This window comes from Phaethon aethereus, assembly GCF_964289735.1.
Source record: "Phaethon aethereus genome assembly, chromosome: 2".
Lineage (NCBI taxonomy): Eukaryota > Metazoa > Chordata > Aves > Phaethontiformes > Phaethontidae > Phaethon > Phaethon aethereus.
Window position 1 is genome coordinate 96,615,993 of NC_138582.1, and position 143,595 is coordinate 96,759,587.

Here is a 143,595-nt window from a genome sequence, read left to right on the forward strand (position 1 = left end):
AGGTGACTATGGTGCTGTTGCTGCCTTCTAGTACAAAAAAAAAAAAAAAAAAAAAAAAAATTGGCTTTAAACACCTGAGAGCATCCCACTGTCACCAGAGACGGTGGGAGGGAGGAAAGAGCTGCTTGTTAGAGCTCTGTGGGCTGGATATTAGAATACAGATGGAGAAAATGCCAGCAAGCCAAGAAGGGGCGATGCATACATTTGGTTTATGCTACAAAGCATTCTTCCTAAACAGTGCACAGGTACAGCTATTGAAACAGGTGATTATTTCTAAGGATGCGTCTTTGATGAGAAGAAATTATAGTCAATTTAAGGTCTCTCAATCATGCTGATCAACTAGTAGTTGTAGTTTGAATTTACAGTAGTAATATTCTGCTTTTTCACTTAATTAAGAGGATGTTTTGAAGAGTGCTTGAGCAAGCGTGTATGGACTTCCTACAAGCAAAGCTAGAAGGCAACACTCAGCAGTTCTGCTAGACTTGTAGGTTTTCAGATGGTTTTGAGAAACAGTTATCTGGGGATAAAGTATGCATCCCCCAGAAAGACAACCCCAATAGTCAGTTCTTTCATTGCATTTTTGTATTCTTGAAAGGCCTGTGGTACTCAGAACAGTGCCTTATTTTGAAGTGTCTGGGTGGATGGATTGGAAGCATTTTTTCAGCCCTTTCTCTGTGCTGCCTGCCTGGCTACTGATGCAGCTGTTTAGGTGTGGGGGGAGTATAATGAGAAAAAGAAACCAGCACTTTTTTTAATTGGTCATGGATGCTGCTAGTAGAACTTTGCCTCCCCCCGCATCAGGTTTAGTACAGTTCATACGCAGGTTTCAGTAAACATTAACCACTTTTATCAGGACTCGCAGCATGCTGAATGGTTAGCAAAGAGCATGTACTGAGGGAGACAGAGAAAATGAACAAGTCCAAGGTCAAAAGGATGGTAGGTTTTTCTTTATTAAAATAAAGGGTGGAGAAGGTTGAGAACACTTTGTGGAAAAAGTAGGCCCCTGTGAAAAACATGGTTCTTGTCCTTAAGCTTTCATCCAGGTGAGAGTATGATGCAAGGAGGATGTGGATCTTTAATTTTTCTTCTGCTCTAGTGACATGACCAGAACACATCAGACCTCCTCACGCTCTTGCTGACGGACAGCGTGAACTCCTCATGACTCAGGTCAATCCAGAGCAGAGTATGATCTTTGCTATCGCTTGTCGCATCTTTACAGGGGCCTGCTCCTACCCAGCATCCACAAAGCTCCCACCGACTTCAGCAGTGCACAGCCAAGCGCAGGCAGCAAGAGATCACAGTTTCCTCCCCTCCCTGCCTGCATGAAGCAAAGGTACAAGGCCATCTTGGTTAGGAAAGGTGGTTAATGAGCTGTGGTTTAGCAGTTTACCTCACCTTTCTTACTCTTGGGTGACTTGGATGTTTCTTGATTGCTTTTGAGGGGTGCAGTGCTGCTAATTTTGCTGCAAAATTACTTGCTGTAGTAATTAAAAAATAGTTGATCAGCTTAGCAATGAAAACGAAGTAAATTGCAGGTAAATTAATGAAATGATTTTAAGTTGAGGGGTGGAAAAAAAAAAGCATTTTGAAAAGAGTGTGTGACCTGCCCTAATGAAATTTGTTGAAGTATCTGATGCCAGAGTTCAAACTGTAAGTTATTTTTAATTGTGCAAAGCAGTGTATCCTGTCCCTCCTAGCTCCATTCAAATAATGCTTTGCAAAAGAAAGAAGCAGCGGCGTTCACCTGCATGTTTCCTAGAAAACAGCATCATTGAAAGGTTGTACCTCATTGGAAAAACACAGATTTACTTAAGTGATACATCAAACACGGAAGAAATCCAAACCTTCTGTGGCTGATCTGACAGTAGTTTGAGAAACACCCTCTGCTGCATGCCCCTCAAATAAGAAACGTGTGCACACAGTTAAAAATCTCATCTTTGTGGTGACACAGATGATTCAGTGCAGGAAATGAGAGGAATCTCATTCAGCAGTTAAGCATTTGTGGGGCGGGGGTGTGAGGAGGTCACGGTGTTCAACCACCCGGTTAAGAAACCTTTGGGCTCCTTTCCCTACTGCATTTTATACTGATTTAAATCAGGGCTGATACTTGAAGCATCAGTGCGAGAGGCGAATCCCATCCTGTTCTTTCCACCTGGATCAGCTGGGAGATGAGAGAGAGATGAGAAGGGACTTTGTTGTTGGTTTTACATTTTAACTGCAGACATTAGCCATCCAACTCAAAGCCGTCCCTTGTCTTGGGATGTGCAAGGGCTCAGCTCTCAGGTCCCACTGAAGCTGAGCTGTGGCGTGGCCAGGCCGGTGCATGGAGGAGGGCCACCACCCAGGCTGCAGCGGTAGCCTATTTTCCTCCTGCTGTGGCTGCTCGGTCCTGGGGGGTGGCAGGGAGAGAGGAGCTTTAGATGCAGGCTTGCAATTACAGCCTCTTGGAAGATGCTGTAGTTCGTCTAAATATAAAATACGGACTGTGGTTTTGGTCTTAAATATTTGTGGGATTTTACCAAACCACTACAAACAAACAAAGTAAACAGCCGCGAAAAGTGACACGTTTCAGGCAGGATTTATTTTTTATTTTTCTTTTGCAAGGTGATGTGGAGACTTGTATTCTGTGACTCAGTGTTCAAAAGACAGACATTTCTCAAATTGAGAACTTCTTTGTTCGTCTCTTATTCACAAACTTCCCAAAGAACTTTATTTTAAAGTTTTTTCAGGAAGCTGGGATGTAATTTTCTTTTTAACTCTTGTTGATGTTCTTCCACAGCTTCCCAGGTGTTTTTGCCTCCTTCCCCAAATTTAAAACAAATTGAAAAACAAACAAACAATACTTCCTTTCCTAATAAGTCGATAGCATGTTGTATTAGAAGCCTTTGTAAAGTCTAATGGAGGGAAACAAGTTCATATGTGCTACTTGAATTCTAAAATACATTTACTTAGCACTAAGGAGAAGTTTAATGGGAGCATGTACAAAACATTATGTGTATGTGTAAATTTTTGCCTTGCCTGGAAACTGACTGAGGAATAAAGTCAGAAAGACAGTTTTTAGATTGCTTTGATGCCTGTGCAAAAGCATTTGCAGTATTGTATTTGCTGTAGGTCTCCAACTGATAACTGGCACTAATGAAGTGGCTTTACATACAGTTTTATTGAAATTATTTATGCAAACACAGTGCAAACTTTATTGCAATAGCAATCATTTACAGTGCACAGCTGGTAAACAAAAACATTACCATTCATTTTCCAGTGCCTCGATAGCGTCTGCTCGGTTCTCGCCGCTGTAGCCGGCCGTGCGTGCTCCCAGCATTTATTCCTCAATCCCAGCAGACCCACAAGTTTTGTCTGCTTGTAGCACCGAGGTGCAGAAGAGGCTCTCTGTCTTGAAGAACAACTCATCCTGTTTTGACTTTTTTTATTTTTTAAACCTCTGTGGAAAAATACTTGTGCTGTCAGTCGGTGAGACCACACTCCTGTTTCCCTCTGAAATTGTTCTGTAAAAGGTTCTTGGAGGACTGTCAGGTGCACTATGGACAGGGAGAATTACACACGTCTCCTTTTTAGATACCCTTGCAAAGGCTTCAGTGCAAGACTACTCTCTTAAATCTCTAACACATGAAGTCTTTTGATAATATAGTGAAGGGACTCATTCTGTCAACCATTATACAAAATTTTGGTCCTCTCTCCTTCAGCTGGGCTCCCTCTGGCTGGGGAAGACAGTCTTATTACTCCCAAACTGTCGTGATCAGGTTTGGCTCAATAGAAAGTTTTTGTGGGGCAAGATGCGAGAGACCTCTGTGCTGTGTGAGCGCCAGGAGAAAAGAGGGTGGATGCTCCACTGCAGCCTTAGGGCAGCCAGGAGTGGTTGGGGAGACTTGTTTTTTATTTCCTATCAGCATGCAGATGGGCCTCAATTCATTTCTCCTCTTAGGAAACTTTCACTGGCTCTCCCACTGAACTTCAGTTACAGCTGTGGTTTGGGGAGGGGGGATGTTTAATTACTGAGCTCAGTAGACTGGAGCAGGTGACAGATATTCATTAATAAGCCACGCTGCTTAGCTGCCATGTAGGAGTGCTTTTGCATCGACTTGCGGGGATATCTCATGTATCTTAGGGGCAAGCAGGATTCGGTGTCAGCGACGCAGATGCTAGGTGTGTTTGGGGCAGGCAGCGGTGCCCGGCATTTCAGCTTCAGGACGCAGAGCTCCCTAGGCCAAGAGCAGGCTGTACGGCACGCTTCCATCCTGCTGCAGGACCTGGGCATCCACAGACGCATCTGGGCTCCCTGGCGTGGGGTGCTGACCAGATGGACCATCCAGATGGGCTACACGTGGGCCGGTGGCCACGAGCTGAGCATCCTTGGTGCAAGGTGGCAGGGGTCCTGGAGAGGTGGCCTAGCACACGCTGAAGTACTGTCTCCCTCTGCCTGGCTTAAAAGCCTGGCTTGTTTCAGTCTTGCAGCTCTCGTGTAAGGTCTTACATTCAGAGCACTAATGACTTCCTCGTTGGGACCCAGACTCTTTAAATTTTTATTAAAGGGTTTGTCTGTGCTGACATTTAGCTAGCACCAGATGTTGGCTTTTAGTTACCAGTGTGGAGGTGGCATAGCTAATAAAGGCAAGGGTAAGAAACTTGTGAGAAACTGCCTGTCAGATGCGGCTTTGTGTACTGCAGCCTGCGTGATGTCTGTCGCTTCTTCATGGGCCAGCGTTCTACAAGAAAGCTTTTTTATTTCCTCCTCCTCCTTCTTCTATAATCTTGACTAGCCAAGTGTTTTCCAAGCGCATGTCTTTTTCAGGTGGCCTTGCTCTTTTGTTAGAGGCTAGCTAATGCAGGGACAGAGCAAAGGTAACTCAGTGGCCGATGAGAGGTTTTTTCCCTTATATTTTGGGATTCCTTCTGTACATAACTTTCCTGTAGATTGCACTTCTTCCCCTCAATCTCTTTTGGCCATACCCTCCCTCAGAAAATGTCAGCAAGCGATTGTTTCCTTTGCAGAGCTGTGAGCCCCTAGACAGAGGCTTTTCCAGTTTTATGAATGCACCATTTGTTGCTGAGGGCACAACTGTTTGATATAACTGGCTGCATCCCACTCTGCTTGGGACCAGCATGCACTACAGCCAGGCTATGCATAAACCAGATTTTTGTATTAAATGGCACCATTTTGTCCGCAGCAGCAGTCTGTCTGTCTTTTGTGTGTGCGCGTGTGAGACTTGCAGTTTTCAGATGCAAAATATATAAAGAACAGCAGTTTTGCAGAAATACATGTTACTCAGTGAGCATACCATGCTATTTTAAGGTTTATTTTTCTTAGGGAGTTCCTGATGAGTGATATTTCTTCATTATTTTGTGTAGGCGGGCCAAGGCAAAAGCACATTAAAATATTTTATAAAATGGATGCATGGTATAACATTACAAAAATCATGTTTTACTGGGGACATACTCAGTTATAACTTAACTGAAAATACACGTAGCACTTTGAAAGTGTATGTGCTCATTTATGTTTTATTGTATGTCATCAGCCCACTGTATCCCCCCCCTTTTCTGGTTAAGTGCCGCAGGGCTGGAGACTGTATAGATGTAACCGCTTAAAGATGCTCAGTGCTTTACATTTTTAACTACATCTAGGAAATGTCATCTGATGTCGAACCTGGTGCTCTTCCTCACTGCCTGTCCCGCTTACCCCCCTTCACACCGCACAATTCACTGGTTTGGGCCTAAGTAGTGCGCATGCGGTGCTCCTGGCTCCGGGCTGCTGCCCTGGGTCAGGACGCGTTGGCGGGGGGGGTTGGCCCGAGGGACTGCATGGCCATCGAGCGTGGCTCCCGTCCCAGTCGAGATGCAGTCTTCAATACGTCGCAGCATGGCTCTCTACGGCGCGCGCGCACATCTGCCACGCTTGGTTTACACTTGGAATAATGCAACACCGTCCTTCTGGCGGACTGGGGGGTGCGTGGGGAGGGGGCTAGTGGGTACCGCACTGTGCGCACGCCGTTTCTCTGTCGTTTCCCCCTTGGCCCTGAAAAGCAGCTTCTGGAAAACGCTGTCCCCATTCTCACTTACGTGAGTGCAGGCTGTGAAACAGGGAGGTTGGAGGCTCTGGTCCCAGCAGCTGAATCACAGCTTAGGCTTTTAGTCCACGCTGCCTATCTAATTTGTCCCAATGCCAGGAGTTTCTCCTCAGAAGCACAGTGGGCCCTTTTTCCCATCTTTCCTCTCATACCTGTTGAGTCCCCTCCCGCCCCGCAGCAAATAAGAGCACCTCCAAAGCAACTCCACCAGCTTAGATATCGCCCACTCATGCTTCAGTAAAAATACTTTCCGTGCTTCATCATCGTTGTGATTAAGAAATGGGGAAAACTGGAAACACCTCTAATTTTCCCTCTTTAAAGAAGGCGGTACTGAGTGGAGAAGATGAGGATTCCCCACCTCACCCTCTTTTGGGTACCCAAACGAGTCTGAGCATCGGGCAAGCTTGCCTGAAATGTGACCATCCACCAAAAAATAAAGAAAAAGTACAGCTTTGCAGCCTTTCTGTGGAGATTTCCACACACCCCCTCCCCGCCTCACCATGTTCCTTCATATATTCATTGCCCACATAATGTTACCCCGGGGATGAGGGTGGGAGAGGAAAGCTTGTTCTCTTTCATGTGACTGCAGCACAGTTAATAATTGTACCAGACTTCAGGCGCTCGCGTGACCAAGAGGATTGATCAGATTCGTAACCGGACAGAAGTTTTCAGGCACATCTTCATGCCTCAGCATCCCAGCAGACTCGGAGAAGGAGCCAGATCTGCTTTCTCTGTGATTGCTCATTTGTTATGTGCTGGCTAGCATATAGCACGCAGAGACAAAAGCTGCCCTGGCCTGAAAAGCCCCCAAAGAAAAGCAGTATAGTAAATACATCTGTACAACGGTGTTCAAGTTACAGACTGCATGTGTCTCGTGCTCTCACTTGCTCGCGCCATCTCCCCCTCCACCTTGCTGCCTTAAAAAAAGGGATGGCAAAGTAGATTCATAAAATGCATCAAGTGCTAAACTGTTGATATGATTTAAAAAAAAAAAAAGGAGTCTTTGCTTAAGCATATGTTTCCAACACTTTAATCTTTTATGGACTGCATACTTGCTGTGGGAGTGGAAGGGGATGTTGCAGGCTTACTTTCAGTGTACTTAGAAATCTTTCCCACAGCATGAAAACTCCCCAGAAAACATGTGAAACAACTGACTGGAAACCAGGAAGTTTCTGATGCCTAGCACTCAGTGCTCTGAGGGATTTGCTGTGCTCTGGAGGTCATGTAATAATCTTTCTTCTTTGTTGGTTTCTGCAAGTTTATTTTACACACAACGGAGGGGTATGTGTGTGTTGCTGAGCTTTTCGTGGTCCTCGTTTCTGTAGCATGTTTTTGCCCCGGGTTCTTTTGTTACTGCACTCCCGTGATTAATACGTCTGCTGCTTAAAATGGCTACTGAACCACCACCACGTTCTTGCCACTGGTTACCAACTGCTTAACCCCTGTCAAAAACCACCCAGCAGAGTTTTGAGTTGATGCTTTTGTTGCTTAGCAGGTGTATTTCTGGTCTTCAGGGTATGCATTAACCATGTGAATACTGTACGCTCTGAAGACATAAATCGGCTGAGGTGATGAAGGTGCGTCCTTATGCTGTGATCACTGCTGCAGGCCCTGCACCGTGCTCTAGTTAGATTTGCGTGGCGTGCAGTCTTCTGGGTGTGTGGGCTTGGTGGTGGGGGGTGTGTGTTCCTTTTTTTTTCCCCCCCTTGTTTCCCCACCCCCTTACCACTTTGCATAGTTTTGGGGTTTTTTTGAGGAGCTGCAGAACTTGCTAAGGTAGAAAAGCAGCAACAAGGGCGGGAAGTTTGGCATTTGAGGGCTGGTGGTCCTGGTGTGTTGGTAAGAAAGATCCAGTTCCCTAGAGTAAAGAAATTATGCGTCGTGTTTCAGTCTGTGATGAACTCGGGGTTTTGTTTTCTGCCCTCTCCTTTCCGTGTGCCTATGTTTGTACTGGAGTGCAATGGAGCATGAAAGGAGTTGGAGGAGAGAAGGGGCTGCAGCTTGGCTCTGGCTGCCAAAAAAGAAAACCAACCCAAAACTCGACCAAAAGGAGAGTTAACCGGAACATACCACAAAACAGGTTAGGCAGGACGCTGAAGCCAGATACGAACCTTCTCCAGTGCTTTAAGGCATCTTCAGTACACCCTCCTGCCTCTACCCTTTCAGGATTTCCCCCCCGCCTCCCCGTTATGAAATACTCCTATGCTGACCGGGTTTGAACGTGGGGCAGGCGGATGGTTGCAGCGCTTGCTCGCCTGCTGCCAGCTGTTTCTTAAGAAATGGAGGGTGCACTTGTCCGTGCCCGTCATCCCGCCTGAGAGGCAGCGCTCTGCGTGGCGTGCTGCGCCTGTGCCTCCCTCCGTGCCCTCCGCCCGGTTGCCTCGCAAACAGTCCCAGCCAAAAAGTAGCGGGGGAGGAAGAGCAGCAAGAAGATAGGGAATGCTGGTGGGTGGAGTTCGGAGGACTGATTCTCCACAGAGTTAATCATTACTTGCAGCATAACCTGTTCCTGTTTTCTAGAGGTTTCACTGGCACCCGCAGCCAGAAGCGTATGAGGAATATGTGATAATCTGCTTTCTGAGCGAGACGGCTTGCCTTGCAGCAGCAAGCCCAGTGTCCAGTACAAGCCATCATTTCTTCTGTAACATGTTTATGCCTAATCGTTCAGTAAACATACCATATATAGTCCGGTTCGTGCTCGCTATAACACCCTGCTGCAAGGCGGCTTTGCTAGTACCACACAGATTCCTCAGCTCCTGGTAACTGGCTGACAAATAGGATGTTGCCATATGTAACAGAAATATTCCTCACAACTGGGTTTTTTTGCACTCCTGCTCATAGTGCATAAAGCATGTGTTCCTGATTGTGACAGTCTTAAGTCTAGCACTTTGAAAAATGAAGAGAATTATACAAAACAAGGTGCCTTATCAAAGATGGACCGGGTCCCACATGTGCATTTCTGTTGCAGAATGAAGTTAATATTTCTGTTGCGATGAAGTTCATATTTATGAATCAGTGTTTTTGGGGACTTCTGATTTTCTTTCCTTTTTTCTCCCCTCTCCATTGTAAATGCCTGTTGCCTCCTAGGTGATGGGTCCCAAGCCAGAGCTGTAATTCACGGAGAACTTAGTCTTTTCGTTCTAGCACCTTTCATAGAATTTCTCCCCTTCCTCTTTCTCTGTGCCCTCTTTTTCTTTACCACATGCTAGCAGGGTACTGAGCATGGCAGAGGACATGAAGAGCAGCACTGCAGCAGGATTCACAGCTCTCTTAATCAGCTGTTACATATGGTTCAGCATTTTTCTTTTTTCTTCTTACTTTTTATAACATTGTGAAATGACTTCAGTAACATTCTGACTCTTTCTATGCTCGCAGAAATGGTTCAGGAAAAGATGGTGAAGCCTGCCTACCTAGACCGGGGTGGTGTATTTTTGCCTTTTTGTGCCTCCTACTTCTTGACCTGTTCCTTGATGTGTGAGAATACAGTGCAGTGTGGGAACCCCAGATAACCTTGCACAGAGCTTTCTGGCTGTCTGCTTGGTGATGGCTGTTAGCGCCTGGGTCCAGCAGTTCGGCAACTGGCAGCGTCTCCTGTACCTCTGAGACAGTTGCTTAATGAGAGAGGGTGCCGTTTAGGGGCAGATCCATACAGGTGGATTTTCCTCCAGTGACTTGCTCCCTATTTAGGCAACGCTTCCAGAAGGGGAGACTTTGCAGGCGAGAATGTTTGGGTGTTACATAAATGGACAGGACACGCATTTCTCCGACTTGTCTCTGGCCTTGTCAGAGTGAATTATGTCTGACTGCTTGGCAGTTAATTGGACCATCCTTCCCATTTCCTAAGCTGATAAGCCCCTCGCTGTCTGCCTCAATCAGGCTTCTTTGTTTGAGAAGTTACTAATGCTACAGAAGAAGAGAATAACTACTTCCCGATGTACTGTAGACACATGAGGGGCTCCGCTCGATAAGTCTATGAAGGTTCACCACATTTCTTCAGCAAAATCCTTTCACAAGAGTTACTTACACCATAACACCAGTAGCAGTTGACAGGCACTGAAAAGTAGGTATAGCTGGTGTGTTTAATACATACCTTGTCCCTTTTTGAAAGAATTGCATTTGTGTTTAAGTTATCCTGTGAGCAGCTTTATTCTGCCAGATCCTAGTAGCCGTGCGCAGTACCACGGGTGTCTGTAGTAGTCTGTCCATCAGGATTGGGTCTCAGAAATGGCTCCCTTTTACCACAAAGCCTTCAGACAGGGACTGTCTTTCTTGATGTGTCTGGACGGTGCCTAGCTTAAAGTGGGTGTTGCCAGCAGGTGAGTAATAAATTATGATTAATCGTCTCTGAGCTACGGATGAGTTTGTATGAAAAAGCACTTGGCTAAAGGCTGTGCTTCAACAAGCTCATCAAAATTAACCACGCAGGAGTCAGTAGTGTAGCATCCCGAAGGGCTGATTCTTCTGTCTCTTGACTGGTTTTGTTTTGACTTCCGTGGATTTACTACATCTGATTGGTGGAGAAACATGGGTCCGTTTGTCTCCAATGTTAAATGGTATCAGCATTACAGATTGCAAATGGGATGAGTGATACAGAATTGCATGCACTAAAAGTAAACACTCTTTTGTTAGATTGCTCAGTAATCTTTTTAATGCAAAGGTGTGGTTATGAACCTTGCAGGTATGCATCCTGGTGTTTTTACCATTGAGTCTGTGATACGAATGCATAGGAAAGATGCAAAGAAACCAATTCCTGTGTTAATTGTATCTTGAAATTGAAAAGTAATTTTATTCTACAGGAGGCAACTTGTCCTTTGCTGTCAAAACTGTAAATAAATAGAAGTAGAAAACCTAAGGCCATAGTGATTATTAAATAGTTTCCATTCTGAGTTTCCATACTGATTTGAGCAACGCATTGCATCTGTTTGATTGTACATTTTTTTCTAAAACCTTTTGAAAAGTAGGGTTCCTCACAGAAATCTTCCTTCTCTCCCCATCCTTCAACTATTTCTGTCAGCTTTCAGGGCCCTATGCACACAAAGCGAGTATTGGAGGATTTGCTCCTTGCACAAAAATTGGAAGGACAGGGTTTTTTTGTTCTTAAAAAGCTTTCCAAAATGGGGTCTGTCTTGACTTAGTCATAGGGGATGTAAAGTATACAAAGAGAATAAATGCACATTGCATTGTAAGCCTACATTTGTAGGTACACTGCGACCTTGGGAAGTGATGGCTGGTTTATTTTCCATTGTACCTCTGAGTTGGTGGTGTTGAGCCCTAGGGTGTCTGGGGCATCAGCAGAGGATGAAGAGAGTACGTAGACGCTGTTGACTTTAAGTGGCAGTTAGAGGTGTTCAGCCATTATTTGTTTGTTACGTCCGAGAGACATAGGAACTCAGGTGAGCTGAACGCAGTGCCCCGTCAGTAGGGCAGCATCTGGTGGTGGAGAGGATAAGGGAGGCAACCACCAATGGTGGCTGGATTGCCATCCCTTCCTCCCAAGGACTTCGGCAGTGGTCAGACCCCAGACAGCTAGCCGATGACCTCTCATAGTGTGACTTCCTTTATTAGCATTTTTATTGCCTGATATTCAAGGTGATGGGTGGAGAATTTGTATTTGGATTTTAAAGTTTCTCGAAGAGTGTTTGTGCTCTGTATCTTGTCTGAACCTTACCCAAACTGGTTCAAGACCAGCTAGAAGCCACTGATTCAAAGGCCTTGCCATCTACCATAGGATCAGTAAGCTTCAGTCTTTCTGAGTGGAGGTGATGAGGAAAGAGGGGGAGGAGGTGTCCGTGTCTTAAAAAAAAGAGTTGAAAAGGAAAAACTAGGAAACAAGCAACTACTCACTATGAAGTTATTGGAAGGAAAGATGCTGTGTATGTTGTAGTTAATGTGAATTGCAGTCTGCATGCATGATAGCACACTTACGTGGCTTATGGGAGAGCAACTCGGTAGCCTGGAGTGGAGTCTTAGCAACCATGAATGGAGAGGAAGCAGGAAGCAGCCTGGGTTCCCTGAAAGAGCTAGGGGAACATCAGCGATGGAGAAGTTTAGGAAGTGTTTAGCCTCAAAATTAGGACAACTTGAAAATGAATTAACTTCTGGGCCTGTAGTGATCTGTGTGTTCATGTATGTGTAAGACCTTTAAGCACAGAAAGGTTTGGGGTGAGTCTGGAAGGGGTCCATGTGTAAAGAATGTAGTTGTTCTGGCTTCCGAGATAGCTTTTTGTGTAGACAGCATGGAAAACGATTACAAAAACAAGTATTGCAAGACACTTAATGAGATGGGAAACTGGCAGTGCTAAGGCTGTGGCTCTTGGGCTCGAGTGATTGTGAGAGAATTGCAGGTTTTTTCTGCTTTCTTTTTCCAAGCAAACATTTTCTGACTCGTGAACAACCGCAAGTCGAGTTTGTTCTATGGGTTTGAGGTCAGCAACCCCAAATCTGCACTGAAAATCTCTCTTGACTTTTGGGATGAGGGGCTGTGACAGCAACTGGACTCAAGGAAAAAAAGATATTTTTAATGTTTGCTGGCAATTCCACCAGTGTAGTCTGAGACTTCATCTGCTGAGATGTCAAACCATCCGTTTTCACCATTTTGGAGCGGGGGTGACTGGGACTGACCAGACCAGTTTTTGGGGAGCTTAGTCAGCTTCCTAATTTCCAGGTATGCTGAGAGAGTCATCTGTGACAGGAAAGGAGAGAGAATGTCAGTAAGTTCCTCTGCGTGAAAGAAGCTGGGCTGCCAGGAGGATTTTCAATTGGAGATCACCAGGCAGCTTTATTATGGGCCCTGTCTTCTCTTGCATGCAGCTCTACCAAGCTTTAACCATTTGTGCTAAAACGCTGCATGTTGGGTGTTTAGCTTCAGGCCACATTTGTTTGGAGTGAAAGAAAAATAATTAAAAAAAAAAATTCTTCAGCCATTTCTAAGAATGCAGCTAAGGGAAAAGTAACTTTAAGTTTTGAGTTCTTTTTCATGTCCTCTCGTTTGTTATTGGAAAGAAGAAAAAAACACAACAAACCTAGAATCCCTAAAAAGGGGGGAGAAAGTCTGACCTGTTCTTCTAGTCCTCAAAGCTGTAATGCAGGGGCATTGAGATTTGGGAAGGGGGAAGTGGCTGGGAGATTGCAATTATAGCTATCGACTGAATAAGCTAGCTATTGGTTATCGTAGCTGACAGTCATCAGCAATGGCGATTTCTCCAGTGCGTTCTGTTCTTAACGTCTGTTGCAATACGGATGGTAAAAAGGACTGTGCATGACCCACTGGAAGCCAAGCACCCTTGTGTACCTCTTACTGCAGCCCAGAGAAAGTCAGTTCAGCTCTGCGAATACTGAAGTTGGCAACCTAGTCCCGTATCTTGAGTTGGCAATTTAATGATCATGTACCTGTCTGTATTTTTCAGGTGCAAAAAACACGTGGGGAACGCATGACCGTTTCTCTTGCAGTGTGATGTATAGAATTTCTGGTTGAGGGGTTTGTCGGTGTAAGGTGAAAACGTTGTTCTTGTGAACATGCTTTACTTTGTAGGCATTTCTGTGCCATATGGAGTAAGGGTAGCTTGAAGGTTGCCTGACAAGATTTGCACACCTTGGCAAACACCACCAGTCTCCTAAATTAAACAATGGCCCAGATGTTCATCAATACCTGGGCATGTGATGCAAACAAACCCCTGATGCAGGGACCCCAGACCACAGCTTGCACTGGCACCTTTGTAGCTTCTGTTGAAGCTAATGGGTCTCTTCAACAGAAGGGGCCTATTAGTGCCAATTCATTAGCAAGACTGAGACCTTGATTTGTAATGAACCCTTAAGTGTAATTTGCAATAGCCTGCTGACTGTATCTTACTAAGCTGCTGTGGGTGCAAGAGGGAAACAGATTGAGGCTGGAGAACTGTTTACCTTTGCTTCCAGTCAGGAGGAGTATCTAGAGCAAAAAGGAATGTGCCACACCTAGGATCTCTGGAGTTGGATTTTCTGGGAACTTCGGCCACGGAGAATGAAATACCCCTGATGCCATATACGCAGGGCAAAGGCGGTGGCTATCTTTAAAAATAGGCATATGAAAAGAGAACTAGAAGTTACTGCATTTGCAGGTTATCACAGCAAGGAAATTCCAGACCTGAAAGGTTTTACAACAGCGAGCAGCATAGGCTACTCCCTGACGTTTCTCATTTGCTTTGCTGAAGTGTTAAAAGAAACCCTGGTTTCTGTAGTTATGGCTAGCCATTAATAAATTACTTTAGGATTTTGTTTTGTTTTGATTATATATAGTGTGCACGTATAATATGTATTTTAATGTGCATTTGAAAACTGCTTTTTTGCTTGATTATGGAAGGGGAGACCATGGAAAAAGTATTTCAAGTTTGCTTTGACAAGACACTTGATTGAAGTCATTTATTCATGTTAAGCACCCAGAGCAATATTGAATAGCTCTGTCTTCCTCTGTTTTGAGAAACTCCTGAAAATGAAAGAAAAATCCCTTTTTTGTTTGTTTTTCAAGAGAGAAAAAGCTGAATTTCAAAATGGGTTAAACAGTTTAGTGATTCGTATTCCATTCCTTGCAAAGTTCCCCCTCCCCCCAAGCCCAACCACCCTTCCCCTCTGCTCTTGCCCACAGAATTACTATGCAACTAATTTTAGAGGTAGGTTTACATGTTTGTTTTAAAAACGCTGCAGTCTTCATCTCTGGTAATCCACCAGGTGGAAGCAGATGTGTAGAATATCTGTACATGTATTTGTATATCTGAGTTTGAGCAGAGAGGGTTTCTAAGAGGGCAGCGTATATGCAAAGGCAGGGGAACCCTTGGCAGTGTCATACCATCAGTAAAGCAAAAATTTGCAGTTAACCACTAGCTGGATTCGTTGGTGGTTTTTGTTCATGTGGTGGGCCGGGTGACATCGTATTAGCCAATTCTTCTGATGGATGGTTCGAGACCCGTTGCCTGGCTGTTCTGAATTGCAATAGGGAGAAGGCTCTCGGAGAGGGGATGGGGAGAATAAGATAGGAAGTGGTTTCTTAGAGTTGGGTGCTCTTCTTCCCTAACAGAAGTCTTGGTCTGTTAGCCTCGAGTGTGCTTTACTGACCTACGAGCTCGTTCGTAGCTTACTGATGTCTTCTTCCCTTTCGCCTGCCTTCCCATTAACCACCTGGCATCCCTGTCCCTCTCTGCACTTGCCAAAAATGGCATCTTTGATGTTTGGGGGATACCCGTTTTGTATTCAGCCTTCACAATGAATTTGCTTTGAGTGCATCTTTGTCTGGAAATATATACTATAAGTGCTAAAATTTTTATTTTGTTTGGTTAAGGGATGGGTGGGAGGACAGGGGGAGTCCACGTGGTGTCAGGCAGGAAGCTTGAGGTCACTCTAAGTGACCTCCTGAAAGCATCCCTCTGGCCTGAGAATGCTCATGGTCTTCTAAAGACCATTGGTTTAGAAGTTTGGAAAGGGGCTGTGCTACCCAGATTTACACTGCCTGCTATGTTTGATGTAACAGAAGTGCTGTGGCTGTGAACTGCTGCAGGTTTTTGTTCTGTTCTTTTACAATTTTTGTTGTTGTTTCACCACTGACCTCTTGCAGTAAAATTCATGTCACTGCCTGACAAACTGTGCTGTTAATAACTTAAGCTTTACTTACGAGGCAAAGCCTGGACAGTAAGACGTGTTGAATATATATTGGCTTAAATAATTTCCTCACTCACTTGTACTCTTTGAGCTTTGCTTATTTCTGACCATGTTACAGAAACAATCAAATTGCCTAAAAGTAAAGTGTTCCTTTCCATCTATACCAGTGAAGATATTTGCATTTTAAATCCAGAGTTGCAAAACCTAGTCCTCTCCTTGTACTCGCTGCATGTTAGGACAAAAAGAAAATGGAGGAAGAGCTGAAAGAAACCGTTTGCATCACTTGAGGCCCAGTGGGAGCTGAGGGTCAGAATCTCTCCGAGAATTAATCAGTTCACTAGAGAATACGATAATACAAGGAAATGATGGTATTGCAGTAAGGTTTTCTTTTTTTTTTTTTTTATTAGTAGCAGAAACTTTAAAAAGAGAGCGAGAGAAAGCCTGGGAGCAGAAGTGGCCTGAAGGGGAAATGACCAAGACCAGCTTAGAAATGCAGAGAACGGTGTTTCAGGAGTGCTGCTTTGCTGCGTCTGTGTGTGAAACTCCTTTCTGTCTGTGGAGGGAGGAGAGAGGGATCACAGCCTGGTGAAATCTGACTTCTTAATGCTGTTTTGGATAAAATGAAATAGTGCTGGGCCTTACGCTTTTCTTGCAGATTGAGGTTTTTAAACAGGGAGTGCCAGGCCTGCGGAAAAGCGACTGTAATCGCAAATCTGAAAGCAGCGTCCAGCCTTTCTTGTCATTTTTAACAAGCCAAAGCGTCGTGGAAATCTGCCCAGGCAAACTTTTGGTCCTGCTGTGCCCCAGTGCAATAATTATAATGCAGAAACAGCTGATGGGTCACGTCTTCAGCCCTGCACAGCGTTATGACTTGCTACCTACATTCCATGTTTAGCTTTGAGCGATCAGATGGTGCAAGCAACATGAGCTAGCAGCGCCTGAGGACATGCAGCCAGGCAACATGTCCTTTCCCTCTGCAGCTTTGGTTCTCCACTTCTGTCCCATCCCGTCCCCTTAAGGTGATGCATTTTACAATAAATACCACTCTCTGGAGGGGGTCAGTGGCCGTGCGGGAGCATGTGTGCCATTCCCACTGTGCTGTATGTTAAGTCCAAGGGCCCAAGGTTTGTAAATATTGTTTCTAAAGTACCTGAGGACTCCAGGTGAGCTGCTTGCCCTACTTACTGGCAACTCTGGAGCTGTGGTTGGTTGTCAGGCTGTTTCAGCATTGTTACTGCTGTAACTAGTGAAGCATGAGTTGTATTGGAGGGGGTAAATTTTGTCTTTGTGCATGGGAAAGGGTAATTTACAAATGTTTACAAACAAACAAGAAAGTTGAAAGTTATGCTTAATTCAGCTGTGTAAAGACTGAGGGAGGTGGGAAGGGAGTGGGATATTTTGGACTTGTGTTTGTTTTGTGCTTAGCACTGTGCAAAAGGTGCACCTAGCCCTTGATCTAGGAAAAATTGTATGGTTAAGCAGAAAATTACTAACTTATTGCCTGGGACTGCTCTTGCTCTCTTGCTCCCCTCTTCCAGGGATGCCATGGGAGAGGTGTGGTGCAGACATTTTAATTGTGGTAGTTTATTTTACTGTGAACTCATTTTCACTGGGTTTAATTGGAGATCTGAACTTCAGGTAGACTTTTAAATGATCGGAGTGTTCTTTATGGCAGAGGGGTTGCAAGCGAGCTCTGAGCTGGAGCGAAGGGGAGCAGGAGCAGGGAGTCTGGAGATGGACCTGGCTGTGGGTTGGTTCCACTACATCTTTTCATCTTTCCCCGGTACTGCAACACCGCTGGAGTAGAGTTACCAACAACATTCTTGCTCAGGTCTCTCATCCCTCACTCAAATAGAGGGTGTAATTTGACGATGTCTCAGCTCCCCTGTGTGAAGGCTGTTGATGAAACTATATGTGCGTACCTTTTTAAGTGAAAAACAAAAAAAAAGACCAAACAAATGCAAATCCCAAACCATATCAATTCTGGGATCCCAGATCACCGTGTGGTTATTCAAACGCTAGGACTGGCACGAGGCCGGAGGGAGAATGTGTGGCTGGAGCTGCGGGGTGAAGTGAGGACTGGCAGTCTGTCCTTCTGAATGACAGCCATGGCTTACATCAGGTTAAATCAGTCTGTACACTGCAGGCTGAGGCGAAGCAGAATGGATTAAAAACACGTTTTCACTTCTAGCCTTGAGTTTCCTTGCAACTGCACTTCTCTGTCAGCTTGTGGGGAGTATATATATTTCTGCATCTCAGCTGCCGTGGAATAAGAGAGGCATCTTTTTACAGGACACTTCTTGCAAAACTTTAGCATTCACTGAAGTTTTCTGTGTTTGAACTGCTGTGTCCACAACTTTCAAGAATAGATTTTGAATCTGGATTTTTATCTCCTCCTTCCCCATCTGTATCAGCCGTTATCGCCTGCAAACAGGTTAACAGTGAGGCCTGCTGGGCTGCTTAATGGGTGGCCGCCTGGTGCTGCCATTGGGCTGATGCAGATCATTTCTATTGGCCAAGGTTATCTCCCTGCTGACCTTGTAGCCAGAACTCGGCCTCTTGGTGGCATGGTAATTGTGAAAAGGAGGGCTTCTGAACGAATTCATAAAGGCTGGGATAGCCTTTCTGTTTTTGTAGAAGCTGTGTTTTATTTTCACCACTGCTCTGATCGAGGAGACAAAGTGCTTTGATACTAAGTTTGCAAATTCAGAGAAGGTTGTGTTTGAAGATTCTTTTCTTCTAAAATGCACTGTGGGGACTCCCCACATTTAGCATGGCAAGAGGCTGCTGTACCACAGCTTAGCTTAAAAGCCCACTTTTGCTACTGTACTTTCTGAGTTGTTTGCTCACTGAGCATTGATAGCTTGCTGTACGTGACACACAGCATCTGATTTCTTCCTAGCTGTAGCCTTTCATACCAGAATGTCTTTTCCCTTGGTTGTAATTGGTTCAGTTTACTGGACTAAATATGTTTGCATGCTTTTGGGATGAAGAGGGACTTCTGTTAGCTGTGTAACGGAATGAGGCACGGGGATTAATGGGGGAAATGGGGAGAGAAGGAGGAGTTGGGTGGATTTTCTGTTTTTTTCTAGAGGCATCAGGCTCCTCCTGTAGCGAGGGAGAGCATAGTACATCGAACCTAAAGACCTTTAAAGTACATGCTGAAATGGATGCTGGGAAGATACAGTACAGTGCTTGGGCACAACTCCAACGCTCCCAAGGCAAGTAATATTTAAACAAGCTGAACAGCCCCTTTAGGCAAGCAGCAGGAAATCCAGCACTGAGCTTTGTGTTGTTGCATGGTCAGCAGAAGATAAAAGCTCAGGCTATGCAGCTGGGGTTCCCTCCTATCACTGGATGGCAAACTGTTAAGAAAAGATAAAAGGACAGAAAAGAACAGGGGGTCGTCTTACTGAAAAGCATTCCTTCATATTTTAAGCTGTCGAAGTACTTTGAAATACATTGGGCCTGATGTAAGTCAGAAACAGCGTCATCGGCAGCTCTGGTGTGTGTTGGAGCTTCTACATCAGTTGGCAGGCGAGAGGTGAATTTGTCCCTCTGCTTCACCAGAGATAAATGTTTAACATGGGTAGGTTTGTGGTATGCATAGGTGCCTCACCATGAGCTTCACAGCAGCAGGAGCTTCCCAGAACTCTCTTTAGGAGCAGGGTGCGTAATGGTGGGGCTGCTGCTGACTGGGGGTTTCATTCTGAATTGAAACCAGCATTCAGCTGCATATAGTCTTCCCAGGTCCCGCTTTCTGCAGCTGATCCTTGGTTGGGGATTATTTTAACAATGAGGAAGAGAATGTAAATGAATGAGATTGCTATTTCAAGTCGTCTAATCATTATTTACTGTATTCCTCCCCTCCGTCCCTCCTCCTTTTTTCCTGCATCACAGCACTGGTGTCTTGGGAAAGAATATGCTTCAGAGCATTTGTTACCAATTTAGCAGCAAGTACGTGCTCAATTTTGGGATTTCTGAGATCTGTGTGTGCCATATGTAGGCAAAATGTAATATTTGCTAGTTCCAGTAGAAGGGAACAAACACAAATTTGCTGTTCTTCAGATAGTGTTTCTTTAATCTAGTGAGACTTACATTTGTGCAGCCTTTCTGTTTTGGTAAGACGGTTAACTGTCCTCCCCAGGGTGCCTAATTGCTTATCATGAACTAATCAGTCCCCTGGGTATATGAAGGGATGAAACACTGCCAAGATAGGCCTGTGACTTCCCCAAGAGGTGTGATAACCCTCCCAATTACACCACCCTTCGGGGAGCTTGCTTACTGCTATTTTAAAGACCTCGATACTTCAGAAATTATCCACGTTTAGAGATTTTTAGGAAGTTCTAAAGGAGCATATTTGCTGAGGAACCTTTGAACTTGTCAGCTTTCATATTTTTTATGTAAAATCTGTATTGAATAACGTTTCAAGTTTGGTGTGAAATATGCTGAACATGTTGCTGCTGCCACTTCTGTTTATGAAAGCACCTACCTCCATAGCCTCCATGGCGTGCCAGACCCTAGCAGATGAGGAAGGGGCCAGTTTCTGTCTTCAGCTGCCAGTAAGTAGGGATGGAGAAATCTTCTAGCTTCAGAAACCCCGTTTGAAGTTCGGATGAAGGAATGAGTGAAACAAATCTGGTGGTCACTCTCTTCTAATTTTTGGTAGAATAACAGTGGCACATTACCATGTGTGAAATGAGTGGGTAGATTAAGAAAAGTTTTTCACCTTATAGTGAAAAATAGTTTATTTAGCTGGTGGTTTTGCTTGCTTTTTCTTGTTCTAACTCATTCAAATACACACTTGTCTGCTCTACAGCTGAGAAGGCTACCGATTTCCTAAATTCTTCTCTTGTATCTCTTTATATTGAACAGTTGAGTTCCATAAGGTGTATAAAACTTAGTTCAAACCAATAATTTCTGAAGTGGCAGTGGAAAATAGCTCCTGCTGGTTAGTATCTGAGTGAAAGTACGAGTTCTGATGTTGAGGTTTTCTTTGTCTTTTACTTTTGCTCTGACTGAACATCATTTTTATATGAAGTTTGGAGGATGGAATCTGTCAGCTGGGTAGAAATACAGTTGGTTCCTTTAAAGAGTTGTAACCTAATCAAAGAATAAGATCAGATTTATTTTTTTTCCTTTTGTAGCTCTATTAAAACACTTTAGGTCTTGTGCACCTCTGGTCATAGATTCCAAGTGACATCAGCAAGATAATGTAACTATATATATTGCAATAGTATGTACTGGTTTTAAACTGTAAAGCAAGGTGACTTCCTTTTTCGAATTAAAAGAAAGTGGCTGTGTGGGTGTGTATGTATATATGACTGAGAAAATGTTCACGTGGAAACATCACTCCTCAAAATAAGTATGAATTTCAATTTCATAGGTCTGATTATGATACTTCAATGTTGCTTCGCTATGTGGGCAATCTGAAAGTCATTAGTCAAGGTTCCACTGGCAAACTCTTGCTGTCCTATTTCAGAAATTGGGATGAGTGTTAGTGGGTGCACAGGCTACTCGATCAGGTTTTTTGATGTTGTCGTTTTTCTCTATGGTGAACACTTGCAACTACTGCTTTACCCAGAACTGGGTTGAAGCTATCCATAATTCATAACAGTTTGTTTTGGGATAATGTTTTGGTATATTATATGTCAATGGGAGTCAGCAGAAGGAAATGAGTTACCCTTTTCATGTGTGAATTGTGGGAAGAATTGTCTGTATCATCTGCTTGATGGCAATGTGTGAAACACTAGCAGTGCAATTGTTTTTTGGAAAAGGAGGGTGGTTTTGGACAAGCAGCAGACGTTTTTGGCTGGAGGAATAGCAAGTTGAAACTTCACTTACTGAAGAAACCTGTTCACAATTTTGTCTTTTTTTTTTTTTTCCTCAGCGTTCCTGAAATAAACTTCCTGCAATTCTTTGCAGTGTGCAGGTGTCCAGACTCCCCTTTACTTGTGGTCGCCTGTGCAGCCCATCAGGTGACTGAAGGCTGTACCTAAAATTCTGCCGACAGTGTAGTGCACTGCAATGGTCTTGATATAGTTACGGTGGACACCTGGTAACAGCTACAGCCTGTAGCATCCCCTCCTAGTCCGAACAACTGAGTATTGCGTTCCAGGAGTCTACACGTGTGGAGAGCTGCCTGGAATAGAAAAAGGAAAGCTGCAGAGATTGCACGCTGCTGCTTGATCCGTGTGGCTGTTGTGCCGAGGAGCATCAAAACTTTGCTGGATGGATCCGACAGCTCATTGCAGAGTAGAGGGTCAGTCTCGCTGGTTATTTGCAGTTATTAACCTTAGTGGATTTTATTTTCTTGTTTGTTTGCTTTGTTTTCATATTTTTCTCTGTGTGCAAAAGAGGATTGTCGCCTCATAACCAGAATTCTCATGCTCAGGAAACTTAAGGCTGTTCCTACTGAAGGGCTTTGAAGATCAGCAGGCATTTCCTCCGGGGTTTACAGCATTGTCGGAGGAGCCAGTCGCTGCAGAAGTTTTGAGGGCTATCCCCCCGACTTTGGTCATTCCTTACCTCATCAGCACGTGGATTATGCTGTTTGCAGACTGTCTAAGCTCAATGATGACCTCCATGGATTCCTCATGAGCTTTTACAAGGCTGGGCCTGTGTACTTTGTAAAATCCTTTAGAAATGCCTGCTAGGCTTTTAAAGTCCTAGGGCAAAATACTACAAGGAACTTGGAAGGTTAGCAGCTGGATGTGGTTGTGGATGAAGGGGGATTTGTGTGTGTGTGTGCAGTGCTTGTTTTGAAAATGTGTCTTTTTCAAGTCAGATAGAGAGATGTCTTTTCTGAGAAGGCTTCTTGTACATCTGATAAAGCTGAGGGACTTTTGAATTCCATAAGAAATTGTTGAACTGGATCCCTGTGCCCTTTTTTGCACGCGTGTTGCATTCTATGAAAATTAACAGATGCTGTTTCGTTTTGTCACTGTGCAGGAAGCACCTCCCACAGGTTAGTTTCACTGTGTACTTCAAAATAGAAAGAAAACTCATACTGAAGAATACCATTGGCAAGTAGCGCTACTGTTTAAAATTTTCCTAGTGGCTTTCCTGTGAGGATCTCAACTGGAGAGGCTTGCCAGCACCATCTACTGCTATAATTAATGCACCTAACTAAACCCAGAAATAAATGTTGTATTTCAGAATTCAGAGCTCCGCAAACAACCCTGAAGGCTACCTGCCCAGCTGGTATAAGCCAGTGGGTGTGCTCACAAGACTCTGGTAACTTGTTCATCAGTGATGGGAGAGAGATGTTTTTCTCAAGGCTGGGTTCTCCCTTCACCTGGTGGAAGCAATAAACCTCAGTTTGAGTGATTTGTGGTACTTTGGCATCTATGGCAAATATGTATCTGGAATAACCCCAGGTAAAATGAAACAGCTAGCTTGTCTCTTTTAACTCTGCTTCACAACATCAGGAGAATGGCAACCGATGGTCATCTGTGCTTAATGTCACATGGAGACAATGTAGATGGTGTATATCTGTTCCTGGTCAACCTGGAGGTGGTTGACTTGAGACCTGTTTGTGCCTCGTACGGTGCAGGACAGGAGAGCGTCTTTGGCTTGTGAGTCTGCAGGGGGTCTGCCTAGTGTGGCAGGAAGCAGCATTAAAAGGAAGGAGCATAAGAGCTAGGAAGGAGCATTACAGGTTATCTTGCACATGAAAAAGCTGTAGCCGCTTTGGATATTGCAGTTGGAGGCTGACATTACAAATGCCTCGTAGGGTGGATGGGGGAGCAAGGGTTGTACAGCAGACTTCTGAATCCCTTTGCTCCAGCACATCTCTCTTTCCTCCCTGTGGCATGTGGTTTCCCCTCTTAAAATTTCAAGCTAAAACTCTCTAATTAAAAAATCTATTTCAGGGGGTATGTGTGTTTCTGAATGTTTTAAATTGTCTTGATTATAGGTTTTTGTTGTTATTGTTGTTTGGAAAGTGTGACTGGGGGGAACAGTTCCTGTGCTGACCAGAAACAGAAGACAGGAAGATAATGATGTTAACAAGATGGGGGAAAAAAAGAGGTGTTTGTTTAGAAAAAGCCTAGTCACTAAAGCCTGTGGAGCAGAGGAACCCTGCTGATAACACGGATGAAATAGTCTGCCTCTTTCCTAACTTTAGAGGAGTGGAGCTTTGTAATAAATGGCTGCCATGTGGCAGCTGTCTCCCAGCTTCGTGAGCCTGGCAGTAGTTAATCCTGTCAGCAAGTCATGCTCCCTGGAAAAGAGCAGCGAGAAGAGCTGTAAACTCTTGAATCATTCTCTCTGCAAAATATTTCCATGTTGAATCTCTTTCTGCTTAAAATGAATTTGGTAATTTGGTGGAGGTTCTCATCTTTAAGTAGCATTAGAGTGCAGCTGTGTTGGCTTTTAAATAAAACGTTAGAAACGTGCTGAGATGTTGCGATTCTTTTCCCTCTTTAAAAATGAAAAAAACCATTTTAGTTGTGGAAGGTATATGTTCCAGGGTACAAAATGTGCTGTGTAAAGAAGGGACGCTCAGTGTTGCTATCCCTGTGTGTTAAGAAACTACAGGTCAGGCATCTGAGATCATGATTATCCTTCGACGCTTGAGGCTTTAAAATTAATCTGTTCACTTTAGTTTGCTTTTTGTATTTTGCTGAGCATGTAATGTTTCTGTCCTTTCTCCGCAACTTGGAAAACTAGAACTTCGACTTAAAAAAAAACAGTTACCGTATTTTTATGCAGTAATGTAACACCATCAGATTTTTACAGAGCTTGTGATAAAATCATGATGGTTGACAACACTGCCACCAGGAAATGAGTTTTAATCCCTGTAACTTCTACTCTTTCTGTTCTCATGTCATGCATCATTTTACTGCATTATGTTGCGAGACGTAAAGTGCTTTGGCGTGACACCTGGTATGGTGCTCCAAGCAGAGAGTGCACTGGCATCTTCCACAAGGACAGCGGGGTTGGGCTGCAAAGGATGTGTTGGGGGCTCTGTGGTAAGCGAACCGATGCTCCCCTCCTTGGGCTTGCCTGTGCAAGGAAGTTTGCTAGCATGTGGATGCAGTTACAGTGGTGAAACGCCATGTGGGACATAGCTACTGCAAAAGGAGTCTTTTCCTGGTTTAGCTTACCCTATTTCCAGAACTTTTTTTGTAAAATTGCCTGTGCATTCAAGCCCTCTGTGGTGCTCTTTTTAAATCTGTCCTGGAGGAAGAAGATCGCAATCAGGGCACTGCACAAGAAGCAGGGCACTAGCATGGGAGATTTTCTGTATCCTCCTCGGCGTGATTCACCCTGCCCCTCACTACTCCCTGCCAAACTCATCCTGCTGCGCACACACAGCTCTGGCTACGTGTGAAGAGCAAGCATGAGGGGATGAAACGTTTGTTCATTTCTCCCTCCAGAGATTTGCTTTAAACCTTCACCTCAAGTCCTGGGTCCAAAGCTGCCCTTGGCTGAGCTGCTGTCCGTCAGGGCAAGGGATGGCGACAGGGATGGGGACAGGCCTTCCCTCCCTCCCTCCCCAACAGCTGCAGGCGCCAATTGCCAGCGAGCAGCCTGGCCGCATGGTTTCGTGGCTTTTCTTCTTCTCATTATTACTGTTCCTTCTTGTTTCCATGATGCTGTGTGGAGGAACAACCGGACAGATTGTCTGCTCTCGGGATGGGTGCCTGGGCATCTGCATGGCCAGTTGGTACGGCACAGGAGCCCCTGTTTTTTCAGTGACAGCAGGGGCTATTGATGGCAGACTGGGGCTGTGCTGCTGCTGCACGGATGCTTGCTCTTCGCCCACCTTAAAAGGACAAGATATCCCGTGGTTTAGGCTGGCCATATATTGTCGGGGATGTCAACATCTCCGTCAGAGCTACCCAGCCGAACCCAGCGTCCTGCTTCGCCCGCCCCACGTCCCTGCAGCCTCTCCCCAGTCAGAGCCGAGGGGCGTTGTAACTCGGGCTGTTTGGAGGGGAGGTCGCTTTTCTTCTCTGTTGCTCAGAAATGTTTTCCATCTGGCTCTCCCATGTGCAATCCGTCTAGCTCACCCCTCAGGCTCTTGGACAAGTATCTCCTTCCCTCAGCACAGTGCTTGCCTTAGCCATGTAGGTGATGGGACACCAACCTATAGCTTCCCTGCCCTCAGGGTTTCAAATTAACTGAGTTTGGCAGGGCAAAGCAAAAATTAAAAAAAAAAAAAAAAGCAAACCCACAGAGCTATAGTTTAGATTGTTACCTCATTTTGCATTCCTTGTCCCCTCTTGCCTGTCTGAGGCGGCGGCAGCAGCGGCAGACAAGGGTTTGTGTCGGGATCGCTGGGGCTCCCCCAGACAGGCATGCCTCTCCTTCCTCGGCCTGTTCGGCAGGGAGACACACGCGATGGGGGTGCCTGCTGGTCCTCACTTTGGCTTCTTCCTGCTGCTCTGTTCCCTTGCCTTGTCCTCAGCTCCTTCGGGGCCGTGTGGGCAGCGGAGGTTTTGGCAGACAGCGTGACGCTGCTCGCCTGACCCGTTCCCACCTTCATGAGACACCTCCATCCCGCCTGCTGAGGGAAGAGCCTTCAGGGCCTGCTCCCTGGCTCTGCTGCGGGCTCCCACCCTCTCCCACGCCGCGTCCCAAGGCCGTCCCTTTGCCTGGTGGGATGTGAGCCAGCCCTGGCCCAAGGGAGAGACGGGAAGGCCGATCAGCATGGGGAGAGACCCCGGGGCCATGTCCCAAGGAGTGCCACCCCACTGCAGCCGGTGCCAGCCCATGGGGGGGACGCGAAGGGACTTTCTCAGGTCGCCACTTCATCTAAGGCAAATAAACTGGAGTCAAAGCCAAGAAACACATCGACTTCCTGGAACTCTGCGAGCCGTCCGCACAGCTGTCCCTGCTCCCCGAACACATGCAAAGCAGAGCTTATGAGGACAGACAGTATGGCTTTTGTGTCCCTCCTCAGCCAGCGGGGAGGGCGCAGGGGAGGGGATGTGCCGGGTAAGGCCCAAGGCCTGCCCTGTCCAGTGTTTCCCCGGCGTCACCGTGGTTCCCGGTGACTGGGGGGAGCCGGGCCCCCTCCACACTGGCGGCCTGATGGCTGCGCGGGCAGGCCAGCGTGAAGATGGAGGGGTGTTTGCGGTTGTGTGCACGGGAAGGAGTGGAGGGATGTCTGCTTACAGTCACGTGTTCTACTCTGCTGTTGCCCTGACTATTTTTTTGCGTGTCTAAAAGCGTTGCTCGTGGCCCCAGGTTTGTTAAGCTGTCTTCGAATCTCAGTATCCTTTTTGCTTGAGCAAGCACTCGAAGCTGACTGCAGTTTGGTGACAAAGGCTTCCTGGAGGGCCAGGTGCTCACCCACAAGCTGATATGAACAGCGGGGATGAGGAACAGCTCGTAGATACTTCTCTGGTTGGCGGGGAGGAGGGCTAAAGCGTTAGAAAATCTCAAAATTCATCAGCAGCTGCTGAACCTAAATGTGGCCGCAAGTTATTGCAGCTCTTGCGGTGCTGCGCTTTCTGTGTGGCGCTGCCATCCCCGCGAGTGGCAGTGCTGGTCGGGAGCTTGGTGCAGGCTCGACTCAAACTCTCTAAGGTGCCTGCGAGCATGCTGGTGGAGACCTGGGCTCTCCTGTTGGGAGCCTGGGGGCTGTCGGGTTTTGCTTTCGCTCTCAGTGCTGGAGCAGCATCTGCCTCGGTTCTCCTTTCTAGCCTAGCAAGACCACAGGCTCCTGCATGAGGGCTGTTCCCACAGCACACAGCGCTTGCGAAAGGAGTAAATGTGGGTGCCCTGTTCAAGTTAGCAAATTGAGTGCAGGGCCAAGAAGACAACTACGAATGCATTTTATATTAAGGCTGCCTGGTGTTTCTCTGCATTAGGGTAAACCAGTTGGACCTTACAGGTGAATTTCATCCAGGAAACACCTGCTTTGCCGGTACAGCATCTCACTGTTAACATTAGTAGAGCTTCCTTCTTTTCAGTGTATTACATCAATGTAATACCAGAGTATCATGGTGATTCAGAGTTGTTTGCTTAAGGCATTAAATTTAAGTTCAAATTTTGGTATGCTTTATGGAGAGATGCTTTGGGTCATTTAAGCCAAAGTCCTGAGGACGATTTGTGGTCCATAAGTCATCAGAAGGTGATTTTCAAAACCTATGTAAAAATTAAATGCATGCACATATCCCATCATGCATGCAAGCGAATAAAACAGGAGGAGTAAATATGTTTGAATATTTAAAATTTAGCCTGTTAGGTGTTGTAGCAACAGTATACAAAATATGGGAGTCATCTTGTTCTTGTTTGGTGTTTCTTCCCCTGCTCTGCCCCCAAAACAGACAGCGGTCCTTAGCTCAGTTTTAAGGCATGGCCATCAGCATGTGCTTCACTTGGTTATTCTGTGTCTGGGTGTATCTGTCCGCATACATGCTAGGTAAGAAAAGAAATATGGATGTTGTGGATTTGTAGGGTTATTTGAGGAAGCAAAGTATTACACATGTGCTAACATAGGTAAAATAGTTGTATCACTAATAGCTCAGAGAGTTAATAGCAAGATGAGCAGTCTTTTAGTGCTCAGAGAGTACCTTTCAAGAGGTGTTGTTGTCTTTGAGGGTTTGTTTGGTTTGGTTTTCCCTAGAGGAAAACATTAGTTACAGGTACAAGTTCAAAACCTTTGGGGTAACATTCTTAATTTTTACTGAATGCTAGGTGAAAGAACGACCCCCAGATACTCCTGTGCCACTGTCTTTCTTTTTATGCTTGTCTTCCTTTCCCCATAGGCTGCTCTGTACTGGTGCTCCAGCAGCGGTGACAGTGCGGTGACGCTGCCAGTATAATTCTCTGCCACTGCGGTGCCGAGTCAGCACCCACACTTCAGTAGCAAGGGCAGAGGTGGTATTAAAAAGGTCAGTTGGGAAAACTTCTTTCGTTTGGTTTTCCTTTGCCTTGAGGCAGTGGCTTTGAATAGTGTTAACCCTTTTTTCTTCCCACACAACGCCTTTTCACCCTCTTTCCTTCCTGCCAGCTTTGATGCAAAATCACGTTCAAAATGTAGTGCGGGTGATTGTGTGCACCTCTTGGGGTGGGAGTGACCATTTGTGCTTGGGAGTGTCACCGTGTGCTCTGGGAGCAAAATTTGCTCCTCTGTGTAGAAGCTTAGTGGGAGACCAGTGCATCAGAAATGGTTTGGAGCATGGTGTAGCGATTCTTAGGTATTATAATGTCAGGGATAAACAGTAAACTTTGTATATTCAAATGCGGTATCCCTCTTTGAAGTTCTGTTCTCGTCTAAATTTGTATACTAGAAGGTCTGGCCTTCATTTAAATGATCCTTGGTTTTTTTAGAAAAAAAAACAGTGGGAAAGCCTTGAGTAAAGTAAGCTAATAGCGTTGCTAAGATGGAAATGATGAAGAAGGCTCAGGATTCCTGTTTGGGCCTCACGGGAAAAAGTGGTTTGAAATGCACGTGTGTGGGGGTGCACATTCCTAAAACTGTCATTTGTTTCCCCTGTTTCTCCTCCCCCGCCGTGTTCTGTACTATGTACTACGACATGTTTAATGAAACCAATAAAAGTACTTGGCTGAGAGTGTTAATCTTTCCCTGGCCCAATTAGTGCATGGCTTTTACTTTAACGTTAATGTGGATTTTTTTCAGAAGGCAGAACAATGAGCAGCTTTGTGCTACACACCAGGTTTTCCCCCTCTTTGCATGTATTGTGTGTTTTTTCCTATCTATTCCAAAGGGAGAGCTCATGTGCAAAGACAGTGGAGCACACTGGAGCAGAGACTTGTACCAGGTGCCAGGGGCTGGGATGTGCTGCTCCCTGCTTTTGTAGCTGCCCCTCAACAGCAAGTCAAGTGATTGTGACTCTGAAGACTCATCATTTCTTCTTCTTTCTTCTTCCTTCCCCTGTGGCCTGTGTTCTCCTTTTTGCTTCATCCATGATGCTCTTCACCAGAAGGAGAAGCAGCTGTAACTGTTGAGAGTGGTCTTAAAGCAAGAAAATTAAATACAGATAAATACACATAAGCTAAGGGGGGAAGTAACTGTTGATGGGCTCAGCTTTAACATACTGTGGAGTCACACTTTATCCCAAAGGAGGAAATAGGTCTAGCAAGTGTCTTCCTGTACAGACTGCATGGGAAGCAACAAGGCTTTTTTTCTTTTTTTTTTTTAGCTTTCTGCTTTCTCAGTTACTCTCCCATTAGCTGGTTATGTGGGGCATCAGGGGTGGGCCTCTGTCAGAAGCAGGAGCTAAAGGCCCTTCAGATTTCTCTGTGGGATTGAAGTTACCCAAGTTTCATGGTTTCAGCAACATCATCAAGTGGAGGGGACACATTCCCGCAGAAGAGCCAGGTCTGTTGGTGTGGCCGTGCATAGAGGGCTGCTGTGTTGTTTGTTTGGTTGTCTCCGTGTTCTCCCCCCTCTGCCCCCGACATGTTAGCACTCTCGCTCTGTCACTTGCTCTCTGCTTTTCCTCCTTTTCACAAAGGATGATTGTGACACTGGGGGGTTTCTTCAAAGTAGAAGATGTCTTGAATGCTTGTGACCACTTCCCTGTTTCCTAGAGGCTTTGGTCCGATGTTGAATGCAACCTGAGGTGGCACTGTTTTGCCAGCCTATTTCCTGTTTTCCTCCTTCCTGGAGGTCTTTGTTTTCTTTTGGGGAGAGGGAGGAAGAAGACTCCATCAGCACAACCTCCAAGCAGAGACATTTGGCGTGAGCTGAGAAGGCTTGCAGCCCTGAAGGAAGCCCGGCATAGGGCATCCGTGCTGGTCACTGCCTGTGTGGTTCCCTGAGTTTCATAGGTGGTGTGGAAAAAAACCCACCACTTCCCCATCTTCAGTGATGCATTTATTTAAAGAAAAAAAAAGGCAAAAGAAAAAAAGCTGCAAGACAAATGTCTCAGTATGTTCCTGCCTAAAGGCGCTCTGCCATGGGTTTTCCCACAGGAAGGAGTGATTTGGCCCAGTATTCTTATTGTTTCTATATCCTATTGCAAATAGAAAGTCATGTTTCTGAAATCGGTGTGTGCTGCTCATGCAGTTGTCTTTGGTTCAGTGGTGCATTTTTTCTTGATGGGAGAGAGTGGAAAATAAATATGTAAAGAAAAGCATGCAACAATAATACCTATTTTTGCAGAAATTAAGTTGTGAACTTTCAGCTGCTTCCAAAATAGGAAATTTTTAATATACAGAAGATGGTTTTAAAAACAAGATCTGTGACTATACATCTTTGTTTGCGTTAGCAGGAAGATATTTAAATTCAGAAATAAAATAGCTGTTGGTTCATAGAAGTTGTGAAAGGCTGTAATAATAATACATAAGTTTTCCGCCTGAAAGAAGAACAGAGAGCAAGCTGACAGGTGTTTCAAAACCAGGAGGTAGGCTTGTTAATGTGTGCCTCGCCTCGTTGTGATGAACATTTCACATTTTCACTGTTGCTAGAAGCAGCACTAGGAATTCTGACTGTCATTCTCTGGGAAGCTCCTCAGCAATCTCAAAGTTACCTTGGCCAGCACAGGAGTCTTCACAGTTACACAATAGATTGACTTTTTCCAGGTTGAATCAGTGGTGGCATTAATGTTCTAGGTATTGACTGATAGAGGAATGAATAGGTCTACTTTGGAAGGGAGAGTTGTTTTGTTTGGTTGTGTTTTTTTAAGGACTAAGGCATTTATTTGCATTGTTTTAACATAAATCCATTTCAGTAATTTAAACTGGTCCTTATTTTTCGTGGTACTAAGCAAATAGAGCGAGCAACTTGGAAGATTTAGGCCAGTCTCAAAAATAACTCTTTTGTGCTTACTTTATTCAAAATTATGTCAGCTACCACGTAAGAGGTTAAAAGATCGAGAGAGTGAAAAAAAAAGATGACTGTGTTGCTCTTGAATGAGATGGACCTTTTTTAAAAACAAACAAAGTAACAACAAAGTTATAACAGCTAAGGACAAGCAAAATAAAGACTAACAAATAAACAGCTCCCATGATTACCGGAGAAAATATAGAAGGACGGGTGCTTGGCCTCACCTTGGATCAAGAAATACCTGCGTTGCAGGGACCACAAGTGTTTTCTTAGCAGAAACGTACAAAAATTACGACAGGAGTGTTACCTCCAATTGTTCAGGATAGCATAAAAATAGTCTTTTCGTCTGTTTTTGAAGAAGCAAATATAACAGTGTTTGTTAAGAAGTTGATGTTGCCCAGAGCCTTAGACACTGGCCTTTGGTCCTAGGTTTTGTCTGTAGACTACACTGGCTTACTATGTCAAATCATCTGTGTGCTGCTTCTAGGAGGGTCGGCGGTTAAACGTAGGAAGCTTGAATCTGCTGCTTTGTCTGGCATTGCATGAAATGAGGAACTGCTTGACACCAGCCAGGCCCTTTCTCTTTGTCTGCCTTTTTCTTGCGTGCTCTAAAATGTCAGTAGTTGGGATAACATAGTCATTTATTGTTTGCAAATGCTGTTCAAACAGCATTTGAAGATGTGTTACGTGACTGATTTGCATGCCATCCTTGAGAATATGTTTTTTTTAAAAGGAAGAAACTCTGTTGGTTTAACCACGCTTGAGGCCGATGGTCTCTGCTTTCTGAAAAAAGGAAAACCTGTATTAAGTTTGCTGGATGCGATTTGGAAATCTGAGCTGATGAAATGTCCACAGTGTGTTTGTTTCCATAATGAAATAACTATTTTGCTTGTAAGGTTATAAAGGTATATTTCTCCATTAAAAATGTATCAGTAGTTTTCTATATTACAAACAACCTTTTTCAGAGGCTGTTGCCATGGGTGCCGCGGGCAGAGGACTCCTCTCTTTCTCATGTGTCGGTCATTCCCCATCACCTTTAAAAACTATGTTTAACTGCCCTGTCACTCTAGCCAGAACAGGCATCCTTCCTGAAACCCGAACGATAGCATGATAAGTTTGTGGTTTCAGAAAGGGGTGTGGAGAAATTCTGTCAGCACATATGATGGTTGCTTATGTCTTCAACTCATCTGGAAACCTTGGGTAGTGGGTGAGGAATGTGCCAAATGGTCCCACAAACCTCAGTAGTCATTTCACCAGTGCAAGAAAGAAGAAAAAGGTCACCATGAATTCATGTATTGCAGTAAATATTAATCCTCCGAGAAGAGAAGGGGGGAGGAGTGTGTGTATGAAATAGAATTACTTAAATTCTCTAGCTGCAGAATATTCTTCCAACTTCTTACTCAAATATTAAGACCATCAGTGATATGCTAGCTTGCTCTCTTCTTCTCTCCCTCCACCTTTTTTTTGAGGGCCGAACACTGGGGACCAAGCCGGTAAGGGTTTCCTTCCTTTGTTTGCCCAGGTTTTGCCACTGGCAGAGGCAGCAGCATCTCCGAGCCTCACAGCTTTGCTGTGCTGGCACTATTACGTGCTTCTGTCATCAGACCTACATACCAGTCAGGGGAGCCCTCAAACTAAAGGGCTGTAGTCTTTATTTTGTTAAAATGGCTTCCAGAAAAACTTACTCCCTTTCTCTTTTTCCCTTCTCTTTCACATAGTGCTAGAGGGTGCTGCTGAAGAAGAGGCTGAAGAGCCAGACGCTACTATACATACTACACTAAGTGAGACCAGCAACGAAGAAGAGAGCTACAGTCAATCGGGGGATAAAAATGAAGGTAACTGGTTTGACTAGCTCTGTGTGACTCTGTAAATTAGGGCATCGATTAAGGCTTGTAGAAGCATTTCTTACCCATCCATACCCCTTATTTATGTGAAGAGTGTAAGGTACATTGAGTAGAAGCACTTGTGCATACGTTTCTTTCCCCATCTCTAACCCTGTCTGAAAAATGTGAAGTGGGTTGAGAGAAGCATGGGCACATAAATACTCAACTACCACTGCAGCCTTCCAAACTAAGATTTTCTTGGCTCCCAGTAACTTGGCACCACATTACTTTAGCCTCAAAAAACCACCTGGTTATAATGCTCAAACTTATCTTCCAAAGCCAGTATTATGCAGAGATCAAATGTTCACGGACAAACATGTTCCTCCTTGTTCACCCTCACATCCTCTTGTGTTACAGTGACTTTCTCACGGAACACATTAAGATTCTGTGCTCTCACCAGAGGTGACAGAGCAATAGACTTGCAGGGTGTTCCTGCTTGTTTGGGAGACTTCTTTTTGGGGAGAAGATTGTTTAGTTCGAAAGCATTTTCCTTTTCAAACTCATAAAGAGGAAAGTGGAAGACCTTACCTCTGTGTGTGACATGGTACATTGAGAAACCAGAGATGAGATTTTAGGTGTGTTTTGAATTTGGTATCTGAAACAAGAGCATCCCTACTACACACAGAATGTGATGGAGAAGTCCGAATCTGAACAGCTTTAGCTGTGGCGTTAGTCGTGGATGTAGCATATATGCTCCATGGACTAATACAGCTTGGTAGACCAAAAAGAAAAAAAATCCACATAGATGCCAGCTGTGGCAGTAAAGAGGCATTTGGGGGGATTTGGGGGCTTGTTTTGGTTGGATTTTTGCTAATTTAGCTTATTCCATGTACAGAGCTGGCTTAAGCTATGCTAGAAAGAGAACCCAGTACCCTACACTATGTTACTAATGCCTTAATTGTGCAGTTCTGCTCAAAACACGTGCTTGCTTAAATGATTGTGCTTGCCAGAGCGTGCATTCATCAGTACTGCTCTACTAGTTTGTGGTGATCACAAGATACCACGTACAATACCATTTTGCAGCAAGAGTTTAAGGTAAATCACTCTATAAGCCCCATACTGAATTAAGGTTGAAAATGAAGATAACGTGAATGTCCTATGAGAAGAAATGTACACTTTGTCCTATGTGTTCCAATATGGGAAACTTTTCCTGTTACCAGAACTTCAGTTATATATATATCATCCATGATGATCCAGCAGAGTGTGACACAAGTTACAGGCAGCTGAAAATACTGTGGTATTTTATTTTATTTTTTTAGATGGCCTAGCAACTCCTATCTGTGTTTTTGTTATTAATTCCAGAGAAGCAGCTGGAAAGCTTAAACAGCTACAAGGTATCACCAAGTTCACCAAACAGTTTGGACGGAGCAGACTTGTCCTCCATTGATGCCATGATGTCAGCAGTGATGAACGTGGGGAAGATTGCAGAAAATGGCGGGAACTCTCAAAATGTCAAATCCCCCTCAAAGTCTCCTGCACCAAATCGGATTGGCAGGAGGAACCAGGTATGTAAACCCAAATGCAGGGAGGGTGAAGGGGAGACAAGCAGCTGCATGGGAAGTGATAAGACATAATTATGTTTCTTTAATTGTTTTGCCTTTTTTTCCCTCAGCGGGTATTTCTTGCCTCCGCCATTGCTCCTCTGCATATGTTTTCTGGTGGCTCTCCAGAACATAACTTTAATGTTATGGGCATTGAAGGGGTCCGCTTGCTTGGATTCACATGTAAACCATTTGTGCATTAGCTCCGATGTCATGCAGTGGTGAGCTGGTCTAGCAGATGCCATTAGCAGTGGCAAAGTCACCTAAGAATTGCCACTACTTCCTCTCTGCATCCTTTCTCCAGGCTCTTGCATTCTTGTAATCTGTCGGGGCACCAGTTCATTTCATGAAACTAGGAGAAAGGAAATAGCTTAGAGGGGAGCAGAGTGGTGTGGCAGGTGGCTTGGCTCGGCCATCTTGTGGGACCCTTCATGAGGTGTGTGGCTGTCCCCGGGGAAGATCCAAGTGATTTAAGGTTAAAGGTGGTGCTAGAACAAAACATCCATCAGGACGCTCAGTTCACATGTGTGTAGTGTAAGGTGCCCTTTCTTCATTGTTAATAAAACGATGAAGAGCTATTGCAGAATCCTTTGTACAAATCTTGCAGAGCAAATATATGTAGCTTTTATCAGTTTTTTTCCATTTACCAGTTGATGGCACCAGTTGATAGCAGTATTGATCTAAACAAGTGAAAGGAGAGTGTTGTATCAGTTAAAACTGTGATTATTTATATCCATGTTTTTCTTCTGCTGGGCCAGACCCTACCAGTGAAGGTGCTGCAGAACGTTAAAAAATACCCCAAATCCCTGTGTCCATTTAACTTCAGAGCTTGCAGGGAAGCACAGAGAATTTGTAAATGAATCAAGATGTAACAGGGACCAGAAAGGTTGAGAGGCGTGACTCATGTGATGTTCCTATAGTAGTTTATTAATAGCTTGCCCAGTAGCTGCCCGGTTGACAGACTTACGACTTGTCTTGGATTTTTTTGCTTGAAAGGAGTTAAAAGCCATTAACTGTAAATGAACACTCTTAAATGAAGAGTCTGGGCAGTATATGGGCAACTGTGTTTGTAGGATTGTATTGTCTAGCACCTGCCTTTAAGGTTTATTTGCAGTGTTCCCACTTAGGGGCTGCCCTGATTCCTTGATTTCATCATGTGAAGCAAGGCACTGGAGTTCAGGCTAGTCTCAGTGGCAGTGCTATTACACAGCTGCCCGCCGGTACACCATGTGGTTTGGCTTCAGGGAAGTTTATTAGCGTTAGTGACCTTTATTCCACCTGATATTTCGATGGGCATCGAATCAAAGGAAGCTTGAGAGTAAATGTGACAGGATTAAGAGGGATTCTTACAGCATAAAAATAAACAAATAAATTGAAAACATAGTAAATAGCCTGTTTGTTTTTAGGCTGAAAGATAGTTATCTCCAGAGGGGCAAATGGCTACATTACTGAGAAAATAGATGTGAGATTTGAAATATTAAATGGATATCAGTCTGACTAGCAACCTCTAATACAGCGAATTTCCACTTTCAGAATAGCAGAATGAAAGCACTGAATTATTTGTGTGAAGCAGCGCATGGATCTCAGATTCTGGTCAGAATGTGCCCTTTATTATAATTTCAAGAATAATAACAGTTAACTAGTTTTCTGGGTCTGACTGCTCTTTCCCATGAGTTGCCAGCGAAATATTTTGCCCTGAACCTTTGTCCCAAAGTCTATGGTTCTCTTTATAGTGCTGACTTTATCTTGACTCTAGTCTATCCATAGTCTATTAGATGTTCTCATCAACCTGCATCCATTTTAACTTCTCATTTGCTTTGCTCTTGAAGAACATAAAAAGTGTGACAAAGGTGTTTCTTTGAGCTGGAAAAAAACAAATAGACCTAATGCACAACTCCAAATGCATTTGCCATCAGTTGAATGCAGAGCAGTTGTGCCAGGCTGACTTACAAAAGGGAGAGCAGCTAACAATTTAGCTGCTAATTTTATCTTTCAGTTCAGGAAGTGTGTTTTCACCAACCTGGCTCCGGTGGGGTAGCTGAGTGCTATGTTTTAAATTTGTGAGTGGGGGTGCTTTTACAGTAGGGATGCTAATGTTTTTTTGGTCTGGATTGGGTCAGTCAACAGCATTCCTGTTGCAGCTACCCTGGATTTGCTTGAGCTGTGTCACGGTATGTGGCATGTACCCTGTGTGACCACTGGAGAAAGTTTGGGTTTTAGTTAATAATAAACCCCAGATTCAATACTAATCAGCTCTGGCTGAGCTATAGTGTGTTTCTGATCTCTGCTTCAAGGTGAACCAGTAATTACTCTATCTTCTGTTAATTTGCTGATTTGAAGAGCAGGCAGTCTGGAAAGCAGGCTTTGAAACAATCAAATGCATCATGTAGAACTGCAGCACACGTTGCGGAGGGGAGGAGGCAGAAAAAAGCAGTAGGTTGATAATTTCACAGAAATGCCTTGGGGATTAAACACCATCTAAACTGTCAGCACAGCTGCAAGGATTTTCCTCACAGCACAGTGTGTTTGTTCTCTGTCCTGAGCCAACTTTAACAGGGTTGCAGTATAATTGGAGCTGAACGTTACTCCATAGACAGGTTGCATATAGTAAAAATAAAGTTGTATAAGTAGGATGGAATGAGCGGGTACGAATTAAATGTTTGTATATAAAAATGAAGGAAGGCACTGGGGTAATGCTTTCTAATTTTCTTGGGATGTTCAGACTTCATAATGGCAGCATTTCTTGCTTGCTTTCTAATGTTTTGGAAGTAGTAATACGTTAGGCCTTGGCCTGTGTGCGTGGCCTACAGTGATTACCTTTAGGATGGAGAGCCCTGCAATACAGTTAGACAAAGATGTAGGGAGGAGTAGGAGAACCTAATCATTGTGGTCCTGATCCTTTTAGAAGTGAAGTTACAAGTTTTGTTTACTTCAGGCAAAATGGGAAAAATAGCTCTTCATCCATGTCCACAGGTCACTGAAATTAATAGAAAATTATCAATGCCCTATTTTTGAAAACACAGTGTTAGATTTTAATAGGGCACTCTCTAGAATCATTCCCCAGATCATGTGGGAGGGGATATTTCTTCACTGAGACTTAAAAAAACCTTTCTCTAACACTACGTCAGCAACACATGCCAGAGAATTTGTCACAGAGACTTGAGTTAGTCATTCTCCACAAATGCTTGTGTCTGACAATCTGCAAGTGGTTGCTTCTGTATTGATGACTTTTGGGATGGCAATGGGTGAAAAGAGTTGTGTAGAGAGAGGAAATGCACAGATGCAGTCATACACATCAACTCCCTCCCAACTAAAGAGCTACTGAGGGTGGGTTTTCTTTTTTGCTTGTTTTTATGGTTTTGCTAATGATACTTAAAATAGCCAGCAAAGTAGAACACGTCCTTTTGGCATAAATATTGTATTTTCCCATTGGTCATGCAGAGATGGTTTTTGTACTCTGTTGTCACAAGTGTAGGTAATAGGTGGTGGATCTATCTAGCTCGTGAGGATTTGCAGAAATTCTACAGAAAACTGAGGTTTAATTTTCAGTGCCAGACCATCTCCCTTTTAATACACAGGCATTGGTGCAGAAGCCATGCCTGGTCTTCTTAGTGAGGTAGTGAAAACACCCTTTATGTCATGCAGCAGCCATCCTTGCGGACAATTCAGGCAAACGTTTTTGGTTCCCGCAAGAGTGCCATTTCATCCTTGGCTGAAAGAGTGGTGGCTTTGCTCAGTGTCTCAAGGGCATACTTAAATAAGGCTGAGCTCTCCGATCGGCTTCATTGTTTGTAGCTCGTGGTTTGACGGTAGTGACTCCTGATTCTCACCTGGGTGGAGAAAGACCGGGTTCATAATGTGTTCTTTTTGAGTCACGTACACTCCGGCATTGTCACCTCTTTCTCGCTATGATCTCATCAGATCTTGCAAGCTTCAGAAGGGCTGGGCCTGGCCGGTGTGCCTGGATGGGATGCTTCCAGGAGAAACACAGGATGCTAAGGGAAGTGGTGCTGGTGATTCAGTAAACGCCGCTCTTCCTTCTGAGTCAGCCGCGGAGCAGAACATACAGCCCCTAGAAAAGGGCACTGAGCTAGTGCCTTGCCATCAAGACGGGATGGAAAACCTGAAGTCCCAACAACTTGTGCTTATTAAAGATCTTTTGGGAAGATTAGTGGCATGTGCCCAGATAGCCTGGTGGTGTTCCAGGAATTACTTTCTGCTCACCTAAATTCCTCCTGGCAGTTTGAGCTGGTCGCAATAATTGCCTTCACTTCCTGTCCTAAACTGCTACTGCTGAGTATCCGTGTGCTGTTAAAACAGCTGCTGTACTTCTGCGGTAGTTGAAATGGCCCCTATTTATAAATTCAGAAGTTTTTGAAACTTCACTGGGATCTATCAGGATGATAAATGTACACGTGCCAGTTGTTCTGTTAGCAGTGGCCTTTTGTACTTAGTTTTTATTTTTTCCATCCCCAGCAGTAACAGCTTTTGAGTTCTCTTACATCAATATGCCTTCTGATTTTGTTGTTTTCTTTCCTTCACAGGAAACAAAAGAAGAGAAGTCTTCCTATACCTGTCCTCTGTGTGAAAAGATTTGCACTACACAGCACCAGCTAACTATGCACATTCGTCAGGTACGCAGAGTACTTGCTCTTAATTTCTTACTTTTATTAAGAGTGTTTGGTTTGCCGGTGTGCATTTTGCAGTGGTGAAAAACAATTCCATGTGCAAACCAGATACACTTCATTATAACTTTATTCAATTGTTTTGCTTTTATTTTAGACTTCCCCTTACATTTTCTTTAAAACAAAAAACCCCACAAACCCAACCCCAAGGTGGGTAAATTTTCTCCCTTCCTTCCCCAACACTGCCTCCACCAGTGGCTCAAAGAAGGATATATGTCCTGTTCTGCATAGCTTAAGGTATCCCAAGGATCTGGAAAACCACTTCTATCATAAGGCATAAGTCCTGGTTTGTTATCCTGTTTGAGTACAAATCTCTTTACTGGTCGTGCAAATTAAGAAGCAGGAAGACACAATTTTTAAGTCATCTCAGTGTAGAAAAGCCTCCCAGTCCTTCACAGGATATAGCAATTTTGGGAGGCAGAATTAGAAATATACTTTTTAAATGGATGATGCATTTTTTTGTCAGCTACAGGCCGCCTCTTGCTCCTCTTGAAATATGTGCATACTTTATGAGGAGGTTTGGCATTTTCTATGTCAGAAGGTTCTGCTTTGGATGCTAAGGTTGTGGTTCACCACTGTGAGTCCACTGGATACTTCAGTTTTCCCTCCTGCACTGTAACTGCTACTTAATTTTTTTTTTCTTACTCTCCTGGCGTTTTTGTTTTTGGTATGTGAAGAAATCTTCAAGTCTCTGAATGCAAGTAAGAAAGAGCGGTACATATAGCACAGTAGTTAATGGCCGTATTTTGGCCCTGTAATACATTCTTATGGCCATGGAAGTCTGCTTGTGCACTCAGAAGCAGTTTACTTCTGTTTTCTTACTACACAGTCAGCTCGAAATTAATACCTTTAAAGAGTATTTGTTCTTAAGTTTCTTTTCTTCTGCCATGAAGTTTGTAATCACATCCTCTTTCTGTTTTTCCCCTTACCACTCACCCAACCCCAAACCACTGCACAACTTAAAGTATCTCAAGGTACCATTTGTCCGATGGGTTGTTGCTGAGTCCCTTTGTATCCTCTTCTGCTGCACACCCAGCAGAAATGCTGCATGTGGCAGGCATTGCAGGCTGTATGAAACAGCTACTTGTGCTGGTGCATTAAGGAGTTAAAAATGAAGGGTTGGGGGTGGAGTTGAGGGGGGAGGGCTGGGGAGGAGAGGTATATACAGGGCACACCTTAATATAAGGTATTGTGCCGAGTGGCTCTTTAAAGCTGCTTTTGAGTTGTTTATAGTTCTCGCTAATATTTTACTGGCACTTCAGAAGGGGCATTCAATGAAAAAAATCATTGCTTTCTCCAGCATAACACTGACACTGGAGGGACAGACCATTCCTGCAGCATCTGTGGAAAGTCTCTGAGCTCAGCGAGCTCCCTTGATCGCCACATGCTGGTGCACTCAGGTGAAAGGCCTTATAAATGTTCAGTATGTGGACAGTCCTTCACCACCAATGGAAACATGCACAGGTGAGTGTGCTGATCGTGACCCAGGAGTTTCAAAAGGATTACAGGATAGGGGGCTGTTTTCCTTCCTTGGAGAGACTTTCAAGCTGCCTAAGACACTTATTTGGACGGAAAATGTGGACTATCTGTGATCTGCAAGTATGGCATGACACACATACGCACACTACAGCTACTAGGGTGCTTAAGTTGTGGGAGGAAGTCAGAGTTGAGAAGTGTCTTCTAGCTCTCTTCACATATTATCAGGAGTTGTTACAGATATCCAGAAGTATTGCTTTTTTGGTTTGTTATTTATCATCATTGTCATCATCATTATTATATTATTAGTTTGACAAATGGGATGGATTTTTCTCAAAAGACAAAAATATATAGCCAAGCTGTAGAGGAGCTTCTAATTTGTAGTTTCAGAGTCATGGATGCAAATAGTTGTATTGGAGGATCTGTGGTGGTGTTGTAAGTTATGTAGTTAGGTATCCAAGTGCCATCGTGAAGATGGCTCTTCAGAATAATTGACCTTGTTTTTAAATACATACATCAGTACTTGCTTGTACCGTGGACAGCTTACTGCACTTACAGATCCAGAAAATTCTCTGTAAACCAAGTTACTAAATGTATTTCATGTAGCTTCCTTCCTAGGGATGTAGCAGTATGTACAGTTGTCAACTGGGAAAACAAAATGTTAAATCACATGGATTTCCCTTCTCCTCTCTCATCCCCTGGTTCAGTATTCATTTATTTGCATGGGTGGAGCACCTCTGAGCTGATTAAGACTTTGTGAATTCCCACATAGCTTTAGTCCCCATATCAAAGAGTTTACAACCTACAAAGAAACTGCAAGACAGGTGGGGGAAAGGAATAGAGCTTCTAAGCAAAATGACAAGAGTGATGGTTACAGACTGGTTCTGTGTGGGAGGGAAGAGATTTTGTTTCCTTGATTATTACCAATCGTTTTACAAGCAGTGTGCTATAGGTGGAATGAAAGGGGTAATTTTGGTGACAATAGGAAAGATAATGTAATGCCACTCAAAGGAAGCAATAGCTGCTCGCAGCTTTAACTTTTCTGTATCATATTGTCCAGGTTAAGCAGTTGCATGAAAACAGAGGAGAAACAGGAGGGAATGCAGTTTTGTAATTCCGTATTTGTTTAACTTATACTTGATTGGAATTGGGAAGAGTTGGAGAGATAAACATAAAATGGGAAGGGAGAGACACAAAGATGTTCAGAGGAGATACTGGCCTTGGGCATTGAATAAATCACACGTCTGACTCATCTGACCAGAGGTGTTGTGAGCCACATGTTTGCCAGACTGGGTCATTACACTGTCTGCTGTGAGGAAGGCAGGGCAGCCGCTGAGTTGCAGCTGATGCCACTGTCAGCATCCAAGGGTGAATTCCAGTGCTGGGGCTCTAGGGTGGTTGGACACTTGTGTCCAGGTCCTCAGCCTAGGCTGCTTGCTGAAGGGACTCCTTGTGGGGTTTCTTTGGCTTTTTGCTCGCTAGGCATCTCTTCATCCTCTCCCAGAAGCAGGAATGGGAGGCTTCCCCTGAGACTTGACTCCAGGCCTATCAGATATTGATGTAGTCACCTTTGCTTTTGCCAGTTTCCCCATATAGCAACTCTTACTGTGCTTTAGTAGCACATTTGCCAGAATTGCCAGGCTCAGTGACTTGCCCAAAAGAAGTAAGTACAGATCAGAACTTCCTCATGAGAAGATTGTTTGGTTTTACATTTACATTTTTCTCTTAACGAGATGTTGCTTGAAGTTACCAGACTGGAGTGCTGTATTTACTGGCTGCACTAAGAAGGACCTAAGTTTCCTATTAAAAGTTCTTTCCATCCATTGGGTTCCTGTCTGCTCTGTAAAACTCCTTCTTGTGTAGGCCTGCACCACAGCAGCTTGGTGGGACATTGCAGAAACCTGTTACTGAGCTTGGTGGCACTGCAGCAAGTGATCCCAGACCCGTGACAGGCAAGATTCTGAGCACACTGAAACAGGCTGGTTTTGCTGAAGGAGGGTAGTGATTGGCAGCACCGTGCCACCATTTTTTGCAGTGAATAGCCTTTTCTTGTTGCTATAACAGACTATAATAGGGAATCCTGTTGCTGAAGCAGAAGGCATGAATGTGCAAGTAGGCAGATGAGGATAAATGCAAAGTGAAATGAAATTTGTTATCTGGTGCTATGACGCGTTCACAAGGAAGATGTTCATTTTGCCCACTCACTGGCTACCTCCTTCCAAAACAGGTATTTCTAGTCTAAGGTGGTGTGAAGTAAATTCTTTCGTAGGCATCTCAAACTCAGCTATAGGATCAGGTCCAATGGCCTGCCAGTGCTGTGGATGTATGCCTCTCACATCGCATTCAAAACTGCTTCTGCCTCAGGATCCCAGAGCAAGGACCTGCTTGCCAGGTCCTGCCTTGTGTGCAACTCCCGCAGGCCTTGCTTGTGGTGATGCCGTGTCTGTTCTCCTGTGCCAGCTGGGTGATAATACACATCCATTTTTCTTTGCTTGTGCACACCGTTCCTTTATTGTTCTCTATTTTTGTGCTATGGTATCTTAAGTAATGACAGATACATGCCCAAAACAGCAAAGAATAAGGTTTCTAATGAGACCCTGGGTAGCCAGCATGGTGGTATCCCCAGAGCATTGCACGCAGCGTGAGGTCAGAGGGAGAAGTTGTAGGTTTAGCAGAAAGTTGTGAATGTGCTGCTAAAGAATCAATGTAGCTGGTGAAGATCCTGCAGGAGCCTCCCAAGTACTACTGCATTTACACCAAATAGGCTCAAGTGCATGGGAGAGGAGTGAGGAAAAAGTTAGTCTGCCAGTATCTGAACGGGGGGAAAAATGTGTAGGCACATGCTACGTACATCCTCTCTTCTCTTTCTCCCCCTCGGCCTTGTTCTTGCTCTTATTTAACTGTCTATACTATTTTTTTAATCCAGACTTTTAAAAGACCTTTTAGAATAAAAAGTCCAGTGAAATGGTTTTGTCAAGGGAAATATTGTGCCACAGGAGTGCTTATTGCTGTTCTGTCACAGGATGAAATATCTGATCCATTTTCCACCTCAATAGCAGCCAGGTCATTAGACATTCAGCTGAGTGGAGAGAAGGAGACAAGTTTTGGTTGCTTTTTGAGTTAGAAAATATCATTGTTATACTCTCAAGTGCCCATCATTTCCATTGAAAGTAATTTTTCTCTACCCTCACTTTATTAAGGGAGCTCTTATTTGTTGCTCTTTTGCATGATGGCAAAGCTTTTTTGCAATAGGCGGACTGTTTGTGGAGTGAGAATGCTATTTTCTGCCCATCTCTTCTCTGAGTTAGTCTGGCCGTGCTGGGGTGTTGCATGTATGCTTCACCTGTGAAATTGATTCTGCCCTTCCTGACTCCCACAATACATGCAGCACTTCATTTGCAAATGAGTCATAGCCTCTCACATGAAATCCAGTTTCTTTTTGTTGTGTTCCTTGGCTCCTTGTCAACAAGCCAAGCTGAATGGGCACAGCAGACAGGGGTGGAGGGGGAAGGTTCTCTTGTGCAGCACCATTCAGAAAAAGAGGTTAAAACCTGCTTCCTTTTCTGACCACAGTGACTCTTGGCCAGGTTTTTCAACAGAGTATCTCAGAGCCCAGGGCATCTCAGAAAACTCTCTTAGAGCTGCCAGACTACTCAGGAGTGGCCTGAGCCTTTTGTGGGGACAGTCATAGTTGGAAAGAGCAAAGGTCTTTGGAGAGTTCTCAATGTCCAGAGCGAAAAGCCAACTTTGTCATTCTTCTGAGTGCACCATCAAGCTAACTGCCTCCATATCAGTGCTGCTCCTGCTGTTTGGGGAGGGTTGATGCAATCTGCTGTGATATCTGGGAGATCCAACAACGTCTGGTATCAGGAAGAGGAATTGCTCTGGAGGAGGAGTGCTGGAGACGATGCTGAGTTTTTTACAGGGATTTCTTTTTGACCAGTACTGGAAAAAGCAAGTCTTCTTGGAAGTAGCAAGCCTTCTAGCATCAGGGACTGATTTGGGGATTTGGGGTGTTGTTTTCTTGGGGCTTTTTAGGAATTTGGAGGAAGGAGTTAGATCATAGTAATTGTGAGTTCAAAATTCCTGTAACTGGAACTGCACTGCGATGATCAGTACGTAAGAAAATCTGCTATTTAGGATATACTAATCCTCATGCTTTTACGCTGGAGACACTGGCTTTCTCTCAGTCACAGTGAATTAAAGTTGAATATTCTCGTATCTCCAGCAGGAGCATGAACTATATTGGGGGGGGGTGTGTGCGTATACAGAGTCTTCTGTAGCTCTGAAAGAGCTGCGGATTTCCGAAGTAGTGTCTCAAATCAATAGATTGCAATTACTAAAGGCTTTCCAAAGGCTTTCCATCTGTACTATCACAATAGCTCTCTAGAGACTTTATCTATGAACAGTGCCAACTCTGAGGAGCCTTTCTGGGTCTGGAGTGTGCCACCAAATAGGAGGTTGCAAGCCTCTTACTCCATCTCCACTGCTGCATCTCCACAAAATGCAGACAGAGGAGTTAGGTTGCTGCTGTGGGTTTTAGTGGTGGTGGTGGTTTATAAGCTTTAGCAAGAGACCTTGAGGTAAAGACTTTGCTTGATTTACTGTGTTGCGTTCCAGTAGAACATGCATCAGGCTTCAGGGGGAAGGGCGATGCCTCCACCTTCTCCAAAAGGGTTTCCTTTGGGGGTAGGAGACTTTGCCAATGGCTCCTTTGCCATTTCAGTGACTGAGGATGATCTGTGCCTATCACTTTAAAATCACATTTTCCTCCCTGCCAAAGACATGCTCTCCATGCAACTTGAAAATGTTAATAGGATATAAATGCCAGAAGGGAGGCGAGAAATGACCTTCCTGCCAGTTTCCAGTGAGTAGCTATTAAAGGCTCTGTGGCAAGTCTGAAAAGAGTAAAGGGGTGATATATGTATTTCAGCCACAGCTTCCCCAGCTTGGTAAATGAAGCTGCAGTGTCCATGGCTGGTGTTCACCAGGCTGTCCATATGAGTGCGGTAATGCAAACTAACTGAAGTGTTTCATAGGAAACTAAAACGTCACAGGTGTCTACCTTCTTTCTCTTTTTCTGTTCCTTACCCTATACCTAGCAAAATTCTCCATAATGGCTTTTTATTTACGTCCTACTTAGGTACTTGTAGGCTGTTTATGCACCATCTCAGGAACAGGTCTCAAAGTTTGGGGATTTTTTTTTTTTTTGGCACATGCGAAACACCACATGCAACAACCACATGCAGAAGTCTTTGAAACTCAAATTGGAAGATCTGGATCACAGAAGCTATGCTTTGAAGCATGCTTACAAAGGGTCCTATCAAAGAAGGTATTTCTTCATTTAATTAAGAAGGCACTTTCATTCTCAATCTTATTTTCAGTGCTAGATAATTTTCCCAAACTTCTCTTTATAATGCCATGTGGAGAGACAAACAGCTGTTTTTGCTATCAGGGTATAGTACTATCCTGATGTTCAAATTAAGTCTTTTTTAAACAACACTTTATGTGTGTTTTTATGTTTTTTTGAGAAAGATAGAAAACGCGCATGCTGGAGGACAACCTGTGGATTTTGATGTTTTAACCAGTCATCTTCACTGGCAAATGAAGAGTGTACGCTTGTAGAAGATTGTAACGTACTGGTTGGAAGGCGAGTGTTGGATCCTGATAAAGGCCTAGCGGTTGAGATGCGTACGCTTTAATGATTTCCCCACTCTCTTTAACACGGGTCTGTGTTTCATGGGCAGGCATGCGTTCAGGCTGCTTGTGACTTTGCAAATATCCAATAGGCAGAGTGTCCTCAAGATCTGGCTGAATCAATCCTCTCCCTGCGTTCCACCTGTGAATTGCTCCGGTGTTATTTACGGTGTTGGCCTGCTTCCAGTACGTTGTGTGAGCTTTGTAGGGTGCAGTGCAATAACAATGCCCAGACTCTAAGTACAAATAGGATCTCTGCAGTCTAGCACGTGCAGTCTGGCATTTGCTTAAGATGGGAGTTTTGGAGGCAGAGCATAGCCAAATGTGATGATAAGCTTTTTTTTCCAGAAGAGGAGAGGAACTGCCTTATTACAACATGGTTTGGTTTCTGGTGGTTTGCAAGGATGGCCAAGTGGAAATTTGGTGTTAAACATTGGGTAGCTTTGAAAAACTGAACATAGAAGATCTTGAAGCTAAAAATAAATAGCCAAGGAACTTGTGACACTGAAAATGATTGACACTTCACGCATGTGAAAAAGCCTTCTCTTATTGTCTTGCACAATGTCTCTTTGGTCATTTCCTAAGGAGCTTTTATTTCAGTGTAGTAACTGTTAGGCAGCGCTTTTAAATGTGAAGAACCAGGCTGTGTTACAGGCTTTCAAATCCATTCCTTATGCATGGGGGATGATTTAACCACTGTCAGCATGCTAGTGAAAGATAAGCTTCAGCAAATGCAAGTGCCCTAATTCTTGAGCAGGGATAACAAACACAAAGGACTAATTTTGCTTCTAGTAATTGATGACTGTAGTTGTAGGAGACAGGTGAGATGTGATAGCTGTTTTGGTTTTCTTTGCAATTAAAAAATGTTTCTTACATTTTCACTAATACATTTTGTAAATAAAGATGGGGAAACAGGTGGAGGGAAGTTTTTTTGGTCTCTCTCCTGTCAGCAGATACATCCAGAATAAATGTTTGGTAATCTGCTGGTATCCCCATGTTTTGAAGAAGATAAAGGAAGAAAGACAGGAAGACAGGCAGAAAGACATAAAGAAAGAAGTCAGGCTTTTTCAAGAACCCTGTAGCAGTAAGAATCTGTTTTGCTGTGCCTTTGAAAATTAGAAGACTACAATATTTTTAATGGTCCCAGGCAGAAACTTTTGTCTGTTTCACTGTTGCTGGGTAGATTGGTCATCTTTTGTAAAGACTTCATACAAACTTTTCTTTAATTCACACATCGTATAAATCGGGTGCTCAAAAAAACCCCTCCGTAGATATCTTCATCAATAAGAGACTCTGAAGGAGCATTTGTGCTACAGTACCTCTGTGAGCTGTCAGAGCCGAAGGGAGATGCCATGATTTCAGACATATTACACGCTGCTTGTAGCCTTGAACAGTATCCCTCTTCAGTTATCATTAAAGAACAGCAAAGGAAGTGAACACAAAAACACGAATGCTGAGATCTGATTAGAATCAAGCGAAGCAAGGAAGTGCAGAGTTAAGATTTATACGCTGACCTTAATTAGCTCCATTGTTCTTGAGAACCGAAGTGTACACAATGAGGAACATTATACTTGCATCTCCAGAGCTCTTCAGTACCTAAACATAAGAAAGACTTCAGTGTGCTTTTCAGTCCTAGATTTTGTGTGTGTTGCCTTTAAGTAATATCCGAGTCTGATCTTGTGCTTTATAAGGTGGTGGATTTTTATGTTTTGCTTTTCTACAGGCAAAAAAAGGGGGGACACTGCTCTCAATAACTTTAGGTTTCTGGTGCGACTTGTGCCAAGGGGAAGGTGGTCTGACGTAGCAGAGTAATACCACCCTCCTGACAGGCAGTAACATAAATCTCTGTATAACAGAGCGTATTGAGCGTAGCTTAGTGCTGCTTTGTTACCCATGTCACAGTTCAAATGAGCACAAGCCACTTGACAGATTAGACTCTAGTCGCAGGGCACATGGCAGCAAGACCTTGATCTTTCCGCTTAAGTACCCTTTCAGGAACATCACCTCCTCTGAAGGTCCAGTACTCTCAGGGATGTTACTCCCCTTCTCACCTTGAAGAGCTACAAAATAAATACAAGCCTTAACTTAGCAAACACTAGAAAATCCAGGTGATCTTTGCAGGGAATTGAGGTGCTTTCATGCCTTTTTGTGCCTTTGCCATAAGCCTGATGTTAACCTGATTTTTGCAGAGATGGTAGCTTTTCAAGTAATGTGTTGTTTTGTTGCCATTTCAGTTGGTGGTTCATCTTCTAGCTTGTACCTCGGTTGGGTGATTCTGTGTAGAAAATGCTGGTGGTGAGAAAGTTTGCTGGGAGAGTTTGTATGTTAAGGTAATCTTTGCTCAGCCTGTTGTGTGTGCATGTCAGAAATACCTGCATTGCTTCTCTAATGAATGTATGTTCACTCTGTTCCTCTTGTCGTCTGAAAAGATTCCTGGCCAAGTACTGACAAGAATGAGGAAAAAGTCTATCTCAAACTGCGTTTGTGGTTGCTGTCGTTCCACCTTTAATGTACGTCTTCCAGCTTTACCTCTTCTCCCCCCAGTATCTAACCTGCTCAACCTGTTCTAGTTCTGCATGCTGGAACCAGCAAACTGCAGAGTGTACCCCCTCTCAGGGTCAGCAGTTTTTTCCTCTTTCTTTTCTCCCTTCTTTTAAAAATAGGCTGTTTGTTAACAGTAGGTTGTCAGCATTCAGGGAAACTTCTCTAGTTGTAAAAAAAAAAAAAAAAAAGGTGAGGAAAATCTTGGCATTTGGGCTTAGCCAGGGCTTTTCACATGGCTTTTTGACCCTTGATGCTCACCTGCACGATGCACACAGCTTAGGCAAAGGCATGGTCTATAAAGTAGTAGTGCCATTATACAACTGGTAAATAGCATACAATACGCAAATACTGCTTTCTGTTTCTTGAGGGCATCTATAGATATGCTGAGTTCGTCAGGCTGCTCTCTTAGCTAAAGTTTTCTAAACACTCTCAGACATTTTTTGGTAAATCCTCAGAGTCAGCTCTTCAGTGCTTCATGTGGAAAGATGTCTTAAAACAGAGGAGGTGTACAACTTCTGTGTGGCTCATTCTTGACATCAAGCCACCTCAACGTGTCATCTTTCTTGACAGTTTCAAATTGAGGGTAGAGAGAGTAAGGCAATCCATATTGCTCATGGGCTGCACCAAAATTAATTTCACTTGAGGGTGAAAGTTCCCAAACTCCAGTAAAGTAGCACAGGTCATGTAGGGACTTCTGTTTCCAACTACTATGCTTGACTAAACAGACATCTTAACAAGACATGAAACCTTTTCTTAGTGCTTCTCTTCTCGGTGGGGGAATGCTGTGAGATCACCGCTACTGAGGAAGGAGGACCACATGTTCAGGAACAGGAGAGGAAATGGGCCAAGCACGTGAAACCTCTTTTGCTAGGATGCCGTCCTTAGTGCTGGGAAAAGTTTGCACAACTTGTGTGTGTGCAGTGATAACCTCTTACTTCCTTGCCCCTCGAGTTACTTGGTGACTGCTGATATCGGGGTGATCCAGAGACCCTGCTTTAACGAAGATGTCCTTCTCTTATCTAGTGCAGCTTCCTTGCTTGCCTGCATGTGGGTGTGTGTGCAGGGGGGAGGTATTCAGCTCCATCTGCACAGCATCCCCAGCATTGCTGTGGTTGTCTATTTTTTCCTCCTTGTGCTGTGTGCCATCAGGATTGCTCAACAGTTGAGTGTGAAAGGGAAACAACTGCGTGAGGGCTTTGCCTGGTTCTGGGAAGTAGCCGGGGCGTATGTTTGCTTGGTTGTTAAAGGGGGTGCGGTTTTGGGGGGAGGCAGGATGTACCTGGGACTTCTTGAACCATGTTTGCTCTTAAGGATAAAACTTTTCGCCTTCTGACATCCTTTCTCTAGTTTTCTCCCCCCCCTCTTTTTTTTTTCCCTGATGCTAAAATTGAAAACTGCTTTAACTGTCCTTACCATCTAGTAACACTTGTTTTCTTTAAACATTAAGTTTCTTGAAAAATCAGCAATGAAGTCATTGACTAAGGTTATATACCGTGATAACTAAAGGATGTGCCTGAAAACCACAAATTTCCAAAAAGATGAAAAAGCAGTTCAGAATGTCCCAGGCCAGATTTTTGGTACACTTTTAAAAATCTTATTCCTGCTTAATTTTAGTGTAATTAATAAACTTTTGTCTCCAAGCTTAAGGAAGTACAGGGGCCTCAGAAGGCTCTTGTTTAATACTGTCCCTTATGAAAGTGTTTCTTACGGCTTGGAAGTCTTCTTGCAGTATTTGACACTGTTAATTTAGGTCTGCTCTGAATTTAATGCAGACTGCGGGCAGGCAGTTTAGTGTAGTGATACTGGGAAGCTTACGCTGCATTTCCCTCCTCTTTTACCCTCACTTATGCAAGGGTCGATGTGAACTGCAAATGAACGCTTTCTTTTGCTGTCCTTTGGGAAGCTTTGCTTTGGAGGCATGGTTTGAATCAATTCCCTGTCACAGCATCATCAGGCAAGTATTTGTCTCCCTTTTTTCCTTTGAGGTGTTCTGACAGCGCTGCTGGTAGGGAACAGGAGTAATTTTGAGCCAAGCTGGGAATGCAGTTGTATCAATCTCAGCCTGTTTGGACTTGCTGATTCTGCGAGCAAAGTAGTTGCTTAAATGTGAATACAGTATAATTATTCAGAAATGGTACCCCCCTGCTTTGTATTTGTAGATCAGTATCTTTTTTCTTACTCATGTTTACAACTTGCCTTTATTCACAACAAAGCAAAATTTTACTCTAGGATAAAAATATAGAATGCTTTGTGTGCATGTGTGTGTATCGTATATCCTTAGGTATCATGTATTGGCAGCTGCATGGCATTGGTTAACTTTGTAGACTGTCCTGGTAGCACCGAATAGGGACTTCTAATCTGTCATTTGAATGTAATCACAGGTGCCTTTTGCAGCCTTAGTGCACCCAGCTAGTCTTGGTGGATCTAAATAATAACGCTCATGTCATCCTCATGATGCTGTCTGCTGCCCCGCTGTAAGGCTATTTTTGCTTTGCTGGGAGAACCTCATGGCACAGGGAGACAGACAGCGTGGCAGCCCGCACTGAACTTGGAGGGATGCTTACGGCATGTCTGTGCGGCACCTTGGGCTGCAGCAGCTCCTGAGGGGACGCCAAGGGGGCTGTTACACCCACATGTTCCTATGTGGGGAGGCTCCCCGGGGCTGTGTTAGCCCCAATAGGCAGCGCTAGTAAGCGCTGAGGCCTCCATGGGATAATGAGCCATGCCACTGCGCTGGCAAGATTGCAGAGCCTGGTGCCGTAGGGAGTGCTAGCTGGGGGATCTCCTGCTGTGCCTGGTTGCAGACACGCGGCTGAAATGAGTCAGTCCTTCCCAGTCTGATCCTTCCTGGGACCCATTCGCCCCACCCTGCTCTTTCACCACGTGCGTTGCAGTGGCTTTCTTGCTAGCATAGCCATGGAGATTTCTTGCTGTTCAGCATCATTTTGTTTATCCCATGCTAGTGGTCAACACTGGTTACCACTAGAATATTTGGTGGTACTTGAAATTTGCTTTGAGATTGCTCAGCAGTTGTAAGAGGGCGTTTCCCAAATGGTTGCGTTTTTGGTATTCGAATGTCTCTTGACTTGCTGTGAAGCGTGCATGAGTGTCTGAGGGCTTTTTGGGTCATTTTGGGGGTTTTTTGAGGATACAAACAGCAAACAAGCCAAGAAGAGAAGACAAACAGAAATCCATCCAAGTCCAGATCATGTCTGATTTGCAAAATGACCTGCATCTTTCTGGTTCCTGTGATTACAACTGGCAAGGGCTTGAGTGGATTGCTCTCTTAAGTGGGTGATGCTGGTAATTAGCACTGGAAATACATTGTCAATACAGATTCTCTACATGTTTTAACAAACAAACAAACAGACTAAACTCTTTAACCCAAGGGCATAATGTTAGTGCACTTTTGACTTAAGTTCCAGTTGTATTCACGAGACTCTTAAAAGAGAGGGTTAGCAGCAGTATATTAAGTGATTGCTCCTAAAAATGCTGCTGCTTCACTTTCTGTTTGTTTACGATTTATTTCCCATGTATGTCAAATGGCAGATGCTTTGAAGAGGAGTTCCCTGTGTTTTCCTACATGTCTAGACAATTTGTGACAAAGTAATATTTGTTAAGCAGAATAAAATAAAAATGGTGGGAAAGATGACATGACCTAGAAATCACTCAAAAAAGACATTATCAGTATAATTTTGAAGGCTGTCTTTCACTCTGTGGGCCATTTTTCATTCTGTGATACCTGAAGAAGGTCATGGTCCAAATGTCAAGCTGTTTTGGATGCCCCCTGCACTCTTGTTGGTTCTGATACAGTGGCAAAAAGTTGAAGCTTAGACAAAGAAGACTTTTTTTTTGTTTTTTTAAACAGACATATTTCGTCATGTTCTGAATGATAGACACGCTTTTTCTTTACTGTAGATTATTGAAAACATGTGGTTTTGATTCTTTGGAGATTATTTACCGTTATTTGAAGGTAGCAATATAAGTGAAAGATCTCAGGGAAGAAAACAATGAAGAGGTAAAGCAATTGTATCAGCTAAATTTTACCTAGGGCATCTGACCAGCTCAGTCCTTCCCAGAGTAACTTGGTGAACTTGAGTAACTCTTTATGTTGGAGAAAAAAAGTATATTTTGAGAAAGCTGAAGGGTGGAAGGCTCTGGTTTTTGTTCTTAGTCTCTGAATGGTGGGATGTGTGGCTCGCTTGTGTTTAGTTCAGATACATCAGATGTATGAGGATCATACCCTTGATTTTAATATCAAACTGCTCAGAAATCATGAGGGAGATGAGGAACAGCCATCTGCAATACAGTAGAGTATAGGGTACATCTAGTGGTAAAGTGGAGAAACTTAGAATAATATGTGGGATATGAAGCCAGAACCTGAACTTGATACTGTCAGATGATCTCTCTGGACTGATAATGCCCGGATTCATTGGCCTCCCCACTGCGTTTCCACAAGCATGGAGACGTGAGGGAGGAGGAGGGTGTTTATACATGCACTGGATCCTGTGCTCAGGAATTAATCTTGATTTAGATGCTGGGACTTTCCCAACCAGGCCTCAGTGAAATTGCTTGCTGCTCCCCCTCTGGACATGCTGCTCCTTCTAATCAGACCTACCTGACATAAACCTCTCTTGACTGCAAGCCAGCAATGCTTGTACTGCCATAGTTATAAGGGAGAGGCTTAACCCTGGACCCTGTGCAGAGGCTGCAGATACACCCTTTTGTTCCACACCTTCATTTTGCCCAGGCCTCCGAGCCAGGCAAGCCCTTTCTCTTAGGGTCGTGGAGCACATCAGCAGCCGTGGAAACCCGGGGTGCAGCTACAGTGTGGTTTTAATCCCCAGAGTTAAGAGGTGAGGGATTCCCACGCATGCTGAGGAATGCTTCCTCTCCAAGAGCCAAAGTGGCGCTGATCAGGTTATCTGCATGCAAATCAGGAGCTCCTGGTTTTGTTCATAATTCAGTGGGACCCGGAGCTGGGAGCAGCTGCGTCTTGCAGTTGCCTCTTTCAGGATGCTCTGACTCCTTCTTCTAGCCTTGAGCCAGCCAGTCAAAACCTGCCCACGTTCTGGTTTTGGCATTGAAGCTGTAGGCTGCCCTGCTTCAAGACCTCCAGAAAGCTTATATGATCAACATGCAAATCCTCTCAGCATTAAGAAAATACAGCAGCCCTTTTTGGAGATGCAGTAAAAACTGGGATGTGACCAGCAGGGGCTGCATGTCACTTCATTAGGACACATGCCCTTTTTTTTGTTTTTTCCTCCCCCTCCTATGAGTCACCTCCCTTAGGCACTGATCCAGCACCATCCACGAGGAGAAAAAGGAGTAAAGCACTTGAGTTCTGCATTTGTTTATTATTACAAAAGTCGCTTCTTCAATGAAAAGTAGCAAAGTATTCACTTGCTACTGTTTTGATGGAATATTCACCCTTCTGAAATTATACTCTGCATTACAGTGTGGGGCTGAAAACTTTTTCTGCCTTTTTCTTTTGAAAAAGAAAAAAAAAAGGAAAGAAGCTGGCGGAATTCTTGTGCAGTGTCATCTTCGTCATCCTATTCACGTGACCATTAGAGAGAGAGGAAAGTTGTGGCAGAGGAGGGGAAGCGGAAGGTGATTCTCCCAGGGAGGATGGAATGAAAGGCAGTCAAGCACTTGAAAAACGTGATTTTGTCAAGAGGGCTGACTGGCACACAGTCGTAGCACAGTTGGAGCCTCTTGACTCACCTGCAAAATTCCTTGTGTGAGGAGGAGGTAGGAAATTACAAGGAGAGCTTTTTCATGTACAGCTGTGCTGCAAAAAGCGTAGTGTGTAGCAAGTTATCTGCATGTTTTGCATAGCAGTTCTTAAATGTTAAAGAGTTTAGTTCAGAGGTGGATCAGACCTTGTTTGGAAAAGACTTAATTTCCTCTTTCCATTTCAGGATTATTCTTTGCAAATTCTTCTGGCTCGCTGTCTGGTCTCATTTTAAATACAGTTCCACCACTTCCTTTGAGAGGCTAATCAAGGCTACCTAGCACTTAGTGCAAGGGAGTCCTCCCTAGTATTAAGCTCAAATTTTTATATCCTTCCTTTCATCCTGTGTATCATGGTTGCATTTTAGTGTTCCACCCCCAGTACTGTCCAAGTGTATGTGTATTTGAATGCATGCTGTGGAGACTTACAACCACCATATGAAGTGCAGGTTTCAGGGCTCTGTACCTTCCCAAGCTTGTCTGCCGTTCTTGGGTTGCTCTATAGGGTGGCTCAGAGCCACAATTACTGATTTAAATTAGAAAAAGAAGCCAAGTTTCATGTGCTGTGGCTCTGTCTCTGTCTCTCTTCCGAGCTGCAGCAGTGGTCATTTCAGAGCTACTGGCACATGTTACTGTAACCTGCATCTATGTCTGAATACGAGCGTTTCTGTGCATGTCCTTATTTTGCCCTTCTTTTTTTGCACTACATTCTCACTTAAAGTGTTGAGTGTTTATTTTTTGGAACTGATGAATGTCATATCATTTTCCTTTTTCATTGTAAGATGCTGAAAGCCAGGCTGACTTGAGCCTGCCTTTTATATTCAAAGTATGCCAGTGTTGTCAGACCAAAATATGTTGTTACAGTCACAATGGGAAAATAACTTCTAAGCACAGCTTTGTTCCTGTTCTCCTTGTATCTTGGCAGGCTAAACAGTGAGGTTGAGCATTTTCAGACTTTCAGCGTAACGTGTAAGATGTAATCAAGGCAAACTCTTCTGAAGGGATAAGGCAACACAAATACTACCACCCCCCCCCATTATAGTTAGGAAACTTTTTAAGTAAAAGAGGCCTTGGTGAAGGGATTGTTTAACTTTAAAAGAAAGGTTGTGGATGTGGATGTGACTTGGCATCTTCTGCAGTTCAACCCAAGTTGGGTGATAAATGTTTTCTCGAGGCAGAATGACATCCATGTTGCAAAGTAAAAGAGAGAGATGAAGATTGTGTCTATCCTTTGTACTGCTAGGCTTTATCTTCCCGCTTATCTTGGGCTGTAGCTCTAGTAATCTTTTTCCTCTCCACCCTTGACTTGATGTAGTGAAACTTGCTTAACCTGCCAAAGGAACGAACCTGCTGGCTGTAATGTGGACAGGTTGTGACTCCTCTTGAGAGCTCTGGAACCTGCTGCTTTGGTTTCGGATTTTTCTTTTTTCCTTAATGATGGCATGCAGAGAGCTATCACAGCGGCTGTGATATTTGACCTGCACAGTAGAAGTCAAAGGTGCAGTCAGGGTGTCTTCCTGTTTATAGCTCAATAGCTCAGGCTGCTTCCTTTCAAATATGCAAAACTAAAACATGAAGGGATTACCACATTCCTTGCTGTGGGTACGGATTCTGCTCTTGCTTTTAGGGCATGGCAAAAGCACGCACGTTGCAGGAAGGAGAACTGCAAGCTGGGGGCAGCCGATGACTTTGATACCAGACATAGCAAAGCCCCGTCACTGTGGTGCTGAACCCACATTAGCAAGCCCTGCCTTACTAATGTATGTTACGCTGCAAACACAGCTGGACTACTTTTGGGACTTGTAGGAGCCAGTATGTTTACATGCATTAGGTCATGGCAGGCAGAGGTGCCAGGTTGGACTGGCACTAACCTAGAGATCTCAACAGTTCTTCCTGTTGGATGTGCCATCACACCCCTCTCAAGTAGGAGAAGCTCCATCAAAACAGGCAGAGTTCAACAGGTGGACAAACGGACGGAGGAAAGAACTCAGCCCTGAGGAAGCTGTTTTGCATGGGTGGCTACTAAACAGGAGTTCTGCATACGTGTTACAGGCAGAAAGGAGACTTTAAAAGAAAATAGGAACATAAAGTCCGACGCTTAAAGTGTAGCAGGTTTTTCTATTTTTTGTTTTCTGGGTGAATGTGATCCAGCTTAACTGCTGTTGCTCTCTAGCTCCCTGAAAAGTAACTGGCCAAGTAGTGCTAGCTATGCATCAGCCAAGCTGCCAGAAGGTTAAGCATGCAGGCCTTGTGTGTGTGTCTGGGGTTGGGGGACAGACAGGCACATGCAAAAGCCTCTGTCTCACTTTCAAGAGCTCATCGAAACTGGAAAGCAGTCTTCACCAAAAAGAAAAAAAAAAAAGACCAACAAACGACCTTCCAGGTTTTGCTTTGCCTCTGCAATTGAATACTACGTTTCGTTGTTCCCAGATGCTTTTCGAGTTTTACCTCCAACCACTGTGGACAGAAACCCTAAATAACTGGTTTCTTCTCCCTTATTCTTGCATGAATACAGGCAACTGCTCCTCACACTGTTGATTTATCAGCTGCAGGAGGCTCTGGGATTGACTTAGCTAGCATGAGAAGTCAGATCAGTGCCAGAAGGGGGGAAAAAAGGACCAAAAAAAAAGAACAAAGACAGTAGGCGGTACAATACCTGTAGATGCCTTCCCTGCAGATTTTGTGAGACCAGGTAGCACTGGATTCATGCAGATAAATCAGTTAGCTTTGGTGCCTATGGTGGTGGGGCTACCAGAGGGCCGAGTCAGGGGAGTGCACTGCGCTATGGAGGCTGTGTCAGTGCTCTGACTTTTCCCTGGATCCTGTCAAACCTGGAGAGAGCCAAACCCTCGGAGCTTCAACTGTCCTTCTGCTCCCAGTCAGGGAAAGAGGTCAGACAAATTCAGCAGTGTTTCCGTGATGCTGTGCCCAACCTGCTGGGCACATCTGCACACAGATGCTCTCTCCTCCTTGAACCTTCCACAGTATGACTGACAGGCGGTCACCAGTGTTCGTCCACCGTTTGTGTGACCAGTGGGGGTTACTGGGGGGCTGGGGAAGCCACATTTTACTTCATGTGGACCTGGTCCTCTGAGCAGTCCCAGCCTTGCCAGGCATTGAAAGCAGGCAGTAGCTGAACAGCCATTTTAATCTTGCGTTGGTTGTGGTGTGTGTGGTGCTTTTGGCTTGAGGCTGTTCCCGCATAGCACCCTCAGAAGCCTGGCTGTAGTTTCAGATGGTAATTTAGATGCCTTTTTTTTTTTTTTAAAGTTCAGAGATTGTGAAAGGAAATGTTAAAAAAAGCAGTGTGAGGAGACAGTCCTCCCAGCAGCTCCACTGGAGTCTGCCCCATGGGTCAGTTTGGTCTGGTCTGTTATCTTGAAGCATCATGCCCCTGGAATCCAAAGCTAAAATGGATTTTATGTCATAACACCCAAGCAGTTATGAGGACATACAAGACTCATCTAGGTTTACAACATTCTCTCATGTTTGAACATGATAGCAGGCAGTCAAGTTAAATGGTATGGTCCTGAGCCGAGTTGGGGGTTTGACCTCTGAAGGATGTGCCCAAATGCCATTAACATTGTCTCCCTTGTGCTGCTTTGAATGTGCAGTTGTATGGACAAAGGGCAGCTCACTCCTGCACTCCCACTTCTACCTATCGGAAGCAAAAATTTCCATTGTATGTAGGAACCTAATTTTGATTTTTTTCAAAAGCACTGTAAATTTGAAGTGAGGCTAAAGGCCCTACATTTTTTTAAAAAAAAGAAAATTTACAATTTGAGCTTTTAGTATTCAGAAAAAGAAGCCCGGGGGCAATACCTTGGAACTAGATGACAGTGTCTTCCTCAGGTTGCAGATATGGAAAACCAAGAGGCAAGCAGGTCGGGTATACAGATATTCATGAGATTGCTTCCTGAGCCATTTCGTCCCTCTCCACTTTCCAGTATCTTTGTGATGAGAAATGTTTGTTTTCCTGGGGAAGCAGGTTTGTGAACACGCTTTGGCAATATGGAGTTTTGCAAGCCAAACTTGCTGCAAGCTTAACAGTGTGACCAGATATATCTTGACTTCAAAGTTGCAGTTGAAATTCGATATTGGGGTGCACCAGTGTGTTAAGGATGAGAAGGAAACAAATGTATTTAAGAAATGTTACTCTGACTTTGGCATATTTGATCCATTTGGGGTACTGTCTGAAGCTGTAAAAGGAGAGCCAGCTGAAGATGGGGTGCTTTTTTTGCACTGAGAGAAGTGGATGCCAAGCTGCAGTCTTTTAACTACCTGACTGCCACAAGACTAGAAGGCTGTGCCTGCAGATTACTGTGCGGCAGGGCCTCTTGGATGGTGGAGGATACTCATGGGGCCAGGCAGTTGCGGGGCAAGTGCTGTGCTGTGGGTTGGGGCATGGGGAAAAGCTGCTGGGCTCCCTGCTGCAGCCCTGCATGGTCCTGGGTGCTGCAAAGGGCCCGTGCTGGATTGTGCCCCAGCTATCTTTCCAAAGTGCAGTCTGGTTTATGGGATCTGTGCTGGTATTCTTTAAAGGCAAACCTTAGAAGTGGTGGTGGCATTAAAATTATTTACGTGGACTTTCCACACTGATTGGCCTGTTGACAGTGTCTTCTTCCTCCTCCTGCTCAGGCACATGAAGATTCATGAGAAGGATCCAAACAGCACAGCAAGCACAACTCCCCCATCGCCGCTGAAGCGCAGGCGATTATCTTCAAAACGGAAGTTCAGTCATGATGCTGAGATGGACAGAGAGGAGAGGACACCTGCAAAAAAGGTTCTTTATGGGGCATGAAGCAAAAGACATTCCTGGCTACCTCCCTAAACTGTCAGCTGTGGAGTTCATATAATCAGCATAGAAATATTAAAACGTGGTCTTGTTACAGCCCTGTTTTAAGATGCCATGCTTATCCTGTGTAGCCAACGCTGTTGTCTGAGATTGAAAATTAATTTCTAATTTTATACGTTGGAAGAATTCAATTTTTTAAATTCCTTATTGTTTAAATTTTTGGGTTTGCTTATGATTTATATTAGATAATTGATGTTGGATGATAAGAGGATGAACTATTCTTTTGCTACTGCAGCTTTTCTCCTAGGTTTTTTTTTCTCCCGTTTAATTCACAGTCTTGCAGGATAGTGATTTGAACTTTTACAAAAACAGCGTTTACTTCAAAAGCAGCAACAGCTTAAGTCTGGTTTTGTCCTGATCCAGAGGGGGAAAAAAAAAATCTCTAGTACAATTCCGTTTCACAGTAGCATAATCCTGCATTATTGGAGTTGCAAGAGCAACCAGAAAAATACTTATTTGAAGGCTAGACATCTCCATTAGGGTTTTGTTTATGAAATATTTTAGTGCAATTCAGTCATTTATACAAAACGTATGGTGGCTGCCAAACTTAACTCGACCCTTTCCACTTACTATCTCTAAATGACAAGCTAGTAGCAGTTCCATTTAGCTCAGTATCCCTTGTTCTGTGCATGCTTTTCTCCCTGTAATCAGAAGAGGGCTATAGAAAACATGCAGAAGTTCATTGCTTTTCCCTGGACCACTTGAGTTAGCAGTTGGCAGTATCTCAGTGGCATAAATAATTTAGGCTGACAGCTCGCCTGGCTTTCTGAAGGGGGAGGAATGCTAGTTCAGTGGTATATAAACATACGGGTTTATAAGTTGTTCAAATCGCAGTCTCTCATTAGAACTGATGCATCCATGACTTAGCTGCACACTTTTTCTCCTACTGAGCCTCCTTCTCTGTTGTGCACGTTCTCACACACATGCAGAGGCTCTGTCGCTTACCCTCTCCGTTGCCGAAATGAGTCATTTCTGGTCTCCCTGCAGCAAAGTTACGGATGAAGACTGCTAATTCGTTTTTAAGAAAAGGACTTTGAATGGATTGCATGTTTGGTTTGTTGCTTAAAATTTGGTCTAGCGAGGTTTTTTTCCCTCTCTCTGAAGGTTGTCGAGGATGGTCACTCCGGTGAAGGGGATAAAAAGGCTGAGGAGGAAGTTTATCATTGTCCAGTGTGTTTCAAAGATTTTTATTGCAAGTATGGGCTGGAGTCCCACATGGAAACACATCCAGACAATTCGCTGAGGTAAGAAATAGTCCCAAGAGTGTTTCTGGTCACCAGATGGCCTGAGGGAGCCTGCTGGGGAGGGGCAGGAGCAGCCCCTGCACTGTTATCTGCCCCTGCTTTGTGATTTTTTTAACAGATTTTTAAATGTTTCTGCCTCATCTTGCATTACCAGGGTGCTGTGTGGCTTAATTTTATTATTTTTTGCAAATACAGGAAATCTTGCTAGTTAATAGCTGGGAATGTTTTTAGAAGAAATTAAAGCACCCCTTCCTCCCCTCCAAACCCATCACTGTTGTTACATACAACAGTACAATGCCAACGGTGCAAAATTTTAACAAGTTAAACTAAAGATGCTTAAAACGTGAAGCAAAACTTGATAAAAGTATTCAGGTACCAGCCTATAAGATTATTCTGCCTGGGGAGAAGGCGGCGGCTGGATATAAAGGTTTTGTTGTCTGTTGTAGGAGCGAGTGAAGATGGATGAGTTTCTGGTTCCAGACTTACAATAAAATGTGCTATGCTTTTCTGCATGTTGAGGTTAGGGAATGATTTGGATTTTGGCTTAAATCAGCTTCTCTTAACAAGGAAACATTAGTTATTAATTGTTTGGGAAGGTTCTTGGGTATTGTGTTTTTTGGTTCAAGTAATTGCCCCTGATAATGTAGAAAAGCACCTATTTTAGAAAGCGAGAATGTCCATTTGCAGAAGCTTGTCAGTGTTTTAAGCTTATTTTGGGACATTGGGCTCTGATGATCTTTTCCGACGTGTGCAGAATTCAGCATCTTGAAGTACCAACACTCTCCCTTGAATATAGTTTCTTAATAGAATGGCATGGAGCAGAGCCATCCCATTCTATTAAGTGGGATTAATTCTATTAACTTTTAATTTTTTTTTTAAATTAGAAAACCTTTGTAAATACGTGTAAAAAACATTTTTAAAGGCATTGTAAGTGCTGTAATTATTAGGGAAAGGAGTTAGAAAGCTCTTTCTTAAACTCAGTCCAGCAAATAGTATTTAATTGAACGGATTTTGCTGTTTCTGAAGTAAATGAAGTAAATTTTCATTATACAGCAAAACTGAAACAGTTGTTCTCTGCTTAAGAGCTCTGCAGCCCCACAAAAGGGAGTCAGAGATAATTTTGCCATACGCTTTGCACTTTAGAGAAAGCGGCTGTCATATTAGGCTTATCCTGGCATTAGCCTCATTTTGAAGCTTCTGTGAAAGATGTGAGCTCTTTGCAAAGTTATATGCCATGGACCTGAGTGGAGAGGTGGATTCTCTTTCTTTGATGGATAAAATGTAAAAGAACAGATACCCTTCTAGCGTGGCAGCTTTGCAGTCTGCTGTGGTGAGGCAGAAAGAGACACTGGCTGTGCAAACATGCTGTTCCTCTTCATGCAACTCTTGCTCTAGGATTAGGAGACTTGCTTTTGGATAATACTCTTCTGAAATGGATTTTGCTACCCTTGATTGTGTTGAGCAACAAAGACTAAAATGTGTCCCTAAATCAAAGCCACGATTGTCAAACTCTGTGGGCATGAGTTAAGGGTGGTGTTGGGATGCTGGTCTTTATGGACTTGTTTAAACGATGGTATGGGTTTTTTTGTCAAATACATGCTTTAGCAATTTAAGACATGCCAGCGGAGATAGAATAGGACAAGGAAGCTTGGTTCTCCCTGGTCAGCTAACATATTCAAATGCAACTTGCCCTGCCTATCTGGTTTAAAACACACCCTTTGTCTTAGTCTAGACAAGTCAAATGCAACTGTTTGGCCCAACCTAGCAGAAAATCCTCTGCTAAGCAGAGGAGTCTGGGCTGCTGTTAAGGTGACTCTTTCATCCCCCCAAAAATGGGTTAAGATCCTTGGCAGGCAGGGACTGTAGTCCCTCAGTTCCCAGGGTTCTGCAAGACTGTTTGTAGGATTCAACAAGGTACACTGAATGTGGCATGCCATTCGCAGTTCTGAGTTCATGTGACTAAAATGATTCCTCTTGGTGAGGCTTACGGGTGTTTTTTGAGCAAAAGAGATGAAGAAAATAAAATATTTTGCTAGAATGTGAGAGCAGGAGGCATGTGTGTATGAGTGTGCTTGTGGCGGGGGAGCAAACTGCAGAATATTAGAAGGTGTTCCTCAAATCCTGGTGTTCCCTTATTGTAGAAGGCAAGGTGGAAGAACTCTCCTTGAAGTTCAAACAAACAAAAAAAGTGTAGCAGCTGTGTTATGAGCAAAGGGCAGGGAGCAGTCTCTTTTTATTGCCAATATTGTAAAAGTAGAGTCACTTGATCAGGACTTCGGTGAGGCAGGTATCAGATGTTCTGCAGCCCAGAGCCAGATGCTCTGGCTCTGGCAGTCCATTTGGGGCTACTGCTGTAGGTAGCCCAGCACAGACTGTTTTGTCACGACCAAAAATAAGCGATGCTCAACCTGCCTAGCCATGCCGTTCTTTGTAAACCACAGGGCAAACCTCCGACTCCTTTTTGCTCCCCCGGTAGTTAGTGTAAAAACGATGGCAGACATTGGCTCTGGAGCCGTGCACCAGCCGGCACCGCCTTGATAGCGGTACAGCCTCCCTTCAGGGATGCACCCCAGCAGTAGCAAAGTGCTGAGGTGGGCAGGAGCTTCTGCCTGGCTTCCTTGTGGTCCTTTAATCCTGCCATTGTAGTGCTGCTGTGTAAATACAGCCTCTTGCCCCAGAACTGTCTGAGTCTGTCTGTCCTGGCCCCCCTCAGCGAAGTAGCAGAAAAGGTAAGGCTGGCTGGCAGCCCCCGGATCAGTATGTGAGCAGCTAATTTACAGGGTGAGCCATTACCCTTCCAGATACTGTCACATGAACAACTTCAAATCACAGGGTTAGCTGTTCAAAGTCAGATGAAAAGACACCCCGCATTGTCTTCCCCAGTGCTGCTTTTTCATGTAAAGCCGCGGGCCCGGGAGCACCTCATTGTTTACTTGCAGCAGAATAAACAATACTTAATCCACTGATTGTGGAGAGAGGCTCCCACTTGGGAGAGTATCTCTTGATTATGTAAAATCCTAAATCGTGCATCTTTGTCTCCTAATTATGACAAGAACTACCCTGCTCTTGGGAGCAATAATAGGGCCCTTTGTCCAGCTGACAATGGGCTGTGGCACTGCATCTCCTTCATGGCATTAGCCCCCCTGGTCAGTCCCTGTCCCTTTGAAGCCCTGGGACCTGCACCCTAATTAGTGCCATGAGCTGGTCCCAGTGAGGTTGTCTGCAGCCCCATTAGCAGTGGGAGGTGGCCCGGGGGTGCCTTCTGACTCCCTTTGCCTCTCTACCTGGATTATTTAAAGACGACGTCTGCTTCTCTGCAGCTGGGGCCTCAGGACACCGTCTATTTTGGTGAGTTTGTATCTGAGTGTTGATATAATTAGCAGAGCTCTGAAAGGCTGTGCAGCCAATAGGGAAAATGAGAAACATCACAGACGGGGTAACTACTCTGGAAACTTTTGTGGCTGAGGGTTGCTGTCAGACGTGGTAATGTGCTTGTAAAGGTTGCCTGACAGACAGCTCTGAGCAACATCAGCAGTGCAAGCAAGGGAGACATGAGGATTTCCTGGGGAGAAACCTCTCAAGTCACTATGTGAGGTTTCTCCTCTTTCCTTTGGCAAGTACAATGGAAAGGTTTAAAGTAAAACGTAAGGCTTCTTAAAAAGTACATGCGCTATAAAATTTCTCTGTTGGGTTTCGCTGTAACCAGAGCATACCCTTTATATTTCCTCTCCTCCTCCAGGAGGCTTCTTACAGTACCCAGTGTAGGAATAGCTGAAGGTATTTTTAATTTTGACTTCCTCATAGCAGCAAGGAGATGCTTATGCTGCCTCTCATGCCTGTGTATCTTCCTGGGGAGAGGAGGAGGGAGGTGGTGACAGCATTGCAGCTACCTCCTTCCTTAGAGATGTGTTTCAACATCAGTTCTTAGGAAGGATAATTGTGCAGGTTGAACATGGTAAAAGCTTGGATCATAACGAGTGTTATGGGGACTTTCTGATGACATTTGGTTCAGTGTGGCATTGCCTTCAGTTACAGGATTTGATTTTGTTAACTTTTTATAGGAGACAAGGAATAAATGGACATTGCAGAGTGTGAAAGACACTGTCTACCTCAGTCACTGAGCTGACCTGGTGACCAGAACCAGTAGATGCCTGTTGCCGTGAATGGATTCAGGGTAGATGAAGTTTTTTGACCTTTTACAGAGCATGTCCAAACAGTGATATAATGTATGAAGCTTTGTAACCTGCCAAATCCCAGGCATATTTTCACAAGGACAGCAAAAGCAGTTCTCTTGCCCCAGGGTAATGTGCTTCTGTAGAACTTCCAAACAAAGAAAACCAAAAGCCATTCACAGTCTACCTTGTTCTTCAAAACAGCCTACCCAAGTTTTGCTGAAACTTGTAAAGACAAATTGGCTAGAGATGGAACGCCACCATGGAAGGCTGTTGTTTTGAGCAGTTAGATCAGTAACAGGCATAGCAACAGAAGATCTCAGGTCCTGGAATGGAAAGTGTCAGGACACTGTGACCATTGGTATCTGTTGTCATCTGCCTCCAGTTTTGCCGAGTTACCACTGTGAGTGCTTGTTTCTGAAAACACACCCAGCTTGAAAGTGCTATAGTTGTGTCTTGGTGTTAACTGGCTTCACGCAGGAGTGGAAAATGTAAATGCACTAGGAACGGTCTGCTGGACTCGGTGGGTAAATTGTTTCACAAGATGTCACGTGCACTTGCGATTCAGTCAAGCTGGTCACCAGGTTTCCCCCTTTGCCAGCATATCCCCATTCTTCAGCTCATGGTGCCAGGTGATGGGATGCTGCAAGGCACCTGGACCTACATCCCAAACTTAAATAATTTTAGCCAATGCACATGAGGATTTAAGTCAAGACGAAAGGAAGTAATTCCTGTTTTTGCCAATGCCTAATTAAGCGACTTTAGGAATTCACTTTCTAGCTTTTCTCTCCTTATATAGTAGGGAGTAATCCTACTAACTTCACTTTTGTGTAGCACATGGGTTTCTACACATGGTCAGCCTTTTGTGGAAAGAGGGTGTTAGTGACATTGCAAACTTACTAGAGTGAATGTGTCTGAAAACTAAATGTTGTTTGCAATTTACATTACTTGTGAGACAAAACTGCGGGTTGGTGGTGGGGAGAGGAAGTTTTTTCCTTGTAATTGATACTACTGTTACTGGAAGCAACTTGAGTCACGAATGACAAGTAGTCTTCATGCAGCATTATGAAATTTCATACTGCTTTTCCATTTCTGTCACAACTGTTGGTGTGCATATAGATAAGCCTCATTCCTTGTTAGCACTTCAGAATATGAAATGTTGTGCTTTTTTAATGTGGCTGGATAATTCTGAGGTGGTTGTATCCTACATGATTGTTGAGTACTGAGAGAGAGATGGAGAGCACTCCAGCATAGACATGTTCATGGACCTCCCTGACCTTTGGTTTTTGCACACTATACTTTGGCCCCGATACTTCCTTTCTTAGTCATTGTTTGAGATTGTACCAGTAAGGATAGTTTAGGCAGGAATTGCTGCTAGAGTTACTGAACACTAACCGAGTCAATGCTACAAGGCTTATTATAGCCAAGGACGGAGACGCACAAGGGTCAGTTGTGTGGCATGGCCAGTTGGGCCGAGTCTCCTGCTCTGCTCTGCAAGCTGCTTGCTCAGTGTCTTGCTGATAGGAGCTAGGAACCGAATCCTCATCTCTGTTGGCAGCATTTTCAGTGCAGAAGAAAGTCCATAAGCCAGCTGGTGATGATGAAATCCAGCTCTGGTAAATGCTAGGACCAAAAATATGCTGTGGTACAATGCAACTCTTAATGTTGATAAGGCAGAAGAGAGGGTATGCAAGCAAGCTGGTGAATGCATCCTTTTACTGAGCAAATAGAGAAGTAAAATCAGTGGGTTGAGTATCTGTCTGTATGCTGGCTTGCAAAAGCAGACTAGAGCTGCATTTTAAGTGCTTTCTGAAGTTTCTGTTCAGAAAAGAGAGATGGGAAACATCTGAAGAGCAGCGCAAGTCCAACGCTGGCCTAGAAGTGGTCCGCTCACATCAGGGAGCTCATTGTACAAGGAGTACAAGGAGACTGGGAATCCAGAGCAGCCAGGTAAAAATACCAGATAGTGAATGGACACAGGGACTGACGCTCTCGTGTGAAACTGTGTGGTGTATCACATGGTGTTGAATATCTTAGCTCGGTTGCAAGAATAGAAAGTGGGTAAAATGCAAAGCTGACTGCAGAGGAAAGCTGCTTGTAAAAGGGAATACAGAAGGGAAAGAGAGCTGAGCCAAAATAAGTTATTAGCATGCCTGCCTGATCCTGATGACCAGGGTTTGTTTATACGCAGGCTCTCTCAAAGTGCGGGCTGCTGCTTATTGTGTTAGCAGTCACGTCTGTGTGCTGAGCATAGCTTACCTGCGAATGTAGATAAGGGCAAGGGTGTTCAGTCCAGATTCAGTTGCGCCTATTTGTAAGCCCTGTTGTCACCAGTGGATGGTTATAGGATAGACAAACGCTTGTAGATGTGTTTCTTCTTATGTTACTTGTGAAGAGTGGTGTTGCTTTTTTAACATGGTAGACACTTAGTTTGTTTTTTTTTTTAACTCTTGCCATTAATTCTAAAACTACACAAGTACTTGCCTTCCATATTTGAAAGATGTGTTAGAAGGCAGGAAGAGCTTTCGTTTTCTTACCCTGAAAGAATACCAGAAGGTTCACTTGAGTTTGTGTGCACAAGTAATAATTTTTATTCTGGATGCTGTGCAGCTTCCAATTTTGGTAGCTGTAGAGGACTGTATTTGCCATGTGCTTTTTTCCCCAGGTATGCTTGCCCTAATTATTATACCCTTCATCGTTATTTACGTTGATCTTCAGCCCTTGCTCTGTGATTCTGCCCAGCCAATTTCTTGACACTTCTGGTTTTTAAAACTTCTACCTTTATTAAGTAAAAAGGTAATTATGAGAAAATCAACTACTTTCTTTGTGCAAGTGTCTGCAGGCCATCTCCCATTTTCCTTTATTTGTTCTTAGTTGCATATTAATTGTGTTGAAGTAAATGGTAGAGTAAGCTGCTGTTCCACTGGAGCGGAGCTATTTAAATCTGGTACTGCTGAAGTGTTGCTGGTACATGCAATTCACTACAATGTTCAGAAGAAGTGAAACCTTTCTTCCTGATTTTTCTTTGCTCACACACAAAGAAAGCTAAAAGATGGCACAGAGTGGCTTGTGCCTTTTTGCTAAACCTTATAGCAGTTAACTACACTTAAGTTACTCTGATGGTGGGAGTCATGATACGCCGGTATGGACATTGGCTCTGCAGCATGCTGGCAAGTTTCTGAGGCACGACATCACCCTGGTTTATATCTGATCTGTCCTGGCTTCTACATGATACTTTTCTCGTCTGGACCACAGCACGGCTGTAGGAATGTACATAGCATTGTGCATCCCTCTATTAATAGAAGGGCTGGCGCAGTGGTGTCAGCCTTTGCTGCACCCAAGGGTGGCTCCTTTGAGGGAGAAGATTAAAGGGAGTGACGGGATATGTTGGTAACAGAATTGGACAGCCAGCGGGGAGATGAGAGGGAGTTAAAGTTAAAAGTCCCACCTTTGCTGAGGAGGTGAAGCAGCGTGCACTGAAATTCTGGTAAGCTGTGTCGGTACCTCTGTGCACTGGGAAAGGGGACGGGAGCCTCCCTCACCCATTGTGTCTGGCAGGGAGTTGGCTTCTGGTGCTGCTGTGCCGCTTGCGGTTTCGGCAGTGACCCCTGGCATTGGGCGAAGTGGAGATGGGAGAGCAGCAGGTCCTTCGGGGTCAGGCACGCTGTGATGCTGCAGGGGAAGGAGGCAGGAACGGTCATCGCAGGACAGCGGGAGGACCCACAGGGAGCCTCGGGAGGGAGACAGGAGCCACGTTCGGAGCACTGCTGCTTTTCCATCACTCATCTGCAGCAAGTGGGAGAGATTAGTGCAGCTGTTGGATGTTATTTCCCAGGGCCCTGGGTGTGGAGGCCAGGAAGGGTTTTTCATCCAAAAGGAGATGAGAGTCTGGACCTGGGTGGGGTTGCACAGGAGCAGAAACCAATTTGCTCTCTCTCATCTCCCTCCTTTTGCCTTGCCCCAAAAGAAGTTAGGGAGAAGCAAAGGAATGCTTTCCTGAAGGGGAGTATGTCTGTAACCTGCTGGTTTTATTTTCATAGGTAGTGAAAGCCCTTAGTTTAAAACCATACTTTCTCCTTCTCCCTCTCCTTGTCAGCCTCCTCTGCAGCATGTGTTACTGGCATGGAGGCTGGGAGCCTGCCCCTGTCCCTGGTGTGGACGGGAGTTGGGGAAAGGCCCATCTTTCTCTTCTGCTCAGTAGTATTGTCTTTAGATCGGCATAGGCTTTTCTTTGCTCAAAAGGAGAGCTGCATTAATTCTGCAAATAATGTGAGACAGAAAAGAGAGTAATAACGACAAAGGTAGAAATTCATATACAATATGTATTAGGAATTTCAGTGGGAGGAGGTAGATGACTTAATAACATAACTGTGTACTAAGCACTTCTGTCTCAGGATACGTTTCATTCTTGTTTTGTTTTCCTTGCTTCTGTCTGTGCAGTTGCTAAAGAGCACAGATGGGAAAGGAACAAAATGATAAGCTTTTTATTTTAGAGAAGGCCTAGAAGTTAACACTGGTTTTAGTTGTCGATGTCCACAATATGAGTAGCATAGTGTTAATGACCTGCATGGGTGAAAACTTCAGGTCTTGGTCTACTCTTGTGTGGTGTCAGAAGTATGAGTAGAAGAATGCTAAATGTCATGTTACGTTTCTCACCACCAGTCTCAGGTAATGCAGAACATAGTTTTTGTTTAATTTCTTGGTAACAGAATGATGGATATAAATATTTGGCATTTGCATCTTGACTACTGAAATACAGAATTTAGCAGGATTGAATGTTTGACTGCATTACCCTTAATAAAAATCAAGACTGATTAATTTTGCTTAAAATTTGGCTCTGCATTTGCTTTCTAAAATGTCTGTCCTTTTCTTAAAGGAAAAAAGCTATTTCCCTTGCTGACAAATTGGAGTTGGCTCAGAGGAGATTGTAATGCAAGGCAACAGGCATCACTTATGTGAACTTTTCTTGCATAGATGCTGCTTGTCATAAGTGTAGCAAATCCTGGCTTGCTTCTTGAACAAGCTGCACAAAGCATTGACTATTTCTTAAAGCCTGTTAAAATGCTTTTATATCCTAATTAGCATTACAGATTTCAAGAATACTAACTTACTTTAGTAGAAAGCTTTTTAATGGTGTGTTTTTACACAGAGACCTTGTCCGCATTTAAAAAAAAATGACAAAGGTGCACTGGTGTAGTAATAATTAAACAGACTCGCCTGGTGTGATACGTGGCATGAGCACCAAGGTCAGACTGGTCATTGCACTGTCATTGCACAGTTATATTTCAGTTCTGCTTTTGTGTTTTAGCAGTTCTGTTTTCTCACCAGCTTGCTTTGTAACACCTCTGCCAGCGAGCCAGAGCCCTAGTATTACATGCACATTGTACAGGTATGAACGACTTCGAAACATAAAGGCAACTGAGGATGAAGCTAATTTTAAAGTGGTCTTAGCTTGCTAAAAGCAGGGTTTTTTCCTTTTTACTTAAAATTGAATCTCTGTGCTTGGAACTGAAAAGCTTTATTCTTTCTGCTCTGTAATCATATTTATAGAAAAATGGAAAACTGTGGCCAAGACTAGCAATCACATGATAACACAGCGGCTTTTATTTGCTACATCTGGAAACTTACCTTGCAAGTAGAGTGCTTTTATCTCCGCTCAGGTGTTGAGCCATTGCTCTGCCTGTTCTACTAACAACTTCAGAACCTGTTCCCATCTCTGTTCTCTGCAGCCATACCATCCATGTTTGACTTGGCACTACACATGAGCAGACTTGTGAAATTGTAAGGAGAGGGGGTGTTTTTTTGGTGTTTTCTTTTGTTGTTTTTTAAAGTCCATCATGAGCAAAGTATTACCATATGTTCCAGATGCTTTATTTGATATGCTGGACTTCTCAGACTTTCCACAATTATTTAACTTTCTTTTTTAAAGCAATTTAAGCAAGATGAAAAAATGTTCATATCACCTAGAATTCCTTTCTCTTGTCCTTCTCAGACTGTGGTTTTAGATTTAAAAATACTGTAGGCAGTGTAAATACCTAAAGATGGAAAATAGTACTGATGACAAAACAGAGACATTAATTGTTAGGCCTCCTTAAAAAAATCAATGCTTCCAGTTAATGCATTGTTAGGCATGGCAGCTTACTCCATTTTAAATTAACACAAACCTTAGTCAATGCACCATGATGCTTGCCTTAACTAGTTAGGTTTTGAAGCTTAGTAGTTGTGGTGGTACACGTCCATATCTGCATTGCTAATTGTATTTGAAGCTCAAGTCATGTCGTTTAGGACAAATTTGGACTCGCTTCCTACTTGAGGTTAGTGGAAGAGAACTCAACAAAAGCACACACACATGACAAAAACGTTGTGCATGCACTTGGGCAAACAGGCTGTGTATTTTAAATAGCTCGCATCCGTAGCGAAGACTGACAAGCCCAAGTGAGGTCTGCAAGCCCGAGAGACCTGCCGAGCTGGCGGCGCGGTGGCACCCCTCGGCATCAGGAGCGGCTTTACAATGACCTCCCTCGTCCTTTGCGAGCGGCACGGGCGCGAGGTGCCAGCGCGGGCACTGGAGCCCGCCTGGGGTGCCTGTCCCACAGAGCCTGCTCCGCGTGTCTCCCAGGGAGGGCTTTTCTCAAGCTGTTCTTATTCCAGCGCTCCAAGCTGCATCTGCCTCTACAGGTGTGCCTGGCCCATGGGGGAAGGGAGGGCATCCACATGTCCTTCCTGTGGTCCAGCTCCTGTGTGATCTGTAAACTGTGACACCAGGGGAAGGTGCTGAGCCGGGATGCAGAGCATTTATATGCCCTGAAGGGCCTACATCTTGAGATGACAGGAGTGATTTATCTGGGTGTTTCTTTTTTCAGCCAAGAGGTTCTTTTTGACCGAATGGAAAAAGAGCTTAATCCTTTTCCTGACTTCTCTTTTTTTCCTTGCTGCTGCTTCACTCATGGCAAGGCAAATAAAAGAGAAGACTAAGGAGGAAAGGGAAAAATACAGAGGGGTCTTTAATTCTATGCATTATATAAGAGAGAAAGTACATATTCCTTTTTCAAGACATATTACTTTTGTTTTGGGGGAGGGGAGGCAGTTCCCTTTGCGTGGAAAACGCCATTTTTAAATTGCAAATTTTTACTGCCCTGAGGCATAGTAGTTGATACAGGTGTACTGCGAAGGACTTTCACACGGGTGTCTGCTCTGAAAGATGTACTCTTAAGTGCAGCTTTTGATGGGAGCCCTAAATAAACCAGCGCTTAAAATCAGCGTGTTGCACAGCTGATGGGGGTGAGGGAGTGTAAGATGGACGAGGCGCACCTCCCCGCTATATGGGGCGGCTAGCTCCTTGCCCAGGAGCTCTGGCTCCTGCTCAGCCCAAATCCTGGGGATACTGTGGCAAGTGCCAACTCTCCCAGTAGCTCTGTGGTCCCATCTATGGTAGCTGTGCCTGCCCCGTCACACACAAGGGAATACAGCTTTGGGTTTCTGGTCCGGGGGAGGCCAGGCACGTTGGACACCCCGGAGCTGCCTCAGCATGCCCCGAGGTGAGGGTCTGCATCCCTCTGCAGAACAGCTGTCCCTACAGGCCGCCGGTGATGCTCCCGGTGGTGCAGGAGCATTGCTTGCAAGCCCTCCCTGTCTGTATGCTGACGTACCAGGAAGAGTGTGCCAGAAGCACTGCTTGCTTTCACACAAGGCATTTTCATCACCTCTGAAAAAGAAGTTACTTCTGTAAGCCTGCAAGTTCTTCAGGTGACTGCTCTAACCCTTTAATGCCCTCCTTCCCTCAGCAGTTTTTGTGGTTGTGTGTTTTTGCTGAAGATGAAAGCTTTGCATCACGGAATGGGAGCTGCCAAGTGAGCAGGAGGAGAGTCATAGATCCTGATGCTGGAGGAGCACCTACGGGTTGGCATTCCCCGCCCCTCACCAGAGACTGTTGTCATATTTGGCAGACTTCTTTAAGTAAATGTTGTAAATGCGTTGTAAATGGCATTGGTTCGGTATTGGAATGTAGGGACTATGCTGGCAACAATTATAAAGGTAGGATGCAAGTGAATTGGCAGGGGAGATAAAACAGATTAAATGTCCAGTGCATAATATTTATGTCCCAGCCTTCTGGGTACCGTGATAACAAAGGCCATGTTACATATACTTCACACTTGCTTCTTTCACCACTCAGAGACTATGAGTCCAATTGCTTTGTGGGTGACTTGCTAATCTCTTCATTTTCAGGGAATGAAAAAGGTCTGTGGAAGTTTATGTGATGATAAAAAGAACAACAATAGGAGTTTGTTAGGGACAGGACAGGGAGGGAGTGGTTTCAGGAATTTGTCAGAAGTCGTTTCTAATTGCAGGATGTTTTTTTAATGAGTAGGCACATGTCCTTTTCCTTGATGTGGAGGGTGAAGACGGTATGGGGAGAAGTAAGGCGGGGGGGGGACGACGTGAAAAACTCCTAGCGCATGTAATATTCTCGCTGACAAAATCTGACTGCTTCACAATTCACTAGTTTCCTTCAGTGAAACTCATGCTTTGGTTGCGAGCTGGAGCTGTAACCACAAGGAACCATGTTGAGTGAAACTGTGTATCGCTTGTTGAATGCAGAGTGGATGTGACATGTCGTGCTGCAGAGCTCAAATCCCAGTTATTTAAAAGGCAATAGGCTTGTTTGTTGACACATTGGACAAATGCTGCTGTGTAGTCCTTACTGCCTGCAGCCTAGCTACATTTCCAATACCTTTCATTGTTTAATGCAAATCTACTTGAGGTGAGAAACTTGTTTAGCTGAGTTTGGGATTTGAGAACTTAAGAAAAACAAGAAATCATAGCAATAATGTGTGCGTAGGAGAAGACGTTTCTGCAATTTTCTTTGGGGCACGCTGGCTGTGAAGGGGATGTATGAGTGTCAGAAGTGTTGAACCTGTTTCAGGTCTTCCTCCTCTGATCCTCCCCTTCAAGGAGCACTGGTTTTTCTTTTAAAGCAGTATATTTCTTGTAACAGCTTTGAGAAAAATCAGTGAAAGTTTATGGAAAGGCAGTGCACAGAAGATTCATACACAGGTATTTGAGTCTTGTGCAGTTGTATGTTTTAAGCAGTAGTTAAAAAAGGTGCTCTTTATACATTTGCAGCTGCTTACTATTTAAGTCTGATTCAGCCTCTGCTTGTCACCGATTTTTTTTAAATAGCTTTTATTTTTGTAGTACTTTTTAGTAAAAAGGAAACTGTAAAGCCATTGAAATATTTTATGTTGGACTATGGGAAGGCTGTCAGAAGGCTGTGGTCTCAGCTGCCACTTCACTGTTTGCCCACGTGGGACGCTCAGTGCTCATGCACTATATTCTTTGAATTTCCAGTGAACTTAATAGCCAGAAACTGGTAGAAAGAGACTGTGATTGAAATGTCCCTTCTGTGGTGATAGGTTTTTGATGTGCTGTGGCTTCATTTTACATTTAGCAGGTTCTTAGTATCGTGGCGCGAGAGGAAGGAGCAATGCAAGACCTAATGCAAGAAGAATATAGTTCTTGAGCCTGCAGCAGTCAGTAAGCCATTTCTATTTTATTCCTTTCCTTTCCAGGTGTGACATCTGTTGTATTACCTTTCGTACTCATCGGGGCCTACTGCGCCATAATGCAGTTATCCACAAGCAGCTGCCCAGAGATCCAATGGGAAAGCCTTTCATTCAGAACAACCCTTCAATTCCAGCAGGCTTCCATGACTTGGGATTCACGGACTTCTCCTGTAGGAAATTCCCCCGCATTTCTCAGGTACACTCTGTTCTTCATAGTTTAGGTAGCAATTGATGAAGAGCATTCTGAATTCATTGAAAGGCTCGTCCTTGATGAGGCAGAGGTTGGATGGAGAATATTTTGTGGAAAGTACATTACCACTGTCTGTATAGGCTTCAAACACTTCCTGCCTTTCCTTTTTTCATCTAAAGAATGTTTGCGGTTTGGGGTTTTTTTTCCAGCATTCCAGTGGATAACTATTGTTGTAAAGATCTATAAAAATATTTTAAAGGAAAACTGCGTGGTATTAGATCCTTGCCCCTTCCAGCCTGCCCATTAGTTCTCACCTTCCCTAAACCACCCCACATCTAAAATCGGTGGGGAGGACACATGGTAAGGAAGGCACTATTTATTTTAATTTACTGTAACCAGGATGCAGTTGTGGTGTGAAAGATTTTATCATGAAAAACTTTGGCAAGTCACCTTACTTACTAAATGGTGACATCTTAGAATCACAGAATGGTTTGGAAGGCACCTTAAAGATATCTAGTTCCAACCCCCTGCCATGGGCAGGGACACCTTCTACCCGCGTTGCTCAAAGCCCCATCCAACCTGGCCTTGAACTCTTCTAGGGATGAGGCCTCCACAACTTCCCTGGGCAACCTGTTCCAGTGCCTCACCACCCTTACAGTGAAGAAGTGACTTCTTCACAAAACACTCCCAAATACCTTTCTATTATGTTCCTTATGTGAGTTCTGAAGATTTTACACCGTTCGGGGTAACTAACTGGAGAAGGGCAGAGAGGTAGTTTGTAAATTTTTTCTGAGCGCCACAAAACTTTCTATTAGATGATAATCCCCCTGTCAAACCTTGCCTGCCTTAGTTGATTTGAGTCTGGATGAAGCTCCTTATCTATTTGAAAAAAAAAAAACAAAAAGAAAGAAATCAACAGCACAATCCATCAGGACCATGCTTACTCAGCATCTACACTTTTCTTACTCTCCTTGGATTAAAGCATTGCTTTCCAGCTCTTCTGGCTGCAAGGTGATAGACCTTAAATTTGCTGCTGGTCCACGGGAGCATGTAGGTCATTCCGTAACTCTCATATAGTTTTGGTGTAAAAGTTAGAAAATCAGGAGAAGAGAGAACTTTTTAAACAACTTGGTTTTATTTCTTTTGTAATTAATGGCAGACATTTAAAGTTATTAAGGGATTTAAATGTTGGAACTTTGATTTTGTAATAATTTTGTTTGCACTGTGGGGCAAGGCTTACGAAGTATCTGAACAAAGTATGTAGATTATATAAAGATCTTGCCAGCCCTCTACTTAATTTATTACTTGTGCTCTTCTTTGATGTGGAACCTTTGCAACATGTGAACTATCTGGGTAGCATTTAAGTATAGCATTTAGATTCATGATCATTTTCAGGGACGGGTATAAAGTCTATTTGTGAGGTTTGTATTTTTCTTGGGAGAATAAATGTAATCCGACTTCATTAATCAAAAGCCTTTCCACTTTGGCCTCTATGTTTCATTGATTTGCTTTTGGGGGATGTTATTTTGGTTGGTTTATGTTGTTTTGCCTTCTTGGATGCCATTTTGTTTTTTCTCCTCTCTTCCTAGTTTCTTTGTAGTAATAAAGCTAAAGGAGGTAGTCCTGCCCAGCTTCCTGAAGTTTGCTATATAGTCTGCTGAGGCTTCTGTCCAGTCAGTGAAGTGATAGAGGGTTCTGGAAGGGGAAGTTCAGGATGGAAAAGTATTTGAGAGTCTGAATAGCCCTCTGAAGGAGTTTGCCTTTATAGAAGGGAACTTTTGGAGAATCAGCCCCTTATTTAGGTACCTCACTTAGGTGACTAAAGGCTGTGGGGCAGAAGTATCTCCATGCCAGGTAGGTGGTGGCTGCTCTAAATGCCTTAACTTGGGCAGTGGAAGAGTGAATTGGTTTTGTTTTGCAGCAGTGTGTGATGCCTTTCCAGTTTGAGATGTCTACTCTAAATATTTTTGCATGTCTTGCAGGTCTGGTGTGAAACGAATTTGCGAAGGTGCATCAGTGACTTTCATCGATTTATTTGCGAGACATGTAACAAGGCATTCCCTATGCTTTCAGCACTCAAACTGCACACAGAAACTCATGTGGTGGATCAGGGAAAAGACAAGCACAAGCCACAGTCCACAACCCCACCCAGTGAGAACCCAGACCAGAAAGCCTTCATGGCATCCTTGGGCCTACAGTACACCAAAGACATCAGGCCTGTCAAGCAGGAGGACAATATACAAGATGAGGTCCAAGAAATGCGGCTCAGAGCACTGAAGAGTAACCTACCTCAGGAACCTGGCAGCACCAGTCTGCTCAGCCTCTCGCCTCTGGAAGCTGCCTCTATGGGAGGGTCATTTTCAGTCCTTCCCCCTACAAAAGAAAACATAAAGCTCCTCTCACTGCAGCCTTTCCAGAAGGGTTTTATCATCCAGCCTGACAGCAGTATTGTGGTAAAACCCATCTCCAATGAGTCTGCCATTGAGCTGGCAGACATTCAGCAGATCTTGAAGATGGCTGCTTCTGCTCCTCCTCAAATCAGTCTTCCTCCACTTTCTAAGGCACCTTCTGTCCCTGTGCAGTCCATTTTCAAGCATATGCCACCGCTGAAGCCAAAGCCTTTGGTAACACCCCGAACAGTCGTTGCAACGTCTACTCCTCCTCCTCTTATCAGTGCCCAGCAAGCCTCCCCTGGCTGCATCAGCCCAAGCCTCCCGCCTCCCCCTCTGAGGCTGATCAAAAACTCCGTGGAGTCCTCGTCCAACTCTCACCTCCCCCAGCCAGGAGCCAAATCAAGTCCTTCCTCACAGTTGCTCCTCCAACCCAAAGTAGAGCCTTTAACTCAGCATGAGATGAAGACGCAACTCGAGCAGGACAGCATCATTGAAGCTCTCCTGCCTCTAAGCATGGAAGCCAAGATCAAGCAAGAGGTGACAGAAGGGGACCTCAAAGCCATCATCGCAGGGGCAGCGAACAAGAAAGCCCCAACCATGAGGAAAGTTTTGTACCCCTGCCGTTTCTGTGACCAGGTGTTTGCCTTCTCTGGTGTCCTCAGAGCTCACATCCGTTCTCACTTGGGTATTTCCCCATACCAATGCAACATCTGTGACTACATCGCAGCTGACAAGGCAGCACTGATCCGGCACCTGCGGACCCACAGTGGGGAGAGGCCTTACATCTGTAAAATCTGCCACTACCCGTTCACAGTGAAAGCCAATTGTGAGAGGCACCTGCGAAAGAAACACCTCAAAGTGACCAGGAAGGATATAGAGAAGAACATCGAATATGTCACCAGCAATGCTGCAGAGATGGTGGATGCCTTCTGCTCTCCAGACACTGTGTGCAAGCTGTGTGGTGAGGACCTGAAGCATTACCGGGCCCTCCGCATTCACATGAGGACGCACAGCGGCTGCCAGAAGAAGAAGCCGTTTGAGTGCAAGGAGTGTGGCACAGCCTTTTCGGCCAAGAGAAACTGCATTCATCATATCCTCAAGCAGCACCTGCATGTGCAAGAAAGGGAGATAGAGAATTATATCTTAGCGGTGGACTGCAGTGCCCAGGAAAGCCAGACAGACCCTCCTTTATTGGAAGACAGCACTTATATGGACCACAAGTCCATGACGCCTTTCCTGGAGCCGCAAAACGGCTTCTTGCTTGGGTCATCATCTCATGTTCCCATCAAACTTGAACCTGCAGGAAACTTCCCAATGGATTTTGATGAGCCGTTGGATTTCTCTCAGAAAAACAAAAACCTGAGTGCTGTGCAAGTGAAGCAGGAGAACCTGTTTGGCTCTTCTCCCCTGTCCCTCTACGACTGTTCCATGGAGCCCATCGACCTGTCCATCCCCAAAGCCCTGAAGAAGGATAAAGATGATGTCCCGGGTGAAGCCAGGAATCAAGAGTTGGCTGCTTCTGGGAACAGTGATAAAGCCTATAACTGTCTGCAGTGTCCTTTGGTTTTTGGTGCCAGTGGGAACTCAGAGAAAAACAGGGCTGTCAGACATCCCCAGCCACTGAAAGGTTCATTGCATTTGACTGTCCCAATCATTTCCCCAGCTCTCCTTGGCAATTCTGCCTTGCTGAGACCCTTGAGGCCTAAACCACCACCGCCACCTCTCTTGCCAAAGCCTCCAGTAACTAAAGAGCTGCCACCGTTGGCTTCCATTGCACAGATCATTTCATCTGTGTCTTCTGCTCCCGCTTTGCTGAAAACAGACACTGCAGACACCAGTCCCAAGGCAGTGAGCAGCTCAACTGGGTGTGACAAATCAGGGAATGCCAAAGCAAAAGTGACAATCGTGACCGCCATTCAGAGAGACTCCAGCCTGCCCAGTGACCTGACTCAGGCATGTGATCCAGAGCAGTCTCCCATTGCCGATGTTGGGTTGACTAAGAAAAGAGGTAGAAAGAAAGGAACGAAAAATAAGCCTAAACTTAGCAGTGGTGTGGATCTGGAGTCAAGTGGGGAGTTTGCCAGCATAGAGAAGATGCTGGCTACCACAGACACTAATAAATTTAGCCCGTTTCTGCAGTCCACTGACAATTTCAAGGAAGAAAGTGGCAGAAATGGAACAAGTGAGGATGAGAAGGAAACTGCCGATGATAAGCTGCTGAGAGGGAAGAGGAACTCTTACTCAGACTGCCTGCAAAATATCCCCTGTCCTCACTGTCCTCGAGTCTTTCCATGGGCAAATTCCCTGCAGCGGCACATGCTCACTCACACAGGTAAGAGCGCCTTGTGCTCATGGTGGATTGTAGCCCCTGAGGATGTTCCTCATGAAAGGGCCTCCCTGTGGAGGAATCTTCCTTTCTTGTCTTCTCTCTGATGCCTGAACGGTATTCTTCATTATTTTGCAAATCCCTAGCCGTTGCTGTTGTATAGTGGTGGTCTTAAGTTTTTCAGTAATGGAATAATCTCTGTGCCTTTGAGTATCAAGGGGACAAATTGAATGCTAAAACTCATTTGACCAGTGGCATAACTCAGTGTACCTGGGAAACCTCTGGTTTCAGGTGTTCTGTTATTGTTGCCTTCTCTTGAAGGTGAATGTGTGTGTTGAATATTTCATTGTGCCTTACGTGGTTTGTTTGGCTGCTTCCAGTGGCTGTTTGTGTGCATCAGTAATGATAAAAAGATCCATAAAAATGAGAGCAAATAATTATAGAATTGTGGCAGGAAAATAATATAACACAGCGTTTAGCATTTTTTTTTCTTGCGGTGGCTTTTATTTGACAGATCAAAGGAGGAGGATGCGAGAAACACCATCCGGAGCATTACATAGTAGCTTGCCTCTAGGAAATGTTTCTTCTCAGTGCTAGATAACTAAAGGTGGACTTATGCCCTAAGGTGTGGAGATGTGTATGGAATCTTTAATATTGTGCCACTGTGTAAGTAACCTCAAACCTGATGTAAACAAAAGGAGGAATTGGGGAGGGAGATTTATTCTAGGTTTGGGGTTATTTTTCGTTCTTTGCTATAAAGGAAATACTGCGTTGAATGCTGTGTCGATTTGAAGTTCGCTCCATTTTCCACCCACACGGTAATAAAGTAATTAATAGATTCTCATCCTACTCACAGAGAGACAGGACAAAACTCTTACTTGCTGTTGCTCCCTTTTAAGTCAGTAACAGTTGTTTATAGTATTTTCATTATGCAATCTCAACTCCTGATATAAAGAAGGAAAGTTAAGGAAATTTGTACGAAACTTCAGGGAGTTGAGTACAGCCTCATAAGAGAGAACTTCGTATTTTTGGATGGAATTGAGGTTTCATGAAGCAACTGATTCACGTCTGGAAACCTGAAGAGGTAAAAGAGGTTAGCTAAGAGGTTTAAAGGGAATCTGAGCTTGTGGAGCAGTCCCTATTACAGTTTGCTTTGGGTGACGTGAGGACATAACTTGCAAGGTATCAGTGCAACAGTGAGGCTATTGTTTTCTGGCCCACAGAGACCAAATTATTTCATCGTATTAAGCATACAGTTTACTTTCAGTGGTGAAGGAGAGCTCTTTATTCGTATCAATTGTTTTCTAACACTTTGCTCTCAAAAAAAAATATATAGTTACTGAAGAACTGTTCATGAGACAGAAAACAATAGAGAGGCTTTTCCCAGACTAAGGGGTTTGACCTGCTTATTGATGGCAGACTTCCAAGGCAGCAGCACTGGTGTAAACCCTTAATGAAGGCAGGAAAATGTACTCAGCTATGAGTTGTACTGGTAAAACTTGTCTCCTGTACCACCACCGGGCTTGGAAGGAGACACCATCCTTTCAGAAAGCCTGTGCTTCCCCTACAGGGAAGGCAAGCAACTGCGGCTGCAGCAGGGCTGGATCCTCAGTGCAGATAAGAAGACTTGGTGATGGTATGGCAGTGGCAATAATCAGATTCATATTGGTGCATTCTGGCAATGATAATACTGAGCTCTTTTCTAATCATCAGAGCAGTGTCAAGGCAGACTTGTTGCTGGAGGACCACCCCACAGCGAGCTTTGACTGGCCTTGGGGCATCTCCTTTCAGGTGACGCTAGCGCTGTGTTTCTAAACTGGGAGTTCGCAGCAGCTCCCGTGTGGCAGCAGTGTAGATGAAGCTTTCTGGAGGAGAGAGGGAAAGGTAAGCTAGGAAGGTGGAGAAGGTTTAGGCCAGGGAGGTGGTGCCAAAGCAAGTGCTAGGATGCATTCAGGTGGAGCAAGCCCTGTGTTTTGTGGTGAGCGTCAGGTGCTGGTGGCATGGGAGGAGTCTGGCAGCTGTGTGATAGATACAGCAGTTTGTGTTCTGGGTGGGCGAGTCAGTTTTCTGATGGAGACATCTACGGTGTCATAGCGCAACACACCGTTTCTGTCCCCACCTATTGCACACACAGTGACTTGTTGCATAGCTCTGTTTTTTAAAAGGAGTTAAGAAAAAATTCTATTCACTAATCTTACTGTAAAAAGAAAAGGAGAACTTTATTGTCTCTTGTGAAAGCTTTTGCCCTGTTCATTCTTGCCTCAACACCATGGTGTGTTTTTTAGTTCAAAAGCATTTCCCTGAAGAAGCATACACCTTCCTCCACGGTTTTTCTTTTAATGCAAAGCTCACAAGTGGGACACTGGGAATTTGGCATAGCTTGGTTTTATGCAGTGTTTAACGCAGTACCTGTGTTTTGCTTGAACATGCTGGAACAATTGTTTTTAATTCTTTCTCTTGATGTCTTTATTGTTTAATTTACTCTTCTATCTTCAACTTGGTTTCCCTTTCTTTTTTACCCTTTTCTCCTGCTCTTGACTTTTTTCATTCACATTAAGTAAGATGTGCCCTGCAGGTGGTGCAGTTAATTTTGCTCCTTTTATGGTATGTGCATCAGACTAGGTTCGATAAAAAATTAAAATAATGGTCTTTTTTGGCCATTAGTTTGTTATAGATAACCTAAATCTGTTTGCAGAGAATCACTTGAGGATATTTTCAGAGTGATACTGCCAGATCTTATTTGGCCCAAGATTATTTTTTGTAGAAAGTAAGATTTAATGACGGAGGAGGGTTTTTTGTTGTTTTTGTTTTGTTTTGCTGTTACAACAGGAATGAACCAGACAATAAAAGATCTATAAACAAAATAAAGTAATAAATAAATAGAATACAGTTACATCTAGCCCATGAACCTGAATGTTTCCTGTTGATTGGAGAACACAGGTAATAATAAAAAAACAACGACTGGAAGCATTTTTATTCTTTGCTTTTATGACTTGAGTCAAACTGAAATTGTAGACATCTTTACTTTGTAACATTTGTCCTTACCATGGTGATAATGTGTTTCCACTAGGACAACAGTGGCAGGAGATATCTTATTTAAGGGATTAATTTATTACATGCTGTGATTATTTAGATGACCCTTTATATTGAAAAAGACTCCCTTCAAATGACTGGCTTCCATGAAGTGTCCAGCCTAGACTAGTCCTGCTGTGCTGCTAACCAAATTTTACAGTCAGTCCTGAGTCAATATGTAGGCACAGTTGTATTTTAATCCAGGCCATGACCATTCTTACAGCAAAAAGTAAAAAAAAATTCAAATCACATTGCACTTAAACCGATTGCTTAGGTTATCCTCCAGTGAGTAAGTATATTTTATCAGAAGAGCAGTTGCCTTCAAGAAATAATACAGGAAGCAGAGAATCCTGTTTTTTTGAATGATCTTTTTTGTACCTTTAAAGGTGACATTTTCAGAAAGCAGTCTGGTTTCCATTTGGTAATAGGAATGTATCTTGGGGTGGGAGGATTGGAGTTTGCACAGTAAGCAGGATTTTTGTTTGGGCTTTGAGACCTTCAACTAGAACGTTTGTATGGAAGGAAGACTATCTCATCTGTTCTAAGTATTGGTCTGTATGACAAATATTTGGTTGATATGAAAAGTTTTAGAGGCTGAAAATATGAGAAGATTTTGACCTGAGATGCAGGTTGAGTTTCAAGTAATTAATCCCCAGCTAATCCTGTCATTGCATGCTTGAAAAGAAATGTGGAAAGGAATTGGGCTATCATGAAGCAAAAGGATTTCTGCTCAGCTTTGAAGTTCTGTTTTGTATTTGCATTGTGAATGAAGCCAAATAAAAGTGCAGAAAGTGGTGGTATTTGTAACCATAAATTTATGGTTGACTTAGCAGGCATCTAAAAAGAAAGAGTGACTTGAAAGCCTACAAAAAGCAGTGCCTTAACACTTCTAAAAAGTTGTGTTGACCCTGGAAGAAAATTCAGAGAAAGAAATGGCACCCGAGATATCTGCGAGATGCGGGGAATCCCTTATATGGGTTGAGATGTTAATTAGAACAGAACCAACTTGTGGAAGATTAAAGTGAGAAACACACTCACAACGTTCTATCAAAGAGGCTGCTGGCTCAGGGGTGGGGATTGTGTGTGTGCGTGTCTGTGTGTGTGTTCAGAGGTTTTGGGTGTGGGGTGGAAGGTGTGACAAGAGCTGATCTCTTTTTACAAGTAACTATCCTCACAATCTCTTCATCACGAAGATGTCTTGCAGGACCACTTTCCTCACTGCACTACCTGATCCTGATTTTTCGTAGAATCATAGAAGAGTTTGGGTTGGAAGGGACCTTTAAAGGTCATCTAGTCCAGCCCCGGCTGCCATGAACAGGGACATCTTCAAGTAGACCAGATTGCTCAGAGCCCCGTCCAACCTAACCTTGAATGTTTCCAGGGATGGGACATCTACCACCTCTCTGGGCAACCTGTGCCAGTATTTCACCACCCTCATTGTGAAAAATTTCTTCCTTAGATCTAGTCAAAATCTACCCTCTTTTAGTTTAAAACTATTACCCCTTGTTCTATCACTACAGGCCCTGCTAAAAAGTCTGTCCCCATCTTTCTTATAAGCCCCCTCTAAGTACTGGAAGGCTGCAGTAAGGTCTCCCCGGAACCTCCTCTTCTCCAGGCTGAACAACCCCAACTCTCTCAGCCTTTCTCCATAGGAGAGATGTTCCATCACTCTGATCATTTTTGTGGCCCTCCTCTGGACCCTCTCCAACAGGTCCATGTCTTTCCTGTGCTGGGGGTTCTAGAGCTGGATGCAGGACTCCAGGGGGGTCTCACCAGGGCAGAATAGAGGTGCAGAATCCCCTCCTTTGACCTGCTGGCCAAGCTTCTTTGGATGCAGCCCAGGATACAGTTGGCCTTCTGAGCTGCGAGCGCACATTGCCAGCTCATGTCCAGCTTTTCATCCACCAATACCCCCAAGTCCTTCTCGTCAGGGCTGCTCTCAATCCCTTCATCCCCCAGCCTGTACTAATACCAGGGTTTGCCCCAAACCAGCTGACTCTTCCTTCTTTCAACTCTTTCTGTGCTCAGTCCCTTCCCTTTTTGTAGTCATTTAAATGAATTACAGACTTAAAAAACTTCCTCCTGTGGGGAAGTAATTGATTGCTTATTCAACATGTGGGGCTTGATTCCACTGGAGTCAATGGAAAGCCCCATGGCTTTGATGGAAGTTGTGTCAAATTCACAGGGGTGATAGACGTCTCAGAAGAGAGCCTGCTGTTGAGGAGCTTGCAGTCAGGATGTTGTAGTTGTTCACCAAGCAGTAAAGGGGGAAAAGGAGAAAAACGAAGAAGTTTCTTAGTATACATTGGAAGGACAGATAGACATACTTTTTTCTTGTGTCAGGCCAGAAGGCCTTCCTCTGTCAAAAATGTGGTGTTGTCTTTTCTACCAAATCTAACAAAATTTGCAGAAGCCTGGAGTTGCCAGCTGCTCCCTGAGGGGAAATGTGCTTATTCCCCTAGTCTGAGGAGGGGGATGCTGGATCTCACAGTGACACATGCAGTTTTTCCTGGCTGTTCAGGATACCAAGCCCAAGTTTTGCCTGGTCAGAATGAACGCTGCAGACAAGCGAAGCATAATGATGTCAGAAGTGCCCTGCTGTGTTAAAGCAGTGGTACATGCAGCCAAGTACGCACGCCTCTGATGGTAGTGGTAGGATGTGCTATTTAGGGTGAGCATGTGGGCCTGGCCACTTCCTGTGGTCTGTTCCTCTTAATGCTCTATCAGCATCCACAACTGCTGCATTAGGGTTGCGTATTAGAGGGCACATCCCTGCCTGCTCCCTTTAGTACCTGTTTATGGACCTGCTGTCTGCAAGTCTCCCTGATTGCTTTCTGAACCTGCTGATGCTGTCTGCCTCCAACCTCATCTGGCATCAAGCTCCAGAAGTTCACTACCTGTTGTGTGAGGAACTATTTTTTAATGTTTTCAGCTGATCCTCAGAGAGCCGCCCTTAGTTTCCAGTATCGCAGGATTTGGTGAATTGCAATTGTGTGCACCCTCTCAGCTGCCTTCACAATTTGTAAACCTCAATCATAACACCCTCTTCTTTCCTTCAAAATGAGAATCCTGAGCCTTTCTGATGTCTCCTCGCAGGGCAACTGCCCCATCACTTGGATCAGGATTGCATGTGTGCCATCTGCAACACAACTATCTCCTTCATGTGGCATGGAGACCAGAAGTGCACACACCACCTGAAACAAAGGCACACCGGGGCTTTACAGAGCAGCAAGTGAACACCCTTGGTCTTGCTCTCAATACCCTTGCTCGTGGTACCCACTGTTTCTTGGTGTTAGTTTGGCTGCTGCTGCAGGCTAGGCCAGTGATCCTGGAGAGCTGCCAGTGGTGGCTCCGAGACCTCCTGCCTGAATGTACCTGCTAGTACCACATTTAGCATCACATAAGCATGTTTTAGATTATTTTTGCAGAGGTGTTTTACCTTATATTCATCTGCATTGAAGCTTGCCTGCCGTTATATTGCCCCCTCAGCTTTAAGAATTTAGCAGTGAAGGAGATTGATTATCAGGTCACGCAAGGCTTTGTTGTAGGCAGGTGAGTGGCATTTCGTCAGAAGGGACAAGCTGATACGAAACCAAGGGTGAGCACAGTCACTCGGGGGTTTTCTGTGCTGACCAAATGGGATGGATGCAAGAAGGACACTCAGCAGATGGTAGTACGTGTCCCTTGCCTGGGAAGTGTTTGCACAAGGGAGCCGTTGCTGTAAAGTGTTCACGCCTCCAGAAGAGACAGGGTCACTTTGTGTCACTTTGAGTCGATTTCATGGAAGAGTTGTTGGAGTAACAAACCTAAAATCAGCAAGAAGTTGGCTCTGTGCGTCAGGGTAATTAAAATTACGAATGAGTTGTTACTCTTAACCTCAGGGTAGCTGCTGATCAGTTTGCACAAAAGTGTGCAGAGGATTTTCCTTTTACATTTCCAAGCTCTGGTTTGTTTGGGAAAGTCTGCTGTCTTCCCAGCTTCTCTCATCCTTTCTTCTTCTTTTAATACAGCAGGTTGCCTTGCAGTGATTCAAATGTAGTAATACAGGTCTCGTTACTAGTCTGGCATTAAAATCTGCCATGCTGGGGACATGTTACGACGTGATTTCATCTTGCCTATCATGAAGAGACTAAGTTGCCTTGTTACCATGTTAACAGCCTGTAACTTCACAGGGCTGTAGCACGGTATCTGGGGTGTCACGTGGGCTCAATCCTGCCTATTCAGACAACAAATGGCTACAGCCTGAGAGAGGAAGACTCATGTTATAACATGATCCTCTCACAGTCTGCAGAAAGGCCTCTGCAAGTCCTCACCTCCAGCAATCTTGACAGCAGAAGGAAACTAAACCAACCTACTTGGGTCTATTGAAAATGTTCTTTGCAGTCAGAGGGATCCTAACGCGACTCAGCTGGTCAGCGGGGTGAGGAGGCAAGCTGCTCAGATGAGCACTGGCACGGCACGCAGGGTGGGTAGGACTTTGGTGGAACGTAGATGTTGACTGGGCTGGTCAGAGTGGTTCGACCTGCCCCTGGCAGACAGAGCCTTGGGCCATGGTTGGATAACACAAAGCACTTCTTGGCCATACTGGCTCAACCTGTTCCCAACTGTTCATCGCCACAGCTGTAGCTGACCCAGCTGCCCAAAAAAATGAAAAGGGCAAGGGGAGGGACCAGCAGTCATGAGATCAGTTCCCGGATCTGGCTGCCACTTCAGCCCTAAAAGAGCACATTGATGCAGCTGAGGTGTGGAGCTGGCAGCATCTCCTTGGAGGCGCTGGGGATATATGCTGTTGAAATTGGCTTTGCTGTCAAATGCTTTGTGTCTTCAGACAGCAGCTTTAGACAGCAAGGAAGGAGCCCAGATCCTACACTGTTATAGTCACTGCATGCGCTCTATAGCACAGCTTAGTGTTTATAACTGGCTTTGCCAAGTGGTGTTTAATGATGGTCCAAAATCATTCAACAGCTTTGGACTTGTGGTCTCCCTCCATTGTCCAAGAAAAACAGATTTCAAAATCAGTAGAAGTAAATTAACAATTTGAAACTGTGTCTTAGCTTAAAATGGGGTTGTTTCTCTTTTTGTGCTGGTTTTAAAAGGTGGGTGAGCCGTGTGCTTGGGGCTCCCATGCAGAGCCCATGCGAGGGCTGTACTTGGAAGTGAATAGTTTTCCAGATTTCACTGTATGCCAGAAGGGAATGAAGGGAGATGCTTGGCTGGTGTTTGGTCAGCCATAAACAAAGCAAAGCTTTAAGATGAGGTGTAAGACAGGAAGTGCAATTCAATAGAGTGTCACTGGGAACAAGTTTATAGAGGATTTCTTTTGGTCTTGTTTTAAACCAAAACAAAAAACAGGATGGTGGTTTTGAATAGGATTCAAAGACAGGGAGGCTGTGTCAGTGATGGGGCTCGTGCATGTCCTTGCTGCGTGGAGAGGAAGGGGATGGTCTGACTAAAGCACCTGATGCAAACTGAGGACATCTTGTCCAGCTTGCAGCAGTAAGACTGGGGGAGGCCTGTACCGGCAGAGAGCTGTACAATGAAATTGTGGAGCAACTTAATGAATCGCCTGCTTTCATCACGTTAAAGCAGCCCTGCCTTTGACGCCTTAGGGCTTACTGAATGCTCCCCTCTTGCAAGAAAATATAGTTGACAGAGGAGAGGTGTGGGATGGGAATGGGGTAAGGGATTATCTCTTACGTAATACAAAAAGAGACTTTGCTAAGGAAAGATCCCTTTCTTAAAGAGGCTTGCCCCTAATGTGAGAGGGTCAAACACAACTGCTCTGTGCTAACTAGGCAAATATTGACAAAGTAAGTATACTTAACAGTGAATTTTCCAATTAGCGTTTAGCAGAATTCATCTTTGCTCTAGATATCTGCCACTCTGTGATCCCTCTAGAAATCATGTGAGCCCTGGGTATAGCGAGGCACTTTTTGTTTTTCCAAACTGTTCTAGCTGTTTGTACCTCTGAACTACATTTGTGGGTATTTCCTAGGGGACAAAGGGCTTGAAACTGCATTTTCACTGTCAGGCAAAGTTTAACAGCTTCTCCAGAGCCGCAGCTCAGGGTAAAGCAAGAGTTGCTTGCCGCTGAGGGTTGGCCTAAGTGCTAGAGCTGTTGTTTGGAAGATACTGAGGAGATGGTGTATAACTTGCTGATTGTATTGCTGGCTCTCACATCACACTACTTTTCTGCTAAAAGGTGGAATTCACCATAAGCTGAAAACCTGGGATTTTTCCCCCTGCCCCTTCAATGCAGATTTCTACTTGATAGGTGCAGTCAGAGCTAATCCTGAACAGTTTTCTTTGTGTTGGTGACTTCAGCTGCTCTCTTGAAGGTACTGGGAGATTGTACCTTGTGGTTTTTTCCCAGAACTGGTTTTCTTCTTTTTCCCCAGATACTTTCAGATCCATTTACTGTAGATAGGCCTTTTCTATCTCAAATGTTTTTGCTTCAAAACACATGCAGATAGGACCGAAGCTCCCTCAGCTGTGGGCTAATTAAATATTTAAGTTATGTGTGTGCACGTGATGTAATGAAGGTGGATAAGTTTTAGTGTTTAGAGTGTTCACAGTAAAAATGGACAAAGATAACCCCCAAATTTTTGCAAGTTGACTCCTCAGGTTGGAAAGGTGTTCTCCAGTTCGTGGGTGGAAGTAGTAGCAGCATTGTGTGAATTGGTCCAAAATAATCCCAAATTTGCTAGACTGCTACCACCTAGCGGTGCCTGCATCTATTGTAAAATACAGGAATAGCTGGGGTTATTTCAGTTAATGTAGGGAAAATAGTAAATCGTCAGCTCATCTGACTGATAATGCCAGCTGCTTGTATAACATCCATTTCCTATGTTCTGTTTGCTCCAGTTTTGAGCATTATTTATGTGATGGATTTTCTAACACTTCTCTCGGGATGTCAGGAATGTTTGGCAATAAACACTTGCTTTATGGTTACAAAATAGTTTCCCTTATAACACCGTGTTTTATCTAATAACTGCTTAGCATCTCAAGCTCTACTCTCTATTCCACCTTAGTTCCAGGAAAAAAGAAAACCATGGGGAAACAGAATCAAACCAGCAACCTCCTCACCTAGATCTGTATCTGCTCTTTTACGTGAAACGTTCCGCATTCAGCATGTCTCTCAATACTTTGGTTTGTGTATGCCAGAAAGCAGTTTACTCGTCTTTCTCTTTCTTTCTTGCCACCTATAAAAGATGAAGCAGACTATTCTGATAGGGCTGACTGAAAACTGCAACTTGAATTGTAAATAGACTTCAGGAGAACAGTCTTTTCTTTCCACAGTTTGAAGGAAAAATTATTTTGGCTATAACTATATAGTGGTTTCTTTCATGCAAGTGGAAAAGTTTTGGGATTCTCAGATGTAGTCCTTGAGGTTTTGCTTATGAATATATCTCCTGAGAAGTTCATTTTTTCCCAGGAGCTGATGAGGGAGCAGCTGAGCTACCGGTGGCTGCTTCGTGTTGCCTTCCTCCATACGTCCTCACCTCCCTGCTCATCTCCTCTCGCTCCCTTACCTTGCCTGTGTTGTTTGACTCCAGTGTCAGACTTGACATCATCAAATAGTGTCACCTTTTTATCCTCGCTTTGGAGGAGTGACACAAACTCTGGTTATCCATGACAAGTTAATATATTCTGCTATCATGATTGCTGAAGAAGTGGCAGTGGATCGGAGCCTTGGCAAGCAGATCTCTCCGCTCGTGTCCCCTTGGCTCGACAAGTGTAAATATCTGTGGGATAACGAACGGACCAGAAAGCATTTTACAACCTTAGTAAGTGAAAGATGGGAAAGGGGTCAAAGAAATGGCAGGCATTTCCCACGCACTTTGCCTTCCTCACCGCCTGGATGCAAGCGGCTGCTCTACACCATAAATCAGCAAAATTCTGGAAACGGAAATTACCTCTCTGAGAGGAGCTAGGCCTTGCTGGAGGGATGTTTGACCAAATCTGAATGCTCTGTGAAAATCCTCCTCCTTGTGTAAGATACAAGCCTGCTGGAGTTGTATGGCCAACAAGGTTTTTTGCTGCTGCAAATAGGCATGTAAGCAGGGAAAACCCAGTAGCGTAGGCCAAGCCTAACCTCTGCTGGAGTGGATGGAGCGGCTGCCCGTGCAAGACTGCCCTTGCAGTCATGCCTTGCACTGCAGAAGAAATTCCGCACTGGACCTGACGTGGCTGTCATCACGACCATCACATTTCCCACACACCTTCACAGCTCCCCTGCTGCTCTTCCAGCTGGGCTACAGGAGAGCTGGGCTGATTCTCACCCATCCCCAAATAGCCAGGGTTTGTGCAAAGCAGCTCTCTTTTCCACCAGCTGTGAAACCAACCGCCCAGGTTGGGGGTAACCACAGAGCAGCTCGACTAGTCAGGAGCTGCCGCTTTACGATATGCACGAAGCTTCATAAGGGGCCTGTGAAACTCCTTCTTGACAAAGAAAACAGCAGGTCTGGTTTGTGCAGGTAAGGAGGAGGAGTGATCACCCAAGCATGTATGCGTGTCAACATGCTCCTGGCTACGTCCCTACCTGAGTTTTAAATGTGTTCATTCAGGGGTGTCGGGCCCACTTTGGAAGAGGCGGCCTGTGTGCATCCATGCTCCTGGGGTCTGAAGTGGTCTCTGCCCTTTGTGAAGGCATGTTGCTTAAACTTCACGTTTATTTTTCTTGATGTTGACCTCATCTGTTTGCCTGTGCTAGTAAGACAACGTCACTTACCTGTGGACCACCTATCCCTTGTAGTGTATCTCTTGTGCACAGGAAAATGTAATTATGGGCCAGCCACACAAGAACAACATAATGGCTGGGAAGGGGCCCAGGGCACAGAGGAAAGGAAAAAAGGAGATCGAGTTCGGGTACGATTTATTGAAGGATTTACTGGAGGATGAGTACACTATAAGAAAGAAAAAAGATAGATATGTTTTTGGAAATACTGAAAGCAGAACAAGAAAAAGGGAAAAACAGGGGAAAAGTGGAAAATCATGTGTGATATGCGACATGTTGAACATAAAAGTTGCGGCTTTTGCATTTGAGTGTTTTAAAATGTTTTGGTTTTCTCTTACTTGAGTGCTACTGGTATATATTCCCCTCATTCACTTTGCTCCTGATACTTCATGCTGAAAAAACAACTTACTCTGCATCCACTGTCTTCTGTTTGGTCAGCAAAGAGTTAGAAGACATCTCTTTTGATACGATAAAAGAGGAGCTCCTTCCATCTCAGTCTCCTCATGTTCTTCTCTCCATCCTACCAGAACTCACATGGTTTCTTGCCACGCTGCCTAATGAACCCCCTCTGTGCTGGGCTTGCAGTCTTTCTTTGGTCTAATGAATGTCCCCTCGGGGGAGCATTTCCTGATGGGATGGGATGGCCTCCACCTGCTGGGAGGTGCCCCCCAGCTTGCTGAGGATGAGCACTGACAGTGGGGGTACAGCAGCCATTTCAGGTGCTTTCTGTTGGTGTCGCTTCAAGGTCTTTATGCCTCAGACCCACTTTGCCACTCTGGTTTTGCCTCTTCATCCATCGTCCACAGATACGTCTTTATAATGGTAGCAACCAAAGGCTGCTGGGGAGGAAACTCCTCTTCCCTGTTGTTTTCCTTCCCTTCTGCCCTTAGCCTGAAGCGAGCGGTGATTATGGGCTCGTTTCAGTCCAACATAAACCTGTGGCTGGTGAAAAAGGCCCCGGTCACTGTGTGGCTTTGTGGATGTTAGGGCTGTGCAAGGGCTGAGGTGGGAGTGGGTGGCCAGGGAAGGATAAGGACCCTTGCTGCAGCACTGAGGAGTCACATCGGTTGCCATTAATTCTTCCTTTCACCCCTGCTCTTGAGCCAAGGTGAGGCGCTGCCAGTGAGAGCCAGATGTGCTCATCCTGCCCCCAAACGCAGTGTGTGGAAGGAGGGGGCAGGCAGCAACCCGTAGCCGTTATTCCTTTTTAAACATATCCCTTGTGTAGATACAGCCTGGGTTTGGCTTCTGGGCTCATTCTCTTGCCTGCACTGGCAGCTGCGAGGCTCGGCTACCTGCCGTGCATGCAGGAGCACCGTGCGTGGGCCCAGCTTCTTGTATGTGCCTGGCTCCCATTTCATTGGGTTATGGAGCAGTGCTTCCCCTTAATTATTAGGCATCAGCTTTTCAGCTTGATTTTTAGAAATTACTCTTTTTCACAGAATCACAGAATCACTAAGGTTGGAAAGGACCTTCAAGATCATCAAGTCCAACCATTAATCCAGCGCCACCATGTCCCCTAAACCATGTCCTGAAGCGCCACATCCACACATTTTTTGAACACCTCCAGAGATGGTGACTCCACCACCTCCCTGGGCAGCCTGTTCCAATGCTTGACCACCCTCTCGGTGAAGAAATTTTTCCTAATACCCAATCTAAACCTCCCCTGGCGCAACTTGCGGCCATTTCCTCTCGTCCTGTTGCTGGTTACTTAGGAGAAGAGACCAACACCCACGTCGCCACAACCCCCTTTCAGGTAGTTGTAGAGAGCGATAAGGTCTCCCCTCAGCCTCCTCTTCTCCAGACCAAACAACCCCAGTTCCCTCAGACGCTCGCGATAAGACTTGTGCTCCACACCCCTTACCAGCTTCGTTGCCCTTCTTTGGACACGCTCGAGCACCTCAGCATCCTTCTTGTAGTGAGGGACCCAAAACTGAACACAGTGTTCAAGGTGTGGCCTCACCAGTGCCGAGTACAGGGGCACGATCACTTCCCTACTCCTGCTGGCCACACTATTTCTGATACAGGCCAGGACGCTGTTGGCCTTCTTGGCCACCTGGGCACACTGCTGGCTCATATTCAGCTGGCTGTCAACCAGCACCCCCAGGTCCCTTTCTGCCGGGCAGCTCTCCAGCCACTCCTCCCCAAGCCTGTAGCGTTGCCTGGGGTTGTTGTGACCAAAGTACAGGACCCAGCACTTGGCTTTATTAAACCTCATACAGTTGACCTCAGCCCATCGATCCAGCCTGTCCAGATCCCTCTGCAGAGCCCTCCTGCCCTCCAGCAGATCAACACTCCCACCCATCTTGGTGTCATCTGCAAACTTACTGAGGGAGCACTCGATTCCCTCATCCAGATCATCTATAAAGATACTGAACAAGACCAGCCCCAGAACCGAGCCCTGGGGAACACCGCTTGTGACCGGCTGCCAGCTGGATTTAACGCCATTCACCACCTCTCTGGGCTCGACCATCCAGCCAGTTCTTTACCCAGCGAAGAGTAAACCTGTCTAAGCCGCGAGCCACCAGTTTCTGCAGGAGAATGCTGTGGGAGACGCTGTCAAAGGCTTTACTAAAGTCCAGGTAGACCACGTCCACAGTCTTTCCCTCTTCCACTAGATGGGTCACCTGGTCATAGCAGGAGATCAGGTTGGTCCAGCAGGACGTGCCTTTCATGAACCCATGCTGGCTGGGCCTGATCCCTTGGTTGTCCTGCACATGCCCTGTGAGCACTCTCAAGACGAACCGCAATTACTCTTTTTGTTTATAATAGCTTGCTTTTTTTTTTTTTTGGCCTTAATATAGCCAAGAGATAAGCAATGAGTCAAAACACAGAATTCAAATGCAGATTCATAGGACACTTGTAGGTGACCTTTGTTTTCAGATGCCCACATCTTCAAATTCTCTAGCATTATACACAGATTATGACTCACTTGCATGTTTTAATGGGCAGATAATTAGATGAGCAATGAACTTTGTGGAAAGCTTTTGTGTAATCCACTGTCTGTGTTAAAGGGATCTGTTTTGATTAAAAGGTGAGATTATTTTTTTTGACAGGTCACTCCATCCCCTTTCACCCCCCCAAGAAAAAGCATACTGAGTATTATGCTCTATTACTTGATTGTTCATGATTACTGGAAATGCTGCTTAGCTTTGACATTTGTTTAATGGCTGTTTATTATCATTTGTGCAAGGAGATGGGGTCAGTGCAAGTTATGTCGCTTTCAACTACTAGTAAGTGCCTGAGAACTGTCTTCTTATCTTCTGTCATTACTCCTTGCTTATGAAAAAAGCCTGTAACAGAAAATCTAGGCAATTTGGAGACAAGCACATGTTGTACTATGTCAAATGGAGAACTTAAACTGCTCTACTAGAGTTTCTAAATCCCTGTAGTTACTCAGCAGCTATCAGGCTTGCAGATGAATGCTGAAATGCCTGTTAGGTTGCATGCTCCCTTGGCTGCGTGCTGTCAAGAAGAGGGGTGTCGGGGGGGCAGGACTTAAAGCAAGGAAAGTTTAAACTTTCAGAAAGCACAGCTTGCTAAGTTCATGTCCTGGAACATGCTGGAAGGTGGCACTGGGGATGCAGTTACATGCCATGCATCATCGTCAGCTTTGGCCTCCAGATCCAGTCTAGCTTATTTCCCATTTACACGAATGCTGTTTGTATAGAGCTTGGAAGGAGTACAGCTCCAGCCCTTTGTTCTCCTTAAGCACCTTATCTGTTGTTTTTTTTTTTTTGACACAGTTAGTTCTTCAGCAATGTTAGTGCTACAAACTGATAAGGAAGCAGAGGAGGTCATTAAGATGGATGTTGTAGGTGGCTTTTGCCTTCTTTTGGGGGGAACTATGAAACAACAAAGGATGCTGCCTGTTAACTGCATCTTGGCTTTTACGTTTTGGTTCCAGGTGGTATCAAGGTAACAAAGAGTGAGTCAAAGACCCACATGTGGACAAGTTTTTGCATCTTTTGCTTTTATGATGTATACCCAACTTTTTAAACTGACCTCTGTGTTATTGTCTATGCTAACCTTTAACATTTAATTGTACTAGTTGGTTGCATGAGGCCTTTACATTCCCTTTGAAAAGCATTTCCCACTGCTTATAGTTTATAAGATAGTTTGATTAATATGTGGTTGTATATCACTTCCATCTATATCCAAATTTCATGCATGAAATATTCTAAATAATACATAGATGTGTGTCTGGTACAGTATATTTGTTATAGGAGTGATCTCAACTCTTCTTTGATGTCTCAGCGTTTTGCGTTCTCTGGTAAAAGTGATTATATAAGTGACTTCAAGAAACTGCCAAGAAAGTGAATGTATTTTGGAAAAGAAAGTATTTTGTTACAGATTTTTAATCACCTTGTTAATTGGATTCTGTGGTGTTTTGATCTCTTTTCAGCTGTAATTTACTGGCCTGGGTCACAGATAAGAGAAGCAGACGTTTGATCAGAAGCAATGCTTGTGGGTCCGTGTGCAGCCTTACTGCTGGTAGCGGTGAATTAGCAGAGAGCATCCCACTGAAAGTTTCTCTCTGTTTGCTTGCAGACAGCCAGTCTGATGCAGAGACACTAGCTACAGGAAACGAAGTCTTGGACCTGACCTCCTGCGAGAAGGAACAGCCAGAGGAAATAACAGAGCTACCAGAGAGTGAGTGCGGCCCCAAGGAGGAGCAAAATACTGACTCCCCTCCGGCAGAAGAAGATGACGAAGAAAAAGCAGATGGATATGAAGAAGACCCTGAGGAAGATTCTGTAAGTAACAAAAGTCTTGACCTCAATTTTGCCAGCAAATTAATGGACTTCAAGCTGGCAGAGAGTGACCAGAGTGCAGGCAGCAGTTCTCAGACTGAAAGGAAACATGCCTGTGACATTTGTGGCAAAACCTTCAAGTTTGCTGGCACTCTTAGCCGTCACAAAAAGGCCCACACTCGTGAGGACAGAAAGGATGAAAGGAGCAGTGAGGATGAAAGCAAAATCATTCAGGATGATGCAGGAGCTCCCTCGATGCAGGACTCTGGTCTTGAGCAGGAAGAGTCTCCGATGGACTTGAAGGTAGTGGAGTCTCCTGTGGACTGTGAGGCAACAGGAAAGGAGAATGAAGAGAGCGAAAGCATCTCTGAGGGGGAAGGCACAGAGAGAAAGTCCACTGAGAAGAGCAGTGATGACAAAAAACCAAAGACTGATGGGGCTAAGAGTACTGCAAAAGCAGACAAAAGAAAGAAAGTCTGTACTGTGTGCAACAAACGTTTCTGGTCTCTGCAAGATCTGACGCGACATATGCGGTCTCATACAGGTAAGAGGAGACTTGAGGGCAGAACAGATTGTGAGCAGATACACCACTAGACTGAGGTGTCTGCTCTGTAGGTGCACGATTGCCGCTAGCACTTGAGGTTGGAGACACTGCTTTTAGTCCTACAGGTATCTGCAAGGTGTCTGCCCCAATCCCCCATGCTGCATACAAAGCCTATCGAGGGAGCGGGAATTGACAGCACTGCCTTATCTTCGTTCCCAAACCGTTTTTCCCCATGCTTGTTTAGAGATGAGGGCAAGTATTGAGCTCCTTGGGCAGTTGTTCTGTCCAGCTTCTGACTCCCTCCTTATCATGTGCACATGCCTCTACCTCTTCCCAGTATTTTGACGAGCAGTAGAGAAACCTGGCGGTCTATGATAAGACTTCATCTCTGAGTGAAAGTTTAGAGTGAGAGAGAGTCTGGTTTTGTCCGATTATCTAAGCCTGGTATGGGTAATGTGCTGGTGATCTGCATGACCTGCTGCTTGAGTGAAAGGCAAAGCTACAGTGGGCACCCTGCTCTCCGTTCAGGCTTGGGCAGGGAGGGTGGAACACGGGTAGTAAAACGCTTGTCTGATGACTTGACTCAGCAGTTAAAAGATGTGGGATCACTTTATGCGTTACTCAGTTTGCAGCAGTACCATGCAAAGGAGATGAAGCCATGAGCCAGCTCAAAGGTGAATTAATCATTCATTCTTACTGATGATGCGTTTTACCTGTCAGCTGCTCTGACGTGGGAAGACTGGTGCAGTTTGACATTTTTTATCTTTTGAAGGTGCTCTCTGCTGAAGACAAGATCTTTGTGATTAACAAAATATTTGTGCTGTAATTGACAGTGATGTTTAGTAAACCACATCAAATATAAGTGCCTTAACCAAACTTTTTAGCCTTCTGAATCATAAATATTGACCTCCTGTGTGCAAAACTGACCCATTTTCTTCTGGCATTGAGCCACAAGTGAAACAGGGGATGGGTCCCATTCTTGTGTCTATTTTCATGCTAAATTCTAAAGTCTTATAAAGATGCTAATATGTAAAGTACTGAGCTTTACCCCCAAATGATACACTGGTGTGTGCCTGTGGAGATTCCCATACTGTATGTTTTAATTGTTTTCATTGCATGCTGAGCTATATAGGCCTTGTCAGTACTTTTTTTTCCCCATTTGTTTCTCTTATTTGTCACTGGAGGATGTTTTAACATGGAATAGGTGTTCACTAGGAACCTGGGTCAGTGCTTTCTTCAAATTTAATGAATGTAAATACCACCTATCCTCGCTGTTAAATTAACACATTTTCAACTGAGGATTTTGCCTCAATACTGTGGGTTGACTCTCCTCCTCCTCCTCTCCTTCCCACTTGTTCAGCTATATTGACAAAATACTGTCAGGTTGTAACATTGCTTATACTTTGGTTTTAATGTCTGGGGTTTTTTAAAGATAACTGTAAGGTTTTATAATTTCTTTCCCCTGGAGAGGAACGTTTGGCATGCACTGAAGTGTGCAAGAAACCTCTGCCTGCCTCCTGGATGGCAATCAGGCTGGAAATGTTTCATTCTCCCAGTGAAGGCAGCTTCCTCTCCCAGTGAAGGCAGCTTCCCAGCAAACAGTTGCGGGGTGCTTGGGCACCTGCCCAAGCACAGGGTGAGCCACGGCGCTGCTTCGGCCACAGCCAAGTGCCAGGTGGGCAAAGGCTGTCGGCTGAAAATGCTCCTGGGGAGCTGTGCCCTCCCTTGACAGCAGATGCCTGAGCAGTCACCAGAGGGAAACGTTTCTAAGAAGTGTCAGGCTTCCCAGGGACAGCAGGACCTACCTCCACATTTCAGGCAGCCACCTCGAGTTGGTAATTGGTTTTCTTTTAATGATCCCAAGCATTATTGCAAGTGAGAAATGAGCCACAACTGTCTTGTTCTGCGTGCTCTTTGGCACAAGATGGTGCCTTGATGGAATTGCATCACTGAAAAATCTTTAAGAGGTGCCATCAGAAACAGAAAATGAAGCGGTCAGGGTGGAAACTTCGGTTCTTCAGAGCAGACAGCACCTTGGGCCACAGCGCTTACTTGGGACTTTGGGGGAGTTTTGTCTGTGGGGCTGTGGTTGCTTTGTTTTCTGGGAGCTCATGCTTAGGAAAGTATTAGAGCATTTCAAGTGCAAAAAGCAGCTTTGAGGTCGGAGCAGACTACCTGTTGATTACAGCAGAGGATGCCTGCAGCCACTCTGCTGCTTAAGATTGCAAAATAAGAGGAAAAATTCGGTCCGCTGAGTAGCATTTCTGGAATGGGTGTGAAGAGGTTTTTCAGGGGCTTTCACATGTCACTGCTCAGCCCACAAAGCACCAGTGGGCTGAGGGACACCAGCAGCTCTGTAAATAACATCCTGAGGCAGATATTTTTCACTCAGTCAGTAAATTTTTATTACTTCTAACAGACACTTACTGTGTCCCATGAATGCCTGACAAGTCTATGTCCTTTAGCTGCTCTGTGTCCGTTTTGAAACGTGGTGATAACTGTCTTCTGCTTCACATAAAGAGGAAGGGCTGTTGTGGCAAGGGTAATTCCTGACAACCTCTCTTCTACTTCTACTAAATGCGATTAACTTCCGCATTTCATGCTTGTCCATCGGTCAGCGTCTAAGTGAGAGGGAGATGTTTTCTCACGTGCTCTTCAGTTTTTAAGCGGTGTTGACCACCATTACCTGGGCAGTATCCTCATCCTTCCATCTCAAGTCCTCTTTCTCCACATGTATCAGGGACTGACCTGCAGCAGGGAGCCCCCATGGTGGGCTGGTTTCACAAGGGCTTTTGAGCTCCAGAGGATGACTGGAGAACCTTCTTCCAGCAAGGTTGCTGACTAAATTAGGTGGGATGCTAACAAGCACCTGGGGCTTATGGTCTTCCCTCCTTAGTGCAGGGCAATACCAACCTTGTAGACATCTTAAGACACTTAGTTTCGGTACTTCATTTGTGCCCCAAGGGATTTACCTGTACTCCTGCTTGGATACCATCAGCTAGTTTGCTAGTACAGAAGCAAAAATTCTGCATAAACGCAACATCTATGTTTGATATAGATAACTGAATTTCCAAAGTGTAGAGCATCTTACGCTGCTTGAAACAAGAGAGAGGTGCGTTTGTAACCTTACAGCTGACTTTGTATTTTAATTCTCTTCTAGGTGAGAGACCGTACAAGTGTCAAACCTGTGAACGGACCTTCACTCTGAAACACAGCCTGGTTCGTCACCAGCGCATACACCAGAAAGTCAAAAATGCCCGAAACCATGGGAAGGAGAGCGACAAGGAGGAGACCCAGTCGAGGTGTGGAGAAGACAGTGAAAATGAGTCTAGCCACAGTGGCACCAACCCCATCTCAGAAAATGAGTGCGACTCCGCGGGGGGCATCGGTAGCCATACATCACTCATGGGAAGCCGAAAAGAGTCCCTGGCTGGCACGGCCAAGGATTCCCCCTGCAGAGAGGAGAGGCCAAGCGTGCGAGGAGCCAGCACCTGCCTCGTGGAGCCCACCAAGAGTGCACAGAAACAGACAGCAAAAGACCAGGAACCTCGGGGTAGCTCCGAGCACGAGAGGCCCTCAGGTTTCATTCAGGACTTGCTGGAGATGCACAACAAAAAGTCTCCCATGAATCACATCCTTGCCTCTGCAGACAGTGCGCCTCAGCTCTTGGGGGTTGAATGACTTGCTAGGAGGTTGGACCTATCCAAGCACGCAAACTGAGGCCAGCAGAGCAAGGTTTCTGGAGTCTTTGTTTTTGGAAGAGCAAACTACAGCTGTGGGGAGAGTATGGCAGACTGGACGCGGTGCCATATGCCTTTCAGTATAATAATGCAAGAGACTACAGTATATACTGATTTGAGTGCCTTACTACTTTATTAGATCTTTTGGTATCATAGATTTTTTTTCAAAAATGATTTTTTTTTTAATATTTTAATGAATTATTTGGAGAGGACCTTTTTCATTTAAGCATTAATGTTACCTTTTGTATTGGTGTGCGTGAGCTTGTTCTTTTATATCTGTGATAGTCGCTGTGTTTGTTCTCTGAGCTGGAAATGGGGGCAGTGGGGTGGCAGGCCCTTGAATACCACAGCCAATAACTGGAAGAAAAAAAATTATGTGAATTTCATATGAAATAGTCAGAGGAAATGCAGATGAAATGTTGATTTATCGTTTTTTCTCAGTAGATGTTCTTGCATTTGCCACATGGTGGAGCATTAAGCCTATTCCAGGCCTGAACAACGTGGCAGTTGAAGGTGTTCAAAGTGGTTCAAGCCAAAAGCAGGAAACAGGATGAATTTCAGCCTCACACTTGTTTCCACTTTTCAGCATTAGAAATGGTCTTCTAAATCCTAGGGGGTTTTTCTGGCCGTCGTGGACTGAGCGTGTATACAGAGAAGAGTTACATAGCAACGTTAACCTATGGAAATTATGCACCCGCTGTTATATATGTTTGATTTGCTTCAGTATATTATTATTATTATTATTATTATTTTATTATTATTATTTTATAAATCCATCAGTCCGCTTGTCTCTGCAGTCAGCAGAAACCAATGGGCAATATTTGCCCACGCAGATGTGTAACGCAGCTTGGATCCCCTCTCGAAATGTTTTTGACATAACACTTTCACCAGCTCCTCTTCTTATGTTGCAGCTCTTCTACTGTACTTTAAATGAAACCCTTCCTCTGACCGGAGAGTCAAATGGAGGCCAGCGAGGTATCATCACACCCGTACAGGGGAACATCTCACTCGTGGTGGGGTGTGAGTGCGTGCGTGTGGGTGCGTGTGCATGCGAGCGTGCGTGTTGGGGGGAGAAGTGTGTGAGAACGGGGCCGTGTGAGGCCCCTCCAAGTGCGTAAGAAAGGCACTGCGAGTACTAGATTAATCTTGCAAGCACATCGGTGACAGCGTGTGTTACTTAAAGAGCAAAGTTTATTCCGTCTTCCAGTTGAAAGCAAGCAAGAGAGAAATGCGAGCCTTACCGTCATCTTGCTACTGTCATGTTCTAGAGCAAGAAAATACTACTGGTAATAAAACTACAGATATAAGACATGTTAAAAATAAATAAAATAAATTAAAAAAAAAATTCTTCCTGAGATTTTGGGGTTGATGCTTGAAGACTTGAGGTGTGTGTCTAAATTTCATATCAATAATTTAACCCCTTTAATGCTGGCAGCTGGAATTTCTCCGTATGGCTCCTGTTGCCGGCAACAGGTGACACTCCAGCCACCAGTATTGAAAGGGTTAAGCGAAATGTATCCTACTGTAGCTGCGCATTTTTAGGAGTGCCCAGCGTTTTTGTTGTCCTTGTTGTCGTCCTCGTTATTGTTGTTTGTTTGTTAATTGTCCTTCAGTCATGACCTCTGGGACAGACAGAGCCATAATAGCATTGCCGGAGCCTCACTGTGCTGTTCCACCGCTGCAGCCCCCAGCCCAGCCCGCACTGTGACCCTCCCTCCCTCCCCTCCGCAGAATCGCTTTTCCTGCTCTCCCCAGACATGGAGGAAGTGGGCCTCGGACCCAGTCTATATTATATAATATATATATCTATATATATCTATATCTATATTAAAAATTCTCCGAAAATTTCTGGAGACTGAAATCTCATTGTCCAGAATTCAAAGGAAGAGAAACGTTCTTGAGTAATATTCTTGCGAATAGAATAAGAAAAAATGGTTGAGGTATATGTGATTTCTATTTTTTTTTGTTGTTGTTGTTGCTGTTGTTTTTTTTTTTAAATAGGGATGTTTGAACCAGTTCCGAAACGAAGCTAACGCCAGATATAGACAAATCAATCACAACCAATGATTCATTTGAAACTCTACCCAGGTGCATTCTACTTAATTAAAACCAGTTCATGCATCCCTTAAATTGTTATTACTATTATAATTATAATTATAATTATTATTATTATTTTGGGTATTTTTTGGTTTTTGTCGTTTTGTTGGGGGTTTTTTGTTTGTTTTGGGTTTTTTTGCAACTCTCCACACTAAACTGCGCAATACTGTGGGGGAGAAGCCATTACTAAACTATATGCTGCAGAACAATGTAGCAAGTAATTAATTCCCAGCAGCCTGCCGGGACATCTGCTAGCAATAATCACTATTGATTTAAAGCTTTATTTAGCCTTCATCTATATCCTAGTAGAGTATAAGATCTTGCCACATTTTATTGACATTTTCATTAGTTGAGTTTGACTGAGAACAGTTGCTGTTGTTGGGTTTTTTTTGTTTCCCCTCCTCCCCCAATATTAAACTGTGAAATTTATAATGTGTTTAAACTATGGGTGAATCTTAGGCTTTAGTTTGCATGTTCAGCTAATTTGTCTCTATACGATTTTTGTTTGAATCTTTTTATTTTTTTTTTCCTCTCTCAGGGCTTTTACAAAAAACAAAAAAAAACAAAAAAAAAAGGATCTTCTGAAATTCTTTTGCCTGAGTTGCAATGGACTTAGCATTGAGATAATTCAATCACTACATTAAGCACTTGACTGTGAAAGCGAAAGAAAAAAAAAAACCACAAAGGAAAAAAGAAAAAAAAAAAGAGAGAACCTTGTTTGAGGCTGTTGTGAAATAACTCTTGGGGGCTATGTGACAGTCTGATTCCATTTTCAGAATGATTCATCATCTTCTCTCTCCTCTCTCTGTATGTCTCCTTTCTCTCCTCTCTCTCCACGAAGGAAGTTTAATCCTAGTGATTTCATCCCATGCAGGAAACAGTAATAAATGTGTAGAATTCATATTTTTCTAAAGGGAACTTAAACTGCTGCTACGAATTGTGTACAAGACTGGTTTATGCCACATGAACAGAGAATCACACATTTGTTTTGGTACTTTTATTCCTCTTTTTATTCAGTTGTACAGTACTTCCAAATTCAAAAAGTAAAAGTTGTTCTGTATCAAACCATCTAAGCAATAAAATGTTATATTTAAAAATTATAGGTTACAAAATGGACGTGGCTTTTCTTGTGGGTTTGTTGTAACTTGCTTTTGGACTTCTCTGCTAGAGGACGACGTACAAGCTGGAGCTTATCTGTGTAAATAGCAGTCACCGTTTCTCTTCCTTCAGTTGGACTGAGTTTGAATTGGAGATGATTGTAGCACTTTGAAAACTCACGTTCATTTTGACCCACCATTTTCTGGTAGTCAAACCATTGACTGCCGTCAAAACCCTTGTGACTACCATTTCCTGGTGGTGAAGCCCCGCTGAAATGGTGCTTTTCTCTTGGTGCGGTTCCTTAACGTAGCAACTGAAGAGAGCAGGAGGGTGCGTGGGTGCCGATGTTCCTGCACAGGCGTTGGGTCAGGGTTCTCTGTCCTTTCTGGTTTTTTATTAACCGTAGCCCCGTGAGCGTCCTTCTGGCACGTTGTGGTGATCTACAGTATATCAGTCATTTTCTGTATAAACGAAATAGGTTTCTGCCACCATAGTTTTATTTTTACATAAATGTGTATGGCTGTGAAATCTTCAGGATGTGTTTGAAAGCCACGTGCATGTGTCAAAAAAAAAAAAGAGAGAAACGCTTTGTTTTAGCTTGTTGGAGCCACCTTAGCTGCATTTTATATGCTTTCCTATAAATAAAACACATTTCACGGTGTGAGCCAAAGAATCATCTGAGTTGCGTATCCAGTTCTGGAGGCCAGGGAACTGCGGCGAAGCTGAAGCATCCACATCTTCCTAAGTCCTGGTGGGGTGGTGCTTTCTGGTAGAGAAGTGAACCAGGATCAGAATCAGAGAGATGTTCCCAGGGGGTAAAGCGCTGCTGCTTTCCTCCCTCAGGCCTCCCGTACCTCCGTGACGAGGTTAAAACTCGCGCAGCACGCTCGCTAGTGGGGACCTGGGCCCTCGCCCCCCAACAGGGACAGGTTAAAAGAAAACCAGTCAGTCGGCCAGCTCTGCCCCCGGCCCCGGGTACCCGATGAAGCCGGTCTCTGTGAACCGTCTCTGGGTGGGAGCGAGGATTTCTGAGGGAGGAAACCTGCAGGAAATGGCTTTCTTCCCTCTCCCACCCGCCGGCCTGAGAAATCTCCCCTCCTCTGGCGCGACGGATGGGAAAAGTCACATCCAAAGCGTGGGGGACCTGTCACGAGGTGTAAAATCAAATGGGATGAGTCTTACGTGGCTAGGAAGTGATTGTGGCTAATTACCTAGGAAACGGACAACTCGGCAAGCACTTGGTTCCTGCCCATGGAAGGGTGTGCTTTGTGTACCCAGCCCTGGTACCTCCTTCTGCCTAACTTTGACTGTGACCGTCCCTGAGCTGGGAACTTCCCTGCTCTTCTTTGCCTTCGCTGGGGCAACGCCCGGCAGGGCCAGCCGACCTTGGCTCCGTGTTGGCGTTTCCCTCTCCCTCCTCCTGCCTCCGCCCCTCCCCGCGCTGACTCCTGTGGCGGGGTAGCGAGAGCTGCCCTGAAAGGTCGGGTTGACGGAGGGACGGAGAGGAGGAGGAGGTGGAGGTGGTGGTGGTGTTGCCTCCACGTGCCTCCTCCAGCGTGCTGCTTTCTCGCCTCGTGCCCTAAAGCTTTTTTTTCCCACCCTTTTGCAAAGCCGCAGGTTAATTCTTGGTGAGGGTGGAGAGGGGGGCACAGCTCCCGTGTTGTGGATCTCTCTCGCAGCAGTGCCTCAGGTGCGGAGTCCGTGCGCTCGCCCCAGAGCGTTAAGGTTTGGGGGAGACCTAAGCAAGTTCCTCTGCCACCACGGGGATGCCTTGGCGGCGAGGGCAGCTGGAGGGTCGTTTGTCTGGAAGTGTGGGATGTGTGTCCGTGGGCTGTGGACTGTGGGGATGGGAGGGAGGGCTGGTCTGAGATAGCAGGCTTGGCCAAAAACTGTCTGTCCCAAAGTAGGATATGGAGCCTGGCTGGAGCATCTTCTGCATATTTACTGACACTGAAACACAAACTGGTGAAGAGAAAGGAATAACTATTTCTTCTCCATTATCCAGCTGCCACAAAGTACCCAGCATTTGGGGGATGGGAGGGCTGCATACCTACACTTAGATCTTCAGAAAGTGAATACAATGAGGAATGATTTGCTGTTGAGACTATTAACACAATGTTTCACCCTGTGCCGTTGAAAAAAGTAATTAATTCTGAAACAAAATTAGATGAGTCCCAATTCAACTAGTGAGGAAGGCGAGGGGCAAAAGTTTACTTAAAAACTTTCCTTGTTCACAAGCCTCTGGTTTGGGGAATCACACGTGACTTTATCTTTAGGTGTTTCTGTCGAGATTGGGAGTTAAGATGGGGTTGACAATGTCACTTTTGGAAACCCTGAGGGTTGGGCTGTCTGTAAAAGGGAGACGCAAGACCCCAGCACGGCATAACTGGCGCTTTCTGTACGTCCGTCTGAAAGGCACCGCCTTCTATCACCCACTCTGATAATGCAGGAGAAGAAAAGGATGGTGAAACGCATTGATTGGATTTTTTAATCGGGGCATCTCCAACTGCTGGACTGTGGAAAAACGTGCCACACTGGCGTTTCCCAGGACCTGGGTAGCTGAGCAGCCAACATCAGGGAGGAAAGCGAGTAAAACCGGTACAATGCACCAGTATCTTCTGGTGACGTGGGTCACTTGCACTCCCCAGCCTCGGAGCTGTGTGAAGCGCTTTTCCTCTCCCGTCCCTTTCCTTGGCAGTACTTGTGATCGCCTGCGCTGGGGAGAGGTTTGCTGCACCTCTGCTGCAACAGTGGAACGGGCAATAAGGAAGATGCTGGTTTTGCTCTCTGGTCTGTTTAAATAAAGGAAGAGCCACATTTTGACTTGGGGGCTTTTGAAAACCTCCTTCATGTCAGAGAGGAGCTGAATGTTTCACAACAAATGGTCCCAGGTCTGGGAAAGTGTGCGTGGGGGAAAAGGTATGTATCTAACCTGCTGGTGGGATGACTTTATTTGACTGGGTATCTCCAGCTTAGCCTGCCTGTGTGGTGGCTGACCTGGGGACAAGATCGGTTGCCTGGCTGTGTATGTAGCACCGTGTCGCTGTGGTGACCCATGGGCTTCGGGTCCTGGACATGCTCTGGGTTTGGCCGCTAGCCCCACACGGGAGCTGCCCTCCTTGCTCCATGTCCTCACGTGTACACACAGGGAACAGGGGAAACAAATGTCCAGGAGCGTATTGTTGTCACTGCCTGAAAACCGGCGGCCGCTGGTACCTGCAGATTTGTTGGCAGGTCACAGCATTTCCCTAATCTCGGGCAAGCACTGCCATGCTGGATCACAGGATTGGAGATAGCGAAGTATCCCTAAAACGAGGGGAGGTTCCGCACAGCTGGGATTCCTGAGGCAACAGCTCTGCTGAGGGGGTACACAGTCGCAGGCTGTTCCTCTGGTTTTGAGGTAAGGATGTAAGCATGTTTTGTTCATGCAGCCCCTCCAGAGCCTAAAGTGTGTCCTGCAGTTGCACAGACTTGGGATCAGCAAGTCTGGAGCTCTTGGCTCTTCCCAGCATGGCCACGCTGGTGTCTTTCCTACTCACCCCAGCTGAGGATTGTGTTACTGGGAGTGTGATTTTTAGATACTTTAACCCCTTCTCACCAGTCCTGAAAGGACGATTTATACCAAGTAAGCACAAGGCGTTTCTCCTACATAGCGAGTGGGCGTTGGACACTGGTGGTGTGTGCCCTTGGGCCTATGAAGAGTTACGGACCCACCCGTCCCGTGGTGTGCGCGTGTCTGCGTGGGACTTATCGGAGGCCGGGGGGGGACAGGATGGAGAGGAGTGCTCTGGGGCAGGATAATTTGGTGCTTTAGGATCTCTCGCCAGCCGCACCTCTTCCAGGTGCGAAGGCTGCAAGAGCTCCTCAGCGGCTCCACCTGGGCAGTGAGGCCTATTTAAAGCAAGGGGTGGGGTGAAGGGTAGGATGTGGGTAAAACAGTGTTGTATGTGTGTGCTACTGAAGAAGCAGCAGTCCTGTATTATAAAAAGATATTTATGAAGCTGTTTTTCCAGTAAGATTTCCCCCCTGCCCCCAAGAAGTGTATTAACATCTAGGAGAAAGAGGGTGGAGGGAAGTTGGCCGGCTCAAAGGCGGCGGTGAAGGCACAGACCGATGGCAGGCTACTGCACGGAATGGGATGCCCAACAGATACAGGAACGTCTACCTTGCTGTTGCTGGCTGTGTGTCACCTCAGGTAGGTGAGATGCAATCTGCATGCGTGCGTCACGGTGTTAACGGGCTGCCCGACAGAGCAGAAAGTTGACTGAATTCTCTCAGGAAATGAAAACCTTCAGAGTATTCCTAGGTAAGGGGGCAAGATGCCTTCATTTCAGGATGCATCTGAAATCACCCTGTAGAGCTGAAACTAAGTAAGGATGGAGTTGAGAAGCACTGCTGAGGCTTTAAAAAAAATTCTAGTATTACCTCCTACTTCCAGTTCTTGAGTCCCCTCTCAGCCTAAAAAAAAACCCCACACCCGAAGGAAACGGGAGTTCTTTGCAAGTTAAATACTAGTAAGAGGGAAGGCTTCTCTGGCTCACTGAACCTCGCTGCGTAACATGGTAGAAAACCTTGTAGCAATCCCCTTGAGTAGTAGGAACTGAAAATAGCTCTCTCCTTCGCTGCGCTTCTTGTTTATTTCTCCCGTGCCAGACTTGCCTCTCGTTTGGCAGGGAAAGCTGCCAGTAGCGCGTGCGGAAACTCTGGACGACGGGCATTTGGAATACGCCGTTGTGAAAGCGTTTGAACTTCTCTTGGGCCTTTCAGCAAAGGCCTGTGAAGCGGTTTATGAGCATCAGTTAATAGGAGGCTGTAAATAAGAGAAGTTTGTTTTCATCAGGAAAGGCCTGATCTATTTTCATAATCTCAGAGGCTGAGGTTAATGCGGTAAAGGCCAGCTCTGCGGCGGGCTGACTTTCCGTCGGTCATTTTTAGCCCATAATTGCACAGGGAGCGTGGCCGTGCTGCTCGTAAACACGTGCGAAGGTCAGGACAAAATGTCAGCCAGAGCGGTCGGTGGCTCCGCTGTAACGCGTGATCCGAGGAACAGCAAAACGTGCCTCTTTGCAGCAAGTATGCAAAGAAAGGGTCCTGCGTGGATGTCCTGGTTTCAACCAGGATAGAGCTGGTTTTCTTCACAGAAGCTAGTGTGAGGCTGTGTTTTGGGTTTGGGATGAGAAAATGTTGATAACGTGCTGATGTTTTGAGCTGTTGCTGAGCAGCCAAGGACAGTCCAGCTTCCCGTGCTGGGCTGCCAGCGAGAAGGCTGGGGGTGCACGGGGAGCTGGGGGGGGACACAGCCAGGACAGCTGACTCAGGCTGACCAGAGATATTCCATAGGATGTCATGTCAGTATATAAAGTTGGGATGAAGAAGAAGTAAGCGGTGGAGGGACGTTTGGAGTGATGGCATCTGTCTTCCCAAGTAACCGTTAATGCAGCCCGGCCTCCCTGCGGATGGCTGAACTCCTGCCTGCCCGTGGGGAGCGGTGAATGAATCCCTTTGTTTTGCTTTGCTTGCATGCGTGGCTTTTGCTTTACCTATTAAACTGTCTTTATCTCAAACCATGAGTTTCCTCACTTTTACTCTTCCAGTTCTCTCCCCCGTCCCACCGTGGGGGAGGGAGCGAGTGGCTGTGTGGGGCTGAGTTGCTGGCTGGGGCTAAACCACGACTGTGTGTGTGTGTGTATGCACAGGACTAGCTGCCCCTGCCCTCAGACAAGGAGTGGGCACGGGAACGAGTTCATTTGGGTCACTAAAGCACTCAGTGTGTAACCTTTCCTGCTGTCTCCCGTTACCTGGGTGTACCAAGAATGACGACAGATTTGCAACTAGATTTGTTGTTTTAAATGAGCAGCACCTAATTTTTAATGAATCTGCAACCCAAAAGGAATATTTGTGTTTTATTTTAGGGTGATGGCAGTGCTAGTTGTGAGATGTAGGCTTGCTTTGATCAAGAAATATTTTTCCCAAGCGTTTGCAACTCAAGCTTTACCATATGACCTGTGCTTAGGAATGGAAAAGTGACTGTGTAAAACCTGGCTGTAAACAAAAAAATGTAACCTTTTTCATTGCCGTTTTCCTTCCTACTGAAGTGTAGCCCCGCTTGATGCACAGGGCTCCCAGGTAGCCGTTGGGGAGGAGGTAGAACATGGGAGGACACGTGCTACCTCATGCACTGCTGCTGAGTGGGCTTCAGTACTCCTACATTTGCTCGCTTTGCCAGTAAATCCCTTTTTGGTGGCAGGATACTGAACACCATTTAATCTGTTGCCTTCAAGATGCTTATGTGGCTAAAAGTTTTTAAAGGCTTCAAGTTACATACATCAGGTCCACTATACTCCACAGCTGGAGAAAATCAAAGTATCAAGCCGCCTGTGTGTACACAGCAATCCGTGAAGTCTGCACCACAACACAGCCAGTCTGATTTTTTTGATCTCCTGTCTAGATCATTAACCGCCAGTATCTTTTTGAGTTGAAACCACAGAGGACTTCTAGCGCAGCTACCTGAAACCCCGGATCGGCGCCGAGCTGGCTAGAAAAGCTCTCTGGGGTTGTAGGGAAGGGAAGGGATTTGGAGAACAGAGCAACCTGTGCACCTCATGGTAACAGACTTTGGCACAGGATGCAGAGCCACAGGCTGCTTTTAATGCATCTGTTTATTCCTTTTTGGTGAATGTGCCTCTCGTAAACAATTTTGAAGTTTTTTTTCTGAACCCAAACACTTGCTTTAGCAGTGTAAAACACCTGCTTAAAAATGAGGGTAACTGATTTTAACAACCCGTAATTAAGAGAGAGCAGCTCCTCCTGGGGTTTCTTGTGGCAGTGTTTTACTGAGCTGCAGCTGTGGGATGTTTTGCCGTTTGTCAGCAGACCCTTGGTAGCCTGTACTTAATTACTGCTGTGGTCTATTGGTGGCATCTGTTTTGGTGCAGTTCTACAAATCCAGCAAAACAGCAATGATGAGGCGATGGCCCTTGGGGCTTGTCCCTGAAGGACAACTGGAGGAACAGCAAGGGGTGCTGCACCCAACTAAAGGACCAGTAAACGGCGTGCGGTGAGATGCTTTTAAGAGGAGCAGAGGGAGTTCAGCCTCAATGGGACCTTGAGGGAACGTCTAACACAGTAGCGTCATTCCACGCTCACACAGGGTGAAGCCAGCGATTGTTCTGGCTACGTGACTGCAGCCGATGCCTCGTACTTCATCCTCGTCACGCCTGTCAGTTGGGGTTGGTGGTAACAGGATGCTGCAGTATCACAACCTGTCAGACCACTGATACATTGGAAAGGAGGTGGTCCCTGGGTAGTGTGGTTTTTAAAATACAAGCTAAATCCCGTTTCATTTGTTTTTTCTTTCTGAAAGACTGCCTTTGCTGTGGTGCAAGATGTGCTTCCTAGATTTCAGCTTGCTTATAGCAGTAACCAGTCAGGATTAGTTGGGCAAAATGTCATTTCCAGCTGTGAGAAGTACTTCCATTCTCTGTGAATGAACCGCTATTACAAACAACAAAGCATTAACTAAAATACTGGCTCTACGGAAATTGTAACGCACTTTATCATCAAGTTTTGTAGGGTATTTACACTTGCTTCTAATTATAACCTGTTATTTTGGTGACAACGTTCGCTGTGCTCTAGTAATAGTCATCAGCTGCTATTTAAATTCTAGCTCTTCCTTTCCAATGGAAACCTGCAGTAGGGTACTTTAAGACTTTCCTCCTTTCTGTGTAGAATCCTGCTAAAGAAGAACAGTTTGTTCTTTCTGTCTCTTGGAAACTTACTGGTGGACTTGCCAGCTGAGGTTGGGATCAAGCATGTTGTCATGGCAAGGTCCTGTGCACTGCTCGCTCTTGTAGTGCTGTGGCTCTCACACAAGGACGCGTGCTTCCGCGTTCTGGATGGAGAGGACTCTGATTCAGCTTTCATGGAAAAAACACTCCAGCTGAAGACATAATGGGGACCTACTTGCGTGTGAATGTGCTCAAGCTGCACGTGGAGTTTAAAGGCCCCCATTTAATCTAACTTGAATTGCAGGAAACCTTGCTGAGGAGCCTAGGACCAGGAAACCAGATGACAAAGAGGCAGCATCACGATTATCCCTGCACCTGCAATACCTTAGGCTGACCCTGTAGGTGCCTAGAGCCCTGGCTTCTTTTGGAAGCAAATACAAGACATTAGCATTTACAGCTTTTCAGAGTTTAAATGTCATGCTGTCAATTATTTTCTTAAAAGTGCAGAAAAATGCAGTGCTCAGACTTAATTCAGTGACCAAGACAAAGCAAAGAATAATTAAGAAAAGCCAGACATGGTTGCTCTGGCCCATCCATTTAGATGCTGCTCTTGGAGAAGGGACTAAAGCTCCCTTGTGCTTGTCTGTTGTATGAGAAGCAGCTTGGGAGATCCCTCAGCTGGCAGCTTTTGGTATTGCTGGCTACACCAATTTCCATCTAGTGAACCCAGTATTTTATCTTCACAATAAATGCTTTAATCACACGTGGTCCACCAATGCAGCTTCATCTGACTGAAACACTATAGTGTCTAGCTCCAACCAGTCCTGCAGGGCAGGACTGTATCTGTTTTACTAGAAAATACACTGAGGTAATCTTGAAAATGTCTTTTCTTCAGACACTTGTGTGGCTATGTATGTTAACACAAAGCATTCTCTTCACTATGTGAAAAGAGCCAGCTCTTAAGTTACGGTTTCATTATTCGAATTTAAGTGGCACAGGGAAAACTCGGTCAAGGCAGGACAAGCTGTGGTTTCCATGCAAGCTGAACAGACCAAAAGTGATGAGGAAAGACAGGTTAAGTTTCAGTTTTCCCTCACCAGTTAAGGGGCTGGAATGTTGCAACGCTGAAATTTTACTGCATCTTGCTTAATACGTGAATTTATAATCAAGGCTACTAACATGAAGGGACAGAAAAATAGCCTACTGAAATTAAGACTGTACTGTCTGGCTTAGTAAGAATAGAGACCAATATGAAATCTCAAAAATCCATCATCTTCACCTTCTCAGAGAAAGATGAGGCAGACTTCAAATTTGAGTTACTTTTATGTTCTCTGGGCACTAAAAATACATCTTAACACATCTGCTTTTAAGTGTTCTCTTATTTAACAACAGATGTAGTTCACAAACACAGGAGTCTCAGCATCCTTTATTTTTAAGCCATTTTTGGTTTGCTTTTGTTAGCTCTTTTTTTCCAGCAAGTCTTACCACCTTCTGTTTGGATGCAGAACCAATACACCTGCTTGAACTGCTACTTTTAGTACTACTGCCTGGAATATTATTGTTTGCTTGGTCAGACTATAGCATGCCCTTTAAAGCTACAGGGATTTGGCCTTGCTATGACCTTGTGCTTCAGCAGCCTTTAAGCATCTTAACAGGTCCTTTTCACACTGCCTACAGCTCAACAGCAGGTTGTACTTTCTAGAAATGTAGGGGACAGCATCTCAGTTTTAACAGATCAGGATTCAAGAATTTACTGAACACTTTCCCAGGGCCCTCCCTTATTCTTATTAAGAATTTAAATCTTAATTTTAGTCCATTGTCCAAAACATAGAATACTTCCTTGCTATTATTCTTATTCCAACTACACTTGTAGAAAAGCAGCTTTTGAAGAACAGCATGATTTCACTCTTTGCACATTTGCTACTGCAGGTTGCTTATCAAGGAAAAGAGCACCAGCATACCACCCGGCCTCTTGGTGCCACTCATGCTTTATTAAAAAAAAGCTACACAATGCTAAGAAAAAAAAAATCGTTTACTTTACAAAAAAACCTGCAGCCATTTTCAAGAGATCTGATCTCACTTATAAATGAAAGTCAGCAGGTAAGAAAGTAAATGTTAATTTAACATTTCAGTTGCAGTACATAATCTAAACTTAATCATCCAAAACAATCAGTCATTCTTAAACTGACTGTTGATTATATCTACACAAACCACCATCTATATTACTTGATTAAAAAAAAATCCCTGGGAAAATTTAGAGATAAATGGAAAAATGTCAGAAGAATGTTACTTAGCCTACATATAAACTCTTGAAGAAATGGAAAGATCTTTCTGGTCTTGCTCTCCTCTAAGTTAACTGCAATTCCTCTCTGTCTTTAAGAAAAGTCTTAGTGTAAAGCTGCTAAATTCTGTTCAGTCAGGCGATTATGAACTGGTGTACCATGAATCTATGTAGTTACCACCAAGTCACACTAGTGCTATGTCTTACTATCTCCATGGAAGTGTATTGTGCAAGTCTCAAGTAACTTCAAAACGCTCCTGAAACAGCCCTTGTGTCACTCCTATGAGGTAGGTACTGTCTTTTCTTCTCCAAAGGAAAGACAACAGAATCTTAACTGCTACTCAGTACATCAGGCACACAGAAAAACAGGATAACTCTACATTAGTGTTTGACTTTCCTGCTGCTTGCCTGAATTCAGAGCTTTCAACTACAACATTTTGTTTAGCACCATGCATTCTAGGAATAAACAGTGAATGATGTTTTTGATTATATCCATTCCAAGGTAAGGAAGATGTTCAGCGTAACTGTTTTGAAACAAGGAGAAGCATTGCCATCACTAGTCTGCTCCAGTCTTTGCCACAGTCTACAATTTGTTACACAATTACTCTGCAGCCACTCTTCTTTCTCAGCTTAAATGATACTGGGGAAAAAGCGAACTGCTGTCACAAAGCAGACAGACAGCATACAGATGGCTACAGCTATCAAATGCAGTTCAAGTATAGCTAAATTAATGCTTTGCTGCCACTGCAGATATGAACTCTGGAGCAGGTTTTTTTTACCCTAAGTATAGATTCAGTAAGTCTTCACAATTTTTTGAATTGGTTAGTTAAGGAGCTGTGAGAGAGGAACTGAACAGTGGTCCTTCACACTAAGGCTTATTTGCACTCTAAAACCATTTTAGCATCTCTTAGTAACAAGGAAGAAACCCTTGTCCACATCTTCTTTCACAGTTCTTGCTCCTCTTCTCATAACTTCACATGAGCAGTTGTGTGGTAGCGTAGTAAGCTTGCTGAAAACTAGGCTGGTAAGAATGATAGATTATACAAATGCTTGTGCTACCACATGGCAAGGGGTGACAGAGACAGGCAGCATTGCTGTTTGCTCCATCTTAAAGTCAAAGAAACTACACTCAGTTGATAATACTAATGATATGCAATAATGTACCTGTGACAAAGCTATCTCTATGTGTTTAAAAATTGAGTAGAAAATTACAGTACTAAAATAAAAACTGTTGCTTTATCCTATTGGTTAACAACTATGTTCGCCCATTTGAAGAAATCAGAGTGTGTACACTGGCTTACTCACTAGAAATAATGTAAGAGATGCCAAAGTTCAATTACCACTGCACACTAAAATGTTGTTGCTAAATTTCAACTACACCAAGCTAACAAGAAACAAGGAATTCAAAACTTCATTTATCATGAGCAGCAGTAGGGGACTGCTGGCTACTATGAACTGTCTCTGGCTGCAAAAGTTACTATGAACCATCCACAGTGAGCACCAAGTTGTTTGATCAGAAAGACTGTTTTGGTACAACCGGACTTTCCCAGTGCTAGCTCATATGCAAGCTGGCTAAACTGTGTCCTTTCTTCTTTCATGTTTAGAACTAACGAACTTAAACATCTGGACGCTAACCACCAAGTGCAGAGAAGAAAGCTGAAACCTTAAAATACTTATTTCTTATTTGTACAGTGCTTCAGTCTTTCAGCTTCTCAAGTCCTGGTCAGTGTAAGACTTCTAAAGGGCTTAACTTGCTTAAAAGCTCAATCAGTAAGGGCTAAACTATTTATCTGAACAAATAAAACTAGGATATTACAAATTAGTATCCTCTGTTCTGATCCTTTGTCTTTTATCCTGGAGTACCACTGTACCATCACCCCCTCAAGAGAATACCTTCCTATCTTGAGAAGAATTAAACTGTATACTCTTAAGCTTACCTGTTACCAGATGCTGGGGGGGGGGGGGGAATCTCCCAATTTCAGGTTAGAGACATAATCCAAGAGAGGGAATTGAGAAGTTCATCAGGTGCTGAAATAGCTACTGGCCTTTAGTATACAAAGCATTTAATACATAAATGCTTTGTTGAATCAATGCAAGCTTGAATAAACCTACCACAGAACCAGTCAGATTACATCACTGAAGGCAAACAAGGTTGTTCCACACAATTTGGGTGGAGTTACCTCTTATGAAGATAGCATTCAACTGTTTGCTAAGTGATCTGTATGACAAGTCAGTGATCTTAACTATTAAAAATATTCTGCCTGGGCTAGCTGTATTATCAGGAAGTTAAACAAAGCATCTTTGGGGTTGCTTTTCCTATTCTTATCTTTTCCATAGCAAGATGAGTCAAGAACACCTTCACAGTTCATTCTGACAAGGTACACAGTAAAGTAGTGCCAGTACAGGTAGTTTCAGAGCTTAGCTGCTTTGAACGTGCTATGACAGGATTTGTGTGTATTGCTCAGTGTTCATGGGGTCAGAAGCTCAGTCCCTGCAGAGCAAGTGTAGATCTGAAAGAGCACTTTCACATGCAGGGATCAGGAAGGGGAGAAGGTGACAAGACGTCTCAAATCAATGCCTCCTCCTGAACTGAAGAAGCTTCCAGATAACCTTCAGACACAGGAAGAGATGCAGTTGAGATACAAACAATTCAAGCCTTGTCCAAGTGCCTGATGTCAGCAAACTGACACCCTGCTCTCTTTACTGTCAGTTAAATTCCTGAATGCAATGGCTGTGGATCAATACCTCAGTACCTGGTAATCATGCAAGCTGTGCCTGCCACAAAAGAAAATTCAATTTTGATTGCATATAGCTTTTCTGCTTTAGTACTGAACTAACATGTAGTTAATAATGGATATGCATCTGTGTTACTAGCAGGAAAGACAAGGTGATTAAAAAAACAACTCAGACAATGTACTGACCAGGGGAAAGAAGTACGAGCTTTAAAAACTGCAAAGGGGGAATAGTTTGCCATTTAAAAAGATTATTTGAAGCCAACAGTTTTTCAAGTTCAGTTTCAAGTGTGTACAGTAACTGCAAAGGCCTTGCCCCATGTAAAGCTTTAAGAAAAGTCGACATTTTGATACATATGACATTCTAGTTTGTGTGAGAGAACCAAGAACTTACTGAAAAGTTGTTCTGGCTTATTCAGTAATTTCTTGAGTAAACATTGCAGAGCTACCACTATGATCAGCATACCTAGGCTGCTGGCATGACTCAGTAACTAACCATTTAACAAGTTGGGTATAAAAAAAATTTATGTAGTAATACCAATTCAGCACACAAATTCCATGCTTCACAAGTTCTGCTGCTGTGTAAGAGTCTTCCTAACATCTATGCAGGTAAGTTCAGATTTTTAGGCCACTGCATGCTCAGATCAAAACAGCAGCAAAATATCTATCACTAAGAGCAGCTATACCCAATTGTGCCTTTAGAATGTAAACTATGCAGAAATCTAGATGATCACTGCCTTGCCACTGAAATAGGACCATGCACACAAGCTCCAGTGTGTGCACAAAGTATAGAATAAAGTTACTTACTGAAAAAGAAAAATGCATACAGCTTCTGATACAGACATGATACAATCAAGACAGATTAAGTCACCAGACATTCAGATTAGAGGGAGGAGAAAAATCCTTCAAAGACAGTGTACAAGATGACAAGCCAGCATTACAAAGAACTCTAAAGGCACATTTCGGGTAACATGGTTCTGTTAAGACCAACTGCTTACACACGCAGGCACAAATCTTAATGGCTACCTCCCCACCCCCCAACAGTTAACAGAGAAGTGCATTTTCAGTAATATTAACACCATTCAGTTAATCTGTTCAGTCCAAATCTTTAGCAGTATTTTCCTTATGGTGATATGGATTCTCTTGCACTATTCCAATCCAAAAAACCCAAACAGGCAGGATTAGTAAAGGTTCAACTGTTGTACAGTTAACATTTACTCATCAGAGCCCACTGATCTCTTCTGTGCCCTCTTGTAGGGCAACCTCCTTGGTGAAGCTTTATCTATATTAAAAAAACAAAAAAAGATAGTTGCATCAATTTCTACAGCTACTTCAGATTAAGTGTTATATGACCATGTATTTTTCTCCCTCCCAAACACAAGCCAAACTGCCCTTCTAGTGCAATGCATCACCACAGAGAAGTCAGTTCAACCAACTTGTTAAGGCTTTAACTATTAGCATCCTAAATAGACAGTAACAAGAAAAGAATGTTCCTATTCTGTAACATGCAACTCCAGGGTGAGGGTTGTTCGATATGCCAGTTACTGAAATGCAAAAAAACCAAACCCAAAAAATAAACCCCACACCAACTCCTGATGAAACTGTGTGCTCTGTTTAGAAAAGCTCCATATTCCATAATTACACTTTTAGAAAGTTAATGAACTATTTTGATCATTATTGGTTTTGTGTTTACATGCTTAAAGAATACATGATTGACACTCCACTAGACAGCTTTGTCTTGCATGAAATACTTCTACATTCACACAGATAAACAGCAGAACATTAAGTGTTCTGGTTGTGAAAAACACACACTTTTCCAGGAGGCATCCATATTTGACTATGAAGAGGTTACTTAGTAATCAGATATCCCATATGGGGAAGCAACACAGCTTCAGCTGTATGATCACTAGATGCCAGAAGCATCATCCTACACTTAAGACTTTGACAGGCCTGTAGTCATCCTTTACTATGATGTTCCTTACATAGGTAGAATTTCAATCTTTGTAATATTATACAGAAGCTAGTGCTTTGTATGAAGCACTAAAGCAATTGCCAAGTGTATCTGTTGACTTAAAAATGCACATTTTCTTCAACAGAACCATCTCCAATAACTTCACTGTTAAGAGTATATGCAAACACAAGGAGCAGCCATCATACCATTACAAGGTACTCAGTACAGTATGAGTATCTTTCAACAATAAAAGAGTCAAGACCCTCTGAGGATCTCAAAGGCCATGTGTTTCAAAGGATTCTAGTGTAGAGTTCTAATTAAAAATAACCTGGAGCTAAAGAAAACCACAATTAACAACAACTTAAACATCAGTTTTTCCTAGACTTCAGGTATGATATGAACACCTATTTAGCTTAAGAAAGGGATGAGGGAAAAGAACCCAAACATTGCCAGGATCTGAACCCCTTTAAAGACAGCTTGCTCTTCTGGAAAAAAAATAGCATTTAGAGCTTCAGCCTTTCTTGCTAGATCGAGGCTTTTCAAATTCCTATGTCTAGATTTTATACTATCATTCTTGTGTCTCTCAGAAGACTGTACAAAAAAGTGTACATTTTCAGAAGTAAAACACCAGTCCTTATGCCAATGTAATATAGAAGAGTTAAAAAGGGTGAAGGAATCCAAAAAAAGAAGTCATCAACTCCTGGCACAACTTCGTATCAGAGAAAAGGCCTCTAGCCCTTCTACACCAAATAAAGCTCAGAATATGTTTGTTTCATCAAAACAGGAGCCTTTTTCAAGTAAAGGTAGTTCCTGCAAAGGGTTTTCAAAGCACTTCTCTTGTCTAGGATGCATTTTGTTTTAAGTGAGGCTATCTCACCTCACACCAGCCAGTGTTACTGGTAATAGGAGTTCACCTGGGATAAGGAAGACCAAGGAAGATAAACCTGACTATTAAACTATCACACCCAAGGCTGAGGTTTGTTTCTCACTGAAACAAAATGCATTCAGCCATTGTTCATGATCAGTCCTCCACTTCCCTCATGTAAGATCAGCTTGACACTACACCAAGGTAGTGGGGAAGGCAAAATACACACCTGCATTTTAGATAGAGGGTTCTGGGAACTGTTAGAGACAACAGTACTTCAGCAATATTCTACTGAAGCTACCTTACTACAATGTAATCAGAAAAAAATATACATACATGTATTTCTCATATATGAAAACATTTATACATATTTATGTTTATAAAATATGTTTGTGTGTTTGCATGCATCTGTTCTGTTCATGCTACATCACCAATCACTGCATGCAGGAAGCTGTACTTCTATCCATGCCTAATTATCACATGGACAACACGTTAAGCACTTCCACTCCAGATCAGAGTTTGCCTCACCTCTTCTACTCTGCACTGAAGCCATAGGAAAGCAAAACAGAAGAAACAGCAAGAGAAGTTAGAAATATCCACACAGAGAGAAATGTTCTAAAGAAATGAGATACTGGGTTTACTGTTGGCATTTCAGGTATCAGGTAGAACTTAAATCATTCTGCACTTGTGAAAGACATTAATACCAAGTCTTAATGTGGCTTTAGTTAAAACACACCTCTAATGCTTATTTAGAACTTTGGTCTATAGGCAAACTTCCAAACAACCTACAGAAACTTTGAGATGATACATATTTTCTCCTGTTTAAACTTCCTTTGTGATCAAGGTTTTGGGTAGAGATTTTATACTGTTGAAAAAAAGTCTATAGAACAAATTGTAGAAGTCACCGATAGCCATTACTGTATCAACCAGTGAAGTTTGTTATGTACAAGAATATGCTGCTAACGTAATAGCCTAATCATTAAGCACAGTGCTTGAGACAATTTTTTATTCCCTAGAAGAGAAGTATGCTATTCTGAGAAACTGGTATAAGCTATTTATTGTTGCAATTACTTAAGTTTGTTAGGCTCTAGTTTGTGGAAAACAGACTACTTACTTATTTGATTTAAAGTTTCTTGGGGAATCCAGCTCATATCAACATCATTCTGATTTGATGTTCCCATCTCTACTTTCTGTACCGGTCTTTTCCTCTGAAAATTCAAGAAAGAAAAACGGTTCTTCTTTACACAAAGTTTTGATAGCACAAATATTAGAAATAACTAATAATGCTATATTTAATGAATTGCAGTTATTTCACTGAGAGATAAACTTAAGGCTAATCAATGTATGAAGCTGCCTTTGTAGCTTAGCTTTAACTACCTTTACCATTAGCAATTTATTCACTTAAGTTTGGCATTACCACTTGCAATGCCTCACAATACTTATTCCACACAAAGATACCAAGATTTCATGCATGCCTGGGCAAGTTCATTATACCTGTCACAAAAAATGGCTGATGATCAAACTTTGTGATGACTGGTCTCATTATATTTGCAAAATAGATTTTAAAGCACAATAATCATGCCATGCTTCTTCCCAAGGGAAGCTAATTCAAAAATATCGTAAGCCAGACTGCACAAAGACACAGCCTATGCATTACATGCAGATGAGGCTTAAGGTTTCCACGGCTTTTACTTGCCAGACCACTTACACGGACAAACTCTTAGCTGTTACAGCCTTACAAACAGAATCCAGAAGGCCCTAGTCAACATCATGTCAAAGCATTAATAAGAACTAAATAAAGGACTAGACAGATGTTTTTCCTCAAAGTTTGACCTAGATTAAACCAACAGACAGAGAGCATGGGGAAAGTCTACCCAGTAAGTGTTGAATCAGTAGCTGCATGCTTCCAATTCAACCACTTCAGTGTGGAGCCAATGAGCATTAGGTAAACCAATCTAGCCATCTCTAAATATGAACATTTTTAAAAACTCTTGATTTTCCCAGTAACCTCTAAGGTCTTGGTTCTAAAAGTACATCTTCTAAAGTTTTACCTGTACCATTATGTGCCAGAAGCAATTACTGAACTGCTTTCTTTTCATATCAGAAAGGTCTTGTATTAACAAGTACACAGACAAAATACACTACCCACCTTCCTAGATTCTAGTAACTGATGTAGGCCAACAATGACAAGTAGACCAAGTCCAGCGAGGAACATGTACATGAAGATCCTTTAAAAAACAATTTAAGAAACTATTAACTAAAAATCTTAAGTATTTAAGAAAGTTTACAAAGAGGCATTGAAACTAAGCCTAGCTTTGGCCACAGTCCCACCGGATCTTTCCAAAGAACTTTTGTAGAGGGTAGGTGGGGAAAGAAACAATGAATCTGAAACTGAAGTGCTAACAAATATTAAGTAATTATCCTGACTGATTTCAGAAACTGTAATCCTAAACTTAATTCTGAAAAACAGAGTATTTGAAAAATGCTGTATGATCTGGGAAACTGTTATAAATCATTATTGAAATTTAGTAACTGCAGGAACTCTTTTGCAGTATCGTTTCAAGACACTGGGTCACAGGTAATATTTATTTTTGTGACAGCTTTAATCATGTACAAAACTCTTAAAAGTCTCTTATATGCTTTTAGTATGCTACTGCAAAGCAAGTACTGCTAGGATATTAGTTTACTTGCAACAGAGCTTTGAAAGGCCTTGCTTATCTTGCTGTGTTCCACAGTTACGATTCTACCTATGCAAACAATGTTTTAAATCTGTGCATTTTGGTCTGTTTTGAAGAATTCTACCTGAAATACCTGGAGATACTTAGCAAGAAGTGAACATAAATTATATCTAAAATTAATTTAGGAAATAGGCAGGAATTTACAGGTAAAGAAACTATTCCAAGTTGAATATCTTAGCTGAGATTTATGACAAAGGAAATGATGAGAAAAAACTTAACTGAACATCCCTGCTTTAGGGTAATTATCTATTCACAGGACATTAACTTGAACTGATTCTACTAATTTGAATTCTTTTGAGAGCTCTTTTATCAGAGTATCACAGATTTTCACATGACCAATTATACTTTCTTTGATGCTATTCTATTTGAGAAATATGAATTAATGCAACAGTTATTTCTTTTGGTTGACCTTTTTTAAAGGGAAGCTTGCTTAGCATGCAATTTTTACCTTGGTAGGAGAATTTAAATATTCAGCATTGTCTACAAGCATTTCTGAAGCTTGTTTTTTTTTTTTTTTAACTCACAGATTCTCTTAAAATTCCACTCCAGTGTTAGAATATTTAAAAGCATATCAGCACAGCATATGCTTGCGCCATTCAAGGTATATTAGATGTACTTAGTCTTCAAGACAGGAAAAAAAAAACCCCACTCCTGAAAGATATCTGCTACAAGATAGTGCAAGAAAGAATGAGTGTGAATTCCTCTATCTCATACTCCAAATACATCTTTCAGTTTATGTAATCTTGGATTATAGTGGAGTGCTCCAGAAGCAAGTTATTCCAGTTTTCACAGTAGGATCCACAGTCAAATAGCATGGACCCTCTGCGTCTTTAACTCTTAGGAAAAAGCACAGTAGTATAACAAAAGCTTAGCAGCTTTGAGTAGCTATGTAGCTAAGGTCATCAGGTCCTACTCCAGGCTTAAGCCCTCTGAGCCAAAGCAGATGTGCAAACTGCACATCGACATAATATCAATCCTGGAGAGCCCTAGTATTAATACCGACCTTCATTTGGTGAAAAAGTTCCTATTTTCAGTCTATCAAGGTTGTAAAAGTCAAATGGCTGCTATACCATCAACAAAACACAGCAGACATAGAATTCAATAAAATGAGGATGCAAGAACTATTGTCACTGGTGCCATCAATAACCTGTTCTACCAGTATACCAACTAAACCGCCTTACGTTTCTCCATCCAGCCCATCTTCTTTTTCAATAATTGTAACAGTTTGATTGAAGACAGCATCTTGAAACACATTGCCCTATAACAAAGTTTCCACATAACATTTAAAAGTCACTTCTTGAACACATACACAAATGTTTAGTTTTTCCCATGTTCTTGGAAAAACTCTAGAAAGTAGTAACACCTGCACGAGACTTGATTAAGTTTATAAGCAGTGCAAGTTTGACTCAACACATAAAAGCACAAACTTTTTGGTGCAAGTACAAAGAACGTCTTGGTATTAGCAGTACAGTCACATCTAGCCTTCAATGTGTTATTTCCTGTAACATGAGGTATTACATATGAAGGGCTCTTACTAGAACAATCAAAACAAAGGTACAGAAGCCTGTTAAACTTTGACCTGCACTAAAAGAGAAAAGCATCCCCTATTTTAATCTCAATTTATGCTTTTGGATAGTCTTCCCCCAGATTGCAACTACTGGTCATTTATTTGCTTGAAGTCAAGTTTGCAGATGGGATTCAGATTGATAGTTAAGTTTGTTAGCAAAGCCCAATCTGAAAAGCACAGCAAAATTTAATTATCATTAAAAAAGTTTTAGGTCTCTTTGTTTTTTAAAATAAAACCAAAAGTAGTAGCCCACCACTACACAGTTCTAAGGTATTCTAGCTTCCACTGCTGACATAACTAAGTCTAACATATACAGAACTAAATGTACATGGGGGGGCTATTGTGAAACATGTGGACAGTCACTTACTGTGCTTATGTATCTACTGATTTGCTTAAAAACCACAAAGGCATTCACTTTCTGAAGATGTAGTAACTTGACTAATCAGTTCCTTCCTGACATTTCCACATCAACTGGAAAGATTAAAATAAATTACAACATCAGGCTTACATTTACATCTCTGTAGTTAAGATTGATAACTAGTCCAAAAGGACGACCGCCCATAGGCTCAGCAGGAATGAAAGAGTACTCAAACGTGGCTTGTCTCTGCGGTGGAACTACCGTATTCAGAGGGAGAGCTGTGAAGTTCTGGATATAAAACTGGTAGTCTTGAGGATATCGGAAAGAAGCATCAAGAGACTCAACAATGAAATCCTCTGTACCCTTATTGGTGAAGCCCACCAGAAATTTTACAATGTTGTTCGCTGGAAAGTCTAAAACAAAAAAAGAATTCAACCATTAGAAGCCTCATACATCATGCCTAGCTTGTTTCTAAATGGAGAGTATCTAGAACAGATTCTGGTTTGGGTTTGTTTGAGCTTCACTGTTTTATGCACACAGTGATAGAGTCTAAGCAACAGTAAAGAAGATGGTAGATCAGCACAGGGCTCTTACCTTCACCTTTCACAAATAAGATGGTTGTATCAGCACTAGGTGAGGCTTTAGGTTCTCCTGACAAGTCTTCTTCCTCTTTTTCTTCTGTCTAAGACAAGAGACTTTTTTGAAAAATCCTATAAACGAACAGTGAGGCAAAGACCATGCTTGTTTCATGAGAATACCAAGGCATGCAACAATGGCAAGCATTAGTATCAATTCCTGCTGTTGCAGGATTAGCACATAGTCTATTCTCCCTCTAGACTTGATTAGCATCATTTTCAGCATTTATCGTACTACTTGTTGTATTTGACACAGTGACTAATCTGAACTGCACTTAGCTGTATTGAAAGGTTTATAGTCAGCAACAGTAAGGTCTCTCAGAGTGGAAGGAAAAGAATAGACTCTAAATGTTAAGTGTTCACATCTAAGCTATTTCTGTTTAGAAAACAAGCATTTCCAAAATTATAGACAACCATAAGGCAAATGAGTTACTTTCACTACAGAAGGAGTGTTTATAGAAGCTTTCTATTCTGTTTTAACTAAGTATGTATATATGTACGTTAACTAAGCAAGTATGTATGCCTGGAAATGGTTAGACTGTTGGAACAGAGTTCGTGGATTCACTTGTTCAAGCTCACCTCTGTGATGAGTCACTTTTTAATTTGGCAAATCCAGGCATTAAGGGCTTATTTTCCACATGGGGATCATGGGATCACCACCTCCCCCACCAAATAAAAACAAGGCTGACCCCATTTTGAACTGTCTGAACTAACTGCTGGTGAGTTAGTTAGATCATTTGATTTCACTGCTTAAACAACCACTTGAAGCAGTGGATAGCCTACTAGATCAGTCACACATCTACCGTGTTCATGGTAGACCATGAACCAGACCTAAGCCCCCATGCAAAACTATCTTCTACTTCAGTGACAAATAAAAGAAACTGCCTAAAAAATGTAATGTTTTTACCCAAGTCATAGACTATTAAAAGCAAATTACACCCAGAAGTTTAATTTAATAATATTCTGTTAGTACTGAATACCTAGCATACCTTCTATAACTTAGCAAAGCTGGTTTGAGCATAAGTTCACCAACTTACCAACATCAATAAAAATCTAATAGAATCAAAGAAATTTACCAGGTCTCCATTTTTATTATGCATGTCTTCTCCTAACAATGTCCCAAACTTTCCTACTTTACACCAGAAATTTGAGAAATTGTTGTAGCAATTTAAGCATACTAAGCATCTAGCAAGCCTAATACTCTACTGCTGTAAGCACATCACATAACTACATAAAATATTTCACTTTGTCAAGGAGAAGCAACTGACTCTGAACCACTGGTATAACAGGCATACCCTGCAACAAGTGTCAGAGACTAGGAATGTATTAAGTGAAAACAGGCTGCAAAACAAGGTTTTCAGAATTAATACTGAACTTAACTAAGATTCTGTTGCCCCTTGAAAATCAATACCAAAGAAGCCAGAATGTAAGAGTCCTACACCCTAATGTCCTTCTCAGTTTACTGAGATGCAGCTTAAGCTGGAAAAGAACTACAAGGGGCTCCTTTGAGAGTCTGGTTTCTCGCTTGGTGTTCTGTTTTTTGAACTGCAGTATTGGTAGTCAGAAATCAGGCTGTCCCCATGTGGTTTTTCAACTGCTAATTCGGAAGAAGAGATAAATCCTTCTGAAACTTCAAACTGAACACAAGTTTAATTGGAGACTTGGAAAGAGCTATGTGGAAAATAGCAATGTTATTAAGCTCATATTTAAATATATCTAAACTACCTAGCTTCAAGCACATTAGCACACAAGTCTAATTCATACTTATGAAGTAACATTCATGTACAATTACCAAGTCTGTTGGCTCATCTTCTTCAACTTCAGCTTCATCATCTTCATCTTCAACTACAGTATCTTCCACAGCTTCCTCATCTTCTGTAGCATCTTGAGCTGCAACTAATAAACCTGAACCTACCAAAACAAAATGCAGATACAAGAAAGCCTTTTTAATGTCTAGTTAATCAACAGAAAACTGACACTGTAGCACAACTTTCAAACTGGTGTTTGAAGAATTTCTTAAAAATCTGTTAGATACAGCATTTTGAAGACTCAGTTGCAAAAACCTCACATTCAAATTATTGTCTGTGTTGATCTTTCAGCCTTTTTCCTTCTCTAATAACTTTCTGAACTACTTGTTTGTGTGCCAGGAAGTTCAAAACTAAAAAGTTTACAGCTGGGTGACAAAAAGTTCAGCATTCACACAGCAGCGCTTAAATTCACAGAAGGCAACCAACTTGCCTTAAAAGCTATTGTTTAACTTTTGACCACGTCAATGTATGAAAACATTTTAATTTTGTTTTATCATTGCAAATGCGAAAATAAAGAGACACTGCTATTGCCAGGAAATTAATTTAGTAAGTACTGTTTCTTCTAAGACTAAGTTTAGTAAGTGATTAACAGGTTCTTTTCATCTGGTGGTATCAGAACACTACACTTTCACAGGTAGTTAAAAAGTTACTACTTTTGCACTTATTTTCATTCCAGTTTTGAAACATAAAAAAAGTCTCTTTTAATATGACCTCCTCACTATCATATACTACTATCTCCATATGTTCAACAGAACCACAACACTAGTCAGAAAAGAAACCTGATCCAGAGCATGGCTCCAGAGCAAGGCTCCAAGACAAATGCAATCTGATAGTTCATTGCCTCTTTGCTTTTATGGAGCTGAGTCTCACATTCAAACACTCGGCAGATACGATTAATATAAATATTAGCCACAGGACAAAGTTCTGTCTGCTTGCAGCTTAGAGCACATGCAGGCTAGGCTGAGAACTTTTAAGACATAAAAGCAAAACTACAGATTTTTCTTTTAATAAAACTAGCATTTTCCAAAAATGAAAGAGTAGAAATGAATGGACGATTGATTTACACAAGCCTGAAAAAGGTCTAGTTACTGTGAGTACACATTTAAAATAAATATTTTAAAACTTTCACAGGGGATAGAAATCCTTGAACAGGACAAGTCTATCCAAGGACCTCAAGACTGTCAGTCAGTGCTAGAAAAAGCAAATACAAGCCCTCCTCTCAAGTGCCTTTAGAAGGTACACTCAAAGACTTTTACTCGTTCAATATTTAACCTGAGACTACCTACAGTGATTAGTGATTTTATTTGCTGAAGTTTTGAACTTGTAAGTCTACACATAAAGATTTTTTTTTTTTTTAATTAAAACCTTTGCACCTGAACAGGGTACAGGTAAGTTACAGGCACTCTTCATAAGCAACTGCGCTAGCAGATTCTCTCAGACCTCTAATTTACGGTCTTTTTGATGGATGTCAGAAGGGCTGATGATGTGGCAATAGCGGGGAAGGAGAGCTGCCCGCTGCGGCAAGGAGCTAACACACAGCGGCTGCAGCCCACTGGAAGAGCTGGGCGAGATGGCTGCCCTTCTGCCTTTCCAGACCCAGCAGCAGAGAGGCAGTTTTCAGACGTTGCCTCAGATAACATGGTAGCGTACGCGGAGATTGCCCGCCCGGCGAGGCGAAGGGCGCCGGCGGGGGTCGGAAGGAGGGGAGGTGGGAAGGCAGGCGGGCGGCCAGCTCCTCTGGTAACGAACGACTCGCCGCAGAAGCCGGCGGCAACCGAGAGCGGGAGCAAAGAGGGAAAAAAAAAAAAAAGTGACAAAACCGTTGCTACAGCCTCAAGTGAGTTTTGGATTTGGAGATTTTTTGTGCGTTTTTTTTTTTTTTTAAAACAGGACGGCGGCGCACACGAAGAGAGCCGCCCCCCCACCCCACGTCCCAGTGGCACGGCCCGGACCCTTCCCGCCCCACGGGAGCGGAACCAGGCACCGGGGCCCCGTCCCGGGCCGAGGAGGACGGCCCACGTGCGCAGGGAGGCCCGCGCCGCCGCCACCGCTGCTGCCCGCGCCCGACGGCGATGAATGAGCGGCGCCCGCCGCCTCTCTTCCCTCGACAGGAGGGCTGCGACAGCGATGCCGGACTCTCCCTCCCCGCCACCCCCAGATCGCCAAGGGGGAACCCGCTGCATGCTCCTGCAACGCCCGTTACCGCTCTCCTTCCCCCAGGCAGCGACGGTCACACACTTCTCCTCACCCGGCCGCTCTCACCTGGGCTGCCGCGGATCCCCCCGAGCAGCAGGGCGGTGGGGAAGACGAGCAGGGCGAGCAACAGCAGCTGCGACAGGCGCCTCATGGCGGCGACAACAACAACTACCCGACACCCCCCCACCAGCCCCGCGCCTGCCGCTGCGGGCTGTCTAAATGGCGGCGGCCTCCATCCGGCGCCGCTCCCGCCCCGGCCGCCCCGCCCCCGCGCCGCAGCGGACGTGGCTCCGCCGAGGAGGAGGCAGGGCGGTCACGTGAGCTTAACACACGTCTCCCCTCCGCCGGCCCTCCGCGCGCATGCGCTGCCCTTTCCGCTTCCAGGTCGGGGCTGGCCTTCGCTTCCTGCTTGAAAAGGCGGCGGGCAGGAGGCCGCGCAGCGCGTATGTGCGGGGCTTGCTGTCCGGTATTCTGGTGCGGAGGTGCTGGTGGAGCCTGCAGAGCGGAGCAGCGGGCGGGTGCCCTGCCTGAGGCGAATCACGGCCGGGTGGTCTGGCCTGGGGAGCAGCGGCTGCCGGGGAAGGGCTGGTAGTGGCCCTCAGCGCCTGGGAGGTCGAGTCGGGTTGGGGTTGGGGTTGGGGTGCGGCCTGTCTTGGCGCCCTGGGCAGTGGGGGTGCGCCTCGCGCTGCCCGCGCAACACTTGGTGGGGCGGCTTTAGTGTCCCTGTGGGAAATGGTACTTGTGGCTGTGGGGGTCGTCCTGGCCCCAGCAGGTGGACGGGGTAGGTGCGGGAGGGTAGGGCCCCTTCTCTGCTGGCACGCCTTCGGCGTTTGGCAATGCGAGAGCCCGTGCCTTGAGCTTCGGTTGCGTGATGATCCGGGGAATGACAGTCATGTTTGTCTTTGCTAACGTATTGTGAGGAGAGGAGTAAAAACCAGTGGATGAGGATCTTTTTTGTAGAGTAGACTAGCATGTATCTCTAAAGAGCAAGGATAAAGTGTGTTGCTGAAACAAACACTATCAAAAAATATAACAACTTTGTATTGCCTTAGAATAACTGGTTTTCAATTGTGTATTTGATGGTTTAATGGAAAAAAAATCCCCAGGTGTGATAGACAATGTATATGGAAGTGATATGTTACCTTTATTTCAGTGGACCCCTTGTTAAAGGAGGTGTAAGGCATATTAAGATGGAAAGCCCTCCCAAATCCCACAGTCAAAGCATTCAGTGAAAATACCAAGGCCAAAACCAGCCCCCAAGCTTTCTCTTTTCCCCCACAGTTAATTCAATGATTTGGATAGAGGGTGCAATGAACCATAAATAGTGCTGAGTCATATGTTTTTTGCAGGAACTTTAATCTGTCATTCGTGCATATGCAGCTTGCTGTGATGGCAATGGTAAATGGAGTCTTGAGTCTTTTGTCTTTAATTTTCCACATTTTCATTAATTTCATTTTGAACTTGCAAATTACACTAAAAAAAAAATCAAAAGTTGCCTTTCTAAATGAGTTTTATTTTAATCATTTTTTTAACATGCTGCGAATGCTGCTGAAATGCTGTTAAGTATTGACTGAAGATGAAGTGTGACTATGAAAACTGAAGAACATCCATTGCTTGCCATGAAAGTATTTCTAGTCAGATAATATCCACCCAATTGATACATTTATGTACTTTCTGGAGGGTTATTGATTACATTATTTATTTAACTTTTATACAGATTTCTTTAGTCTAATCACTGTGTGATGATGTTTAACAGCCTACTCTCATAGTTCTTAGGCTATGCCTGTCTCAGTGCTAACAAAGAGGCCTCATGAAATCAAAACAAGAAGAGTTAAGAGCAAGGACTGAGAAATTAATGAGTACAGAGAAGGTATCTTAGCCTTGAGAATAGAAACATCCTATCAGGAATGCTCAAACAAGGATGATAAGAAGGAGTTGCTTGGCTGTACAACAGAAGGGGCAAACATCCCAGGGGAAGAAACTATCCTTAGGAGACACATGACCATAAAAAGGGAAAAAGGAGTAGGGGATTAACTCCCCAAATGACCACTGATGACCACCCGAGACCCCCGCGCATGCGTGGTGTAGTTTTGCAATGCCAGCATTATGTAAATGTAGTAGATAGGCAGGGAGCTGGAGATTTCTCAGAAATACCGTGAATATGCTAACAATTGTAATGAATATGAATGTATGTACTCTGTATAATTCAGATGGTGGTAACATGAGGCATGCATGTTAAGGAGATATCCCCCATGCGTCCGGTGCTGTAATAAAGATGTCTGGTTAATAACACTTTGATGTTATTGAGTTTAAACTTCTTTGAATCATTTGGCACCCCAGATGGGACATTCTTTGTTTGGCTGCGGGACCCGATGGGCTTGGGACTCTCTTGGGTACCCCCGGAGACCTTTTTGCGGAGAGGCTCCTGGTTTCAGTCGGATCATTGCGGGAGCAGACAAAGACCCGCTGGTGAGAAGACATCTTTAAGTTTAAGTTTGGTAAAACGACCGGCCGAATTTGGGAACCATCCATAAGATGTGAAGTAAATCACGCAGGTCAGTATATACCGGGTAGCTAGCACCTTACAGGTATACATTTGGTTATTTGATTTTTGGTTATTTGGTATTAGAGCATTAAAATCCCCTGTCTGTAGGCGTTTATGTCCCCATTTGGGAAGGGATCCATATCCCATTTCTGTTAGGGGTTACATCCCCATTTGGAAATGGGTTTGGTTAACTGTGGTCTGATTTTTGGCTATTGTATCTGGATATTGGTTAATTGGTTTGTCGTTTATCGGAATTTGGTTACTTACTGTAAAATTTGTATCAGGTATGGGGGGTCACAAAGCGGTGGAATTTTGAAGAAAAGCTCACTAGGATGCATTTTACAACATTGGAAAGATCTGGGGGGCATGCCAGGAGGAAATACTTGATTAAGTATTGCAATCAGTGGTGGCCTCTGTGTAAGTTAGATGATGGGGAAAAATGGCGTTTTAATGGGACATTAAAATATAATACATTATTACAATTAATGTTGTTCCTTCAGAGAGAGGGAAAAGGGGACGAAGTAGTTTATGCAGGTATGTTTTTCACGTTGTGAAATCATCCAGAATGGCAGAGAGCTTGTGGAATTAAGATACCCCCTTCTGAGCCCTTTGTTCTGGCTCTGGAGAAAAAAAAAGGGAAAGAACTAGGAAAACTGAAGCGCTCTTGTTCAGCGTGTAGTGTAGGACAGAGACGTCTTAAGTTAAAGGAAAAGGGAGAGTCAGAGGAGAGACTGGAGGATTATGCCACACCACCGCTGGTTTCGGCACCAGTCACTCCCTCCCCTTAAGAGACGCAGATACTTCTGATAAAGAATCAGCATCTGAAAGTGCCACCTTGGGTCCTGTGACCTGAAGCAAGAGTCTGACCAACAATACAAGCTTCCCTCAGACAGGCTATGGGACCTGAAGGACCAACACTAATTAAGGTCCCTTTTTCAATGAATGATTTGGATATGTGGAAGGATTAGGAAAATTATAGGGATGACTCAACAGGGGTAGATAAAAGATTTGAGTTAATAGTCGAGAATCAGGACCCTGACTGGAAAGATGCGGATTTGATGCTAGACACAATGACGGAAACAGAAAAACAGTTAATGGTTAAAACTGCTCGGACACATGTAGAAGCTCTTATTACTGCAGGGACATGTACTGGTGGGGTGGATAATCATGTCCCTCTCACCGATCAGAGCTGGGACCCCAATGATCAAATGGAATATAAACAACTGAAATCATATCAGAAATTGATAAAATTTGGACTCAAAAATGGGATTCCAAAGTCAGTAAATTCGTCAAAATTGTATGAGGTAAAGCCAAGGTCAGGATGAAACCCCCTTAGATTTTCTGGCAAGACTAAGGTGAGACATGCGTAAAAGTACCATCTTGGATCCTACCTCAGATGTGGGATGACAACAATTAGTTTCATTGTTTTTAGGACAGTAATCAGAGGATATAAGAAGAAACCTTAAAAATTAAGAGCCAGATGTAAGAGATTTGGAGAAACTAATAGAGGAAGCTGGGAGAGTATACAGGAATAGAGAAAATACTGAAAGACAGAGATTAGGCAAAACAATTGCAACGGCTACCATGGCAGCTTTGAACCATCAAACTCAGGGTAATCCAGGATTTGCTAGAGGAAGGAGGGAGGACCCAGTAAAGGTCTGGAAAATTTGTGACCACCTTTGGGAAGAGATCAGTGTGCTTATTCTAAGGAACAAGGACATTGGAAAGGAGAACGCCCCAAGCTGCCAGGAAATAAACTGCTTAATGTGATAGCAGAAATGGAATGATGGGGACCTGGGGAATCTACCCTAGTGGATCCACTGGTTAAACTAAGGCTAGGGGAACAGAAAAAGGAGGTAGAATTTTTAGTAGATACGGGAGCCTCGTATTCTGTTCTGAATCAGCAATTAACTCGCGTAGATAAGCAATTTGTAAGTGTGATAGGTGCTACAGGTCAGTGGGAAAGAGCTTTTTTCCTACAACCACTTAAGTACAAACTAGGAAAGCGTATTGGAACCCACAGATTTTTGTATATGCCTGGGTCCCCTAAGCCGCTTTTAGGGAGAGATTTGTTGGAACAATTAGAAGCTAAAATTGTCTTTGAGAAAGGTAAAATTGAATTTAAGATTAAAGAGGATCAATTGATAGAGGTTCTAAGTTTAGCTTTGATTCAGATGGCAGAAAAGAATCAGATACCTGAGGAAACTTTGGATCAGGTTTTTCCAGGGGTTTGGGCATCTGGGGTTCCCGGAAGGGCTAAAAATGCAGCCCCAGTGGAAATTAAAGTAAAATCTGGAGCAAGACCAGTTTGAATCAAACATTATCTCCTAAAAAGGGAAGATAGAGAAGGAATAAAAGGGATAATAAGTGACGGCTTGGGTTATTGATGGAATGTGATTCTGAATATAATACTCCTATCTTGCCAGTAAAAATGCCAGATGGAAAAAGTTACCGTTTAGTTCAAGATTTAAGAGCCACAAATAATGTAGTTGAGGACTTATATCCTGTAGTGGCAAATCTGTATACGCTATTGACTAAGCTAAAAGAATCTCAAAATTGGTTTACCGTTTTGGATCTAAAGGATGCCTTTTTCTGTTTACTGCTTGCCAAAAGAGCAAGAAAATTTTTGCATTTGAATGGGAAAATCCTGATACTGGGAGAAAAACCTGATTAATTTGGGCAGTGTTACCCCAAGGGTTTAAAAACAGCCTGACCATTTTTGGAAGTCAGTTGGCTTGAGAACTTGAAGGATGGGTCCCACTATCCCTGAATGGGACCTTATTACAGTATGTGGACGATTTGCTAGTCGCTACAGAAACCAAAGAGGAATGTGCCCAATGGACTGTTAGTCTGTTGAATTTTCTGGGATTGAGTGGTTGTAGAGTCTCTCAGCAGAAAGCTTAGTTAATCCAGATACAGGTGACCTACCTTGGATACAAAATCTCGAGAGGACAACGGGAATTGGGAACAGAACGAAAGGAGGCCATTTGTCAGACACCGAGACCCATCATGGTAAAAGAATTACAGACCTTTCTTGGGATGACAAGTTGGTGAAGATGATGGATCTATAATTATGGGATATTAGTAAAACCTTTGTATGAACTGTTGAGAGGAAGTCCTTCACAATTAGTTTGGAACTGGAGAGGCGGAAAAAGCCTTTAAGCAATTGGACTGAGTTAATGAAAGCACCGGCTCTTGGGCTTCCCGATGTGTCCAAACCATTTTGGCTGTTCTCACATGAAAAACAAGGCATTGCCTTAAGCGTATTAGCACAACAATTGGGACCGTATAAGCAGGCAGTTGCATACTTCTCTAAGCAATTACATGAAGTCAGCAAAGGTTGTCCCACTTGTCTGAGGGCCGTAGCAGCAGTAGTGCTTAACATTGAGGAAGCTTGCAAATTCACTATGGGTCAGAAGATAACTGTGTTGGTTTCGCATACGGTTTCGGCCATGCTGGAACAAAAGGAGGCACACAGACTATCGCATTCCCGGTTCCTGAAATATCAGGCCCTTTTAGCTGAACAGGACAATGTCAATATAGTAACAACTAATATTGTGAATCCAGCATCCTTTCTTAGTAAGTCACTGAGCCAGTAGTCCATGATTGTCTGGAGACAATGGAAGCAGTTTACTCCAGTCAACCTGACTTAAAGGAAGAACCACTGGAGGATGCTGATGATAACCTGTTCACTGATGAAAGTAGCTTTGTGAAACAAGGGATCCGAAAGGCTGGTTATGTGGTAACCACCACTTGTAAGGTTAATTGAAGCTAACCCTTTACCTGCAGGCACGTCGGCTCAGAAGGCGGAGATAATTGCCTTAATCCGAGCGCTGGAAGTTTCAAGGGGAAAAAGAGTCAACATATGGACAGACTCTAAATATGCCTTTGGAGTGGTACATGCTCATGGAGCTTTCTGGAAAGAAAGGGGACTGCTTACTGCTCAAGGAAAGCAAGTGAAACATGCTAAAGAGGTCTTGCAATTACTGGATGCTGTGCAACTACTGGAGAAGGTTGCAATTATGCACTGTAGGGGACATCAAAAGGGTAACACTGATCCAGAAGTCGGAAACAAATTGGCCGATTATGAGGCTAAACAGGCGGCAGAACGAACAGAAGGCATAAATACCTTTTCTTTAATCCCAGATGGTAAATTTAGTACAATAGAAGATGAGAATTTGGAATATTCCAAAGAGGATAAAGTTATGATAAAGGATCTCGAAGGGAAAGAAAATCGGCAAACCGGAGTATATTCAACACCAGATGGAAGGATAATAGTTCCCTATAATATTTTGTGGAAATTTATTCAGGAAGAACATAGCAAAACACATTGGGGGGCGGATGTGTTATATAAATATTTAAACCAAAGGATAGTGAGTCGAAATTTATATACTACTGTAAAAATAATTACTCAAAGGTGTGAGATGTGTTCAAAGAACAATCCGATTACCATGTATAGAGTGCAAATTGGAAAGATTGGGAAAGGGAATATAGTGGGACAGCAGTGGCAAATAGTTTTTTCTGAACTCCCAAGAAAAGGGGGGTTTTGGTATTTATTAGTATTAACAGACACCTTTTCAGACTGGCCAGAAGCCTTTCCTTGTAGGACTAATAAGGCCAGGGAGGTAACGTGAATACTTTTAGATTAAATCATCCCTAGGTTTGGAGTTCTAGCAGTAATACCCTCAGACAGGGGTACCCTTTTTTGTGCACAGATAGTATAACAGGTCAGTAAACTTTTGGGAATACATTGGCAACTACATACCCCATATCGACCGCAGGCAAGTGGGCAAGTTGAGAAAATGAACCATTTAATTAAACAAGAGTTAGCTAAAATTAGCCAAGAGGCAAATTTGTATTGGTCCCAGGCACTCCCATTAACTTTATTGTGGATTAGAGTAAAACTGAGAACAAAGGAGAATTTAAGTCCATTTGAAATTTTGTTTGGGAGGCTGTACCAACTCCAATACCAAGGAGAAGACCTCACCCAGCTAGGTGAGAATAATCTACAGAAATATATAATAATGCTGGGAAAACAACTTGATGAAGTAAATAAGATAGTTTTGGGAACAAGATCTAGAGGTTTAGATTGCCCCATTCACCCCTTTAAGCCAGGAGACTGGGTTTATATTAAGACTTTTACAGGTGAACCTTTGGAAGAGAAATGGAATGGACCTTTCCAAGTGTTGCTAATGACCTTTACTACCATCAAGATTAAGGAGCAACTGGTGTGGGTTCACTACTCGAGAATTAAGAAGGCTTCCCCTCTGTGGGTGATAAAGCAACAGGACTCTTTAAAGCTAAACATAAAATGACAAATTTATAAATATGTTGTGTTCATTATGATTTTGGTAACTATGATTCCAATCTGTGAAATGATCTGTTGGGATCAAAATTTACATCTAACGTTATCCCAGAATGTTACTCAAATACTCCGTAAAACTAATGGTTGGATATATACTCAGATGCCTAAAGATTCTAGCCAGACAATACCTCTAATAGGAGTTCCGGTTATATTTAATACCTCTCTATTTGACAACCCCTGTTATGGGATAGGCCATGAGAATAATGCCTGGTGGTTGGGCCTTTTTAAGAGACAGGAACAAATTGAATTACCGGTCTCTATCATAGATCCTGGTTCCCGTTCTTTTATTTGTATGTATGGTTCAGGTAATGATTCCATCAGTGCATACAGTTTAAAATCAGGGGACGACAGATGTGATAATTATACACATAATCAAACTACTAGGTTTATAGGCTGCTTTTCTGGTTGTAAGAGAACGGCATCATATTGGAGACCAACGACATCCCATATATCCAATTTTTCTGGACTGCCAGTCCCTGAAGGAACAGGATGGTTTTGGCTATGTAACGACACAGCTCGGAAAATTCTACCCCCAGATTAGCAGGGAGCTTGTACATTAGGAGCCTTGGTTCCCAATATGACTGTAGTAGATAAATTATATCAGCAAAAAGGATGGATCAGAACTTTTAGATGAACGACAAGGACTCACAATGCAATTGCAGATAGACCCACAAGATACCACAGTTCTGTAAGATGGTTCCTCCCATGGCTTGGGGTAAGTGAACTGGAAAAAACCTTAGTGAACATTTCAGCAGTAATAGAAATAATAGAGAATAGGACAGTGGATGCAATACAAGCTCTACAGGAGGAGGTTTTTAGTCTATCGTAGGTAGTACATCAAAACTGGATGGCATTAGATTTATTGTTAGCCTCACAGGGGGGTGTCTGCACTATTATAAACAGCAGTTGTTGTATGTATGTGGATCAAAATGGTGAAATATCTACTGACTTAGAAGAAATTTGGAAACAAACAAAAGAGTTACATAGAGTAACCTTAGATGATACCTCTTTGGGATTTGAAGAAATATGGAACAAATTAACCTCTTGGTTACCAAATTTCAAATGGATCAAAGAGTTATTTGTACTTATCATAGTTTCTGGCTTGCTTGTTTTAGGTACTTGGGTGGTTTGATGTTCTATATGGTGGTGTCAAAAGAATGTGGATGATTATGCTACCTGGAAAAAGAATAGGATAAAGCGTGAAGCTGTGAGGGGGAAATACTTCAATAGGCAGGTGGATGATAATGGCATGTTACGAAGGATTGCGAAAGAATTCGCAAAGGTAGAAGAAAAGGGGGGGGAATTGATATATTTATGTACTTTCTGGAGGGTTATTGATTACATGATTTATTTAACTTTGTACAGATTTCTTTAGCCTAATCACTGAGTGATTATGTTTAACAGCCTACTCTCATAGTTCTTAGGCTATACGTGCCTCAATGCTAACCAAAAGGCCTCATGAAATCAAAACAAAGAAGAGTTAAGAGCAAGGACTGAGAAATTAATGAGTACAGAGAAGGTATCTTAACCTTGAGAATAGAAACATCCTATCAGGAATGCTCAAACAAGGATGATAAGAAGGAATTGCTTGGCTGTACAACAGAAGGGGCAAACATCCCAGGGGAAGAAACTATCCTTAGGAGACCTGTGGCCATAAAAAGGAGGCTAACTCCCCAAATGACCGCCCGAGACCCCCGCGCATGCGTGGTGTAGTTTTGCAATGCCAGCATTATGTAAATGTAGTAGATAGGCAGGGAGCTGGAGATTTCTCAGAAATACCATGAATATGCTAACAATTGTAATGAATATGAATGTATGTACTCTGTATAATTCAGATGCTGGTTACATGAGGCATGCATGTTAGGAGGTAACCCTCGTGTCTGGTGCTGTAATAAAGATGTCTGCTTAATAACTCTTCGATGTTACTGAGTTTAAACTTCTTTGAATCAATGATACAACATTACTTTTTCTGCAAAGGTCTTTAAATTTGTTTAATCTTTGGCCAAAGATGTCTGACTTAACCTAGTCATAGTTTGGTTGTTTTGTGGGTTTTTTGTGTTTGGGGGTTTTTTTGGTGGTGGGAGTTTGGGAAGAGCAGCCAAATATTTTTCCTGGGAGGGACAAAAGAGCGAATACCAGCATGCTAGAGGAGGTTTTCTGTTGGCACTGTAGGATCTGAAACGTTCTGTCTCTTCTAAGCAGTGACTATGTACTTTGTGTGGTGCTTTTCCATCTGAGTTCACTGATCCTGATGTTACTAATTAATTAACCTGTGTGGCGCTCGTAATGAGTTTTCATGTAGTGGGGGCACAGAAAGGTGTTAATTAAAAGTGTGTGTGAAAATAGTAGTGATAACTTGACAAGTTTTAGCGAAACACCAAGCCCAGACTGACTGCAGTATTACAGCTGTGCTTAAAAGGTTGCAGTTCATTTGTGTGAAGTACTCTACCCGTATTAAAAAACCGATAATCTGAAAGACTGTATGAATAACTGAAGCAAGCTGCAGAGATAGTGGTTTTTTTTTTTTCAGACTGCCCTATGTGTGTATTCACAGACATCACAAAATAAGTGTTCACAATAATTGCCACTATTGTAACTTAAATTTGACATTTCTTGTGTCATGCTAATTCTGAGAAGACTGGCATTTGCTAGGAGTTCATGTTGCCCATGGGAAATCTGCATGTGGTCACAGTTATGCACAAGCATTGTATCCCTTCATTTAAAAAAGATTTTCAGTTAGAAATTACAGGTAAAAGTGCTAGTAGGAAAAATGCCCTCAGTTTCATAACATGTATTACAAAAAGGATGAGCATTTTGAATTTTGTGGACTATAAATAAAGTTTACCTCATGTTTCCAGTTTCCATTTTGAACTTCTTAAATGATTCTCCCAGATGGTGTTTCTTTTTCTAAGATACCAGCAAAAGGCAAATAGTTGTCTATGTACATACAGAGACTCTTACGATTTCTGTATTAATACTTGCTTTTGGCATGACAAAGTGTTCAGGAATCTATTGGACTGCCTCTTCAGCATTTACTCGGAGGCTTCTATGAGAGATGGATTCAGCAAAGCACTTTTAGGAGCAGTGTCATACATACAGTCCTAACCTTTTGTCTGCTTCCTGTTGCTCAGTTTTGGATGGTGTACTGGGATGTCCTGGGGAAAAAGCTGGCTGAAACATAATCTGACTAGGACAGGGATCTTGTTTGTAATGTAGGAGGAAATTTTGTTGTTTAATCAGGAGGATCTTTTTTTTGCTTGCTCCCTGAGTTTTCCTGGAATTTTACATACTAGCAAAATGGTTTGGGTGGTTTTTTTTTTTTTTTTTTTTTGCTCAGTTGTTTTTCTCTGGACTTTGCTATAGCTGTCCATACCTTGCAGTGCCACCATATGCCAAGAACTGCACTACTTCCTGATTCTCTTCAGATTCAGGTCAATGCAATAGTTTTGATAACTAACTCCCCTAATCTAGTGTGCACCGAAAAGGTAGCTCATTGTTTTTGCTTGGACTTTTCACAGGGTCACAGATAAGACTAATTTTCTGCTTTTCAGAAAGTGTCAAATGCTGTAAAATTTTCTTCTAATACTTGGTGATTTTCTACCCTTCTGTATTTTGTAGCGCCTGCTGAAATCAGACAAGATAATACTATACTTCCAAGAGAATTGCATCGAGGATTACTTCTTCATTACTTTTTGTAGTTTAGAGAAGTAATTCTATGGATACGAAATTCTGAGAATTTTTCCTTTTAATTTCTGTAGTACTTCTCAAAATGACAAGCAGTTACTATATGTGGCAGTTATTAATGATTCCAATAAGAATCTCCCTTTCAGACCTATCAAGCTGTTACTCTCTCACCACCGATTAGAACTCTGGGGGACCAACTTATTTGAAATTGTTGCAGGCAGAAAATACTCCTATTGCAAGCCTCAGCCCTGGGAGTCCTGTCAGCTGCTTCTGACTGGGTGGTAATAGAGGAGACAAACCAGTGTTTGCAGGAGCTCTTAATGAGATCTGCTAGGCTTTTGCCTGAATTGTGCGGGTTCTTGGAAGGTCAGTGCTTTCCCATGTTTTTTTTTCTAGGAAGGGATTTTAGTTACCCTGTTGCAGCAAAAACACACTGATTCCTTTTTTTATCTGGAAAAAAGAGAGGGATAACTCTCTGGAGATCTGCCTGATACAAATGCATGGAGAAATTATGTGTTCCACGAGCTTGACTAAATAATTAGATGTTTTTATGATAAATGGAGAAAATCAAATTAAAAATCTCATAATCTAGATAAATTTGTCATTGCTAACCATGATTGCTTAACCAGATTTTTGAATTCCACATGCTCCCTATGATGGCAACAGGAAAGGAACTTCAGAGCTCCTAGTTCAAGGTTGCCCAGCTTAAGACTCTTTGTAATGCTTTCGTTGGAGGTTGGGCTGATGGTTTTGCAATCTATACAGCTTAAAGCATACAGATTATTTTTAGTAACAGATTTGTGATCTTACCACTGCATGAAGAGCAGAAACAAAGTTGTTGACACCAAAAGATAAAAAGCTATTTTTATTTTACAGTGTAAATTAATTATTGCTACTAATTCAGTGATGGTCTGGCTACTTGGTAGATTTATGTCATTGGGGACACAGAATTCATTAAGTCTAGTCTTTTTCACCAAAGAAGAGGGTGCTACACTGTAAAATCAGGAAAGTACACAATTGAAGGGTGATTTCTGAAAAGTTCCCCAGTTGCATCGAAGTGTTTTAGTTGTGAGACACTAGTAAAAAGAGAACGTAATAGACTATCTATCTTAACTTCTTTAAGTGAAAGATAAATCTTTTGAGTTAGTTAAACAGCTAATACTGTATGTAAAGAATAAATAGTATGTGCAACATTTTAAAATTCTGCAAGAAAGTTTAGCCTGGAAGTCAAAGTGAGTTTGTGGTTTTGCTGGTACTAGACTAAAGATTCCTCATGTCCATTTAATTATGTTTATCCTCTAATCCTTGTCTATTGGTTGAGACCTAGCTGGAAATGCCAGAGAGGTCAACTTCAAGACTACAAATTAAATTTACATTTCTGAATGCAAATCAAACAAATTGGGGTGAGAGTTTGCTTGTGTTAGAGCCTAGGTGGCACAGTGGCTTAAAGTACCAGCACTCCCTTATATGTAATTTGGACTCGTAGCATGGAAGAGTTCAGGAGTGGCATTGACTCTGATGGTGTAGTTCCGCACAGCTAACTGGCACGGTTCGGAACTGCTGCCAGTTTGTTCTGGAGGGGCTTGTGGCTTACACAGACACGGATGTTGTTCACTAGTGTCAAGCTCTGAGGTGAAAGGCTGCAAACCACCTTCCCACAGTTCAACAAGAGATGCCATATGTTTTTCTCACATCGGAAGTGAAAAGGGACAAATGTCCACTGGTTTGTTGGTTTTTTTGGGCTAATGTTCCAAGTTCCTTGATGCACACTTTTTTTTGATTTTACTACATTACAGTCCTGAAAGATAGCAGGGATGTCCAGTTGCTGCAAAGAAAAAGTCCAGTTCTGAACACTATCACATCTATACAGTTTGTTTTTTCCAGAAGGCCTATATAATAATAATAGGTGTGGTCTTGATGAGGCATAAGCCTTTGAAGTCGACAAGGGAGTGAGGGCATCTGTACTAGAGAAGTTACCAGGCTAATGAGATCCTTAGTGCTGCTAGAAGTGTTCAGCTGTCCTGTAGGACTTCAGTACAACCCTGTCCTTCTGCTGTCTTTGTATAACAAGGTATAGGGCAACATACATCCATTTTACAGACTGTGTGTACTCCTGCATCCCTCCCAAAGGAGCTTGAATAGCTGTCTAGCCAGGAGTTAGTAGCAAGTACTCAACTAGCAAGATGAGGAGGCCTGCACCTCTTGTATTACCTATTTATTCCTAGGACATTAATGCACTGCAGGGTCTTAATCAGCTTCCAGACTCCATTGTATAAACTGTATATGAACACAGACTAACAAGGAGCAAGAGGGGAAAGGGGAACAGTACACAGTAATATTTGTTAGCAGTGCTCTGTACATGCAGACAACCTCTGATTTTTATCATAGTGAACAATGAACTCACCTCAGTAACTTGGTCTTGGAAAGTTTTTGTTTCATTAATTAACTGTCTTGTGATTGCTATGTTTTTCATGTACTTTGTAACTAAATGTTCATGGTAATAAAGTTTGAGACTCAACTGTAATTTATATATACACCTTGTCTTAAAAACTATTAGTTGCAATAGCAATTTTTAAGAACAGACTGTCAGTGATAAACCCCAAGCTGCAAATAATGCTTTATACATTGTATGTGAAGCCTCTTTCTAGTATGTGTTTTTAAACATTCTTTTAGCTATAGAATCGCAGCTATTAAATCTAACTAGCTGTTCAGATTTTTGTATCATGCCCTTCAGTCTGTACATTCAGTTACCTTCAACTAGCTCGGGCTTTTTGCCTTTAAATTTTATCTAGCTGGCCTGAGAGATAAACCTATAGAATAAGTTACAAAGCAACTAAACCTTTTTATTAGACACTCTCTCCCTCCGTGGGAGGTAAGGAACATAAGCTCCTGGTCTTGTCTGGAGAAGGTAAAGTCTGCAGAGTAAAGGAGCTGTAGGTTCAGTTCATGTAATTACTTCTCTGTTCCCTCTTTGGGTGGAAGTATCTCCTAAAGGATTGGTATACACTCTGTGACACTGCATGTAGAGTACTGTAGATCCTCAGGCATTTCTTGACTCTGTTCTTGATGATCTTCCTGCTTGAGTGTATGTTATTGAGTAAATAGTGCAAATAATTTGACTGTTTTTAGCTGTAATGGAAACCTTCAGGTTTGTTTTAGAACTGTCGAATAGAAGGATGTAACACTTTGTCATAGGTGAAGGGTGCTTTTTTCTGAGTAATTTCCAAAGTGACCTTGAAATCTGATAATTAAACCTTAATAGGCATTATAATGACAGAAAACTAATATGATATTAGGTGTAATACTGGGCATATAATCAAAATCAAATAAGTGATAAT

The 143,595-nt window shown here is 43.6% G+C and overlaps 2 protein-coding genes across 3 annotated transcripts; one reads left to right on the forward strand and one right to left on the reverse strand.

Moving 5' to 3' along the window:
* The first annotated feature begins 34,717 nt into the window (after positions 1-34,717).
* Positions 34,718-101,375, forward strand: RREB1 (ras responsive element binding protein 1). The gene is made up of 9 exons (XM_081996278.1): positions 34,718-34,846; positions 39,427-39,516; positions 40,868-41,031; positions 59,659-59,803; positions 60,980-61,119; positions 74,861-75,050; positions 77,027-79,769; positions 96,124-96,870; positions 100,031-101,375. The coding sequence occupies exons 1-9, from the start codon at positions 34,733-34,735 to the stop codon at positions 100,549-100,551; spliced, it is 4,854 nt and encodes a 1,617-aa protein (XP_081852404.1). The 5' UTR covers positions 34,718-34,732; the 3' UTR covers positions 100,552-101,375.
* A 16,010-nt stretch (positions 101,376-117,385) lies between these two features.
* Positions 117,386-128,894, reverse strand: SSR1 (signal sequence receptor subunit 1). 2 transcript variants are annotated; one of them, XM_081996691.1, is made up of 8 exons: positions 128,730-128,894; positions 126,452-126,564; positions 124,619-124,706; positions 124,175-124,437; positions 123,281-123,357; positions 121,511-121,589; positions 120,476-120,569; positions 117,386-117,827 (listed from the first exon to the last, which is right to left on the reverse strand). In XM_081996691.1, the coding sequence occupies exons 1-8, from the start codon at positions 128,812-128,814 to the stop codon at positions 117,760-117,762; spliced, it is 867 nt and encodes a 288-aa protein (XP_081852817.1). In that variant the 5' UTR covers positions 128,815-128,894; the 3' UTR covers positions 117,386-117,759. The 2 variants fall into 2 exon arrangements, with proteins under 2 accessions (XP_081852817.1, XP_081852816.1); XM_081996690.1 differs by having other exon boundaries at positions 126,452-126,570.
* Positions 128,895-143,595: the final 14,701 nt, after the last annotated feature.

Excerpts from the sequence above, each read along its gene's own strand:
- RREB1 (XM_081996278.1), top strand. The coding sequence starts at position 34,733 with ATGATGTCAGCAGTGATGAACGTGGGGAAGATTGCAGAAAATGGCGGG. Across the intron at positions 41,032-59,658 it reads ACCAATGGAAACATGCACAG|GCACATGAAGATTCATGAGA; the intron begins GTGAGTGTGCTG and ends CCTCCTGCTCAG. Across the intron at positions 96,871-100,030 it reads ACATATGCGGTCTCATACAG|GTGAGAGACCGTACAAGTGT; the intron begins GTAAGAGGAGAC and ends ATTCTCTTCTAG.
- SSR1 (XM_081996690.1), bottom strand. The coding sequence starts at position 128,814 with ATGAGGCGCCTGTCGCAGCTGCTGTTGCTCGCCCTGCTCGTCTTCCCC. Across the intron at positions 126,571-128,729 it reads GGGGATCCGCGGCAGCCCAG|GTTCAGGTTTATTAGTTGCA; the intron begins GTGAGAGCGGCC and ends TTGTTTTGGTAG. Across the intron at positions 117,828-120,475 it reads AGAAACTTTAAATCAAATAA|ATAAAGCTTCACCAAGGAGG; the intron begins GTAAGTAGTCTG and ends TTTTTAATATAG.